The sequence below is a fragment of the Ammodytes marinus genome (assembly GCF_949987685.1).
Source record: "Ammodytes marinus genome assembly, chromosome: 8".
Classification (NCBI taxonomy): domain Eukaryota; kingdom Metazoa; phylum Chordata; class Actinopteri; order Uranoscopiformes; family Ammodytidae; genus Ammodytes; species Ammodytes marinus.
This window is the reverse complement of record NC_137212.1, coordinates 28,863,221-28,983,907: the sequence shown is the minus strand read 5'-3', so window position 1 is coordinate 28,983,907 and position 120,687 is coordinate 28,863,221. Positions and strand designations below refer to the sequence as shown.

The 120,687-nt window shown below is 42.2% G+C and overlaps 6 protein-coding genes across 9 annotated transcripts in view; 1 reads left to right on the top strand and 5 right to left on the bottom strand.

The window, feature by feature from the left end:
* Window positions 1-4,995: 4,995 nt before the first annotated feature.
* sh3rf1 (SH3 domain containing ring finger 1) lies at window positions 4,996-43,003 on the bottom strand. Its single transcript, XM_080032484.1, is given in 13 exon segments — window positions 4,996-6,712; window positions 7,308-7,627; window positions 8,133-8,425; window positions 8,901-9,184; window positions 10,591-10,761; window positions 11,758-11,885; window positions 13,693-13,803; window positions 16,743-17,060; window positions 19,470-19,514; window positions 19,517-19,567; window positions 20,167-20,442; window positions 41,201-41,738; window positions 42,738-43,003. Coding segments are annotated over 12 exon segments (2,571 nt in total). The 5' UTR covers window positions 41,606-41,738; window positions 42,738-43,003; the 3' UTR covers window positions 4,996-6,543.
* A 5,826-nt stretch (window positions 43,004-48,829) lies between these two features.
* nek1 (NIMA-related kinase 1) lies at window positions 48,830-71,171 on the bottom strand. 3 transcript variants are annotated; one of them, XM_080033140.1, is made up of 34 exons: window positions 71,114-71,171; window positions 70,523-70,671; window positions 70,317-70,413; window positions 70,085-70,182; window positions 69,560-69,643; window positions 69,392-69,459; window positions 69,205-69,291; window positions 68,678-68,732; window positions 68,187-68,387; window positions 68,018-68,090; window positions 67,232-67,386; window positions 66,958-67,023; window positions 66,554-66,613; window positions 66,432-66,479; window positions 66,206-66,286; window positions 65,643-65,821; window positions 64,371-64,470; window positions 62,980-63,063; window positions 62,786-62,863; window positions 62,143-62,238; window positions 61,846-62,046; window positions 61,683-61,739; window positions 61,415-61,568; window positions 60,942-61,067; window positions 60,336-60,518; window positions 55,512-55,688; window positions 55,302-55,407; window positions 55,046-55,119; window positions 54,676-54,893; window positions 53,454-53,611; window positions 52,627-53,003; window positions 52,240-52,373; window positions 51,231-51,363; window positions 48,830-49,646 (listed from the first exon to the last, which is right to left on the bottom strand). In XM_080033140.1, exons 2-34 carry the CDS (start codon window positions 70,637-70,639, stop codon window positions 49,633-49,635), a joined length of 3,939 nt encoding a protein of 1,312 aa, XP_079889266.1. In that variant the 5' UTR covers window positions 70,640-70,671; window positions 71,114-71,171; the 3' UTR covers window positions 48,830-49,632. The 3 variants fall into 3 exon arrangements, with proteins under 3 accessions (XP_079889266.1, XP_079889267.1, XP_079889268.1); XM_080033141.1 differs by having other exon boundaries at window positions 60,336-60,512; XM_080033142.1 differs by lacking the exons at window positions 48,830-49,646; window positions 51,231-51,363 and adding an exon at window positions 52,033-52,162.
* Window positions 71,172-72,029: 858 nt separating this feature from the next.
* Window positions 72,030-86,397, top strand: fbxl5 (F-box and leucine-rich repeat protein 5; the record flags this gene model as incomplete). Of its 2 annotated transcripts, none has more annotated exons than XM_080032406.1 (11): window positions 72,030-72,134; window positions 72,855-73,070; window positions 73,908-74,003; window positions 74,214-74,409; window positions 75,077-75,262; window positions 78,931-79,056; window positions 79,344-79,498; window positions 79,604-79,686; window positions 79,879-80,598; window positions 81,048-81,196; window positions 84,253-86,397. In XM_080032406.1, 11 exons carry the CDS (start codon window positions 72,051-72,053, stop codon window positions 84,327-84,329), a joined length of 2,088 nt encoding a protein of 695 aa, XP_079888532.1. In that variant the 3' UTR covers window positions 84,330-86,397. The 2 variants fall into 2 exon arrangements, with proteins under 2 accessions (XP_079888532.1, XP_079888533.1); XM_080032407.1 differs by having other exon boundaries at window positions 72,051-72,134; window positions 72,906-73,070.
* A 630-nt stretch (window positions 86,398-87,027) lies between these two features.
* cc2d2a (coiled-coil and C2 domain containing 2A) lies at window positions 87,028-103,767 on the bottom strand. The gene is made up of 38 exons (XM_080032880.1): window positions 103,648-103,767; window positions 103,455-103,539; window positions 103,216-103,269; window positions 102,812-102,892; window positions 102,555-102,684; window positions 102,065-102,153; window positions 101,834-101,935; window positions 101,644-101,724; window positions 100,965-101,174; window positions 99,665-99,824; window positions 98,871-99,007; window positions 98,645-98,776; window positions 98,124-98,333; window positions 97,915-98,021; window positions 97,651-97,791; window positions 97,216-97,372; window positions 96,135-96,418; window positions 95,662-95,839; window positions 95,376-95,529; window positions 95,066-95,213; window positions 94,078-94,216; window positions 93,734-93,937; window positions 93,526-93,618; window positions 93,339-93,430; window positions 91,619-91,786; window positions 91,436-91,493; window positions 91,206-91,315; window positions 90,766-90,862; window positions 90,572-90,670; window positions 90,307-90,483; window positions 89,567-89,770; window positions 89,342-89,431; window positions 88,530-88,643; window positions 88,223-88,357; window positions 87,980-88,102; window positions 87,832-87,890; window positions 87,565-87,742; window positions 87,028-87,407 (listed from the first exon to the last, which is right to left on the bottom strand). Exons 1-38 carry the CDS (start codon window positions 103,659-103,661, stop codon window positions 87,222-87,224), a joined length of 4,980 nt encoding a protein of 1,659 aa, XP_079889006.1. The 5' UTR covers window positions 103,662-103,767; the 3' UTR covers window positions 87,028-87,221.
* Window positions 103,768-105,550: 1,783 nt separating this feature from the next.
* Window positions 105,551-111,145, bottom strand: c1qtnf7 (C1q and TNF related 7). The gene is made up of 3 exons (XM_080032356.1): window positions 111,026-111,145; window positions 107,842-108,078; window positions 105,551-106,482 (listed from the first exon to the last, which is right to left on the bottom strand). Exons 1-3 carry the CDS (start codon window positions 111,045-111,047, stop codon window positions 105,854-105,856), a joined length of 888 nt encoding a protein of 295 aa, XP_079888482.1. The 5' UTR covers window positions 111,048-111,145; the 3' UTR covers window positions 105,551-105,853.
* A 5,143-nt stretch (window positions 111,146-116,288) lies between these two features.
* cpeb2 (cytoplasmic polyadenylation element binding protein 2) overlaps window positions 116,289-120,687 on the bottom strand; it is a gene marked incomplete at its 3' end in the record, with an annotated part of 12,799 nt that continues 8,400 nt past the window's right edge. The window contains exons 3-8 of the mRNA XM_080032684.1: window positions 118,238-118,411; window positions 117,816-117,905; window positions 117,515-117,633; window positions 117,300-117,414; window positions 116,841-117,022; window positions 116,289-116,516 (exon numbers count right to left, since the gene is read on the bottom strand). Coding sequence (XP_079888810.1) covers window positions 116,289-116,516; window positions 116,841-117,022; window positions 117,300-117,414; window positions 117,515-117,633; window positions 117,816-117,905; window positions 118,238-118,411 — 908 coding nt within the window. The remainder of the gene's footprint in view (window positions 116,517-116,840; window positions 117,023-117,299; window positions 117,415-117,514; window positions 117,634-117,815; window positions 117,906-118,237; window positions 118,412-120,687) is intronic.

Genomic DNA, 120,687 nt, shown 5'->3' with positions numbered 1-120,687 from the left:
CCTAGACGAAAGGCTGTCCTCAAAGTCTGGATTTGTAAGGACATCCCTGCATTGTACAATTGCTTTATGGATGTCCTCCCTCTGGAAAAGCTGACCCTAACCCTTCATGATAATGTTGAGAGATTTATTAAGATAAGGCAAGCAAGTGTGAACTCTTCTGGCCTGGCCTTTGTTCTACCTAATTAAACCCCATTAGATCTGCATATCCTGGTTATTTAAATGTATGCGTAGCCTATCTAGGTTTACCTGGTGATGTGTGTGTCTGTGTTTTCTATGGATCATTTGGAAAATGAAGCAGATACTTACTAAGAAATGAGTAGAACTGCAGAGGTCACTACTAACACATGTGTTTAAATAATACTGCTGTCCTTAGCTCAGTGACCTTATTGTTCTCTATTAGCATCCATAATATTCCTATACACTGCTTACATTTACTGCAATATACCTGTTTATCCTCACAGTATTAAGCACAGCTTTTATCTTATCTCAAGTTACATTTTAGAAGATTAGCTATGTACGCTTCCCCACACACTGAAATAGCTCATTAATTGTTCATTTGCAGGTCATTCATTCTCCTCGGTGCCTCAATGTGACCTCATGCATCACTGTCCCCCCCACCCAATGGAAAAACACATTTCACCAGCAGAGCGAAACTGTCACCCGTGTAAAAGAAAGAAAAGAAAAGAAAGAGAGGAAAAAGTGAGCTATGATGCGGAGAGTGGGTGGCCTCGCTTGGCCTACACACCTGGACGCTCCATCAGACCGTGACACTGTGTGTGCACGATTGATTGGCTGAGGTTAAATCACATTCTCTATACCTGGGACACTGGGCACACACCGTATGAATCACTCACTACCTACCCACACTGCACTGCAGCACAACAACAAAGAAACACAACCCACACAAAAAAGTAGAGTTTGCTTAAAATGTTGCGACTCCTTCCCACAATGTTCATTAAATGTCACCTATAATGCAAAATGCCTTTATTCAGATTTTTTTTCAGCATTCATATTTATACCCATATAAATGCTGAAAACAATCGAATCGGTGTGAGGAGACTGCCAAAGTGAAGAGGAAAAAAACAACCCTCCCTCTTTATCTCCACCTCCATGTTTCTAATAAAACCTGTGTTCAAAAACCAGGAGAACAGAAAAGAGGAGATTCAGAAATGGCACTGTGAGAAATGTTAAGTTTATTTTGGACAGTACACCATAAAGAACAGTTGCTTGTAGAAAGCCACATTACAATTTTGGATCTAAAAATGTAGCATAATATGGGACTTTTAATATGCTGTGTTTGTCTGTGTGTCGGAGGGATAAGTGGAACTTGATTGGTATTCACCTTCCTGAAAAGAGAACATCCAGACATGTTCCACTCCTTCACACATTTGTTATATGATACTTGCTAAAACAGAACCATATTTTATTTAGCTCTTTTCACACAAATGCACTAATATAGATGTCTTCAAGAACACAATACTTACCCCAATACCATTTCAGTATATCCTGAGATTAATATATTATGTACATCCTACTGGATATGCACATGCAGTATTTACTATTCAGTACCACACCTTGGATGAGAAATGCATTCCAGAAACCTACATTGTTATTCCCTCAAATGATGTATTTCTGAAGAGTTTTATTTTTAACAAATTTAGACACATTATCTTAAATCTGCCAAACTCTACCTGTAACTGTTCTAATTAGGCTATATTGTACTTTCACCCATTCCATTTTTAATTCCAGCCATTCTATATCACTTTCTAAATGTTTAAATTAGTTTGTTTCTCTTTATCAGTTGTGTATTTGGTGTATTTGGATTGTATATTGTGAACCTGTTGTTGTTTTTGCTTTGCATTTGTCTGACTCGACATCAATGCAAATGAGAGTCAACCCTCAATTGATCTCCTGAGTATAAATAAAAGTCAAATGAAAAAAAAATTGGTGTGGAAGCTTGGAACAACTGTTTCTATTTTCATGAAGGTAAATCTTCCTTTTTTGTAGTAGTTTTTTTTCAAACATTATTGCTATAAATGAGTGATCACCCACCCTCCCTTCCTCCCTCCTCTGATGCAAAGCGTCTGTCTCATCCACAGGGACCAAGCGTCGGACCTAGAGGTGACAGGGCCCTCTCCATCACTGGCCCCCCTCTGCCTCTGGAACTCTATCTGACCTCCACACATAAACAAATCACTTCTCAAACCCCATATTTAAAAGTATGATTCCAATGTGTTATTAATGTTATATGTTTTTTATGTCCCGTCTATTTGATGATCACTTTTAATGGTGGAGTCAGCAATCGTGGAGAACATTTATAGTCAAAATCACCATTTTGTCAAAATCGCTGAACATTTCCTCACCATGCGCTAACTGTCTGTATTGAGTGTGCCCTGAAAGAAAAATCCACTGTTAACAGGTGTGAATGAATGAATGAATGAATGAATGAATGAATGAATTTGTATTATTGTGTCATGTCCAAACAAGGACCCATCCCCTTCGGGATTATAAGACACCAACAACTGTATCAAATTCAAATGATAACATTCACTTCCTGTAAATGGTGATCACATTTCACAGTAGGACAACAAGGAAACAGACACAAACGAAAGAAAAGACAAGCAAACATAAAGATCTCATTTATAAGTGTTTTTGTTCTCTAGGTGTGAGGAGTTTTTCCCTGATTTTGACTGAATTGATTTTGAAAAAAAAAAAAAATTTGCTGACTCCACCTTTAATGTATGTAAAGTGTCAGAGTATCTTGAAAAGCGCTAGACCAAATACCATAGCCCAGCTTGTTCACGCTCCCCCAGTGCAGTGAAGGGTTTGATGAAGGAGATACTATACTGTGAGTGACTTGTAAAGGCTTACACACCCTGCGCTCCAACATTAACACACAATGTTGACCTTGACTCATTTCCTGGTGGCAGCCTTTTGCAGCCGTGACTTGTAGCCAACACACTGTACAACTCAGATTTTCCTACATTTTACCTACAATGTACCACCGCCGCCACCTTCCACACTTGTATTCATCTAGTACCGACAACTCGATGACCCTTTGTTTAAAAAAATTAATTCAGCATTTGTTAGTCAAAACCTGAGTTAAACACGTGTAAAATAAATGTCATTAAGTCAGACAGAATGATTTAAATTTACATATTATTTTTTTTCTTGCCCAGTATATAGCCTCCAGTTGACAAATGAGAATAGCTTATTTCCATGGTAACCCATCCTCTGCGGGGAGCTGTGTGCAGCACAATGACCTCTCTGGGTGCTTGTCAGTTCCTGTCAGGGTTTGCCGGCCGAACACCTCTGGTTGTTTCAACACTGTGCCCTGCTGTAAGCCACAGGAGACAGCCACACAAGCATTTATACCCGCTTGACATTAATGGCCACATGTTCAGTGATTTAAACCAAATAAATGTAATTAGGAACAAATGTCTTTGACTGTTAATTTGATTGAATGTGTGCAAGCTTACAGTATGCGTGGTAGTAGGCCATCCGAGCTTTGTGGCGGGGGAAAAAGGAGTGTGGAGGCAGGGGGGGGGGGATTTACAAACACGCAGCCCTGTCAACAGCAGTCTATGTCTTTGGAAGCGCTCCTGGTTAGACAGTTAAGACATGGCTGCAAGGGGCAGGCAGAAGCATTATCACAAGGGGAAAACAGAACGCCACGTTATGCTGTCATGAAAACAATGACTTAAGCCTGGAGGATATTATGGAAACCATTAGCTTTTTATTGTTATAGCGATTTTTTTCTTTTACAAAATGTGCTATTCCCTCAAATACTTCAGAATGTTTTTTTCACATAATAGACTTGTGCCAAATAAGTTGATTTCAGTTTCACCATTTTCAGACATACAACACACTAACTACAGACAAAAAAAAATTGAAATAAAAAAAAAATCAAGTAAGTCACCTTGGCATGAGGAAAATCTGTTAAGTTGTATCAGGCAAACGTAAATTCGCCATGTGTTCCAAATACATGGAAATAGTTTATTAACTGCTGTAAAGAAATGCTTCATGTTTTGAGAACTGTGCAGCCTACGCATTAACAACCTGTATGAGGAGTCAGTATAATTAGAAATGCTATGGTAGTGCATACATGTGTAACATCTGTCTTGGGAGTTAAGTCTGGTGTGCGTGTGTGTGTGTGTGTGTGTGTGTGTGTGTGTGTGTGTGTGTGTGTGTGTGTGTGTGTGTGTGTGTGTTAAAGGCTTTACCAGTGAAATGAGAAGACACGAGTTCAGCATAGAGCCTGAGGTTGGTGTGGTGATTGCCAAGACAACGATGCAACATATCAGGTTAATTCTACATAAGTACCAAATTTAGAAAGACAAAAATAAAAAAAGGCCCTAACAGTGATTTGTACCATCCTTCTCCACACTCTCTCTCCAAAATTTCAAACAACAATCTACAACATATTCCAGCAGTCAGTTTACACAGTGGTCCCCCTCAATTAATAACAAGAAAAAAAAAAAAAAAAAACACCGGCATGGGTCCAATTCAGTCAGTAAATTCATTCTCAAAGCCACATTTGGCACCATTCAGTGATTGCCTCCACTTTAAAGTGTTAAGTACCCACACAGGACTTTAAGATCACATAGAATAAGTCGCATTACAATGAAGTGTTGTGGGGTCCACTGAGGCAGGAGGGCTAAGTCTATATAATGTTACCCAATAATACCTTTCTTTTGGAGAATCTCATTCATTTATACAATATATTTTTTTAAGAGAATACACATTGAGATATTTGATCTGATCTCCAAAGTACGAATTCTAAAAAAAATGCCTATTCTTAATGTTTTGTGCAAAACAAAACTACAACCAAATCCCCTCCCATCACAAATATATTCTTATAGAATTATACAGTAATTCAAGTCAATACAAAACTTCACATCAAAAACTTTGTATATCGTAATGGTAAAACAAAACCCAGCCCCCCCCCCCCGCCCTCCCTCCTCCCAACCCAAAAAACAAAATCAAGGGGGTCAAAGTGATTGATCTCAATGAAACCTCATCTTTTTGAGGTTCAACAGAAGAATTACAGCACACATCTCTTTCCTGTGGAGTCACACACAATGATATGTTACTTTTGGCAAACATTCTGTGCTTTAGCCAGCTGTGTTTTTATAGCCACAGGTCACATTGGGAATGAGTTAAAGTGTACAAAAACTGAGAGCCTGGCTGAAGGGCCAGGGTGTCCTGTGTGCCTTACTGCGTGTTCAGATATCTTTAGTACCGTATATGACAGACTCTCTAGAAGCAGCAGCAGCTATCGGCCTCTGTAGAACATAAATATATACTCGAAAATAATGTGTTGTGCACCGTTACTGAAATGTTATGTCGCCCTCGTGATGTAGAGCGTAGTCGTCTGGGTTTGGAGAAAAAGCCACTCTGTTCTGTAAATACAAGGAAGAGTACAAAGTAAGCAATATTTGACTGCAAAGTCTTATCTTGGAGTGTGTTTTCCATGTATAAAAAAAAAGGCAATGACCAAACAGTCCCACGACACATCTATCACCACTTGAGTCTCCTGCAGAAGGCTTTAGCTAACTCACATGCAACATATTCCATCACTGCAGGTAAACGCTTCTTGGCAATTCAGCCCCCAGCCATACCCAGGTGAAAAACAACTGTAGGCCAAGTGAATGGTGCGGAGACATATTTTTGCGATGTGCAAATGTTCACGTGGCTGTGAATTGTAGCTAGAGAGTGCGAATGTGCAATACGGCAAAATCTCTCTCTCTCTCTCTCGTGATGCCCAGGTTTAGGTAATGCTGTTAAGATCTGTGAAAGTTCCTACCATACGCCACGAGTGATGACTGTTACTGCCAATGTATCCTGGTCTCCGATATATACCTATACCCATCTGACTGTCTGAAGTAACGGTTAAAAAACTGCCTTCGTGTGCCAGCTTAACCCCTTGGTATTTTGCACTACAAAAAAGGCAAATAAGTTAAAATGTGTAATATATCTATATCGACAGCTCATACTTGTGTCTTTAGGACTTATCATCTTTGTGTCCCTATGTACAATAAAGTGAGGAACAGTACAAGGCACACATTTAACAGCTGAATTGTTACAAAGATATAAATAACAAAAAAAAAAAAAAAAAGTTCATGAGTAGTGTGCTCTCCTCTAACTACTGTATGTCCACTGTGCTTTTCAATGACAACATATGCTCTCTCTCTCTCTCTCTCTCTCTCTTCAGCCGCCACCAGTGTTCTGTGTCAATATGATGGTCTTCTCCCAGAAATAAAAGCTAGCGAGCTCTGATCCGGTTGGTTCGTAGTGTGACACACGGAAAGAGAGAGAGAGGCTTGTAGCAGCGGCCAGCTTTTTGGTGGTGGTGATGGTGGGTGTGGCGACCGTGGCTCACTGTAGTGTGTGTGTGTGTGTGTGTGTGTGTGTGTGTGTGTGTGTGTGTGTGTGTGTGTGTGTGTGTGTGTGTGTGTGTGTGTGTGTGTGTGTGTGTGTGTGTGTGTGTGTGTGTGTGTGTGTGTGTGTGTGTGTGTGTGTGTGTGTGTGTGTGTGCGTTCGTTAAATGTTATCCACAAAGCTGCCGGGGAACAATCCGGTCCTGCCGTTCCTTTGCAGTGTGCCTTTGAACCAGCCGTCCTCTCTCTTCCTGTGAACAAACACAATGTCTCCCTCCTTCAGCTCCAGCTCCGCCTCGCTCTGGGGAGGATAGGATACCACCACCCTGTACCTGGGGAGGGACAGACAAATAAGGGCAAAGTCAGCCCACTCATACACAACAATGACAAACTTATGAGTGCTGCCGATGCCTGCGATATATAGTGTTACACTTTCAATGAACCAGACAGACAAGCAGGTCAGTCAGAAACGACACTATGTTACAGTAGGGATGATTTGAAAAGGCACCCCCCCCCCTCCCCTCCTGATGAGGTCAGGTCAGGTAGAGTTTCCATGTGGCGTTATTTATGGTGTTAGTTAAATATCATGCATGAACGATAGCTTCCTTCAAAATGTTATCCCTTATTGTGCTTTTGCATGCCAACAGCATGTAAGAGTGGCTGGTTTAACCAAGCAAAACATTTGAGATGGCGGGCTTGATCGCAGTCCATATTGCTTATTACATGTATTTCCTTGTGTATATATACAGTCGACACGTTATAGTTAGGCTTCATTAGTATTTTAATCCATATACGTAGCAAGTCTGAAACACAGAATCCACCCTCCCTTCCTAAGATGTCATCGCCCATCTTGATGTTTTACCGTGGACATGGTCATTGTCAAAGTTTGGCACACATGGCCTAACTCTAGTGTAACAGTAGACTTACCTCTCGCATATGATGGGCCGTGCATCATGCTGTTGAGATGAGAGGGAGGAGCAGGGCTGGCGGGGAGGAGGAGCGATGGGTGCACATACTTCCAGGGGAATGCTCTTCCTATAGCAGGACTCTGGGGCTGAGGAGGCTGAAGACACAGCAGCAGGTTCAGGCTCCAGGCTGCCAGAGCCACAGTCTGGGCCCACTGCACCGTGTACAGCCTCTCCTATGGCCGCCTGCTGCTCTGCCTCAAGGGTGGGAGAGGAGGGCGGGGAGGGACGAGACTTCTTCTTATTGGAGGACAGCAGCTTCAGGAGACTTTTCTTTTCTCTCTGCGGAAACAGCAGCATTTTGTTTGAGAGCTTGCAACAACTCCTGAGGCACGAGCAATTTTCCCAAACCACAGACAGGTTTATTCTAGTGCCAGACTGGCTGTCTCTTTTTTTAAACTGCCGTCATACACAAATGTTGTCGGAGAAATTCCTATTTTTAACCACACAGAAAAGTTTCAAACCATAGATCAGGAGGATGGAAAATCAAGGCCACTGTCTGTTACAACACCCAGAAACAACTTCTCCTTGTTGAGTACTATTGTGGAATCCCATCAAGGTGACTGGCACTCTAAACAAAATGCAACCAGGAATCTCAGACACTCCCAACCACTACGAGGCATTTCAATCATCTGGCGAGATAGTCAAATATGCTAGAAATGAAAAAACTAAATCTCCATCGGGATTGAACATGCAAGAAAAATGCACCACAAAAGAGAATTAGATATAGATTATGATACTGAAGCTCCTGGAAGCTATAAAAATATATTTTAAAAGCATATCAAACCTTGCCATCCTTGTCCATTCTGCAAGCCAGAGCAGAGTTGTTGAGAGCGCCCACAGGCACAGTGAGGACAGGTACGGGCCTCAAAGCGTCCCCGTCCAGGGATGCAGCACTGACATTGGGCGGGGTCAGAGAGGCAGCGGCACAGCCCATTGCCACTCCGGCCCGGGTACAGCCCTGGACCGGACTGGAGGAAGGCTGGGAGCATGCTGCCAGGTGGGGGAGATAGGACACAGGGGTGGCAGACTGGAGGGAGGTCACTGCTACAGTGGGCCGGTCCTGACTGTGACATGCAGCTGAATACAGGAAAGAAAACAATATTACAACGATTGAAACCCCCTTTAAAAAGGCACACTGTAACTTTGGGTGTGTCAGAGAAGTGAACAATTTCTAAGGTGTATTCTCATTACTGAATAGACAAGCTTTCCTCACGGGAAAATTGGATCACTGGAACACTGTTTGAAGTGAGCAAGCTAGCTTAGAAGTTGACGTTTCACCATTTTTTCACTGCAGCAGGGCCCACAGTTTTCTTACAACCATCTTCTAGTCTTACGTTTGGTTCCAGGTTCTTCAAAATTATTTTCTTTTGACTTATGCCAATAGAATTATTCAATACTAAGAATCCAACGCAGAGAACATGTGTTTTGTAAACTAACTGCAGGTTCTGTAAATGTAAACAAATACCCCTTTCCCTGGAAACTGCATAGTGCACCTTTAATCCAACAATCAAACATCCAGTATACGTTTCCCTCTCAGTAGATTTAGATGTACCTGTCCTGGCCGCGTTGCGAGCCTGGTTCACAGTCATTTGGGAGTTGACGTGCAGAGGGACTTTGGGCTGTTGACCCGTGGCTGTTTGAGCTGCTGTGATCAGCGCTGCAGGCTGGGAGTTGGCAGGTGAAGTGCTGGAGCACACGGTGAGAGCTTTGTTGAAGTCGGGACCTGGAACAATGGCCCCGAGGGGAGCGGAGGAGGGGCTGACGATGGTGACCCCTCTGCCCGCCTGAGTGCACAGACTCATGGGCACTTTGGGCTGGGTGCTCCCCGACCCAGTCCTGAGGAGAGAGGACATACAGACGGGTAAGAACCAGCAGTCTGCCACAGCAGCAGAACATTAGATCAACAGGATGCATGTTATACCTCATAAGTAGAGTTGAGGGATATATCCAATTCTTTATACCTTTAAACCTTCCCCAAAATATAACCCCAGACAGTACACGGTATTATTGTTGGGTATTATTAATACCTAGTTCTACCTCAACTCTAACGTATCTGTTTTAGTTGCTCGCCTAATACTACATTTTCCAGGATTACATTGAACTAAAAACGATGAAGTTACCTTCACCAAATATACTCTGAACTCTTTTACTGAACAGCGCTTGAACACATCTCAACATAACTACATTTTCTAAAATTCCAAACAAAGGAAGCAAACACAATGACTGTATGTCATGTACATAGTATTTGAAACGGCATTCTTATATTTAAGATGTTATACAGCATGGAGGTCTTTGTTTCTATTAATCCCTTCTGATAAAGAATCTCACACGGCGCAGAGCGAGTATGAACCGGTATGAATGAACTCAACTTGTTAAATAGACGTGTCCTTTTTTGACAGGTTCTTTATTTGACAAATGAGGCCTCCATCATTTCTGTCATCACTTTTAGAGCGTCTTCAAAACACAGCCATTGGTGCTGCTGCTGAACACAGACACAAGCTCTTAAGCCATTCACCATAAACATGAGCTCATTACACAGCAGATGTTCTCATGGTGGGAATTAAAGGAATACGGTCGTACCATATTACTAGCCAGTAAAAAAACTATTCAGTGCAAAAAAAATGTCTTTTTAGTTTAAAAATGTGGTAACACTTTACTATAAGGGTACATTAATTAACGGTTAGTGAATGCTTAGTTAATGCTATTAATGGTTAGTTAATGCTTATTAAGCATTAACTAATGTTAAAGCTGAGTTATTAACAGTTAGTTAATGTTTCATTAACTTATGCTTAGTTAAGGATAAACTAAGCATGCATGTATTAATAATTGATAGGTTTTATATAGCGCTTTATTGCCTAGGCACTCAAAGACGCTTTACAGGGTTCCTGGTTCAATTCGTTCACACCCAGTCATACCAGTGGTGGTAAACTACGAGAGTAGCCACAGCTGCCCTGGGGCAGACTGACGGAAGCGTGGCTGCCATTCAGCGCCAACGGCCCCTCCGACCACCACCTCAAACATACAGCAATCATAAGGGTCTTGCCAAAGGACACAACAACCATGACACAGGTGGCCGTCTTATATATTTTATACGGGTTATGCTAAAAAAAAACACACACACACACACACACACACACACACACACAGGTGGGAATGTTAACCTATGGCCATGGAATCACAGACAAATGCATGTGAAACTTAATGTACTTGAAGTGCATGTTGACAGCAGTAAAGTGACTGACCTGCTGACTGGGCTCATGTAGTTCCCGGGGAAGACTCCGATCTTGCCCGTGTGCATGGAGGTGCCCTTGAACCAGCCGTCCTGACAGCGCTCCAGCACCAGAAACATCTCTCCCTTCCTCAGCTCCAGCTCGTCCTCCTTACGGGGAGTGTAGGGGAACATAGCCACATAGCTAGATACAGAAAGAAAAGAAAAAAACAGTAAACAAAATGAGGAATGTAACACACACACACACACACACACACACACACACACACACACACACACACACACACACACACACACACACACACACACACACACACACACACACACACACACACACACACACACACACACACACACACACACACACACACACACACACACACACACACACACACACACACACACGTTTTTTTCCCCTTATGGATTTTATTAGGCATGCCATTTGTTGAGGATTTACGCCGCTGACTATATCTGTACATCTGTCATCATCATCATCTCCTTTGAGAGCCTCCAGCAGAGACTATGTCCTCTGACCCCAGAGAAAATCAGCAATGGAGGACAAAATCATTTGCTAGTCATCTCTCTGTCTCTCTCTACAGCAGAGCATAGTAAACAGCCTTGGAATGGCAGCCAGGGAGATAGATAGATAGGAGCCTCCGCTGGGATGTTTTCAGTTTGATTTTCAATGTTGTCAGGGGATGGGAACGTGGTATGCCTCAGAGTCTGACATGCACACATACACAGGCAGGCAGGCACAGGCAGACACAGATGACGGCAGCAGCAAAGCAAAGCAGGCATGCGTGGATCTAATTCTTGTCAGGTGTGTGGTGTCTTGGGAGAAATAATGAGGTGAGCAGGGGGAAAGGGGTTAAAAGTCAGGGGTGACACAGAGGATCTCCAATAGGACCCTGGAGACTGTCATCCACTAAGGCTTTGACCCCCTCCTTCACCTGTGCACATGCTCACACTCTGCAGCCTCACACTGACAGCTGAAAGGGTGGAGGGGGGGGGGGGGGTTCCACAGACAGGAGAGGACTTCCCACTCTAAACTGAACACCGACCAGGCTTTAAGGCCCCAGCGGAGCCATCGGTGTGCAACCAAAACCGCTTCTGACATCTCACTGCACATTTTTAAGAAGAGACTGCATAGTTCTGCGTGGGACTGTTTTTATAAACTCACACTGTGGGCCTTTGTCTCCCACTTTGGTCGCTGATGCTGGGGGAGGGCCTCTGTCCCGCAGCCAGTGAGTACGCCGCACCGTCGACGGAGGACTGCGGGGGAGGAGGGGGGGGCGGTGGGAGAGCATTCTGTGTTTTTAAAAAAAAGAAAAGGAAAAAGAAGAAGACAAGACAAGAAAATGAGCAGTTACAATCTGGGGATCAACCTCTTCATTACAATTTCACGACAATCCATCATTTTTTTTTTTCCTTTTAGTATGACGCAGGGGGGGAGCGAGAGACAAAAACAACTTACACCAGACCCTGAGAAAACACAGAGAGAGAGAGAGAGAGAGAGAGAGAGACAGAGAGTACGTGTTGCGTAAGTGGAGAAACCAGTTTTTGTTTATGAGCAACAAAGATCATATGTCATCTGGGATATTCCCTCCGGTTGGGCCGATACTGAGGGAAAACCTGGGTTTGGCAGACGTTTATAGTTTTGATCCCGACTCCCCCCCCAGCCCCCCCGCCCTCGCAACTGAGAATTTCCTTTCCTGCTTGTTTGTTTGTTGCTAGGAGACCACATAGCTAGATGTTAAATTCATTGCAGTATTTTTAATTGGGACCATATGAAAAAGGAAAAAACATGTCTGTGGACATACTTTAGAAGCCTCAAAGCGGAGCGTGAGTGGATCCAACTTGACTCTCTCTCTCTTGTTTTCCCTTGCCCACCGTGTGTAAAGTGTAAAGCACGCTGGAGCTTTTTGACTGGAGGCAAATGAACGCAGTGTGCTTTACTGCTCTTATACTTTTTTTGTGTGCTACTAGATTACCGGATTAACGCGATAGGCATTTTTAGAAATAGTGAAAAACTGAAATGAGTATAGTGTGTTAGGGGTGTGATGACTCTTATACCTAGGGGCAAGATGAATCTCCCCCCAAGCTCAACATTTTCCAGCAGTGAGCAGCAGAGTAATAGCTTCCATGACACAATGGGAGGAGGAGAGTGGCCCTCTGTGGTATGTGCAAAAGGCCCTATGTGTATGTGCGAGAGGGTTGGATGTGCGTTTCGGTTCACTGCTGACGCTTGAGCTGAGATAATTAGGGTTGCCTGCGGGCTACAGAAATCATCTGTACAAAAACATCATGTAGGGTTCCCAAGTGAACCGGAGAGCTCAAAACCTTTTGTGTACACATTCCTGCCCATTCAAAAAACTCCACATGCCAGAGCATACACAGAGACAGACAGGAAGTAGGCCCGCTGTTTTGTGAGGGCCAGAAGGGATTTCTTGGGACATTTTATTAGCTACCTTCATTAGAAAAAAAAAAGTTCCAATTCTGCTTAAAATCCTCCTCCCTGTTGCCTTCTTTATGGGGTTGCTGACACATTGTGAAATCAATGATGGTAGAGCTACTGTATCTGATTATCGTCCACAGAATACATATTAACAAAGTTTCACATCTACAGAGCCTGAGGAAACTTTGTTGCTTGTTGGCAGCGGAAGGGAAATGGAAGGAAATATTACGGTGTGCACTGGTTAAGCCAATGTTGACAGATCATTTGATCTAAGTTCATATTTGGTATACTTGGCGCACCATTTCATGTACACTTGTTCCATCGTTATATTCCTGGCATGCATTATAATATTATGCAGTATTAAAATGTGGGATTAAAATTACAAACGCATTCAATTGGATACAAACAATGATACAGAATGACACATGGGTCAGCTTTCACAGAGAAAGTGGCAACAATGAATGAATGTATTCTTTGGCCCATAGCATCATGGTTTATACCTTTCATGTCTTAAGTATACATTTCCTCTGTTTAGCGTTTCAGAAAAAGCCACACACTAACTTTGAATTCATTACTCTAACGATGTTGAACTGATATTACATTGTTGTTTTGGGCCTGGTGTGTGTGAGATTTAGAAGACCTGCGGAGGACTCCACCTACCACAGGGATGGATGTGTAGCTCGTCTCCGAGGGAAATGTGAAGACCGTTGCTGTGGTAACAGGACTACTCGGGGGTGGGGTCACGATTAGTCCAGTTGTGCAAATGTGTACCTGTCGACAAATGGGAAACATAGATAGACCGTTAAATATAGCATAACACATCCAATGAAAAGTACAAGCTCCGCTTACGCGTGAGGCATTAAAGTGGGCTTCAAATATTCTACGAGGATGTCACATCGTATGTAAATGACTCAAACAGAAGAGTGATGCACATGTGCGATTGTATCCTGCTGGTGACTTAACCATAGCCACAGCACTGGTCTGATGATATGATTGGCCAGTTGTAACCAGCTGACCACCCAGTGGGACGTTTCATTGGGCATGTAAAAGAGAGGTGCCTTCTCCACCAGTCATCCACGTGAATCACTGTGGTGTCCTGGTAACAAGGCCGTACTGTTTGACACACAATATCTCCCTGTAGCTTGTGGTCTCTGTGCACGCATGGCTGCCCCAGACAGGGCCGCCCTCTTAAAGGTGAACCTTTCAGACTCCCATTCAATTCTTCACTGCCTCCTTATCTATTGTGCACTGGGTGTGCCAGGGGAAGGCAACATGTTAGTGTGTTCAAAGGTGACACTGTTAGTGAAATGGCTGGCCTAAGAATGAAAAAAAAACCCTAACACTGATGTACAATATATTACTGTTTAATATTTGTATGCTAATTTAAATAAATCCTCTTGGATTTAGGAAGGATGATGGATTTTGCAGCTGCTTGATTTGACAATCTTTGGTTGTCGTGTGTCTTGGTGCACCGGTAGACTAGATGGGAGGCTTGTTCATTTCCAGGACAGACTTCTCAGCCCGCAAGGCAACTAGGGCTTACCTTTGTTGCTCTTTGTCTGGGCGCTGGAAGGAGAGAAGATGGGCTGAGAGAGGAGAGCAGAGAGGCTGTGTATAGACAGTGCCTGGAGAGTCTCCATTGTGTTTTTATTAAACACAGTGATGTGTAAATCAAACGTATTGTCTGCCCCCGTTGTCACTGGGGGAGGATCACTTTACAGGCCTTTCTTTCATTCTAAAATGGACCCCCCCCCCCGATAATGATTTGTGGGGAAAAAGAAAACTGGAGTGATTATAAATGTGATTACAGCTTCTGTGAGGAGGACAGAAGTCTGTGATGATAAATCATATCTACATCAAAGCTTTTGGTTCGGGGGGGAAAAAACATGGTATTCCCGGGATGCACTTCACTGTATAAAAGCACTGGCCTCGTCTTCCCACTCTCACAAAGAGGAACACTTACACACACACACACACACAGTAGATGAAAGATTAATAGGGACTTTTTGGAACATAGCATTTCAGAGAGTCTGAATATCCAGACAACACAGGAAGTAAATTCCTGAGAGAGAGAAAAAAAGACAGAAAGGCAGAAAATAATAGAAAAACTGAGTTAGCGACAAGCTCCCAGAAACCTTGAAGTGGGACAGCAATGTGTATGCTGGAGGAGTATGAAAGCTGCTTCTGAATGTTGTCAAATCACTACTAGTATTTTAAAAACCAACATAAAAATGGCAGCTATTGTCTGAACACGCCAGCCAATGTTTAAGACAATACGTACAAGATAATGATGTTCTTATCCTGAGACAGATGATATGCACCAGATTAGACTTTATGCTTGTTCTCAAAAACTTACTTCAACCCTTTGAGAATCCTTATATCAATAAATGGTGAACGACATAACAGTTCTAAATCACCATATGAAAAGCTAGTGAAAGCCAATCTGGAGAACTTTTAGACAAAATCGGTAAATATCACCTCACGATTCGTGTTCGGTGTTGAGGAGATAGTCACTGATTTTGACAAAAATGACAACAAGCGTTAACGGGGAACCCAAATTTGATGATATTAAAAAAAATATTTTTAGTTGTATAATTTGAAGTCACATAGAGCCTCAGTGTGCTTGTCTTGGTAATCTGCACGCCTATTGCTGGGACTGTCCAGCACCATGTCGAAGCCGCTCTCCAGCAGCTAGCAGCCATAAAGCAGCTGTGTGAGTTCCTGTCATGTCGAGATTGGTGTGGAAACCTTGAGGGCTAAGCTGCAGTCGTTTTTGTGGACGAGTGGAGTCACGCATCCATGATTTCAAACGCTTGGATGGAGCAATGGCCTGTTTGGTATGATGGGGGGGGGGGGGGGGGGAAGGGAAGTCAGCCTAATTGCTGACAGAAGAAGAGTAGAGCCTTCGACGAGCAACAAACATCTTGGGAAAACAAAAAGAGCTAGACATTGTTTTTCCAGTTCTTCTTCTTCTTCTCAATAATATAATATTAATATTATTATTTCTACAGATTTGCAATTAAATATCACTTAACATGACATTGACAAAATCAGCTGATTGAGAGACATTTCATCCAGTTTGTCTCTATAACGGTCAATAAGCCAAACAGTGTTGAGCACTGTTGTAAATTGTGACAAAAAAAAATATTATGGCAAAGAAAACATCCTATGAAAGACTAAATAGTTTTTTTTTCACTCTGCACTCTTCCACATATAATCTCTCCGTTTTTTAAGTCGCCACATTGAGTGCAACATCTAGACCAGTCTTGTGGTTGGTAGGATGGCCGAGACGGAAAGGTGACCGACCAGTAACCACAAGGTTGCTTGTTCGATCCCCTGCACCGGAAAGGAGGGTGTTGTATGTAAAAACTAGTTGTGGCTGGTATTACATCTTCAGTGCCCACCATCTCTACCATTGTGTCCTTGAGCAAGGCACTTAACCCCAAACTGCTCCAGGGGCGCTGTACTATGGCTAATCCTGTGGTCTGACCCTCTCCGAAGTGTGGTAACTTGAGAGGGGGATATGCGAAAAGAAGAATTTGAATGTGCCTTGTGTAAATGGACAAATAAAGATAACTTAACAATGCAGCAGCCAGTCCCTTACATTTCCTGTGTGTGTGTGTGTGTGTGTGTGTGTGTGTGTGTGTGTGTGTGTGTGTGTGTGTGTGTGTGTGTGTGTGTGTGTGTGTATAGAGTGAGTTCCATCTAACCTGTGAGGGTGCGCTGCAGGAAAGCCCCCCGCTGATCTCCCCGATGCGGGCGGCTGCCGTGGGGTTGCTGGAGCTGATGAGGACCGGCCCACTGATCTCCATGGAGTGTCTCTGGGGGGGCGGGGCCAGCGCCGGCTTGTGGGACATGGTGAGAGAGGTGAAGGAATGTCGCTTCTTGCTGTTCTTCTTCTCTCCTGGCCGCTGGGAGCCACCGTTGCTCTGGGGCCCCGAGGAGGAGGAGGAGGCCCCCTCGCCACACTCTCCGTTGGAGTCCGACTGCTTGTCCAACTCTATAAGCTGACGAGCCGCCGTGTTGAACTGTGAGAGAGGAAGAGAGGCAAGGAGGGGGCGGGGGGGGGGGGGGCAATGAGAGGAGTACAAGGAGGGGGCGGGGGGGGGGGGCAATGAGAGGAGTACAAGGAGCAATACACAGTTCAGAGAGGAAAGAGAAGCTCACAGACTCAAGAGTAGTTCATTCATCTTTTTTAACACCATATTTTTTTAACTTGACCCTAATTACTTATCTTTCCATCTTTTTAACACAATTCTTAAATTAAAAAGTTAAATGTATTGCGCATTTTTCATGTATTGTGTTTTTCAAGTTTGACCTACTGGCCACTGTTGGACTGCTGGTTACGTGATGTGTGCGTGCGGCATATTGTGTTACTGCCGGGTATGTAAACTGGGCACACACACACGTTCTGAACAAACAGGTATTGACTTGAGAGTATTTACATGATCATAAAAACTGTCACTCTTCATAATAAAGCTGATTGGTATGGCCGACCTCTCTCTTTATCTGGTCAGTGGAGATGGCTAGCAGCTAGCAGTGATCCATCAGGTCTTTGAACAGGGCATATTAGTGTGGGAGGAGTTGTTGGTTCACAAGTGCAGGCTTGGTGACCCTTTAAGGCACCCTTATGTTTAACTCTAAAAGGTAAAAATCAAAGGGAGGAACACTAAAAAGGTTTCAGTTAATCACAGGCTGCTCTCACCTGCTGTCACATGTTGCCCCCAAGCAGCTCCCTCTACTTTAAACTCCCTCGACAGACAAGCTAGGTGTTTCACAATAATGCAAGAGGGAGCCTGGGCAGGTTCACATCAGCACATTAAAGTCAGACACAAACCACAAGGTGAGGAAGCTTAACTTTCATTCTATTTAAGAGGCTCTCTACAACAGGAGATTAACGTATATGAACAAGAAAAAAAGGCAAGAAAAGGTAATAATGTAAAGCAATGATGTTCAGCAGCTGTGACTGAGCCAACAAAATAACTTTTTGGGCTGCTCTATAAGAATGTGGGATTGTAGTGCATGTGAAACCTGAACCTGAAGAGTGCATGCTATTTAGTCAGAGGAGAACAACATATTCTTTTCTGCAACAGTGGATCCTGCTGTGTGCACAATAGAATATACAGCTTTAGACAGTCTGCATTATGTTCCTGCAAAACCCTCACTCTGGGGAAAATAAAGAAATAAAGAAATATAAATAGGACAGAATAACATAAACGGAATAAATAAAACTGTCACAGCTTTTGAAAAAGTGATGTTTTTTCTAGACTAACCTATAATACATTTAAAGCCAGTATTATGTTTCAGGCTATATACGATAAGATATCTATCTAACTATATAAATCAAGGAAATATGTCTGTCTGTATGTCATTCTTCATTTTTCTCTTCGACAGCTTGACCCATCACTCTGAAATGTCACACGGCCCCTCAGTTTATAGCTGAACAGAGACTGAGGATATACCTGGCCAGAGACTGACAGAGCTATTTGTCTCATTTGTCAGCGCAAACGTTGAACAAAAACCTGGATTTCTGTGGAGCATCTGTGCTGCGATTATTGCTGAAAGTCTGTGCATGCGCTAACTGGGCCGACTCATTTAACCGGTCCATGTTGCTTCAGTTGCTGACGGGAGCAACAGGAGGAGCGATATTCTCTGCTTTGTGTTGTGCAATGGAGGAAACAAATCTCCTGCATGTCTACACATCTTTTTGAGAAGCAGAAAAAAGTCAAGTAGGGGAGAACGGGGTTATATGTCACACGGGCTGGTTGTCACATCTGTTATATCTCGACACCAGAAGGCACTGTATGTGAAAATCCGGATATTGAAATATCCAGAATTGGGATCAGGTCACCTACATAGTCCTCCTTGGAGGAGCGCTTCCGTGCTAAATTCACCGGCCATTGTCGTTTGAGAAAAAGCAGCAGACCGGCGCAGCGCTTTATGTATATATCACACCTGAGGCTGCTTATGCTTTTGCTAGGAGCCCCTTTTAAAACAGACATTGAAGCAGTATCCAGCAGTGAGGGGGTATGAAATATTCGCCTGTGATCTTCACAAAATTCTAACCGCACACGCACATCCCGACATTGACATGTAGTTGCACTGCACATATCCACGGGTAAGGCGCTAGGTGCATATGATTTATCATATTAACAACAGCCTTTAAATGATACATGAAATCATCCTTAGAAAAGGAAAAAGATTGACTTTATTCAGGATTATCCCCTTAAGCTTTTAAGTAGGACCTATGGAGCTCTAAAGAGTGAGAGACTGGGACTTTGACTGTCTAAATCTTCAAAGAGACTTTTAGTGGTTTTCAATAAAAGACATGAGCATTTCAAAAAAGGAAGAGAAGTATCATCCGACACTTTTTACAAGAGTATAAGAATAGAGGACTTACGTTCAACAGGATCAAAGCGCTTTACGTTTTTTCTTACCTCGACATATGAGATGGGAAAAATTCCAATTTTATCTCCCAGCATATTCCCTCTGCCCAGTTTTCATCCACTCTTCGAATCACGGTAAGGACATCGTCCTGTAAAAGTCAACACAGACAAGGGCACTGCATGAGGAAGAACCTAATTAAGTGATGCTGATTAAATAAGAGCGGTGTCTCATCACTGACCCTGAGGAACAAACACTGGACAGAAATAATGAGGCTGGGACAAAATTTTTATGTAAGTGACACAAGACTAAAGAAAATGGCGTCGAAGGCAACACATTCCCATTTCAAAAACCACTTAGTAAGCTTGTTTCTTTGTTTTTTTGCTCATGTGGTATACACACAACTGATGACAGCAGACAAAAACATAAAAGTGTGATCCAAACAGCTGCACAGAATGAACCACTCAATTACTGTTTGAGTTAAGCAGTGCTTCTGCTCTATATGGCATTCTTTCTATCCAGCCTAATTACAGTTGCTCATCAAGGAGTCTGGCTCTAAAAATATAAACCATTTCTCCGGGTGTTGGCAAGCCTTACATTAAAACACACTCACACACACACACACACGCAAAACTTAGGAAAATGAATACTTGGTAGACACAGTGTTGACGTAAGGAGATGTATTTTTGTTTTTTTTACTACAGTGAGCACGTGGCAGAAGCTTGGCCATGCAAGGCCACTGTATTCTACCTTAGAGAATGGCAGGCAGTCCTTGTCTGCCTCCTTGTCCTTGAGCTCAAAGTCGTAGAGAGCTTTGCACTGAGGCGGCGGCTGTGGCAGCGGCTTGATGACCTGGACAAAGTTGGTGGGGAAGAAGCCGTGGACCCCGCCCATCTCCCCGTGGTACCAGTTCTCGTCCACCTGCCGGCGCAGGATGATGATGTCACCCTTGGCGAACTTGAGGTCTCCCGGTTCCTTGCCGTCGTAGTTGTAGAGCGCCTTGGCACAGGGCAGCTGGGATCCACCCTGCAGAGACAGAGATGGAGAGAGGGTCCAGTTGAGAGATAAAGGTGATACAAAACAAAAGGCTAAGAGATAAAACAGCCTTCGAAATTCTGCACTACATTCTAACCAGGCATCAATTTTAAATGACAGAACTTTCTATTTTGTTCAAATTCAGTCGGATTCATCATACAAACTGAATCACCAGTCAAAAGGCACAGTTTTTTCAGAAATGTAGCAGAGCGTTGCTTAAGACGAGTGAGGCAAGCTTAAGCCCAAAGAGGCAATAGTCTATATGAAAGCCGTCAGATTTCAAAACACCATTCCCTGTCACTGTCTCCCCTGAATACCTATGCGACGTGAACTTAGTGACATCTTTTAAACAACAAAGATAAAGAAACTTGTGAGTGTGTTTCTACAAAGACAGTAAACTGTCCCGATGGTGAAAAGGTCTTGTGTTGTGTTTTGACAGTTGTAAGTGTGATGAGCCGGGCTGGTTGTGAGTAGCTGACTAACTCCTTCAGAGGGCCCAGGACTCTGTCCCTTTATCCTGCAGAGGAAGGTTTTGTATCTGGGCCTGCTAGCCTAGCCCAGTCCTGAAAGGCCCATTCACGGAATGACAATCCAGGGAGAGAGGGAGTAGAGAGAGGGGGGGGGGGGGGGGAAGTAGCAGGATAGAGAAGCATCAATGTACTCTATTCAGGGTGGGTGTCCATGAGTCTCAGTCCAAAACCAACCCCCTACTATTTATCCCACTGCAGTTACACATCTTTCACACTGATCAGAATCCTAAACATCGCTAAATGAGTGGATCACAATTGTGGAACTCAAAATGGAAGTTCCAAAGCGAATTTAGGGAGATGAGGAAAAATGGCCAGAGGTTGTCAGGTAGTCACTGGCAGAGTGAGAGAGAAAGAGAGAGTGAGCCAGGGAGAGAGGGGTTAAAAGTGAGTTTGGAGCAGACTCTGCAGTCTTGTTAAAGGCTAATGAACCATTTAAAGGCTCAGAGGAGAATAAAAGTGCAGACTGAGCTGTGATGGTGAGCCAGGCTGACATTACCCTGCTGCAGAGAATCACACACAGGCTGAACGCACAGAGCCAATGGCTAGTCCCGCCTGTGGGGAGAGGGAGAGGGAGAGGGAGAGAGAGAGAGAGAGAGAGAGAGAGAGAGAGAGAGAGAGAGAGAGAGAGAGAGAGAAGTGGGAGGAGGGGTACTGCACACTGCGTTCAAACTGGGCCTCATTTCAGGGGGAAAACTGGGCTTTTTGAGCCCACCCAGGCCTGGCAAGGAGTTTCGTGATGAAAATGCAAATTAAAAGTGGAAGCTCAGCGCAGCATTTTTTTTGTTGCAAATGACAGAAGAGGTTCAAGCAGCACAAAAAGCCAATAGGATCTAATTACATGCAAAAACTATGAACCGCTTGTTCCCGTGAAACTGAAATTCATAAGCACTTGTTTGTACACCGAGGCCTAGACTTGATAAAACCTTTAGTCGTGGCACAGTGTTGTCCAAAGTCATACTTGTTATGTAATTGATATTGCACATAGTAAAAGTCTCACTTGAACTCATAAAATGTGTTAGTAAATACTAGTAGTGCATGTACAAAGCGCACTGCACTAAAACAATACAACCTTTATATTTGCCAGCATGGCAAGATGAGACTGCTGGGAATTCAAGATTGCCCTGCTGATTTTCTGCTGAATTAGTATAGTTTTTCCTGAACAGTTCCTTGCTGTTGAGGACACTCACTCATACGGGGTAATATGTTTGGCTCCCGCACTCTTACCGCCTACTTCTGAGCTGGGTTTTGATCTCCCTATCGTGGCCTCATAAGAGAGGGGTTGACAGGCAGAGGTACATTACCATGGTTCACTCGAGCTAACATAGTGAGAGGGAGAAATGAAAGACTTTAGAGGCCTTTGGATGGAAGACAAGAGAAAAACTGGGGATGGGTGATGGCTGGAGGGGATGGGGGGGGGGGGGGGGGTAATATCCGGTTTGCGTCAGTGGAGATGGTGTTGTTGTGTCTGCATAAAAGGAGCAGCATCAGTGCTAACCAAACATCCCCCCTGGAGCAGAGAAAGGGGGCTGTATTTCTAACAGGAATGTATAGAGCTAAAGAGTTGCCGTCATATAAATGATATATTAAAGTCTCATCCCCAAGCTGCTGGCAAAACAAAACACTCACACGCATTGAGATATCTCACTTTGCCTTTATCGCTTTTAAAAAGCTCCCCAGAGGGCATGAGACTGCATTAAGCTACATCTCTGTCGCACAAAGTTCAGCCTTTAACATCTTAAAGCCACTATAAAAAAAAGACATCAACATGGAGATAGAGTTTCTCTTGGTCTAAGCCGGGGCCAAGCACTCCAACTCTCCCAATTGTTCTCTCAACATCTGCTGGGAAAGTTTATGGAAGTAATTATACAGCAGCCTAAGCCACGGATGGGGCTGCTGACTGCTGCATCAGACTTGTAAAAAAACCTTTCTGACTCCTCCTAGCCTCTTTTAAAGATGGCCACGGCAGAAACACCACACTTAGTATGCATAAAATCCTATAAATTAACAGGCCCTTTTATTTTTCCTCATCCCTTCACTAACGCTAATACTCAAAAGTACAATGCCATCCCGGCATTCACAAACTAGTAGCATATGGGCTATCAACTTAGAGAGCAGATAAGTGATATGGTGACACACACCAGCTTGAAATGATAAATATGCCCATCAGTAAAGCATAATATCAGTGAAAATGAATGGTGTTATGGATTTCATGTGTCATTACCTTGTAGCAGACGGATAAACAGATACTAAAGTACAGCAGTAATTAAAGTAAGCTAAACCAGGCGGCTGCTTTCACAACATCTTAACACCACATTGTTTTTTAGTTGTTAATAGTTGTGACTATCAAAAGAGAAATCCAATATAAGTGTTTTCAATACACATTACACAATATTACATACTTGTTGTGCCAACATCCACTGAGGGAAGGAAGACACACAGATAAGATGGGAACAGGTATTCATTTTAAAAGAGCATAAACAGCCAAGCGTGAGAACAGAGCCTTCTCTTATACAGGATTAAGTTAATTCAGTGTGGTCAGAAAAAGTCCCAGCAAAAATACAAGAAGCCCAAGATGTATGCACAAGGATTCTAACGTAACTCCACTCATTTTCCTTAAAGACCTACTTCACCGGTGGAAATATGAAGGTTTATTGAACTCTGAGATCCTATGTAGTATAAATGTGCAAACATTTTAGAAATCGGTTCATCCTAGCCTGAGAAAAGGCAGAAAGAGTGTTTTTTGGTCTCACTGTCTAACCCTACATGTTCCCATGTGTGACATCACACTAGTAAAAATGTAGGGTTAGGATTAACAGGACAGCTGGGCCAAGGGAAGACTGAGGGAAGAAAAACCTCATTCATTATATTATAATAGCGATTTTATAATGATAGAACGCTGGTTCCGTATTAGGGGTGGGAATCTCTTGGCACCTCACGATTCGATTCGATTCCGATTCAGAGGTCAACGATTCGATTCAAAATCGATTTTCAATGCATCTCAATGCAAAACATTTTTAATGTACATACCCATGTGTGAATTTCAAAAATATATTTATATGCACATCTGAGTTTGCTACTCAGAGTTTGCTAATCACTTCCTACTTTTGTGATAATCATTAAAGACAATCAACAGATGAATTGCCTTCTCTAATATTGTATTAAGAGAAAAGCTTTTCTTGTCACAAATATGACTTTCTATGAACAGTGCAATAATCAATGCAGCTTTCAACACAATATGGAAGTATGTAAAAACTAAACCGATTCAGTTTTATTTTATTTCTAATCTCGTAAATCATGTTTCTATAGGATTTATATTCTATTATCTATTTTCTATGTGATTTCAACACATTGTACAAAAAGTATGGCTTGGAATTCAGCTCTCATACAAAAACGTAACAGAGATAAAGCCAGTGCAGGTCATGGGTTTGCTGCTCTCAGCCCTTTTGAAGCCACTTTGGAAACAACTCGCACATGTGTGGTGTGCATGCGCAATGGCGCAGGAAGTATTAGTATTTACAAAAAAAAAAAAAAAAAAAATTATTAAAAAAAAAATGTAATAAAAAAAAAAAAAAAAATCGATTATTAACTTTTCTGAATCGATTCAGAATCGTTCGAGAGAGAATCGATTTTAATCGGAAAATCGATTTTTTTTCCCACCCCTATTCCGTATGGGTGAAGTATTCCTTTAAGGGGGCTAGCCTAGATTACTTATTTTTGCCTATTTTTTTTTGTTTTGTTTTTCAGCACAATGCTTTCGTTGGCAATCAAGTCTTCAAACACTGGTAGAGCCTCCATTTCCCCAGTGCCGGTAACTGATCTGAGTATGTTATGTATGTATGAGTGGGACACAAGACAGGGAGGAGACAAAAAACAAAGTGAAAGCAAAAAGAGCGAGATTAGGAGCATCAGCTTGTGTGTGTGTGTGTGTGCAATTACTCCTGTACTGCAGATAATGCAATTAGATCTGTGAGCTAAAGGGATCTGGCTGTTAGAGTGTTCTCTTCCACAGCACTGGATTACAACTGAATTAGCCGTAGTGTTCTGCTCGACGGGCACAGCCAAACATCACCACCACCACCACCACCACCACCACCAGTGAACACAGACAGGCGCAACGACACGACGCAATGAATGCACACATCCACGCATGCATGTGTGGCATGCAAGACTAGGTCAAATGGGGATAATTACACTCAACAGCTTGTCTTTATGCAGTAATGTGTGCGAGAGACGTTTTATAAAGACAAAGCATTTAGGCGTATAAGTCTGTTGTTGTGCAGTTTGTTGTGGCTCTTCCACGGTGCATGAGAAGTATCTTATTATTACACTTGTTGTATGTTGCATACTTCCTCTATTTACAATTGTTTTCATCTCCACTTTGCTCCTGTTTTATTTTATTGGTTTTCTTTATATACTAATGTATTATTTATTATGTTATTATTACATTTTATTGTTCTTAAACTGTTTTAAGTAAAGTTATTTTTTGTACTTTATTGTTATTTTTATCATTGTCATCATTGTTATTTTATTGACTGTTTCTTATTCTTTTATTATTTTAAATAATAATTTTATTGCTTAGCGTGCATTGGTCTCCGCATCCATTTTTGCTTCTTTCTTATTTTTTTTTGCTTTCTTCCTATGCTGCAATCGATGCACTTTGAACTACATGTACGTTTGTTTGAAAGGTGCCATATAATACAATCTGATTGATTGATTGATTGATTGATGCCATAAAACATGGTTCAGACAATCAGCTGGCTCAATGTATGAACGTGTTATAATGCATCAGACATACAAGACACTTGTAAAACAGATTGTCCTTCCAGCACAAACATAAAGGTTACAGCCAGGTAACTGTGGCTCTGTCAGCAGTCTATCAAGGGTTATGTGTGTGGAACAACAAGCACAGTAGACACAGCAACCTTTACCCCCCTTGTCTATACGGGCCAGACATGACTACACACTCCCATATAAATCCCTCCAGGAGCTCTGCAGGGGGCAGACAATGAGCAGGGGGTCCTACTGCCAAAACAATGTGCCCAAGGGTGAGGTGTGGGGGGGTTGTAGTCTGTCTGGTTTGCCCTTCCGACAAACATTTCCAGGACAAGACAGGTCAGACATTCTGCCGGTGGGAGCAAGAGAAGCATCTGCCACACTGCCCAGGTAGTCATAGATTGTATTATCACATTTGTTGTTCCTTTTTCCAAGCCATTGTTTACTGGAAGATCTAGTAGCCACTAGCCAGCCACTGGCATGGTGGTACTAGCATTGACACATGATGGGGGTAAGGAATCCGGCAGGGCCATCTTGTGTCCATTACAGCTACATTAGTTTAAATTGATTCCTAATGGGCTTTTTAATGACCACTGTGTGTGGAGCAGGCTTCTTTCACGGCCTCCCCCACACTGTCCACAAAACCTGAGTCTCTCTTGGTCATGCAGTGGTGGTGATATCAAGCTTATGAAAGCCATTAGCCAGAACAAGACCAAACTAAACAAGCCTGCAATCTGGTCATGTAATCATGTCCACAGAACCAGGGCAGAGGCGGAAATTGTATACATGCAGTTGTGTTTTGAGATATTTTCCCTCAAACTGTCTATTTCATTATTAATATCTTAACACCTAACACCGTTGTTTTCTACTGAGACATATCTGTGTATTAGGTGGCATCTCCTCATTGTTGGGAAGAACAATGGTGTTTGAAGAGTTTTGGGGGGGTCAGATTAGAACTAAATGCGGTGCCTCTAATACAGTATGTCCAAAAACAAAATCATAGACATGGTTAACACCCAAACACCGTGAATAATTCCAGTCAAATTCAAATCAGAAGGAAGAACAATATGCCAACATTGGAGTAGCGCTTGAGATGACTCATGACACGGTGTACTTATCTGGAGCTGTTGTCTCGCGCTCGCTGTCAGACAAAAGAAAAAGAAAAAAAACCACTTCCATTCTCTGGTTTCTATGGAAACTCCACGCAGGCAGGGGCACACTTTTCTATTTCTGGGTCTCTTGACAGTCTCGTGAATCTCATGAAAGAGTCATTCAGGTTCTAGACACTGTCCAGTTCAGAGAGAGAGAGATAGTGCTGCTGTGAGGGAGGGGGGCCCAGGGCGGTGGTAACACCTTAAAGAAATGGTTTGACATTTTGGGGGGGAAAATAAACCTATTTGCTTTCGTGCTAAGAACAAAGATCAATACAACTCTCAGGTGTGCCCTAAATATAACGGCTGATTAGCATACGGTAGTAGCTTAGCATCAACACTGAAAAAGGCTTGCCTGGCTCTGTCCAAAAGGTGACAAAATCCACCTAGCAGCACCACTACAGCTCACCAACCACTACAAATATAAGATGCAAAGAATCAAGTCCTTATAACATTATCAAACCTTCACTGCAGCATGGTATATATGATGTACCATTTTAAATGTCCCAGAGCAAAGTCAAGGATGTCCAAGAAGCGGGTAATGCTTTAATGTCAAATTGAACTCAAAACAAAAAGTCGAGCAGCAGCAAATATCCCACTTCAGCATTACTGTTGTGTATACGCAGACGAAGCTTTTCCAATAATCATCTCTTTGTGTTTTAACCTTTGAATGAAATCACATGGCAAATATTGGGTTGACAGGATTTGTGCATCGATGTGATAAATGACCTTGATTTGTCACATTTGATTTGTTTATTGGGACACTTTTATTTAGAAATGTTGGGGCCAGACTAGTACCTTCACTCCTGACAAGATTCCAGGTTTTATGCTGCACCGCTCTTCACTAGGCCAGCAGCACCAGAATTTAATAAAGAGAACCAACAAAGCAGAAATCACAATCAATAGAAACTAAGCAACACTGAGCCTTGGTGCAGTGGGGAATCATTTATCTACTTGACTGCATTTTGTGAGACAATAAAACCATGCAGGCTTTTCCCAAGAGCTTCACCCCCTATGACAATTTACTGTGCTTGTTTGTTTCCCCTCACTCCATAGTAAATATGGTCCCACATATTTAGGTCTACTGCAGGCACAGAAAGACTCAGAGAAGTCTGGAGGCCAGATGGAAGCTTCTCTGGAAACTATCACCCTGTTCCTCCTCATGTTCCTCCATATTACAGCCAGTAAAGGAATCTCTTCTGTTGGCCTCATATTGACCTATCACCACAGAGACAATGTCCTGTATTCCAGCACTGACAGTTATCTCTGTGGGTAACCCCTCACTGACCCCCACAAATCTACTGTTTTATTGCCAGCTCATGACCTCGCAGGTGTAGCCTAGGGGCTCATTGGAAAATCTGGGTGCTAGGCTATCCCCCTCTCCAAGTAGGATGGCTTTGATCATAAGAACATAAGGCTGCCATGTGAAAAAAACAGGAACTATATTAAGATTGGTGTCTGTGTATAATTATTTCTATTTAATTTTTGTTCATGCTTCAACCGTAAGGATTTACAATGAAAGCATGGTAAATCCTTATGAGAGGTGTGTCTGAAGGTGGTGGGGTCTATGAAAACATTCAACACATGGACATACAACCAAGACGGTTTGGAGCGCAGTGCACTTAGTAAAGCTATAGATTAGTCATCAGAAAGAGAGCATTTTGGCAGGAAGGGAGTGTGGATTTATGGGAGAGCCGTATGCACACACCGTGGAGCTGTCGCACATGCGGTTTTCATGAAGCGCTTGTGTTTGGCATACAGTCTATGGTGCATGTGTGTGCGTGCGTGCGTGCGTGTGCAGTCTCTACTGTGAAAATGAAATGGCACGAAACCACTTGCACATGAACTGGCACATCTCTTTGTGTGTGTACGGGCCAGTTTCTTTACCTGGCTGGCCTAAGATGAAAAGGGGGGTAAAAGGTTGGTTGTGTGGGTGGCCTTTGGATCACCCAGTCTGCCAGTTCATACGCAGGGCTTAACGACTGTTCTCACACAGGAACCCACTCACATTTCAGAGCAGACGGAGGGAGAGCGAGGAAGCTAGACGCACAACCAGAATATAGAAGGGGAGAGAAGAAACGCTGCGAGATCAAAAGAGTGAGAGAGGGAAATGAGGCACGGAGAGAGGAAGCAAGGCTGAACCTGTAATACGATTCTGTGACATACACATGCAGACACCGGCGTCGCCAGCCGCAACTAATCTAGGAAGGCAGGAACAATGGTGATGAAAAGGATGATAGAACATTATTTTTTTTTGGTTAAAAAAAAATACTATTGGGGATGGGAGCTGAGTAAAACACATTTACAAAATTCAAGGTGTATACTGTTACTTGTTTGTCATTTATGTTCATTTACTCCAACTATTGATGAGAAAGGAGACCAATGTACTGTAACACATGGATACGTTATTATAAAACATTTTTAGACTCTTCAGATGAACTTATTACATTTGATTCATTTATGATGTTATGTTCTTATACTGTATATTACCATCAACATCTATGAAATGAAAAAAACATTAAAAACTTGTTCACAAAAGACAACTTAGCATATTGTAGCCCTACTTCAATACACTGGACTCAAGACTAGTAAATGCAGCCACATTGCAATTAAAACATTTTCATGCACCATTAGTGGCAAAAGCTGAAAAAGGCATCTTACTTGCTAAAAAGAAAAAAACATAATTTCAAAAGGACATGAGATGGTGAGAAGATCACAGATGGCTTTGATTTGTAAGGCATCTAACAACCTGGATTAGCACAGAACGAGGGAGTTGCAAAGTGGAAAGGGAGCTTGTTGTATCCAAGCTACAGCAGGGGATTAGTGCACAAATGTCACAGTATCTCGTGTATTGAGTACCAGTCAATATGAGCTGAATACTAAGCATTGCTTCACATTACTCTCCACTGTGCTGGTGAAAGCGTGCAGTGTCTGTGGCCTTTTGTCCCCTCTTAGTCATTCAGGGTGAGCCACCTGCTCTGCTCTGCTCAGGCCCAGTTAGATTTTTACGCAGGGAGTTTGCAAGTTGAGGGGGATTTTTGACTTGGATGTGGATAACAGTCCCCCCCGTGGTAGATAGATTGGTTGTGGAATTAAAAAGAAAAAACAGCTAGGAGAGCTATCTTTGTTAATAGTCTTGACTGTTTCCCATGTCCCCCTTGCTTATCTTTTAATTGTCCAGTGTTGCATATCAGAGTAGTGGGCAACTGAAGTCCATTTGCTTGCATTGGCTGGTATTTTGTTTGCCTCTACGGTGGTCAAACAAAGCCATGGTATTGACTCGGTGCTGGCAAAGGGCCAAGGCACAAACACTGCATCTGTTCTCTGTTTCAAGAAGCAGCAGCAGCACTGACTGTCTCTCTCTCTCTCTCTCTCTTATTCACTTTCCTAAAAGAAAGTGTGCGTGAGTGTGTTTGTCCAATCCACCCCTCGACTCAACCCAGATGTAACATGTAGCTGCCAGCTTTCCTTTTCCACTGAATGCTAAGTGAGGCTTTAATCTGGAGGAGCTCAGAGTTTTAGCTTGTTTTGTTCTGCTGCAGTGTTTAGTCCTTAGACAGGAATACACTCTTACCTAACATTAACTAGTCTGTGTCAGTCCTGTTCTGACGGAGGCAATAATACCTTTTTACTTTACAGAGCTAAGTTGTAGAGCGTCAAACAACTGGTCAGGCCAAATGATTTCCAGCAGCTGGGAGTGTACAGGACAGTATGTAAGTGAGGAATGTATTGCTCTTTTCATGCCTATCTTGCTGTTGACTGGACATGACCACATTGTCAATGAGAGACTAAACACATGGGCTGCTGGGCTCATAAGGCCAGAGAGATGTTTGACAAACAGACAAGTCTTCTGGCAAAGGACTCGCATTAAAAATAAATCCCAGGTTGCTGTGGTTACTCAGACCATAGTAACACCATTAAGCACTGTGTGTGTGTGGAGGAAGCAGAGACAGATGCTGGTGCCTCTTAAACAGAATCAGGATGTCCACACAAACACTTACAGTAACATGGGAGTGAATAGGCCACGAATTGGACATAATCAGCATGAAGTTCACACTTTTCTACCATGGTGGGAGAAGAAAAAAAAAATACAGGCCTGTTGGCTCAAACCATGGGCTGACATTTCCACATAGTGTTGTCACAATTCTGTTTGTGTGCTGCTGACTACACACCTGTGTTTTTGTGGGTGTGTGTACTGTTTACAAAAAGGCCCTCTCAGGTCAGTCTGTGACTCATTAAAACAAACATTGACCTGGCTCGGTCAGGCCATACTCAACAGCAGGGCTAGGCGTAGGTAAAGTGGTGAAGAACTATAGGCTCAAAGTACAATTGCATTTTGTGGGGCAGAACACAGTTGTGCTGGGTGGGATACAGGGTTTCATGTAATTCTCCATGTCAGTGCTTGTGGTGTGATTGGTGTGCAGGAAGCATAATAAAGATGAAAGCGCCGAACCTCAAGTCTTTGTGTCAGCGCTCTCCCCTATTCAAGTCCACTTCAGTAATTAATCACACACTGTCAGCCAGCCAGCCAGCGAGAGAGAGCGAGAGAGAGAGAGAGAGAGAGCTAGAGAGAGAGAGAGACACCCCACACACATGTGGACAACCTGAGAACACAGGTTTTCAGCAGCTGGCTTTTTCAAGATGTGTAGCCATTTGGTTTTCTTCTTTTTCATTTGCTATTCATTTCCAACAATTGGTATGGAGGGGTGCCTGATAGAATATTATCTTGCAACTACTTAGATATAGAAAAAGACTATGTTTCTAGCTCCTCAAGTCAAGTGTAATAAGCTTATTATTGTTTTATATCATCAACTGAATGTATTTGGGTTGTGACTCAAAGTAATCAGTATCAAAAAAGGTCACCTGGGGCTTTAGAAAAAAACTACGACTATACAGTAGATGAAATTACAAATCAATTCAGAAATGAATTGAAGATAAAGTGATCTTGATTCAATTATTTACAGAACATGCCGAATCCTGCAATTCAGTATCCTATACAAGTTTAGTTGCACTTTGTTCACATCCAAATCTCTTGACAAACAACATAAACTATAAACTTATGGAATTCTCCACTGACTGTGACCATATAAATGTGTTATTGCAACCCATGGTACATACGATTTGACTGGGTTTGACAGTAACATAGATTCAGTCCTTACAACTAGCAGAGATATATGAAAAATATAGAATTGTTTCAAATGAAAGTATGAAACATTTCCCGCTCTGGAGGCCGGATGTACAGTGCCCCCTCACAGCTGGGACAAAGATGTCACTGGGGACAAATGCAGATTAACTGCACTCCTGGGCCCTCCAAAAGAAAAACAGGAAACTTTGTCGGCACACAGCAGAAAGCAAGCACACACAAGGCTTACAGAAGAAAGGCCAGAGATCTGAAGAAAACATTGAAAAATATTTGATAGAATCATTCATCTCAGAAGGAGGTCTGGGCTGTACCACACATCTTTCGATGCAGCAGCCAGGTGAGGCAGAGGCAAACGCTGCTGGAGATGTATCAAGAGCCAGTGAGAGGAGCTCCAAGCTCAAAGGTCAAACAACTGAAAACCAAACTCCCAGCAAAACCATGATTCGGCCTCAGGGATGGGAACTAAACACTTAACATGCCGGCAGTCAAACGGCCCATGGATGACCACCCCCCCCCTGGCCCACCAATCACAACACAGGGTGAGAGGTCAAACTGCTCCATAAAGGCCAGGCAGGTAACAGGGGGGAAAAGGGAGGGGGAACACTCTACAGTCTATGGGGGAACCTTGGGGATAAGGGATGGACCCAATGGGACACATGTTGTCTCACAGCTGAAAAAACAGTACAAATCATAAATTCCACTGAAAAACAGTTGTAAAAAAACAATTTGGTGTCAATCCAAACACCCAAGCATATGGAGACTAGATGGCATAGTATTATTGGATGCACTGGTAGAAATAGCATTATTCTAAAAGATTGGCCAGTAGAGATGAGAGCTGGGTTCATTCAAAACATTTGGTCCAAAGTAACCTTGGACACTAGACCACAGAATCAAACAAAGTGCTAAAGGAAGGTTTTCTTTGGCCCCCACAGGTGTGACAGGGAGGGTGGTAAAGAAGGTCATGGGCTGCTATTGTCATGCTGACAAGACCCTGGCAGGAGGTGTGTGTGTGAGGGGGGGGGGGGGGGGGGGGGCTGTGTGGGCCATTGGCAAATGTAGCATTTTGGTTGTTGGACCACCCAGGGATTGTGTTAAAAACCCCACGGGAAATAACAAACATTATCACATCTTTGTTAAGAAAGACTTACACAATGAGATTATTTGTACTCATCGGTTCACATAGGAAAAAAAAAAGCTAGAGAGAGTTTGAACTGTCCAGAGAATGATGGCCAGATGGGGAGCAGCACTTTGGATGAATGGGACAAGAGATGAGATGGAACAAGATACAACTGTTACAGCTTGGAGTTAGCCCCTGGGGCATTCAGGTGCAACGGAAGGGGAACGTCACTTAATGCCTAATTATCAACACAACCACAGACATTATGCAGATATGACACACATCCTTCCTTCCATCCTAATCAAATCACCACTTTTATCCCAGAGTCAAAGAAAAAACTGTGACATATAAATACATGTTGACACTCAAAAGCAGGTGAACGTGAGATGGCAACTGGGACGAGACTAGACAAGCCCAATGTTTAGAGGACAAACAGTGACCTGCGACTACCTCCTGAGTGCATTCCTCAAGAGACACACTGACACAACACATCCTACACTCTGTCTGGGGAGGAGAGGTGAAAAGAGAGTGAGACAGACTGAGCCAAAACCAGTCAACTACTCTTTCCTCAATGTGTGTGTGGAAAAAAAATCTCAAAAAGCCCCCCCCTCCCACCCCCAAAAAAGACAAAAGACAAGCACACACCCTCTGTCGGGGGAGCAGTGTCACGCCACAAAGAGAGGAGGCCACGGCTGCTGCACCTTAATCACATGATTAGCTCTTTTGAACTTCTCCTTGGGAATTATGTAAACCCCATTCACGGCGGACAGTAATTTTCCACAGTAGCATATCTGCCCACTTTCTCACTCACTCCTATCTTTTACAGAAACACGGTCAGAGTGATAAAGGAATGTGAGAATTGCAAATAAAAGACGGGAAAGTGATGATAAAATGTGTTTGTCTACATACTTGGGCAGCGTGATACGGCGCCCGATGTGTTCCAAGGCGCCAGTCCCAGATACCCCATCTCTTGGCCCAATGCATGATGGGGGATAGGCCACGGATAGTCCACTGTGAGCTTGTACAGAATGTAAGGGCCAACTCACACTAGGGCCGTTTGCCTGTTCCGTGTTGCAGGAAGATTCAGCACGATTTCCCCCCCCCCCCCCCACTCCTCCCGCTGGCCCGTGGTCCCACTGCTCGTGGCCTGGGCACGATTGCACCTTGCCTACGTCACCGTGCGCGTTTAGGATTTGGAGCGTAGTCTACTTGTAGGCTATACGACTGTTTGTGAATATTTTCATCCGGCCAAATTTGCATCAAATATTCCACTCCCAAATTAGAGCAACGAGAATCCTTAAAGAGGACCTATGATGCTTTTTGACTTTTATGACCTATAAACGTTGTTATGATGATTCATAGTCATGCTTAACCATACTAAATTATCAAATAATGACTTACATGCATTTCGACGTATTCCCTGCTGACCGTCTGGGGTGTCTGTGCAGAGCACTAAACACTATTCTAGCCAGTCGAGAAGTCACGTCTTCAAAGCGGTCTACCCTTTCATAATTTGTGACGTCGCATAACAATTTGTGACGCGACCACGCGGATGTTTCCATGTATGGTAATGCTGTCACTTTCCTGTTCGCGTCTGCCTCGCGCCCTTATAGGTCCATGCTCGCGCTTCCCGCCACTGAAAGTGTTCCGGAAGGAAGGTAACCAATCACAACGGAGTGGGGTTTGCAGGAGGGGGGGGAGGGTAGCGGAGATGGCCGATGCACAGGCGGAGGGAGCGGAGATTGACGAAGCACACACACTCAAGTGTTGACAGGACGTGCTGGATCGCCAAAATAAGAGAAAGAGCTTCCCGAAAATCTACATAGTTTTTTGTGATGTGATTCGTGTCAGGTTGCTCTATAGCAGTGTAAAACAAGAAATTAAGACCAGAAAAGTAGTATAATAGGTCCTCTTTAATCTATTGTTTTTTTAAAATGTAGCCTTGACGTAATAGGTTGCGGTGGACAGTCTCATATTTGTGCAGCACGTTGTTTATTATTAATATAACGGCCCGTCATCAGACCATACCTACCGGATGGTTTTATACACATCGATCGCTCCATCAAGTAATCCAAGTCAGAACTTTTTGATAAAGTTTCTTGTTAAACCTTAGTGTAGGCTACTGTTTCCTTATCACCTGGCCGCAGAGTCCCGTTGTGTGTTGTTTTGTGTTCGTCTCCACCGCCATGCGTAAAGACAGTATTATGACAGCTGACGGGAGGAAAAAGAAAAAAATCATCTGACGAACGTGAGTAAACACGAAAACCTTTTTGCTTTGCTTTCTGCGCTCACCTATTTAGCTCTCTCCCTCTTTTATTAGCCCACACCTAGGCCTACACACACGTTAATTCTCACACATTTTATGTAGCTACAGTCCAAGTGGTGGGCAATTCTGGTGCCGACTAGAAAGGCAGCGGACGTTAACGGACAATGCATCCTTAATAAATTCACGTCAGGAATGCCTCCTGTGCGCTCGCTTGTGCGCTTGCTTGTGCGCGTGTCATCTCATTAGCATCTGTACTTTGGCCACGGCACACCTCTCCCAAGTGTGCCGCGGCCAAGGGGCTGTTCCGTGCTGGAATACGGATGGCGTGGTCACACTAGCCAAACGTTCTAGACTTTAGTATGCAAATGAGCTCGGGCACGGGGCCGCAGCCCTAGTGTGAGTGGCCCCTAAGGGGGCATAGGAAATGAAGGTGGATGGGTTTTTTTCCATTTTCTGGGTTCCACAACAATTATGTTCCACTTACAAGTGAGTGGTGTGAAAAATATCTAGGGCTTTTATGATACTTCAGAAAGCATTCATCTCAAAACTGCACTCGCCATTTTAAGAATCAAACTGACTTCTGGCGTATTAGATAAGAGTGAAACAATACATAGTGGCAACCAGAGACTTCAGACACACTGGTTCCTTCACTAGATAACAAGTGTTTTTTCTTGGCCCAGAACGGGAGTCAGCAGCAGTCAACTGTAGGAGGAGAATGGGGAGCAGTGTCGACTCACTGTCTAATAAACTTTAATCTCATTAGACCAATAACAGGCTCCAGACTGGATTTAGGCAGCAGCGAGTGAGGAGAAATATGAGGGGGAGTGGAGGGGGGAATACAGCTTGTGTCAGTGTCTCATAAGAGTAAATTACAGGTGGCTCCAAAAAAATCCCTGACACGCACTGTCCAGAATGTCATGGCTAGTTGTAGACCTCCGTGGGAAACACAGAGGAGGAAGGAGTAAAACAAAAAAAGTGTGAGTGTATTGGGAGGGCAGGAATGAAAAGACCAAAGAGCCCTGTTCCCAGTGGATAGCAGTAAGTATGTGTTTGCCAGTATGTGGGCTGTGTGCGAGGGGTGTAATGATGGGGTTCTGTCATGCAGGCAGAGAGGTCAGCCAGCCGGCCAAGAGGGAAAAGGCTTTTCGACAACAATATGATGTCATCAAAGAGGGCCCGAGCGTGACTCATCGACCTCAGACGAAAGGAGGCGCACAGGAATTTTAATGAGACAGCTCTGCATAAGGAAGCCATAAACTACATTCTTTTTGCTCTGGGGAAATAAATCAACTACAAAGACGGTCGGGCAAAAAAAAAAAAAGAAAATACACACACACACACACACACACACACACACACACACCACAACTTCAATGTGAAAAATAACTGGGATACAAAAAGCTTTGCTATGTCTAGTGGGGAAACTAAACAACTTCATGTCCATCAGCGCCATATAATACCTCCTTAGAGGGCTGTGTTTTGATTCCCGTTTGTTTAGAATCAATACAATGGATTTGAAGATTTTGAGAAATAATGGCAGGTGGAGGAGGAAATCAATGGCAGGGACCTTGGAGCAATTCAGATTGCAATGTTGAGCTGAACCCACGGTGTGTTAATAAGTGATCGCAATCCTTTTTGTTGTTGCTGCAGACCTCTAATTTGGTGTTGAAGATTACTGCCCTTTCCTTTGTTGTTATCTTTGTTGTTTCCTTTACTGTATTTGCTCTGTAATGTGCTGCAAAAAACTTGACCTCACCTCAATAGAAGTCGTTTAAGTTAAGGTCTTATAGTTGAATTTAGCTTTGTTACATAATAGCTTGGGGAATGTTACCTAAAACCCTAAGCTATGGCCAATGCACAACAACATAAAAAAAACACTACAGCTACACTACGCTTTTATGACTGAGAGAAATAATGCTCATAAAAGCAGATCTATTTTGAGAGTGTGAGAGAGGAACTGGCTCAGCTCCTCCCCCGAGGACCATAAGGATAACTGAAGACATCCACAGATATCTCTCTCTCTCTAATTCTTCTCCCCTTCTGGGCTCCGACCCTTGACATGCCCGTGACTCCTGAACCCCGACCTTTGACTTCCAGACAGCTCCAATGGCTTTACTCACTCACTCGCACGCAGAACAAAAAAAATAAATACCACCAATAACGAAGCTGTCTGCTCTCAATCTGTGCGAACCCAAAATACTGGGTTATATGAGTCAACAAGGCCAGGAGGAGGAAGACAAAACATCCATGTAACGCAGCACCAGTGGTGAGGTGAGTCATTAACCTGACTGTGAAGGGGCCAGACAACCACAGTCGCTGCTACATTCAAAGAACAACCCCCCCCCCCCCCACCCTCATCAAAGACATGCCATGGGCCAGAGTGTCAAACAACTGCTGCGGCCCTGGAGATGGTGGTGAAGTGGAGGGAGGGGGCTGACTATGCAAGGTTACTCACTAAACATTTGTCCCTTTTGGTCTTTCTCGACACCTTCACTTTAGTGTGAGACACAGCAGGCAAAAACATGATCGTTTCATCAACACTGGTCAATGTTGAGATGATGGGGGCTATTTTGCTTCATTAACATGTATTCTACTAATATACTAAAAAGTGTAGGTGTTTATATGACTAAACCTTGTCTGTTTAGTGTCTGTATATTTCTCCTATACAACCATCTTTATCGGACAACATCTCAAATTGTTGCTTTTTTCCCAATACACCAAACCAGAAGTCTCAACTTCTAAAGCACTGACATCAACTAAACTTTATACTATCATCCTTAGCACTATTCTGAAGGTTGTTACAGAAAGATTTGTTCATATGTTGTTAATTGTCTGATTATTGATACATTGTGTTCTTGAAAACATGCCGAAAAAGCTGTTTTATTTTTATAATTATACAAATTTCAACTGGTAAAGCTCCATAATAATATAAGTTAAAAAAAACTACCCTGTAGTGTCTCGCCTTAACACTCATCAGTTTGTGTTCATGGTAGCCTTCCACACAGACACACACACACACACACACGGTAACTCTTGGCCGCTCTACACGCGTCGGGGCCAGTCAGCAAGATCAGAGGAGACCCCTGACAAAACCCTGTTGTGCATCTGTCAGGCATTGCCCCCCGCCGCCCTCCCCTCACAGCCATTCTCTGCTCGTATAAGAATCAAAAGGTGGAGCTCTCCTTTTGCAGAAAAAAAAAAAAAATCAGGGGACAGACGAACGGACAATAAAAAGTGGTGTGGGGACTGAGGGTGTCGGCCCCAGGGGGGGGGGGGGAGTGAAGCGCTCTGTCCCCATGGAGCAACTGACCAGGGATCAGTCTGGACAATCAGCATGAGCTTTGATCTCCACCTTTTAGGGTTTAAAAACATTACGCCTGCACAGCTGCTGTGTCTTTTGCGTTTCACTGTCATCACGTTAGCCTCATAGCATAATTGCCTAAATCATATTTACTCTACTCTACTTTTACTCTCCATCTACTCTACTCTACATCTACCTTTCGTTAGCCTATTAGCATAATTGCCTAAGTCATATGTTAAGGGTTAAAGAGTAGGGTAAAGTAGATGTAGAATAGGGTAGATGTAGAGTAAAAGTAGAGTAAATATGATTTAGGCAATTATGCTATGAGGCTAACGATCAACTGAATGCCTAGTCTGGATTGCACGATTAAAATGAGAGATTAGTCAACAACACATGACATGCTACAAAATAGCAGCATATGCAAGGGAAAAAAAGACACAGCCTTTGAATGCGTTTTACAAATCATACACACAGACACAAAGACAAGACACAATTCTTTCATACACTGTGATGCATGGGGGTGGATTTTAAACTACCATGCGTACACTGAGGAATTATAATCAGCCGTCACAAATCTGACAAACACAAGACTGGTGAAATAATGTGGTAGTTTCAAGTGTCCCCCTCTTTATCTCCCAACACACAGGCTTTTCAGAGGTGTTTCCACAATGCACCAACATGCTTTGAAATGAGCACCAATGCTGTGAAGTGATACTATGGCAAATGATGCAGCCCCCCCCCCCCCCCACCACCCAGTAGTGATTTACAGCAAGATCTCTGATGTTGGTACCTGCATGGCTAAGCAGATACACTATCAGCACTTTGACATTCCAATGATTCTACACAAGAACTTGACATCTTTTCATCTGAGCTCTCCTCCCTCGGTGGAGGCCAGAGCTACTCCAACCCATGAGCTTTCCACTCTTCTTTTTTTTTTTGCCCTCTCATATTTTTTTGGAGCAAGGTTAGAAAAACTGTCAAAAAAAAAACTGTGAAATCATAAGGTTCTTCCAATTCAAAAGATTTTTTTTCTTTCTAATGTGAACGTGTTATGTTATATTTTCTGGTGTGTGTGTGTGTGTGTGCGTGCCCATAATGTAGTAATTCCATAAGAAAACAGTCTGGGATCAGCTCGGGGGAAAGTTAGCACATTCACACACAGGTGTGACTTTGAGTTTTATAACTAACACATGGCAGAAATAATATGCTGGCTATTGACTTTCCCAGAGAGCAGTGGAAATAGTGAAGAGAAGAGAAGAGAGCAGTTTTTGTTGGATATAAATGGTTGTATAGAGATGACGCTGAAAATGGCACCAAAACACTAAAGCAAAAACTTGCTAGCCTATGACACCACCTTTGTATGTGTTCCCACATAACCAACAGGACCCATTAAAGCCACATTTATTTCCTTGGTCTAATTGAAGGTATTATTTTTCCCTTTTCTCCCCGTGCCTCCTGTGTTTATGTAAAAACAGGGCTCCCAAGTCTTTCGCAATCTTTCTTCCGCCTCTCACCACACTTTACAACTCCTCTCGTTACCGCAGATAAAACAACCACAGTCTAGTCCCACCCTGCATTTCTCACGTACAAAGCATTCATAAGCAACACCACAGTGGTGCTAGACTAGGACTTTGGCATATAGGGCATTGTTAGCAGCGACTTAAAAAGGAACTCAGAAGGCTGTGTATATGGGGGAAAAGGCCCAGCTGCAGTCGCCGGTACAGAATAACAGAATCATTTCATTCATTGACTTTTTTCTATGAACTGCCCTCAGTCACTGCCATTAGTAAATGCTGGGCTGCTTGTCAACTGGCTGGCTTTGGGATCAACCATGATGACAGTTAATCCTGCTGCAGCAAAGATTACAGCACCAGTAATGCAACATGCTGCTTTTTAATCCACACAGATTTTGCCTGGGTTTTGTTTGGGCTTGACCCCGACAATGGGGGGGGGGGGGGACACAGATTTTGTGCTAGCTGATCCAGGTTCAGTCACAGTAGCTGGGTCACCACCATCGCTCTATTTTGACCGAGTATCGCATCAGAAAGGGAGGCTGGAAACCCCAAAAGTGTTCACACTCTGGTGAGGTGGCTTTTGACTTCTAATGCCAAAAAGATCTTCTGACGTAGTGACCATTGAAACTCATGTGACTGATCAGCTGTTTCTGCTCAGCCCGTATTGGCCTTATGCTGCCGCCGCTGCGTGCATCATAATCTCTGCATAATGTCTTTGTCTCGGGATAGCAGCAGTATACATGGTGAATACTGACTTCACTGAAAGGACAATAACAACTTGCCCCTCAATAGAAACCAATTTGGTTGTTTAGTTTACCCGTTTGCAACAGCTTCTCATTCTGCTTTTTCACCCAGTACCTATACCGCCATCTTCCCTCAAAACTAGAGTAGTTTAACTTTAATAAGATTTGCACAATGAGGTGGAAACCTGGCTAGTGAAGTGAGTGTACTAACCCGGACGAGGGTGCTCTTGGTCTGGACTCGTTGGGGTTGTGGGACTCCCTGTTGGTCCCTGCTGGTCCCAATGCTGCTGCTGCTGCTGCTGCTGCTGCTGTGCGGCCGGGCCACGGCTCCAGACGTACCGTTGGTGCAGACCCCCGGCCCGGGTCCGGCCCTACGAGGCCTCTGCTTGATGCCATCTAACAGGCGCACCAGGAGGATGTTACTGGGCAGTTCGTCCACTGCACACTCCACCAGCGTGCGACACTCCGGGCAGCGCAGCTCTCCGCGGGAGCCTAAGATGCCCTGGAGACATCGTCGGCAGAAGGTGTGTTGACAGGGAAGGACCTTAGCTGTGGCGTCAAGGCGCTCTAGACAAACGGGGCACTCAAGCAAATCCAACAATACTGATTCGTCCATTCTCTGTGTGTGTACTGCCGCCACTTCAGCAGAAAAACATGACGCTGATGACAAGTGGTGTTTGTTTTGAAAAGCTGGACCGGCGCTGTCACGTCACACTACCTCGGCTGTGGCCATGGCATCCGCATCAGCTCTAGAAAACAGGACGGGCGGTTTAATCAACTGGAAGAAATGGGTCATCATGGTATGCATGCATACAACATAGTCTACATGCCTACAGTTAGATCACAGATGGCTGAAACCTTATATTAGTGACGGTTCATTTGTTTTTACATGTGATGGTACTTTTCCGCTGTCAGACTGAAAATCTGTCACGTACATGGCAAATGTAAAACTGCAGCTGTGTCTGTGACTGATAAGCTAACAACAACTCCAAAGCTGTCTACTGTCTAACTGTCAGTCACTGGACTTAACTGAGGCATCAAGGGCCAAGTTGATCTAATTAACTCGACAGCGGATAACTACACCTGGAAAGTGTGATCTTCTTCGAACGTTGGACCCTGAAACATGTGTAGCCTTACGGTCAAACACCATGCCATGACGGCGACAAAAAAAAAAAAAAAAAGAGAATACCCCCGGAGCGACGAGGCAGGCAGGAGTGAAAGGCTGTGATTTGTCTTTCAAGAGCGTAAACATGGAGAAAAATAAATCTGGAATGTTATCAACTGACTGTCTGCTGAATGAAAAATGCTACAACCCAAATCAGAATATATTATGTTATAGCCTACTCTGAGTGCCAACATTTCTATGATAAAATTATAAATCTTAGAAGTTTAGTGAATCAATAGCGTGACAGTAGCCTACTACGTAAAAAAGTCAATAGTACGTAGGCTAAGACTTAACAGCACGAAAAATACGTCTGATACTTTTTTTTAAATAACAGTAGGCTACGCTACCGAGCGCCAGAGTGTTTTCTCGGTAACGGGAGAAATGAAAACCTGGTAAAAACAACCGAAGAGCATATTACAGGAAGTTCGCTACTAATGTTGCCACATATAAAGCAACAATTACAAGTTTGTTCTTCTTCTTTTTACAGTATTCGCACTTGTTTTGCTTTCCCTCCAACTTCTCGGACGAAAACGATATATTTATAACAAAATATTAGTATTCCACTTGGTGGAATTCGGCTCACCTCTTCCAGAACAGGACTCCTCCTCTTGTTGCATCGTATCTCCAATTTTTTTTTCGCTTTCTTGCTAACCTTACTAGTTAGCAAGCCACCTGAAATACACTGCTGGCCACTTTACTTGGAGGACTCGCTGGACAAATATAACTGTTCTTCCGAGAAAGGTTTGTCTCTAGGGGCGTACACCATTTAGTTCAGACGTACCTCTGTCAGATACTGAAGTAAAAACTGAACATGAAAAGGGCACGGGCAAGACAACGGAACTCCTGCACCCCGCGCCATGCTAGTGTCTCTGCTAGTGCGCTACTTGTGTTCTGCTCCTGGAAACAAGCGTAGAGGGGATCGAGAGGAGAGGGGGAGGGAGTGTGTGTGGCCTTCACGGGATGTCGGGAAAGGGAAAATTTACGGGGGGTTAGGAGTAGGCTAAGTAAGTAGGCTATACTTCTTTTATACAGTCGCCTAAGTACAGAAAAATACGAGTTAACACATTTCCTGAGCTGTAACGTTTATAAACAATGTGCAAAATGTAGTAGGTTAATTTTAATCAAAACTGGTGAAAAATAAAATAGTTTTTCGGTTAAAATAATAATAGGCTAATAATAATGAATACTACTACTACTACTACTACTACTACTACTACTACTACTACATAATAATAATAATAATAATAATAATAATAATAATAATAATAATAATAATAATAATAATAATAATAATAATAATAATAATAATAATAATAAAGACAATTATATTTTCAGAAAGTTTTTCAGGTCTTACATGTCATAAATAAAAATTAACAATCGAAAACAGTTTAAAAAAACTAAACAATCTAAAGCATTCAAGGGTGAAAAGAACAATAGATTGGCTTCAATACCCAACAGGCGTTATGCATAGGCTGTGGTGTAAACCACAGTCTACGTTTATAGGCTATAGCCTAGCTACTGTTTATGGTGTAAACCCATCTGTGCCGAATAGGCTAATGCAACTTTATTTCTGGAAAATTAATAGGCTATTGAGAGATCAAAAGGAAACATTGTACATTTCTTCAAGAACTACGTGTATCATTAGGCTATGTATTAAGCTGAAATAGTACTTTGCCTTTTAAATTGTAGACAAATAATTTCCGTTTCCCCTGAACTCAGCATAACACCTGCACGAATGTCCGCTATTTTCTGACACAACAGGACTGGACCACACGTTAATCACAATGTTTTCGTCGTAGTGGAAACTAACAACGTCTACAAACATTAGGCTAACTTCATTTAGTCAATTTAAAAATATTCATATAGCATATAGGCCTACCAGAAGGCGGCAGTGAGCGTTGGCAAACGGGCGTGAACTCAATCGTCTCATGTAATGATGTCAAAGAGCAACATCTTTTCCCAGGTGGAGGGGACAATAACGTGGGTTGTGTTTCATTTCATTATTTTGCCCACCCACTATGGACATCATGTTCAGCACTTTGCTGAAAACCAACACTCTTGTAGCCTATAGATAGATAGATAGATAGATAGATAGATAGATAGATAGATAGATAGATAGATAGATAGATAGATAGATAGATAGATAGATAGATAGATAGATAGATAGATAGATAGATAGATAGATAGACAGACAGACAGACAGACAGACAGACAGACAGACAGACAGACAGACAGACAGACAGACAGACAGACAGACAGACAGACAGGGATGGATGGATGGATGGATGGATGGATGGATGGATGGATGGATGGATGGATGGATGGATGGATGGATGGATGGATGGATGGATGGATAGATAGATAGATAGATAGATAGATAGATAGATAGATAGATAGATAGATAGATAGATAGATAGATAGATAGATAGATAGATAGATAGATAGATGGCGGAGGGACGGACGGACGGACGACAGACAGACAGACAGACAGACAGACAGACAGACAGACAGACAGACAGACAGACAGACAGACAGACAGACAGACAGACAGACAGACAGATAGATAGATAGATAGATAGATAGATAGATAGATAGATAGATAGACAGGCCTAGATAGATAGATAGATAGATAGATAGATAGATAGATAGATAGATTGATAGATAGATAGATAGGCCTAGATAGATAGATAGATAGATAGATAGATAGATAGATAGATAGATAGATAGATAGATAGATAGATAGATAGATAGATAGATAGATAGGCCTAGATAGATAGACACTGTAGATATTGCATAGCTACTTCATGTCTCCAAATAATGTTTTTTGTTTTGTTTTGTTTTCCTGATGCATTTCAGCAGCAAATTCAGTTACAGTTTTCTGACCCTATAGTCTAAAGAGATGTGCAGTCATAGGGCCCAGCCCATACTGCTCTGTCAGGTGGGCAAACTGGAATTGGTTTAATCATTTTTTTACTTACTTTCCAAATTAGGCTTTGATTCTTATTTTTGCAACATAGCCCTACTGTGGATAGAGGCATCTGGTGTGGTCACATCTCACAGTATGTTCTAGTGAAGTAGACTCTATATCTATCACTTTTTCTGCAGCAATACTAAAGCTAGTCCTGGGCCAACAAACGCAATGCCAAAGTCACATAGCACACTTAGGCTATAGGTAGGCCTACATATTAGTTTCAGTCCCACTTGCTCAAATGTCATGTTATTGTGGCAGATGAATACATTGTTATGAGATTACAGCTACCTTGTAAAATATGGCAAAGACAGTTAATAATAATATAATACTGTAAGTTACAACACAAAAGTCACTTGCTTTAGACTAATACTATCCTGTATCTATTTTAGAGGCGGAAGCAAAGTGATGAACTTGTCAAACGGCTGATATAAAAATAGGCATAACGCCCCTCGGGGGAGAGGGAGAGACCTTTTCCCCCGAAGGCGCATGCTTTTATAACAAAAAAAAACATTTGGAATAGACTTTTGACTCCTAATAACCTCAGCAGCGAAGGCACAGTCAGGCACTATACTATACTTGAGGGAGTGAGACAATAAATGCCTGATTTATTTTTCTCCCTTTCAGAGGACACTGCATATTGAGCAAGCGGCAAGAGATGAAGGAGGGGGAAGAAAAGAGCAATAAAGGAGAAGATTTATACGGAGGTGGTTCTCCTCTGTCACATGTAATCCCATAGGAGCTGGCAGGAGCCCTCAGGTCATATTTCCCTGACTGTGAAGAGGCAGCCAATCCGCCCCTCCACCTCGCTATATAGACAATGGCCCCTGCCCTCCTCTTCTGCTTGACCCCTCATCTATTACCACACACTCACACGCGGCACACATTAGGTGCTGTTTTGTGGAAAAAGGCCTCAGAACTCATTGCTTCATGTTACTCAGAAAAGACACGCAGGAATGATTTGTAGACCTTGAATGGCAATAATATCCCATAATGACTGAACCTAAGGGGAAAACATAAGATCACACACACATAGGCACGAACACGCGCGCGCACGCACACACACACACACACACACACACACATAGACACAGACACACACACACACGCTCATATGATGGAGGTGACAGCTGTGTTACTGCCTATATAAATGGGGACAAGAAAGCAGGAGAGGACATGACAAGACATATGTCCCAATTATTCTTGATGGGATGAACCTTGACAGAAATACTGCCCTCCCTTGTACAGTTCATTACTGTAAATAGACGGTCCGAGACCCAAAGCATTGAAATGCAGCAAATGCCAAAAGCAGAAGGTCATTTTTTTTTGAAAGAGCAAAGTGCAGATGACAGAGCTGTTGTGTTATGTATGGTGCATGTTCACATGTTGGACATGGAAAATATACTACATTGAAAACGATGATGTCATAACTGAAACCAGACCACAATCTTCAGGGCTTGACATGCACCTAAGGTCTCTTGGCACTCCCGTTCATCGGGCGTCCATTTGTATTACTTTGATAAGGCATTTGAGCTTACTACCTCAGCCCGAGGCAACCTGCTTGCAAATTAGATCAGGGACCAGAGCTGAATGTCAATGAATGCTGCCCGATAATGGCTGAGTGCGTGTATTTCTCTGCGGGGTGATTACTCACAGCTGGGATCAAGCCAAACACAGGCCTTATGGAAAATACAAAGCAAGAATTAAATTCATTTTGTTTAAGTAAAATGTCAAACAGAGAAAATGGGTTTGTTTGAAGTGTGTGTAATGTGAGTGTGAGTGTGAGTGTGTGTGTGTGTGTGTGTGTGTGTGACCTATTGTCTTCACAGTGTGGGTGTCTTTTAGTTTTGGCCCATTCTTATTTTGGTGCAGTTGTGATATCTATTTTTTTTTTTTTTTTAAGATATTTTTTGGGCATTTTTATGCTGTATTGATAGTGCAGAGAGACAGAGGTGAAATGGGGCAGAGAGGGGAGTGACATGCAGAGGACGACCACGGGCGGGAATCAAACCTGGGTCTGCTGCCGGGCGGGGACGCCCTACCAACTGAGCTAAGGGCGCCCCAACAGTTGTCATATCTAACAGAATTCATGAACAAAGAGGCGAAAAGATTCTGTTATTAGTGTTAGACCACCGTAGCTCTGAGAGTAGATAGATATATTTTGGAAGATCAAAAATAACGTCTTGCTCAGCCAGGGTGAAGTTAACATTCTTAGGAACAGTGGAGCTATAGCATGAAATCTAAAACCCTCGCTTTAATGTCTTTTTCCTTATTAAATATTTCAGAGAAAGCCATAAGCATTAGGCATGCATAACACAAGTCACATAGCAGGACATAAAACAGAATGGCTGAACGTGAAAATGGAACAACAAACAAAAACATCGCCACCATCCAGCATAAATATTGAATGAACTGCTGGTGTGTTTGACATGTTTACGATTTTAAGTGCTGTTCCTCTCTGGCCTTTGAATAACGGCATAAATAAAGTCAGAAGAGTGGATAGTATGGAACAGTAATACAGTAGCCTATGTGTGTCTTTTATGTATATGACACAATCAAAACTCTAATGAAATTCTGCATTAAAAATGAGTCAAATTAATAAAAGAAATGCAGTTTACATATATAATGTAATCCAATACATCACCTTGCCACACTTAAAATGAAATCTAACTTGGAAATTACTTTGCATTTACATATTCAATATGGCCCACAACGTTTGGCCTCAGCATGAAAAAAATGCATGCTGGCCGTTGACTTTTGAATTTAATTAAGTCATAATTTTTAGCACAGGCCTCTTCCCAGCTGTCTTTTTTTTTTTTTTTTTTTTTTGAATAATGGCAGGTCCACGCGAGGGTTGGTGTTTGAAATCCGCCAGTGTCATCCATCACAGAGCCAGTGAACAAGATGTAAATTGGTTGTTTGAGCAAAAACACCTAACAGAAGAGATTCCCCGTCCCTATTTCTGGCCTAACCCACCAAGCTAGAAATCTGCCTCCTATGACCTCAAATGCAACAGTCACTATCTGAAAGTTGCAATTACATTGATTTATAGGTTCTAATCATGACTTTCTACTGAAAACTCACAACTAACACAGATGAAGTGCTGACCAGTTCGTTCTCCCTTTGAATGTTAACCGTAAAACTTATTTAAATTGTTGTCATTTATGATGACCAGTACAAATATGTGACATGAAATTCTCACGTCAGCTTCGGCTCTAGACTGTCATAGAATAGAGAGAGGAAAAAAATGAGTAATACTTTTGTTTTTGCTAGCATTAGAGTTATGGAAGGCGGCAAAGCTCTATTATCAAATGACATTGTTTATTCTTGGTTTGAAGGATGCTACAGTGAAAAACGTGCTTCTGCTCCCCACCCTCTTGTTCTGTCACACTAAATCACACAGGGTGTCAGGACTCTAGAGGCTCCTGTTATATTATTCCAAAGGGATTTTTCAACTAGGAAATAAATCTAACTGGCTGACAGAAGGGCGAGTGGTCTGTTGAAGGGGCCACGGATAGAAATAGTCTCGTGTGCTCAGCCTCTAGAATCACATTTACAGTCTGAAGACTTATGAATAAACACTGACGTGTCCCCACTTGGCCATACATCACAGTCTAAATTTGGGAAGACAGACAAGGACATTAATAGTCATCAGATTTATTTAAAAAAAAATTGTTTATTTCATATAAAGATTTACAATATTTAATTTATAATCAAATATTAAATTATTGTTAACGGCTGTACCATTGCTTACATCATCAGTACAATTCTTTGCACAATCGGTCTGACCTGGCTTACTACATCACACCCCACCGCTCCAATGCCTCTGTCGGTCTTGCTACATTACCTCTGCAACATACAGTACAGCAGTCTCACCATACATCCGTTATTATTTCATGTTAATTGACACAGTAAGAAATCTGGAAAAATGTATTAAAATCATATTCGACTACTTTGTATGGTGAAAAGAGTTGTAAGTAAAAAGGAGGTTCAACTGGTTCAGAGTGAAATCATGGTACATTTGTTTTTGAGGGAGGACCTGTTGTTGAAAGAAAAGCTATGGTCGAGTTATGTTATCATTATAAAGAGGGACACCTGAGTGGACCGGATCTTTGCTCGCCAAAATAAAATGCCTCTGCACAGTTTTATGCTATTAATCAACAAGACAACACGTGTTTCATTCTTTCCCCAAACACAGGACTTTCCTAAAAGGTTTTTGACATGACCTTGAAGCTAACTTTGGTTAATAGGAACATGTACTTGATAATGCACTTCCGAATGAACACTGGTGAAGAAAGTAGTGTCAGGTGCTGATAGTCACAATTATGTAATACAGCCTTGAGTGTGTACTAGTCATTCATCATGCAAGTGTGCCTGAAACACTGTTAGATGTGCGGCTGCGACACTTCATGCATAGATCCTTTCTGCCACCGCTTTGTGCGTCATGGGAAGACATCAGATAGCTAGCAGATTGTCGTGGCTGCCCGCTGCAGCTCCACTGCACCAACCATTATTCGTCATTATCTAAAAAAGAGAGGGAGAGGAGAGAGAGGGAATTATGTTGGGGCGGATCATTCATTAGACACACAGAGGTCACTGGGTTAGATGGTGTGTCTAAATGAGAAATGATAGGAGAGAAGCAGATGGGTCCAAAATGCTGGAAATTGGAAAACTCATACAAGATGTTTAACCCACTGGTGATGTTGTAGGGTACAATCGTTCACACCAGACCTTTAACTTAATAGAACCACATTGTAGATATACTAGTGGTGTGGCTCTAGGAATGGTACTGTCAGTCAGACAGTTATTTGGTCCACCTCTTTAGATCAAACTTAAATATGTCAACAACTATTGTATGAATTGCCATAAAATGTTGTACTACTAACACTCAGGGTCACTGAGGGTGAATCCTACTGCGCCAACCTGCAGGTCTAATCCTATAAAAACAGCTCAACATCTTATTAAAAAGGTGTAGTCAGTGATTCTGGAGAATGCTTGTGGTCAAAATACCCTTTTGTCAAAATCAGTGAATATCTCCTCACAATCCACTACCTCTCCGTACCGCATGTTCGCTGAAAAAAAACTAGGTATATAAACAAAAGGGGCCCATTGTAGCTAGCAACATGCCCGTTTACAGAGCCTAGGCTGTGTATTAATACTGGATTCTTTTTTCAGCACACTCAGTACAGACCGGTAGCGGAATTTAGAGGAGATATTCACTGATTTTAACAAAATGGCTGAATCCACCTTCAATGAACCAGCATACAAATGAATGGTTCCCAGATAATGTTTCCTTCAGACTTTGGCGACCCCCTGACTTCACCTCTATAATTGAACCTTCTCTGTGCTTTATTTCAATTATCGGCATTGACCTGAAACCCATAGCAAAATTTGCTTGTGACTGTAACCAGTAGTCTGTACTGGATAACATAGGTTTGTTTTCTGGGTATACTTTTAAATATATTCGAGGCATTATAACAGAGCTATTGTTGTATGGATGTAGGTCATAAGATACATCTTTCACAGATCTTGAAATAGGTTCTTGAGGGAGATATGCGACGTGTGCCTCCATTATTCCCTCTACTGAAGAGAGTAAAAAATAGACAAAGCAAAAAGAACTGTCAAATAGAGACGCTCAGTGAGAGAATGTTCCTGAAGACTGCTCCCATCCTGAGGGTAACCTGTCAAAACCCCCCTACCACCCACCCACTCTATCTGTATCTGCTGTAGCCCCAGTGGGACAACTGACTTGGAAACGAGGAAGAAAAAGCATACAGAGAGTGTTAACAATGTGTTTTATATATAGTCCCTTCACAACTTGTTAACAATGTTAGGGAAGGGGTTTGGGATTTTAGCAATCAGATCACACTCGACGGCGCAGCTCTGTGCAGTGGGGAAACCACTGAGGGAAAACTCACCATACCAATTAAAATAAATACATGTGTATTCCTTTGGCTTATATCAATTTACCTAAAAAAAATAAAATAAAAATAAAATAAAAAAAACTCTCACAGGGAGGGGCCATGCTTTTCAGAGGTGAGGTTTGAAATGATGTAATGACAAAACAATATATCTTCAATCAGCTAAGAGCTAACTGCCATCACAAACCTTCTTGGTATGCGCCATCTGCCATCACCAGATGCAGGATGTTGTCATACAGATGCTGGTGCTCCGTTCCCAAAATGCTGAAGACCAAGCTGGAGCCCAGGTCAATATTCTCATCTTCGTCTTCATGTATAGCCTTAAATGAAAAAAGAAAAAAACTAGGGCTGTCAAATTAACGCGTTAATTTCGATTAATTAATCACAGAAAAATTAACGCGATTTAAAAAAATAAACGCAGATTAATCGCACTTCTATATTGCCCTTTGACCCGGTGCAAAAGTGGTGAGACGATATCGGAGCTGCACCTGTAGCTTGCGCACACGGCCCGCACGGGATTAAAGAGTGAAGAAAGAAGCAAAGAGAGGGCTCTATGGACGGCTGCTCCGGGCAAATATGAAGGTATAGGAATACGTCTTATGTTATTCTCCGCAGTGTCTGTGCATTGATTTAGTGGGTGCCTAATTAACAATGTACTGTAGGTTCAAAACAGTATATCTCAATCTTCCTCCGTGTCTCAATTTTGTTTGCTAGCTGCGATCGTCTCCAGCAAACGGGCACCCGCCCCCTCTCACTCTTCCTAGCATATGCCTGTCTTTTTTCCTCCTTTGTGTGCGCGTGTGTGTGTGTGTCAATATGTTTGGCTATGAGTAGGACGATGTTGAATGAGTCGGCATAGGCTATGCGCACCTGTGTGGCAGTGCAGCGCTGTCTGTTGTGGGAGATAGACAGTCGTCATTTAGCCTGCTTGTTTTTTTGTGTTTTTTTTCCGGCGCTAGTAGTTCCGAGAGAGAGAGACAGAGTAGAGAGACGAACGGTAGCCTATACAGTTGTTTATAAACAGGCATACAAGTGTCATATAAGTATGCGATTCATTTAGATGAATTAATCACAGAGCCTGTAATTATTTAGATTAATTTTTTTAATCGCTTGACAGCCCTAAAAAAAAAGCATCTGTATAATCAATCTGTTGGATCAGCCTTAGGTTCATTTATAGACAATCACACGTTTCATACCTTGATCTTGTTGTAGGCCTCAATGAACTTCTCAAAGCCCATGTCCTGCTCCAGGTTGAAGCGAAGTTCTTCTAGACGACTGAAGATGCTGTCATGATGCACCGCCTCGACACCTTGGTCCTCTCCACTGCCATCTGTGGTCAAGCAGGGTTCATCATGTCCCATTACAATATCAGGTCTTCATCACGCTGTAGATGCGTCATTTTCAAAAAACAACCTAGCATAATATGTTACCTTTAAATATACATATAAGATGATTTTTTTTTGTACAAGCTTCCTCCATAATATCATGAAATGAGACTAAAAACCATGTCAGCAAACGGAAACACATTTTATAATAGTGGTTAGTAACTCAATTTCTGATTCTACAAACACATTTCCTGGTACCTGATTGCCACTCCTCATTGAGCTGGCTGTTGTTACTGTGGTTCTCCTCTCCCCCGCCATTGGTTAACAGGTCCCCAGCATCCTCATCGCCGCGACTACCATTAGAGCCTTCCTCATCCTCGTCCTCCTCATCCTCGTCCTCCTCTCCTTCCTCCTCCTCTTCATCATCATCATCATCATCTACAGCCATCTGGTTGTTGTCTTGATCCATCTCTGCTGCCATGGTGTTGTACAGGTCCTGGACATGGCCTTGTGGAGGGTTTCCATTAAAGTCTCCTGCGCCGACCTCCTGATTGCTCCTCAATAAGTCTCCCTCTTCCTGCAGCAGCCGCTCCATGGAGGCCCGGATGTCCCGCAGGTCTTCATCCTCATATGCACTAGGGAGCAGGGAACAGTGTTATTACACACACCATCCACTGACTGTATTTATAGTTTCTCAGCAAAATTAAACTGGTGACATTTTCATGCTAATGCAAGACATGGAGCGGTTGTCCACTGGATCGCTGGTTCCATCCCCCACCTCCTTCCACATGTATAAGTGTCCCTGGGCAAGACACTGAACCCCAAATTGCTCCCGATGGTTAGCCAGCAGCACCCTGCATGTAGCTACTGACATCAGTGTACGAGTGTGTGTGTGTGTGTGTGTGAATGAAGCAAAACAATGTGAAGCTCCTTGAGTCTGACAAAATCAGTGAACAGTGCTATATAAGTGGACCAAACAACTCTGCATCTTTTTTGTTGTGCATATAATCAAGTAAAGAAACAATCAGCCAAAATCATACAGAAGGTTTTTTTGCTTTTTGATATTTCACGTGTGTTTGACTTACTCTTCGGTCTCTGACTGGTCGTCATCTTTAGCTGCCTCCTCCAGGTCCTCTATTTCCAGGTTGTTGTCGGGGGCAACATTAGCCTCCCTAGCCACTGCAGGGTCCTGCTGAGAGCTGAAGAGACGACTGAGGTCTGGTAGAGAGCACGTCCGCAGCATCTGACAGGACAATGCAGAGAGAGACACGCGTAGAATATTTTGATGGGATTTGGACAGGGAGTCTTAGTCGACAAAACAGTCATAAATTGACATTAAAAAAAGTCAACACAACTTGAATTGTTTAAAAAGAAGATGTGTCAACCAAGTATCCATATTGGTAATGGAGAGACCTATAGAATAGACCCAAGTATGGGAAATTAATAAAATGTAACTATTGTTCATTATTAGACACTTTCGGACAAAGCCAGGGTCAACTTAACCCCAATACATACAACCACAATCATATTGTATGAAGCTCTTTGCTGGTAAGGCAGAAGTTAGATTCTGCTGATCTGAAGGTCCCAGATGAGGCTTATGAAAGATATAGGTTGATGGATGCTCTTTCTTTCCTAGCAGACCCGCTGCAGGTTCAGACCATGTGATTCATGGCTCTGACCTCGGTTGCAGGCGCCCTCATGAATAAAGACTAAAGACTGCAATCCTACCTAAAAATACCACACAAGCCTCAGCATCCAGCCAGCCACAAGAACTAGTTTGAATCTCCTCAACCCTGATCTCCAAATCACATCCGTACTGTCAGAGATCCAATCATTTAGTTAATTAACATGAAACCATTCAAATGAACAAAAAGGTGACAAAAGTGTGGAAATACTTCTGACTATGTCATTTGTGGAGTTAGTTCCATGATAGTGAGCATCTGAAAAGAGTAAGGCATATGCATCAATCCAAATGAAAAGTATTGTCATTTAAGTTTGATAAACTTCACAGAAATTCGGTTTAGATAAAGCGGGCTATGCTCTGGTTCTCATGAAATAATAAGTATTCTGAACCAATCACGGCAGTTCTCTGCGCGAACGTTCTATAAAGCGATAACTGTTGCCATGGCGCCCGTTTGATATGGCCCCGCCCACAAAGTCCTGTCAAACGGTCACTGTAAGTTAAAAATATTAATGTAATATATTTTTAAAAAGCTTATTGTGACAGCTAACTTTTGATATCATTTTTCCACTATTTTAGACCAGGTTTACCAGAGGTTTTAAATTGGAGCCCAGTCAGTAAATCACCTTTGGGTTGTTGGCGTCAAACATGCCCGTGGAGAGGCCGATGAGCAGGTCGTGGTGGTGTTTGGAGCGCAGGGGGGAGACAGAGCGCGAGCGGGAGGCCAGCGAGGACGAGGACTCATCCATGGAGGACTGGGCCGAGAGCATCGCAAGGGCAGCGGTGCGTCGGTGGGCCGGGGAACACAACTTTATAAACAGGGGCTCCTCGCACTGCGCTACACCTGGGAGGGAGAGCGAGAGAGAGAGAGAGGGAGACAGAGAGAGAGGGAGAGATAGAGATAAACAAGGGGGTGGGGGACAGATTTAATTAAGATAATAATAAAAAACGCTGAAATGAAAAAGGTGCCGTAGACTCACTAAACATTAACCTCACCAGATTCAATTAGTTTATCTACACTCTTCTCAGCCTCCTTCGTGCTTGCTGGTGCTGTGATACCCTCTGCTGGCCTGTAGGAAAAATACACTTAAGCTCCACAAAAAAAAAAAGTCAACACCAATGCTTCCATTGGAGCTGCAACATAGTCTTGAATACACTGGATACATACATTTGAACTGTTACTTATTAAGGGTTAGTAAACAATGGAGAATTTCTTAGTATAGTATAAAAAAAATTAAAAATGAATAGTCACATTGGCTGTTGGGCTTCCTGCTCCCATGCCTGCAGCACAGCAGCTGGTGGACTTGAGGCCTGTTTAGGTATATCCTCCAAAACCACTGACTCCATGTCTGTTGGCTCTGGAAGAATTCCGACCGGATATGGTTGCATTATACATAAAGAAGAAGTATACTTAAAAATGATTGAAATATCCAATTGATATCAGGCTAAGTGTCATACTTACCCTGAGTCTCAGTAAGGTCATGTGGCAGTGTCACTCTTTCCACAGACATTTGCTGATGTGAGGCCTCTGTGGTGACTGCCCTCTCCTTCTGAACCCCAGCAGTGGGCTTATGCTCACAGGGCAACACTTCTTCAGGCGTCGTCACAAGCTCAGCTGCTACAGTCTGGTTGGACTTATCTGGGGGGAGACGATGGCATCATCAGTATGGGAACACAGGAGTATTCCCTTGTAATATTAAAAAGCATCCATTTTACTCTACTTAGTCTCACACCATTTACTCAAATAATAATAACAACAAAATCTATGAGAGTCATTAATGTCCACAGAATAACATAAATCATTAGGGAAAATGAATGAGTTTATGGAGGTTTCTCTTCCTAAATTGTCTGTAATCTCTATAAAAAAATATTTTAATAAAATATCATCATTACTTCACCGGTTGGAATATGAAGGTGTATTGAACTCGGAGATCCTATGAAGTATAAATGTGCAAAAAAAATTGAAATCAGATCATCCTAGCCTGAGATGTCACAGAAAGAGAAATGTAGGGTTAGACAGTGAGACCATAAAACACTCTTTCTGCCTTTTCTCAGGCTAGGATGATCTGATTTCAATTTTTTTTGCACATTTATACTTCATAGGATCTCCGAGTTCAATACACCTTGATATTCCAACCGGTGAAGTAGGTCTTTAAAGCAACTGTAAACCCAAATCTACACAAAGTCCTTTTAACAATTCAATTTAGGGAGTTATTTGCATGATAGTAAGCATCTGAAATGAGTTAGCCATACTTATCAATCCCAATGAAAGATATTGTTTAATACATTTGACAAAAATTTGCTTTAATCTTAATTTTATGTTTTTAACTGAAACTTGGTTAGGTGAAGATAACAGCTCAGCTGTTCTTTTGGAGTCTGCCCCCACCAACTACACTTTCATGAGTGAAGCCAGAGTGCATAAGAAAGGAGGGGGGGTGCTATTTTGTTTAATGAATCTCTACAATGCAAAAAGATGTTTTATGGAAATTTTGATTCGTTTGAGTATGTGGCTCTCCAGTTATATTCAGCCTTTAGAGCTATTTTCATTAATATCTACCGCCCACCGAAATACTGTACAAGCTTTTTTGATGACTTTGCTGAGCTGCTGTCTGTAATCTGTATTGAGTTTGACTGTTTACTAATTGTGGGAGATTTCAATATTCATATTGACAAACCCGAGGACAGATGTGCGAAAGAACTGTGCTGTGTCCTTGAAAACTTTGGATTCCAACAACATGTGGACCGGCCTACACATAACAAAGGTCACACTTTGGATCTTATCATTTCCAGGGGCATGAATATCTCAAAAGTGGGGGTGACTGATATGGGTCTCTCAGACCATTACTGTGTATTGTTTGAGAGTACAACTTATGTCCACACAACTGATCAATCAAAAAACGGTATATTACAGAAAATACCAGTGAAACATTTATTCAAGCCTTTTCTTCAATACCCCCTCCCCCCTGTAACTCAGTTAATGAGCTTTTAGACAACTTTAACGCCAAAACTGCAAGCGTTATAGATGCTATTGCACCCACTAAAATATGAAGGTTGTCTCTAGTAAGAAAAAATCTCCCTGGATAAATGCCCCGCAGGTCAGACTAGAAAAAAAGTGCCGTAAAGCAGAACGCAGGTGGAGAAAAACTAATCTCCAGGTTCATTATGACATCTTCAAAGAGAAACTTTGCACTTTTAACTCAGAGATGAAAAGTGCAAGGCAGTCTTTCTTTTCTGACATCATCACCAAAAACAACAACAATGCACGTGCCCTATTTGCTACTGTTGACATATTAACAAACCCTCCCGTGCCAGTAGCATCTGAACATCTTTCCACGAGAGCCTGCAATGAATTTGCCTCCTTTTTCACAGACAATTCACAAAATTAGACAAGCGGTCACCGCAGCAATACCAAATTCAACATATGTGTTTTCCCTGTGCCCACTTAAAATCAATTCAAATAAAATGACAGAATTTTATCTGATCAACCACAAAAACCTGGAGGACATTATACAACACCTGAACTCCTCCTCCTGTTGCCTTGACATTCTGCCCACAGGCTTCTTTAAAACTGTTTTTAGCTGTATGGCCTCAGATGTTCTACAAATTGTAAACGTGTCCCTTCGCACAGGTGTATTCCCACAGGCCCTGAAAACAGCAGTCATTAAGCCACTCCTAAAAAAGAACAATTTAGATACATCACTCATGAACAATTATAGGCCCATATCTAACCTTCCATTTCTAAGCAAAATCATTGAAAAAGTTGTTTATCAACAGCTAAATAACTACTTAGCAATGAACAACTGCTTTGACGTCTTCCAGTCAGGTTGTCGACAACACTGAGACCGCTCTGGTTAAAGTCCTCAATGACATCCACTTAAACACAGACAGTGGCAAAAGTTCTGTCTTAGTTTTACTTGATCTCAGTGCTGCTTTCGACACAGTTGACCACAACATATTACTAGATCGCCTTGCAAACTGGGTTGGACTTTCTGGAACTGTGCTAAACTGGTTTGAATCCTACTTAAAGGACAGAGAATACTATGTGTCAATAGGCAATTTCACATCCGAGCGAACAAATATTGAATGCGGGGTTCCCCAAGGTTCCATTCTTGGGCCTCTTCTGTTTAACATCTACATGCTCCCACTAGCTCAGATTATGAATAAGAACAAATTATGCTACCACAATTATGCAGACAACACACACATTTACATAACCATATCACCAGGTGACTATAGTCCAATTCAAACACAAAGTAAGTGCATTGAACAAATCAATGATTGGATGTGCTAACATTTTCTTCAATTAAACAACGACAAAACTGAAGTAATTGTCTTTGGTGCCAAAGATGAACAATTAAAAGTCAGTGCAGAGCTTAAATCTGTTATGCTAGAAACCACACACCAAGCCAGAAATCTTGGTGTTTTCATACACTCAGGCTTGAATTTCAAAAAACACATTAAATCAATTAATAAGTCAGCTTATTACCACCTTAAAAACATATCAAGAATTAAAGGGCTTATGTCTCAGCAAGATTTAGAAAAACTTATCCATGCATTTATCTTTAGTAGACTTGACTACTGTAACAGTGTCCTTGCAGGCCTTCCAAAAAAATCGATCAGACAGCTTCAGCTAATTCAGAACGCTGCTGCTCGAGTACTCACCAGGACCAGTGACAGGAAGCCAGTACTCACTGGCTTCCTGTCACTCAAAGAATTGATTTCAAAATATTGATGTTGGTTTATAAAGCCCTAAATGGTCTCGGGCCAACATATATTACTGATCTGCTGATACGTTATGAGCCGTCCAGAGCCCTTAGGTCGTCTGGGACAGGTCTACTTACAGTCCCCAGAGTTAGGACTAAACAAGGAGAAGCAGATTTTAGTTTTTATGCACCAAATCTCTGGAACAAACTCCCAGAGAACTTGAGGTCTGCTGCAACTCTCAGCTCTTTTAAATCAAGTCTGAAGACTTTTCTGTTTCCATTTTAACCTGTAATTTTTATTTTATATAAATGAATTATTCATTCGCTTTTAAATGTTTTATTCGTTCGCTTTTCTGATGTGTGTTGTGTATTTTAATCTTGCCCCTGTAAAGCACTTTGAGTGGCATTGTGTCTGAATTGTGCTATATAAATAAACTTGCCTTGCCTTTTGAACCAATCATGGCAGTTCTCTGCCCGGACATTCTACTGTATAAAAACAATGACCGCTGCCATGGAGACCGTTTGACACAGCCATGCCCACACAGTCCTGAAAAAGGGTAACTGCACCCCCTGTTTGAGCTACTGTACGATTTTGAAAAATGCTTTCAGACCATGGATTCTGAATTCCGTTTGAGAACCATTGTTTTTAAACATTCCGACATCAGCCGGCCGAATTTCGGGAGGGAGGGGGGCGCGCGGTGACAGTGAAGGAGGGGGCTAGCTGCTAGTAGCTGTCACTCAGGAAGATCTGAATGACATGACTTCATTGAAATATCGAGTGACACAAAGTCTAACGGCACTGTCGCTACACAGTGAGCTCATATGCCACACAGATGGGTCGTCTGAGGTGGTGGACTTTCTTATTCTAAATTGTTGGCGGGTGTTTCTATCGTAGTGTTAGGAGACCGAGTAGCGCAAGTGAACGAGCGGCAGTCTGTGTGTGTGTCTGTGTGTGAGCGAGGAGAGCGAGCGAGCGGTAGCGTGTGTCAATCAAGTGAAGTAATGAACAAGTCCGGGTCCGTGTGTGTGTGTGTGTGTTATACAGTGTGAGATAATGCAGACACACTGCCGATAGAAGTGAAGTGTGTTAACGTTAACCCCCGAAATAACATCCTTGGAGGGACAGTATAACAGTAGTAGCTCATGGATCAGCCATGGACCTGTGAAGAGCGTGACCGGCTTTGCGGCGACGTGATGACGTACATTAAGTCAACATGTACGTCATTTTTCGAACCCAAAGGAAAAAGTTTTTTTCAAATCTAAAGTTCTAAAATGATTTACAATACAAAACATTTCTTAAATTGCCGATATTTAACATATTGCAAATTTTTTCAATATCAACACCAGCATATACAGTAAGTGTTCCTTAACAACATAGTGATTTAATTCAGCTTCTATCTCAAAAAACAAGTAAAAGGGTGCAGTTACACTTTAACTAAGTTTTTATATTATTTATGGACATTTATTTTCAATCAGATATTAGTAAAAGCTTATTGAGACTTTGATATCGTATATTGATTCTTTACTATTTTAGACCAGTTTTCAAGAGGCTTTAAGAACATGAAGCCTGGATAGAGACTCACCAGGGCTGGACATCTGGTCTTCACAGATGGTGATGGTCTCCAGATGCTGAGTGAGCGTCTGAAGCTCCGCCTCCTGAAGAACTCTCAGCACGTGGGTGTTTGGACTCGCTCCCCACACCTTCCTGGGAGTATCCTCGTGTAGCCGGCCCATCTGTATTACCTCACCCACTGTTTGCTCTGACTCTGACACACACACACACACACACACACACACACACACACACACACACACACACACACACACACACACACACACACACACACACACACACACACACACACACACACACACACACACACACACACACACACACACACACACACACACACACACACACACACACACACACACACACACACACACACACACACACACACACACACACACACACACACACACACACACACACACACACACACACACACACACACACACACACACACACACACACACACACACACACACACACACACACACACACACACACACACACACACACACACACACACACACAAGCAGAGCAAGAATGAGACAGAAGGGACACCTGCATATTAGACATCATACACTCTGCTTATGTGTCCTGGCACAGGGAGAAGGTAACTCACCGCTGGTGTTGAAGCAGGTCTCTTCTAGGGTTTGTCGGGCTACGGAGAGAACAAGTGGAACTTTGGCCTCCCACTTCCTCCTGTCTCCAGCCGAAGACGGTCTCTCTTCTGGAGACACTGGGGCAGCTTGTGGGGGGAGATTGGGGAACAAGCTGAGTGAGATTTCCTCAAAAACCTTTAAATAAAAGTTGTAGAATTTCTTTGCAAAGTAAATCTAAGGTGATCAGGAATTTTCCATAGCATAGTGGTATTATTATTATTACTACTACTACATACAACTTAATAACCGCATAAAGGCCACCTAAATAATTTGGAGTGTAGTTTTTCAATTTTACGCTCAACAAGGGCTACACTATGTAGATACTAAAAGTGTAGCAGTATGTAAACTGCATACAAAATATTACACGATTGGAAATTAAACTCTTGTTAATACATGGGACTTGAAAGTTTTGCCCTGCAAGGTCTCGACTTACTGGCTGCTGTAGCACAGGGTTCCTCTAATGTTGGCTGAGGCACAGGAGGTTCAGGCAGTTGCTGCTGAGAGACAGGAGACTCCTTTACCTCCTCTGATGAGCTCTGGGCTTTAAGGTTCTGATTGAGTCGACGCAGAATCTCCTTTTTTTCACTCTGTCACATGAAAACATTACATTATCTTTTCTTCAATATTGATCAGGGAAGCACACACACGAGTGACTTTAATGAACGAATACTGACATCTCTCACACACACACACACACTCACCTGGATGACGGTCGAAGAAGTCTCTGGCTCGGGCAAGTTTTGTTTTAGTGGAGTGGTCTGCCAAATGCAAAACATTGGGAGATAGCTTATAAAGTGATAGATACTCAAGCAGTACTTTTTACGTTAAGTGTGTGATAAACGTGGTAAAAAAAAGTGTACTGACTGCTCCGACGTTTTTCAGGGCAGCGGTCATGGAGATGGCTGGGTTGGAGGGTTTGGATGCGGGCAGGGCTGGAGCTTTGGCGGCTGGGTCTGGCTGAGAGGGACTGGGCTGTGGGAGAGGACAGTCGGAGGTAGAAGACACCGCTACTGGTGCTACGCCTCCTGCTGCCACCGCGCCTAACTTCACCCCTCTGGCTGCAAGCTTTGAAAAAAATACAAGATTAGACTGTATTCTAACTACCGCAACAGTAAGGCCATGTAACACCATTGACTAAAGGGAGAGAACGATAGAGCTTACGTGGTCCTCCCAAGCTTTCTTTTCTCTCTCATAGGCTTCTTTCCTCTTCTTCTCTAGTTGCTCTTTCAGGACAGCGGCACGGGCATTTGCTTGGGCCTGGCAGACACAGAAGAATGATGATGATATGGCAAAACACACTCTACAGCCGCGGACAAAATTAAGAGACCAGTCTGGATTTTTCTTCAATCTTTGTCTCTACATTACTTATTGAAAATGCTCTAAATGACAATATTTTCATTATGAATTTGGTAGAAATGTTGTCAGTAGCTTATAAAATAAAACCAAAATGTTAATTCTACTCAAAACATATGCCTATAAATAGTAAAACATGGGACGAGACACGGAACATTTGAAGTGGTCTCTTAATTTTTTCCATGGCTGTATCTTATCCTAAAATGGTTAGAATCTTAGTTGTCTGAAAAGCTATTATGTCAAGCTCATTCCACTTTAAACCAGTCATAGGCTGAGTTACTCTGGGATTGAGCTGTCATTCCAGGCCCAGGCTTAAAGATTGATTGACATCCTCTTTCTGTCAGATCTGTTTAGTTGCATTATTGTGCCACTGGTTTGGTTATTTTAGTGAATGTTGCATATTGTAAAAATGCAACACTTGTCCCCCCCCCCTCCCTCCTGAAAGACTCACTTTTAAGGCCTCTATCTTCTTCCTCCTGAGCTCTGCCTCCTCACTGGACTCCTGGCTGTCGGAGCCGTCACTGTCATACTGAGACACAGACACACACAGACACACACACACACGACGAGCTGTTAGACATGAACCAAAAACACTCATTAAAAAACGGGGTCGCTCTCTGAATCTGAGTGCGGGGGACTGTTTACCTTCTCTCCTCTGAGCCGGGCTTTGATCTGCTGACGCTCATTGAAGTTCTGCAGGCGGATCTGCCTCAGCCTCGACAAGTACTCCTGAGAACAAACACACAAGAGTTACATATTGTATTATGGAAAGACATGCAAGGACACACACACACACAGGCAATAGAGGGGACAAGCTTTGATACCTTTGGTCACAAACGCACAAAGAAAAACAACAAACATACAAAAATGCCATACATAGGTAACATTTATGAAAGAATGTTTTACTCACAACAACACATCTATAACTTAACACATCAGCCATATATATTTATGAACTCAATTCAAGGCAAAAAAAGCTGCAATACACAACTTAAAATATGCGCTGGGATTATCTGAAATGGGACATTATGAACAATAAAAAAAACAAAAAAACAAGGGTGTTTATTGTAATAAAACAGCCATTATTGGGAGGGGAAATACATAGTCAAACAGTGGACAGGGTTTGAGCTGCAAGGTGAATTATGGGTGTGGTCTATGGGAGTTTTATTTTTTATTGAGACATATGAAGGAAGACGAGCCAAGCCAGACGTGCTATGAGTGAGGTGGAGTGTGAGGGCTGGGCTTCATTAGGCCTGGGCTCCTACCTCCTCCTCTCTGTTGGCTCTGGGCCTCCTGCACCGGAGCGAACCGGCCCGGCTTCCACAGATAGCTGCCCCGCTTTGCCGAGCGCCCTGTTTACCGTTCAATTTAACCACATTTTAGAAGGACGCAGGCAGCCCCCTGACGTCTAAATTGCCACAACAGTTATGAGTGGGGGGGGGGCCAGGAGGACTCTCAACGCACTTTCCTTCAGCGTATAGCCGCCGTTTTCCCAAACCCAAAATAGTTCTCACATTGTTTAAAAATGACGTTTTTTACAACTAGGGGTCAAAAACAAACACAGCCTTGATATACTTTGAAACCGTTAACTGATTTAAGTGTTACACATCCAGCAGAACAACAGTCTCTAGCTTATATCCAATATTTAATGATGTTTTTGCACTAGTTTGTCTGAACAACCCCTGAGAAAAACATGTTGTTTTTCATACAAGTGTCTTTTTGGAATATGTTTGACCCGTCCATTACTTAGGCTCAATGCAATTTGTGCTAAAGCAGGTAGCTTACCAACAAGCTTGTGTGAGCTCATTGTGAGAGCAGGCTTGTTGGGTCTCAACCTTACAAACCAGCAAACCAGATGATGATTAAAGATTCATAAAATTTGCTAGAAAAATACATCAGTTTCACTTTTTTTACTCTGAGCATAGAAAATCATGACAAGCATGTGAGGGATCATAAGGACTAATTGCGTAAAGGTTTCAGTAAAAAAGGACTCAATAGGTTACCCTTCAAACTACAGTGTTAGTCGTGCTACGTACCAGCTGCCCCTCAGCGCGGACCTTGTTGAGCATGGCTTCTCTCTTCCGCTGTAAGAACTCCTCCACCTGATAGGCCCGTCCAGGAGCCATGACGCGCTGCCTGAAAAGACATCATGGGAAATCTAAACTGCTTTATCAAACTGTGTGAAAAAAGCAAGGATGTAGAGTTTGAGTCCAGATGTGTAGTGTCATTTGCAGATTACAGAGAGAAGCTGCTTGACTGACCTACTAACATGGACTTGTTTATTAACGTGCTGCAGACACTGCAGCTCTGTCTTGACTGCGTGTGGGTTTAAGAGTCGGGCAGGGCCGTTGGGCAGCACTGGGCCAGCAGCAGCCGGAACACTTCTCACACACAGAGGTCATACCATTAAAATAATTGTTTTAACACATCTAAAATCACAGAGGAATACAGATAGATCAGCAGCCTGTTGCACCAGGTTAGGGAGTAAAGTCCACACTTAGCGATACGTTAAGCTGTGTCATGTTTGGATGCGCCACAGAGACGTAAGGTTCATCTTAGTCACACTGGCGTCCACAATAACCAGAATATTATCCTAGAGAATGACGTTTCTATCTTCTTGTCCAGTCAGAGACCTACTAGTCTTAATGCTGTGTTTATTATCCTGTTGCCAATTACATAAAACAAATACAGCTGGACTGGCAATTTTGGGGATGTTACCCGAAATGAAGTCCACGATGCATTATGGCGCTTGGCGTGCTGTGTGCCCCGCTGTGAGGCAGAGTTCGTGACTGGCCCCTTGGCTGGAGCAAGCGGCGCCTTGGCAGCAGGCCTGATCCTATTGGTTGAGGGTTAAACACCCACTTTCCACCCCAGATGGAGCAAAGTAAACCACAACAAAGCAACATAGTGGGGACGTTGCATATGAACAAACCACCACAAATTCTAGTTGGGCATTGGTGATCATTGAGAGGGATTATTTTGTGTGTGACTCTGTATTTTGTTTGACCTAGTCTACCTTTAATCTACATCTAGTGCAAAATGCAACAGTTTACATTGAGTGTTGGAGCCTGTTAACTACACTGTATATTCAGCTTCTTCTCCTCATGCTCCAAGTTATCCCACCCTTCAAAATATCACAAGCATTATAGGACATTAAACCTACTAAGTTCTAGGTGTAAAATTGAAATATGTACAACATTGGAGCTAAATCAGCTGGTGGAACATTGTTAGTAGGGCGTAAACAACAAGCTTTGTTAAAACTTGTTTGAACTTACACATGGTTGGCTCAACACAGCATCTGGACTTACCGAATGGGACTGCCCGGGCCTGGTGAGGATCCCTCCCTGCTGACCACTTTAGGCTGATGTTTAGCCAGCTGGTCCAGAGCAGCGTGGTAGTGTTCATATGGGCCTTTACTATGGACAGGGGCTGGAGCAGGGCCCAGAACATAGCTGGGAACAGCCCTTTTTCCACCACCTACAAAACCCTGAGGGGAACAGGACAGGGGATGGTTGTGAGCCAGAAAGAGACCTGTAAGTATTTTTTTTTTTTAAAGGTCACCTATTATGCAACATATTATTTTTTGATGGTTTTTCAACATTAATATTGGTCCCCGTTGTGTCTAGAGACTCCCGAAGTATGGTTAAAAACAACCCACTCTCTTCTTTGGTACTTCCACCTGTGTTCTAAAAAACCCCAGTGAGATTTATAGATTATTTTTAATTTTTTTTTGGAAAGTTACATCATTTAAATAGTTTCTAGTAGAAATCCAAATGACTATTTTGAACCTGAAAGTTAGCATAATATGTGACCTTTAATGTAAAAGCTTTATATCTTAAAAAACAAAACAAAACTGGCATAAATCCAGTACCTTCCTCTCTGGGCTGCTTCCACCACTCGAGCTCAAGACATGCTTCCAGCCTAGTTCTCTGGCTTGGTTTATACGACTGACCTATTAAATAAATCACAAGTTCATAATTTTTTCATTTGTAGTTGGACACATATATTTGTAACCGTTCTCAAGCTTTTTTCCCCCCCTCTTCCTACACTAGCATATACATTAAAGAACAGAAAGAAAGGAACCATTTTAAACTCACCTTGTCCTTTTCATATCTCTTCATTTGCTCGGCTTTGAACAGGAACATCTGAAGGTAACACAGATAAGGGATGATGAACTGAAAGTTGTACTACCTAACACCAAAAAAACCAATGCACCCACCTGCTCTCTCTGTTTCCTTTCTTTCTCAATCAGCTCCATCTTTTTCTTGCGGGCGCCATCCTGCAGCGTGAGGCAAAAGCATTCCAATCAGAAAGAGACATCTTAAAAGAAAAAGGCGCTTCTGAGGCGAGAGGCAGCCACACTGTTCCGTGACTGGGCAGGTACCTCGGCCAAGAGGAAAAGGTTGGTTAGCAGAAAAGAAAAAGAAAAATCAAGACACAACACTCAGAATGGGCTGAGAGCGGGAAAATGAGTCAGTACGGAGCATCAAGCATTATGACAGGGAGGCAAACTAAAAATGCCGGTAGCAAGGGACCTTCATGTGCGAGTATAAATGTGTGGAGAAAGGCAGCGAAAGCTAATATAAGGGTAAATTCAAGTTATGCGGTGGCTCTCAGCTGTACCTCGTGTTTTTTCCTCTCTTCTTCCACTTGACTCACTCTTCTGTGGGGGGCTGCTGGGAGAGGGGCCTGAGCAACATACGACACGCGGGATTCAGAGGTTGCCAACACACAATGATGTAAAAAAGACACACACACACACACAGGACAGATGGTAGATGTCTCCAATATGCCATACTAGAAGCTCAACATCAGATAGAGCTTTATTTTATTTCATGAGAGAAACTCAAATCACAGTAAATCAGTTACCGGACATCACAGTCAACAGTTTACTAACCGGTCTGTGCCTTACGGCTGGTTTCCTTTCTGCAGGCTTTTTGGCTGCATCCGACACCTTCCTCACAGTTAAAGGCACTCCGTATTTGCATGCGGGTTTGGTAATTTTCTGGGGGGCTGGGGTGAGTGGTATGGCGCCAGGGGCAGAACGCTTGGCTAGCCACAAGAGAAAAATGTATGATAAATACAATAAAACATAGTGTTACATCAAAACTTTCATGTCAGTATTAATTTTCCAAGGCTATGGCCTGATTTTGCACTAACAAAGCAGTCGATAAGGACCAATTAAAGCAACTGAAGCGGTTTAAATTTAGATCTTAAATTAGGATTTAGTAGCACTAAAGTGTTAAGAAGGTGATTTACAAGAATGATTGACTAAAAATATGAGTCTATGTGCTAATTGTTCTCATCTCTCCAGATTTTGATCATTGGCCTGTTTGATTGTATTTAAAACAATGCGGGTCAATTTGAAGCATAGCATTTACTCCCCAACATAATGGGAGGGTTAAAGCCCCCATGTGTAAAAAAAGAAAAGATTGGGATTTGGTGACACCTGGTGATAGTGGTGGCCACCCCAAGTCATTATGAGATGCATTCCACTACTGCCGCCACAATGCAGCATGCTGCTACAGTCCTCTGGTAGCGTCTGTGTTACCGTTTGGACTCAGATATTATCCTTACTTTATTTTATATACTGATTTAAGCCGTAATGGAGCTGTATTCAGTTACGGGCTTGAATACTGCTCACTGCATTTCCCCCTCCTATGGAAAAATCATCTTTGCTCACCTGGTGGCCCCTGCAGCACGCCCACTTTAGGCTGCTTGTGAAGAAAAGTATGGCGGAATTCCTGAGCAATGATCTGTAAACAGGAGAGCATCATTGCATCTTAACCAAACACAGTCCGGTTTAATGTGAATTCAGTCTGTATCAAATACAAAGCAGCTGTGAGCTCCACCTGAGGGGTGAGGAACCTTTCTATCCTGCAGATCAGGAAAGGTTTTTCCAGGACACTGCAGACAGAGGGCCTCTCTCTTGGGCTGCGTTTGAACAAATGTCCCAAGAGAGAGCGCAGGTCTTGGGAGTAGTGGATGGACACGGGAGGGTATGAGCCACGGATGATCTTCAGAACTAGGTTCTTCATGTTGCCAGCCTCAAACTGAGGAGGAATAAATACAGGGAGAGATTACTGAGTGCAACTGTACTTGATCACAAACAATTATGGATCTAAGCAGGAGTCATCAAGGGAGTGGCTGAGACAATGAAGAGTTACATATTTGATTATGAGACTCTGAGGCAAAACGACTCTGATTCTTTGAAACTTGGTTTGTCAACCGTTATGCATACAGGAGAAAAGATCAAAATCAGCATGTGAGAGAGCACTGCAATGTGTCCAAGATACATTCAATGTGCGTTCATTAGTAAACAGCTTACACACAGAATACTTACTGCATGCTTAAGAGTGCACATTTCATACAGGACACACCCTAGGGCCCAAATATCACTGCAGAGGGAGGGGAGAGTAGGGAAAGAGGGAGGAGAGAGCATACAGATGGACAGACGAGGGGTAAGTTCTGGGGTAACTTCACATTCAGTTTTATATTTAAAAAAATATATGAAAAAAAAATATTTATTTGCTATTAAAAGTGAATGAAGAAAAAATTTGAGCCTGATGAAATCACTTCATTGGTTGTAACAAAAGTGGTGTAGATTACATGTGTACTTAAAATAGTTAAAGAGGAAATCAATACTCGTTTTCCTGCTGTAGCTATAGGCAAGCTTGTTCACTCAATAAAAAGGAGGAGACATGATACCGTAACATCGCCCAGAAGCCAATGCCCTAATTCTGCATGTGTCACCATTAGAATTGGAACAGTGCTTGTCCTCTCGTATTACTATTCATTATTAATTTACAACACCAAACAAGAAATGAACACTAAAAGCACGTTAGTCCAGATTGAACATCAAGTTATTACCTTTTGTTGTTGTACGGTTTATTTTCACAGATTTCTGGCGACAGGTAATATGGTGTTCCTATACAGGTTCTCGCCAGTTCTACAGTGCTGAGAATGAGAAGAGAATGGAAAGCAAATTGTTTACTGTTACAAGGTGTGAGGGGTGCATAGAAAAACTGCAGATCTGTGTGGACGACATTTTACACACCTGTTCAGCACCCTTGCAATTCCAAAGTCTCCGAGCTGTACAGTCCCATCTTTTGTCAAAAATATGTTCTAGATGTAGGCATTAGAGAAAAGACATGTTAGTAAAGGCAATACACAAGGCAAATAAACAGCCTTTGAGTTTGAGATGTTGTGGGTCATGAAGGGATACCTGCGATTTGATGTCCCTGTGGAGGATTTTCTGATCGTGTACATGCTTCAGTGCCAGGCATATTTGCACAAACCAGTTTAAGATCTAGAAAAAGGAGAAACCACATTTTATAGCAAAAATGTCAGAGTCACACAATTTGTAATTATATTGATGAACAAAAACAGAAAAGGTCTTCATACATTTCATGGAAAAGGAAATAATATCATCAGGTAATAAGATCAATTCAATCCACATGTTGCACACTGCTTCACTCTCCCTGCGTTCCAAATCGCATACTTTTTCTTTATACTCTACTACATACTTAAGCATGCAGGTTTGCATACTACAACATGTAATTTGATGTATTAGAACATCCTGGTACTTTTGGCATACTGCCTTTGACATGCTTGTATTGGGTCACCCTACATCTTTTCCTGGCATACTACATAGTAGGGAAGTATGGGTATTGGAACGCAGGGTCTGTCAACAGGTATCTCCTGAACTTCCATGACTGTCTCGAAAAAAAAAGAGATCCATGAGGCTTACTTGCTCTTCTGAGAACAGTACTCCTTTCTGAGAGTTGATCTTCTTGAAGAGGTCTCCCCCCTCACAGTAGTCCATCACGATGTACAGGCAGCCACCCTCTAAAAAGCATTTTGTATGGCATTTAGAAAAGTCATATACAGCATATACTGTGTTTATCATGATATTATAGCGAGCGATCAACATAGTTCTTTCGTTTCAACGTATGGCTAAGATCTTTGGATTGTGTGAATACCTTCAAATGACTCCTTATACTGGACAATGTTAGGGTGACTCATGTTGGCAAGAACGGCCACCTCTTTTCTGGATTCCTGCCTCTCTTTACTTGACATCTGTCAAAATAAGAAACATAGTATGTGTGTGATAGAGCAAAGTAACAAAAGGGAGCTCAAATGACCAGAGAAATGTGAAGCTTGTGTAGTGTTATGTAGAAGGGCTTACTCCAGATATGCCAATCTCCTTGATGACATATTGGTGTCCATCCTCCTTGGATTTGACAAGGAGGGCCTTTCCAAATGAACCTTCCCCAATTTTCTTCACCTTTTCGTACTTGTCCATGTCAGTGGAATGACTGGCTCCTCATGCTGGGTCTGCAGAGAGATCAAGTTGATTAATGCACACTGCACAGCTTGGCTCGAGCTGATTGTTAATTGATGGGAGTGTTGTAAAGGGTAATCATTTAATCCACCATTGTTTTCTTCGGTAATCATGAGTGGGTACTATTCTGTAACTATAGGCTACAGTAATGTGAGCTCCTTCAAGCAGTGTTGATAGACAGAAAATGATCTCGTGCTGCATCCATGGACATATAAAGGGCTGCATCAGACGGGCTGAGATGATGGACAACCCACAATATAGCAGTAGCAACATAGCTAACGTCACCGTTACATAGTAGCTACACGAAGATAGAAAACCAAGACCACCAAACTTAAAATATATGCCCTTGAGTACAGGAAACACTAAGCGATTTAATTAACGTCACTTACTGGGTACGAGTGTGTAAATGTTATTACGTGGAGAATACTTGCTCACCATTAGTCTTTTTCGCTGCTGTCTCACAGAGGCTCTGGTTCATGCTACTCCGGCTGCGATTGCGCTCTCTATCTAACCACAGCTCTCCTTTTGCTGCATTTTAATTGGCCACCTTCACATTTCTTCATCGTCAATTGGTTAAAACAGCTGTCCGTCATCACTGTGACTGACTGTCCGAGGCTCCTCCCCCAAATGGGACCGTTGCTGTGGACATTTTTCCATAGCAACCACAAGCCATCTCATGTCTCCAGGCCCCGGACGCCTCCGTCTGCAATTAACACATTTTATTCATTACTTAGGGTTAAATGTTTGAACTTTCTTGTGCCAACGTTTTGGTAGGCATCTCGTGACCAACAACATTTTCACTAAACAACTAATCGTTTTTAGACAATGAAAAACTAATATGGAACCTGAATGCTAAAGAAATAAATGCTAACAGCTATTCGCCGACCTGCTGTATAAATACACCTTTGAATTAATGGAATGGAATTGAATGATAACGAATAGCCAGGAAGGCAAAACGAAATAGTTCCAAGGTTGATTTACCTTGGAACATTACACAAATCATTTCTTAATGTTTTCGAATCTAGGTAGATAACACATAGGGATAGTAGGAGTATGAGTATTATGGGTAGATTTAGCAACGTTTGCTTGTCAACTATTAAACAAACCGTTAGTTACAAAGATACATGTTTGTTGAATATCTGACAGTATGTAAACTGTTGGGTTTTCTAAAGATATTAATAGCCTATATGCTGATCTGGGAGCGTACATCGCATCGACCTACAGTCACATTTGTACAATCTTTTATTTACTCATGATCCTAGATCAGCGCTCGTGCACTTTTGGTTTGTGGTCACGTGAGTCGCTGGTGCACGGCTCCCTGTGTGATTGTATCGCAAACTGTAGATGACGCACTGAGCCTAGCTGTGTGAACATGGCTCCCTTTCCGGACGAGGTGGATGTTTTTACTGGCCCACACTGGCGAATGAAGCAGCTTGTGGGCTTATACTGCGAAAAGGTGTGTATAAATACACGTTGGTTGCTTTATTGAGTGTTTTACCCAGGAATATATAACAGTGTTTGGCCAACGGGCGAGTGAGCGACAGCTAGCACGCAAGCTAGCGCGAGTATTTAGGTATTTGGCACTCAGGATTAACTCAGGCGAAGATCAATTATCGGATATTCTGCTCACAACCCGGGGCCGTTTAATAGCTCTCGGAAGTTAGTGTTTCGGAGGTGTACACTTATCCAGTAAGTTGAATCATGTATCAGGTCACTCCCAAGTTCAGATAACCCTCCTGTAACGAACACAGCTACGGCTTGCTAACTGGTTTAGCTAGCTTATCTAACTCGTATTATAATTTGTTATGCAACATGCCTTAAGTATTGCTACCTTTGATTGCTACCTAGTTTCTATTTATGACGTGTTTAAAATTACACATTTCCAGGCTGTCTGTTAACATTTCGCCACGTGCCAGTTCAGCCCAAGTTAATGGACGGGGGTGTGCTTGTATGCACGTATACAGTCCAGTGGTGCTGTAATATTAGCTGTAGTGTACATCCTCTACCGCTCCGCACCATGGCTAATGCGTTGGGTTAGTATAGGAACTACCAATAAAAGTGATGTGACCGTACCAAGAGTCGCACAAATGTCTTTGTTTCTCTCATGGATCTTGGTTTAAACATAAATTATGTTAAATTGTATTATACATTGTTTTTATTTTTCTGGTGTCCACAGCTGTCGAAAACCAACTTCTCCAACAACAATGATTTCCGCTCCTTTCTTCAGTCACTGTGCGCCACATTCAAGGAGTTCAAAATGCACGAGAAAATTGAGAACGAGTGCATAATCGGCGTGTTGCAACAACGCTGCTGCACCGTGTACAATGTGCACTCTGACAACAAACTCTCGGAGATGCTTTCTCTCTTCGAAAAGGGATTGCAGAGCGTCAAGGTAAATAATATGCATTGAGATGTTTTGAAGGGTTGTTTATCATGTCATGGCCCTCAGTTGCACTTGCACACCTTGTTGTTTTACATTCTGGCTCAGCAGAACATAAATACCCTAGGCTTTACTGTAAAGGGAAAACATACACAAGGTTTGCAGAGCTCAGTTGATACTTGATGTTCAGTGGTGGGGTTACTCTGTCATTAGAATAACTACTATGTATGTTACAGTACCAACTATCAGAATTGTTATTTTTCATGTTAAGTGTCAAGATGGAAAAATATTCTGTGTCTTTTATAGTATTTTATGTGTAAGCCCTCTGACATTTAATATGTTATACAAAGAAAACATGCCAAATAACTTGACTGAATTGAATAATAAAGGCACTGCACGCCTGGAGTTGTTTTTATGAACTTTTTACAATAGAGAATAGTGATTGTACTCTCTCAAGTTCTTGGCAAACCAAAGCAAAATAGGACTTTCCAGAATGATGCAATTGTGTAAATCTTAACATCCGCTCCATCTGAGTCAGTTTGTTACACAGAAAAACAATATGTTGAAGAGGAAAGATGTTTCATCGTGAGGGGGAAAATAGCACTGTGCTGACATTTACTTTATTGCTAGGACCTTATTTAGTTTTTTCCCCCCTTGGTTGTTAAATAGATTGTACAGAACATAAGGCCAGACAAGGTTATAATAAAACCATAATTGTCATGTTTAATAATTTACTGTAGATACTGAAAAACCTCAGGTAGAGTTTGTAACCCATATTCATTCAAATACTCAACTGTTAGATGGATGGTAAATAAGTTTCAACTGGCATGTTTTTTTTTTTTTTTGTAGAGTGAATATGAGCAGCTGAACTATGCCCAGCAGCTAAAGGAGCGACTGGAAGCTTTCACACAGGACTTTCTGCCCCACATGAAGGAAGAAGAAGAGGTATAAGATGGTCATATTTCTCTTTCTTGTTAATAGAAGTATATTTAGATTTAATTTACCCAAAGAATGGGTAAGATTAAACTGTGTTCATAAACAACAATGCAGAAATATAAGGCAATAGCCCAAGGGACATCATTGAAAACATGTCCCTTCATATCCCAGTGAATTGCACAGTTGTATGATGTTTATAACCGAGGAGATTGGTTGCAGGTCTTTCAGCCTATGCTTATGCAGTACTTCACCTACGAGGAGCTCAAGGACATCAAGAAACAGGTGATAGCACAACACTGCAGCCAGCAACCGTGGGACTGTGCCGCCGAGGTACTGAAGGGCTTCAGTTTGTGGAGCCAGGCAGAGCAGCTGCAGAAGGCCTTTAAATATGCCGATCACGAGAAGACAGATTATGGTGAGATAGTATGTTCCTAAATGGTAAAAAAAAAAAAAAAAAAAAAATCTGTAGCTGAAGCGAGGTTGTTGTATGCAAGCCCCTAGTGGAAATAATACTTCAAGTGTTCATTTAGCTGTGTTGAGTTTGAGTATTCATTATACAGACGCACAGCTGGTATATGAGTCACTAGTTCTCCCAGTATGTTAAGTTTGTGTGTTACACTTTTAAAGTGTAAATCCATAGAAAAGTTAGTCACACTAATGCAAACATAATATTGTGGTGCTGAATGACAAAGTTCACACTTTTTTTATTATTGTGTAATTTAACAAGTGAAAATAGTTTTTTGAATGGGTGTCAGTCAAAAAGCAATAACAAGATATAATCATGGGCTCTGGTTACTAAACATTTTCATTTGTAATACTTGCTAAACAAACTCATTGATTTAAAAAAAAAATAACAAAATATTTCAAGTCCAGTAGTATTATCTAGTCCTCACAGTGCAATTGGTTTATTTCTCACAAACATTTTTGTCAAAAAGCACGTGTTAAGAATAACGTTAACTGGCTCCACCTTATTCAAGTGTCCCAGTAAGCCATGACCTTGGAATTGCATGTGCAAAAATGCATTTTATAATTTGGCAATGTGAATCTTTGAAAAGCAAAGCTGTTTTGAACTTTTTCCTCAGAACTGGAAAAGAAGGGGAACTCTTCCACCCACATCTCCCAGCTTCCTGCAGAGATCATGCTGAGGCTGTTCCACTATCTGGGCCCTGAAGATCTGTGTCGCTGTAGTAGAGTGTGCAGCTCTTGGTCAGAGCTGGCCAAGACCGGCTCTCTGTGGAGACACCTCTATCCTGTGCGCTGGGCCAGAGGTAGGCTGCTGTTAGCTGCTGGTTACCTTTTTATATAAAACAAAATATACAGTTTAAAAAAAAAATAGCTTAAAGAACAAATTGTGTTGCATTCATTTAACCCATAGATGACGTCTGCTGCGCAATGACACATTGTATCTCCTGCCTGATGCTGCGTAGCGCAGCATTGTTACCTTATCTAATTTTCATGGCGTGTGCAGCATAGAATTCACTGTCTCTAGCCCCTTTTACACAGCCAGTGAAAGCCGGGAATATGCCGGCCTTTCGGCCCTCCCCCCAGCTGTGTAAATGCGACAGTTGCGGAACGAGGGAAGAAAGGTGCGAGTGATCGTTCCGGGAATTTTACTACCTCGGGGGGTAGTAAGATTCCCGACACGATCAGTTCCGCCTCTCTGTTTAAATGCTCCAGCTTGTTGTTGCGGAACAGGGGGGCGTTTGACGTTCCATAGTCTACGTTCTAAACATGCGACCATGTTAGCAGTTGAAGGACGTGTGTTTAACATTAACCACGGCGGCCTGATGTCCCGTAAAAATCACCAAATAAAAAGGAACGGTGTATAATCTAGCTGATCATAAGGTCCGTTGCTCAATCCAAACCCCCGCGCTTCATTTTGCAGAGTGTATGAGTCTATTTCTGCCCAGGAGAAGTTGTACAATGGAAAGCTAGGCTAGGCTAAGTAAGGGATAAAGTATAGCGAACGGGTCACTTGCTAGAAATAAAGACCGACAAGCTGAAGCAGGAGCCCGACGCGCAGCGGAGGGCTCTTGTTCAGCTTGAAGGTCGACCTAGTAACGGGGGAATAGTCTGCTCGCCCCGCTAGACTGTCTGCTTCAGCTGACTGAAGGCTCCGGCTCAGCTGTTAGCCACAGAGCTACTGTTTTGCTAACACATTCCGCCGCCGCAATTATTATCCTAAGTCTGAGCGTATATCCACACTTTATTTCTGTCTACAGTAACGTGACTTCACACACTGGCCCTCATTTATCAATCTTGCGTAGACCAGAAAAATGGGTGTACGTACATCTCCACGCAAATCTCGGCATTTATCAATATGGACGTGAGCGTAGGGTACGCTCAAATCCCACGCCAGCTCTCAGCTCGTGTACGCAAATTTGAAAACAGCTTAGACTCGCAGTGCAGGCTGTGCCGGGTAGCCGATGACTTTGTTGGACAATTATTAGAAGATAATACAAATGCAGTGCAAATAAGACCGAAATAAAGATATTAATCACTTAAAAATGAGCAGCTTATGGTGTGCAACTGAGTAGGAGAGCTGATTCAATAGTGCGCACACGTAAGGGCAGTTGTCTCCGTTTTGGAGCAGCTGGGGGGACACTGAGGCACGGGGGCTGCATTCATTCAAAATGTTAGCCTAAGTATTAAATATGTAGTAGGCCTACACTGCTCTTTATGATACAAAAAAATACACGGCACAACAATCAGCTTAACATTTTATTTATTTGACGCACTTTGTAGATGTTAGTTCCTCTTTTAATGTGTCATTGATGCTAAAGCGAGCGATTTATTTCCACCTTAACCGGCACGTTTTTCCGATCTGCTGGTGGAGCAGCTCAGCAGGACAGGGGGCGCTCTCACAGCTGATCGCTGCCGGGTCGGCTTGTGCAGCTGACGGCCGGGCTGACCACTCGTGCCAAGCGCATGCTGTCATACAGTAAAACGCTAAATGTGTTATTTTTAGTTTTTAAAACCCTTTTGAGTAGTGCTATCTAAAAGGGCCAATACATTCTAATCATTCAAATCTCTGCAGACCTCTATTTATTTTATGGGGACCATTATCGGACAGTTGGTGCGTCTTTTTCTCCTCCACCACTTATATTATGCCTGCAGCCCCGCACCCCCAGTTGGTTGCATTTCAGAACAGCAACACGCTTTTTTTAGTGGCGATTTTGAGTCAACACCAACGCTGTTGACCGCAGCAGTTATTTCCTTCCTAACTGCTGCCTTCTGTCGTTATTTGATGCTGCTTGTAGGCTAATGCTCCGAAATGAAACTCTTTTTTTTCTACTTTCGCTGTTATTCTGTCAATTTCTACTTCAGGGAAGTGCCGTATTGCGCATATCCATGTCGCAAAACCTTTGGGCGAGGCCTCTAAACTGAGAAAATATAGGGGCGTGGTACGATTGTTTTCAGCCGCTGCATTTATCAATAATTGCGTGGCGTACGCCGAGATTGGCGAGATACGACTGTTTGATAAATCCCACGCGATACCTGGCGTAGGGAGGTATTTGCGCCAGAATCTGCACCAGTTTCCACGCAAGTTTGATAAATGAGGGCCACTGTGTATGTGTATGTCTGTTTGGCAGATCGCTGCCCTCACAAAGAGACTCGCTCACAACCAACCTGTCTCACACACACACACACACACACACACACACAGAGGTGAAGCGGTCGGATTGATTTAGTCAGTTTGGTTAACTGTCCCAGTGATGTTGGACTCAGCGCGTAGCGAGATCAACTGGCACATCGACAGTAAAATACGGCCCTCTTACTGCAAGCTCCAGAACTTCTGCTCTCAATTCACCGGCCATTGTTGTTGTTGTTAAGCAGCTGACCGGCGCGGCGCTAAATGTTAACGTCACACCTGACGCTGTTTACAAGCACCTCTTTCATTCCGGAGCGCTGTGTAAAAGGGACTACTGATGCGCCAGCAGGCCGGCGTTGCTTGGTTCTGTGTAAATAACACAGAAGGAAGCAAAGCCGGCATATTGGAGTGATGTTGTTCCGTCAATATGCCGCAATCTCTGTGTAAAAGGGGCTATTGGTTCAAATACACATGAGGTGGGTTTTGTTGATTTTTTAAGACCACGTGACCACCCAAAAGTTGTGTGGTTTGCCGATAATCACGTCAATAAAAAAATAATAATAATAATAATAAAAAAAATAAGCCGGCTGTGTCGGCGATAGTGCATTACAGAACAGTTAGTGGCGTTCGGAGCGCAGAATCAAGGTCTACTATAGGCTACTGACGAAACTCACACAACACATCTATTTATTAACAATATTTATGAATTTAGGCTATATTTTGCTGCTCCAACTCAAATTCAGCCCAGCCAAGCGATAGTTAAGTTTCAGTTTTGTTTTCATCTCCGTGGTATACAACCGTTTGGAGCAGCTGATCGGCTCCCAACAGCAGGAGTCAGTCTGCATTCCAGTTGTACTGGGAAGTCGGATTTATGGTGCCAGTGATAACTGAACTAAATAATAAAATAAAGCTATCTTCTCCTTCCTATATCTGTCTATCTTTATCCCTCCACTGCACACTCAGTCACTACTATCCATGCTAAAAGGAAGCAGGATTATAACCTCATTTAGCACATTATTTTTAAATATTTTATATTATTTTTATTTTATTTGATCCCCCACCTAATTTTGACGATTTTTAGAAAAATTTGTTGGTTTGTAAGCGCTAAGGGAGCATGTTTAAATAAAACCTGTGAACCTTAACTTTTAAATGTATCTTATTTCATGTTTCTATGTGCTACGCAGGCTTAGATATTAAGGTTTTGGTAGACTTGACAATTTGTACTATTTTTTCATAAAACCCTCAGGCATTAAGGACATGCATCCTAGATTGCCATAGTCTTCAATGGGGTTTAAGTATGTAGTGTTTATGCATTGCTGATAAACGTTTGTGTTTCTCACATAGGTGATAACTATAGTGGCCCTCCTGGGGATCTGGACCAGGAGCCAGATGAGGAGTGGGTGAAGAGTCGACAGAATGAGGGGCGGGCCTATCAGAAATGGGACGAGGATGCTGATGTTGATGAGTCTGGTGAGGTTTTGTCTTCAGTGAAGTGCATAGGGAAATACCACTTGCAGTATGGATGATCATTTCAGAAAGTAGCTAACAGAGATATTACAATGAGGAATGTGCTGTGCTAGTTTCAAACCCCTTCAACCTAATCTGCGGCTGCACTCTGAAAGGCAGTAAACAGGCCTACAGTGCAACCATGGGCTGGGCTTAGTAGACCATGTTTTGAAGGTGATGATTAGCATTGTTTTTACAACCAAAAACGGAGTTAAATGTGTCATCTTTGTGCCCTTTCATTGTCTCTTCAGATGATTCGGGTGAAACACGAGGCTCCCTGGCAATCGACACGGCTCAGCGAGAGAAGAGGCTTCTGGATGGGATGATTCAGCACCTTCTGCCAGCTGTGGGTCCGTCTGTCAAGTCCATTGTTCTGGCGTACAGTTCTACAGCCTCTAGTAAAATGGTATGCACCGCAAAATCTTTTACTTTGACACTGGAATTGCACAATACCTGATTATGAAGATCGTGTCAAGTCTAAACTTTCATATGTTGCTCCTGTTTTCACTAGGTGCGCCAGATCCTGAGTCTCTGCCCCAACATTACTCACCTGAACCTGACCCAGACTGATGTTACAGACTTAGCATTTGACAGGTAAATATATTAAAAGTCAAATACCATTAAGCCATATTAGATTAAGAACAGTGGTTATTGCTCAATTGATTGTTTATGACCGTGTCTTAAGATAAGTTCTACATTTTGATCACAGACCTTGCTCAATTCTAATTGATTTTTGTAGGATTCTCTGTACTCACTGGCATGTTCTTGCTATCACCCCTCTTTCAGCTGGTCATCTCTGGGAGCTTGTCTTTCTCTGACGCACCTGGATCTGTCGGGGTGTGAGAAGATTACCGATCACACCCTGAAGAAACTGTCTGTCGGGCTGGGCGACTTCACACCTTCCACCTGCTTTGACAAGCGCTCAGACCGACGGGCCAAGTTCCTGAAAAACTCCCCGATCCCCATAACGCTCATGGAGGAGACAAAGCTTCATGCAGTGGGGCGGAAGCGGCAGGCCATCATTTTTAAACAGGGGACTAACCGTTGGGGCTCCAGGTCCACACCGACGCGCGTGTGGGTCCTGGACCCCTCAGACCTGGCCGACATTGAAGATGCTGCAGAGTGGAACCGTGGTGGTGGGATGCCTCTCCCTGAAGCAGACAGCTTTGTAGAGACACAGCTTGTGGGAGACGCGTGCTGCTGCAGGAGGAGCAGGAGGCGCGGGCACAGGACTGGCTCAAGCGCCTCCTATTTGCATCAGCAGTATGCTATGACTGGGGAAGTGTTCTGTGGTCACTCCACCTGCTGCTCTAGTGACACGGCCCTCAGGACTTTTACTGGGCCTCAGTGTGAGCCGAGCACTGCAGAGACACGGACTAAATGCTCCTTGTTTGGGAGCCTGCAGTGTCAGGAGAGAGAAAACAGGACTGACCGGTCAGAGGCAAAACGCTCACTGAGATATCTCAGTCTCTCCGGATGTTATCAAGTCACAGATTTGGGTTTGAGGTAAAGATCATGCAGCAGCTGCTGCTTTTCAAACTACTACACACTCCCCCCCCCCTTCTTATCATTCTAATAATGGGATTTAAACATAGACTTGGGTTTAGTCGGGTATCTTAAGAAATGTATCTGAGGCAGCCAGATGAACGAATTATGTTCAGCTTAAAAACACAAGATGGTATAATAATTTGTGTGTGTGTTTGTTATTATCTTGTTTAACTCCCTGCAGTGCCTTTCACATACACAGTTTGGAATAGAGCCAGTGTCAGTGTTTATTTATATGTATACATGCTAACGGCTCCTATTACCTAAATGCTGATTATTAGAGAGAGGGGTTGTACATTACCTTCGCAATAGTCTACAGTATTGCCTTTACTGAATGATCAGTCTTCCGCCTAGATGTTCCCACAGGTGCCGTGCATGTTGTAATAAGGCTGCACTGTGTTGTATTCCAGGGCTCTGTCCCAGCGTGGAGGGCTTCCTGTCCTGGAACACCTCAACCTGTCCGGCTGCCTCTGCGTCACCGAGGTGGGGCTGCAGGAGCTGGTGTCGGCCTGTCCTTCCCTCAATGACGAGCACTTCTATTACTGCGACAACATCAACGGTAACATTCATTCCAGTGACACTGTTTTGGGGTCCTCTTTCCCCCTAAAACAAAAAATTGTACATGCTGGTGAAATAGTAAGCTGCTTTTTAAAATAGGCTGTGTCATATTAAAACTGTATGTAGATAGTGAATGTAAACTATTTATCTATTTGCAATATGTGGCAACCAGACATGGGGGACTCGAGTCACATGACTTGACTCGAGTCAGACTCGAGTCGCAAATTTGAGGACTTGAGACTTGCTTGACTAACACTGATAAAAGACTCGACTTGACTTTGACTTGGTCTTCATGACTTGAGACTTGACTTAGACTTGGGACAGATGACTCGAAATGACTTGAATTTTTAAAAGTTAGATTACGTTAGAAATTATGTTTTATTTTGAAACATGATCGGGTGATTTTACAGTGCAATGCACGCAGCGCGCTGCACGGACAAACAACGTCAGCAGGTCAACACAGGAGCAGCAGTCATGGAGGCGGCTAGACCTTTCTTTATATGTCCATGGGCTAGACCAAGAGTAATTCACGTGAGCCTCCCACACGCTTATCACAGTAAATATGTAGCGCCTTCTTCCCTTCCCTTTTCACGTTGTAACGGCCCCGGGAAGTCTTGTAAAAGAAAACGAAAATAACGAGCGTTTCCTGCAGCGCTGCTGCCTTGATAACGCACGCTTCCTTATCGAGCGCCCTACCTCCACGGACTGTAGGCTTTATATAAGCATCTCTGTGAGACAAAACAGCGGTTATTAATATGATGCAGTTCAACCATCCACGTTCACCGGCTCCTTCCGACAGCTCACAGCCGCCGCACCCGTACCGACAGCACAGCAAACTGCCCGTTATGACAGTTCGCCCCCCAGTATGAAAAATTAATTAATCGGGATAAATCAAAATGTGATCCTGCCATAAAATAAAAGGTGATATGATATTTTTGCCATAGCGCAGATCCTTGCCCTGTTTTATTCTAAATGCATTATGGGGATTAAAGGTGCAGTGTGTAATATGACATCATCAAGAAAGTTCTAGAAAGTTCTAGAATGCAACGCTCCCTGGGTAACCCCAACCCTTTCGAATAATAACAGAAGCTACAGTGGCCTTCAAGGACAAGAACAATTCTAAATTTTAAACAATGCACCTGATGACATTCCAACTATGACACTTTCAAGATGGCGGCACTAGGCCTTGGTCCAAAATATGCAGAAATATGGACATATATGAGACCCTTTCTAAGAGAAAAATAAATAATTCAAAACATTTTTTTCAGCTATTATGCACTAAATTAAATGTACTTATGGATATTATAATTACTTTCTACAAAATCTGCTAGGAAATAAAACCCAAAATTCTACACACTGCAGGTTTAAAGGCACTACGAGTAAGATGGCACGTTGGCGTCCCCTTTGGACAAAAGCGGTAGTATTTTTACGACGCCCGCTGTCGCAAATGCTCGTGCCAGGCGCGTGAGCGTGGACTGAGAAGGGCGCAATATAGTGCATGTTCGTGTGTTGAAAGTGTGAGGACTCTTTTCGGCTCCGTGAGAGTGGTTTTGACACTGCATCAACTAATGCCAGTCAGTACACACACCTGCTTGCAATGAGTTGATTCAGCAGCGTCACCTAACTACTCTCTCTCTCACGGAGCTGTGTCCTCACAGAAAGCGAATGAATGAGAGACGGCAGTTAGTAGACTATGGATCACGATGAGGTAATGTGTTTGTGTTGTTGATGTAAATAATGACTATTTCAGATAATGGTTATCTGATGATGGTGAAGCAAAGCAAACTTTGTGTTAGTACCAACCGCTCATTCATTTAGCAGTCTAGTTTCGCTCTCGTGAAATTGTATACACGTTGCTTGGCAACGTCCTCCCGCCCGCCTATCACTCACTCTCCCTTTTCGCTTTTCTTCATTGCATTCTCTTTTTTTTCTTTGATGGTTCAGCCCCGTTATCAGTCATTTATGACGACAAATAACTGTCTCAAACAAGGCTCCCGCTCCCCTTCCCTCACCTGGAGGGATAGGCTTCTCAAATCGCGTTGCAGCGCCACACTGAAATCTGCAACCAATACGGATATGTGACCATAGAGCCTGCACGAGCGAACTGAAAATCGGACTGGGTGTGCGACCAGACCAAAAGCAGTAATAAAAACTAAATAAAAACGTCTTTCTTTGCACTGATGGTCTCGTTTGCTGTTAAAGGTAATTTATGATTATCAGAGGAAACATGAGGTTGTTTAAAAGATATTTAAATGTTACTCGTATCCGCTTTAAGTGTCTGTTTTGTGTAGCCTAAGTAGTAGGCTATCTGTTACTATTTGCCTTTCTTGTTTTACATGTTAAAAGTAAGCTACTTGAAAATTGAAAGTAGCCTAAATGTGGTTGAAAGAAAAGGAAATGTGCGGTGTTGATCATATGTGATAGATAAGGGGTCGCTATTGGATGCAGACATTATGAGATTCGGACCTTTGCTGTAAGAAAATGTTGTCAACTGGACCCATTTCAATTTTAGTTGAAGACCCCTCGGTCAGACCAAGAATAATTCAATTGTAGTTCAAGGATGATGTTGTCGATGACGGTATGAAGAAGAGAACTGTGAAATGCAGGTCTTTTAAATGTAGAAACTGGGTTAGATAATATGATTTTTGTATGACTTGACTTGTGACTTGCTTGACCTGAGCAATGACTTGACTTGTGACTTGCTTGATTCTCACCACAGTGACTTGGACTTGCTTGAGACTTGAAGGTTATGACTTGAGACTTGCTTGTGACTTGCACATTAGTGACTTACCCCCATCTCTGGTGGCAACTGAAACGAACATGACTAACCCCCACCTGCACAGCATGTGTCCTAGTGTAAGTAACAGATGCTACTAAGTTGGAAGGTAAGTAGGCGTTGCAGTAGCCAGTATGATGTCTTCAGTATTTTACTGTCTTCATCTTTATTTTATTTTATTGTAATAATTAGTGTATGTGAAGGCAATAGGTACGCTTTCTCACTTGTCCAATAGCATGTAAGTTCAGTAGATGACCACTGTATGGCGTATTTCTCTCTAGGTCCTCACGCAGACACGGCCAGCGGCTGCCAGAACCTGCAGTGTGGTTTCAGGGCCTGCTGTCGCTCTGGAGACTGATCCCGCCTGAGCAACGCTCTCCTAAAAAATGTCACCCGTCTCCTTTTTATTGCACTTTATCCTGGGAAATACCGGTTGCTGTATTTTGTGTCACTTAAAAAATGTTTCTGGATGGAACTGTTAATTTTTTTTGCTCCTGTTCATTTCCATCTATATTAAATGGAAGTAATCCTTTAGGAAAGCAAAGCATAAAGGGGTGACAATGGATTTGAACTGTCTGATAATGTACATTCTGATTGCTTTTTTTTTTGGTTTTGAAGAATGAAAAAAGAAAGACCTAGAGAAGCATAAACACCAAGTCCTTTGTTTTCTGTAGTTACACCATTTCTTATGTCACAAACTACAGATTTACAAATCTTCCCCTTCTGTGCTTAGTTGTTCCATATAAATTTGTTATTGGAGAGTTATGTGGGAAATATGAGAAGGAGTGACATGATCACTGCCTCCCCTTAGACTGAAGCGGACTGTTGTCATGTTTTTAACGGTTATCGGTCAGAATGAACTACATATGGAATAATGTCCCCCCGTGTTACCTTACCTTGATGCTCTGCTGACTGTTGATGCTGACACAGGCTCTGCTTAATAACTGGGCAACCAATACAGGTTAATGTATAGACATAGGAATTGGAACATGATGAAGCAGTGAAGTCTTAACCATTTTTGTCCAACTTTGTGAGACCAGATGTTAATAGTCACCAAACCAAACTTTTTCCTTTTATTTTTCCTTATGCACTCCATTGTTGTGGGGAAAGAAATGGACCAATGTTCATATAAGAGGGATTTTAAATATGCCCAACATTCAAGAGCTTTTAGGGGAGCTGGATATAGGGGATTAAGAATAAATCTTCAGATTGGTAGAAGCCTACGGTGTACTTGGTCAGATTTCGGTAGATTGTAGGGGAGAACGGGGTAAGTAGGCTAACTTTTTACTCTAGTGAGAATTGCTCATCACCTAAACATCTTTCAATAGTCATTCCTACATTGTTGGCTTGAAATGTGTACCCCTCACTTTTTCTATCTTATTGTAATAAAGAAGAAATTAATCATCAAAGACACCCTTACACATTGTGACAACCAACCCCATCATGGGGTCGGTTGTCACACACTATGGGATTGTTTGTCACAATGTTATCTTAATGGGAATAATCTTAAAAAGAAGGCAAGAAAGCAGAACTAAATTTGAAAGTTTAATTGCATTGTCAAGTTGACAAATAGGCCTACATAATTTACTGTAGCCTTGGCAGCTGGTCTAGTTTGGGATGCACTGGGTTGTTTTGATTTCGTTGCCCTTTTTTCTTTTGCATGCTAGCTGCCTTTTCCTGCTCTATTCTCTCCTTCTCTGGGGTGTCATTGAGGATACAGCTTGACAATTTATTTCGTTATTGGGTTCCTTTTCTGGCTGCAGCCTTTGGATAACATGTGACAACCAACCCCCCAAAAATGTGACGACCAACCCCAACTTGAATGTCTTGCTAGCATCAAGGCCAACAACCATCTGACAACTAATTAGCTTCCTAACCACAATCTAAACTATAGTTTACCCTTCACACTTTTTATGGGTAATAAGTGTTTTGTTATAAACCCATTGTGTAAAAGCCTAGAAGAAAAAACTGAGGAGCTAAATATTTTCAATTTGACATGAAAAACACAAACAGTCCTCTCACATCAAATTCAGCAGTCTAACTCCAAGGAAGACTATGTAGGTGACCTCTGATCCCAATTCTGGATAATTACATAACAAATTTTCACAGACGGCGCCTTCTGGTTCTGAGATGTAACGATTGGACAACCAACCCTTGTGACATTTTACCCCGTTCTTCCCTACTTCACCCTACTTTTTTTTGCCGCAGGCTTTATTTTCTTGTTCAAAAGTCTTGCATGAGGAGTTCTATTGGAAATGTTCAATTATTAAACATAACAATAAAAGTATCTTTGGGGTTAAAGCTATGCTGTTGGTCATTGCAATTATTTTGTGAACAATTAAGCAAAGTTGAAAAGCTTGTAAATTATGCAATTTAAGTGTCTCAACATTAAAAAAAAAAAACAGCTATCACGTAATTAAACAATACTGTCCCATCACAGCATCACTGGTTTTTGTTTGATTTTTAACTGTATGGTAGGTTTAATAATAATGGATTGGATTTATATAGCGCTTTTCAAGGCACTCAAAGCGCTTTACAGGGTTCCAGGTTCCATTCGTTCACACACAGTCATACCGGTGGTGGTAAACTACGAGTAGCCACAGCTGCCCTGGGGCAGACTGCCGGAAGCGAGGCTGCCATTCAGCGCCATCGGCCCCTCCGACCACCAACTCAAACATACAGCAGTCACACACATTCACACAAGACACAGTGAAGGTGGGTGAAGTGTCTTGCCCAAGGACACAACAACCATGACACAGGTGGCCGGGCGGGGATCGAACCGCCAACCCTTGGATCGTTGGCCAACCCGCTTAACCACCTGAGCCACAGTCACCCCGTTTAGGCTATTAGTGGTTGTGTTGTTTCTATTTATTTTTATAGTGCTCGCTGCTCGCCCCTAAATGTCAAAATAGAACATGGAAATGGAACAATATATTGGATACACATTTGAATACAGTCCAAAACAACAGCAACACAAGCTGTAGTCTCAACAATATTTTCTGACAACTGAACAGTTCAATGTTTAGAAAGATGTGATGCAGGGTTATAGGATTGCATTTAATGTGCACAGATCGTAAAATGGTAACTGTGTATAATCAAGGATTTACCTAATAAACACTATATAAATGAGGTATAAAATAACGCGAGTAATGTTAGTAATTACAGTCATCAGCTTAAATAAAACTAAAGCTTATTTGTATATATAAAAGCAGTGAAGCACTGTGATACACAGTGAGATGAATGTCTCGTCTCATGTGCGCACCAGTGAGGCCAGGTACACCCACACAGACAGGACATTGTTAGGGTAGGGGTGCACATACACGGCCAGGGCAAACTCCACGTTTGAAGCCTGAACATTGTGAACTCCGGTGCTGTACACAGCCTCAATGATGGGCCGGATCTCAGAGAACGGCAGATGTAGGGGGAATCCAGTAATCTAAAAGAAGTAAAAAAAAATTAAAATAAAGTACAAATGATCATTTATGATAGGAATTTAGTAACGTGAGACCATGTGCTTTCACAGATTGATGGCTGTTGACATCATGCATAACTCAGTAACTCTTTTTTTCCAGGCTCTCCCATTTCAGACTTACCCTGTTGTCTCCCAGCAGGCTTTGCAGTTCGTGGCGGTGCCCCTCTGCCACGTCCCCTCCCCCGGTCTGCTCCAGTTTGGGCAGGAATTGTTTGAGGGTGGTGGTGCAGTAGCGGTTCCAGCGGGTCGGGTTACGAGGACGCCACTCCATGATCTTCTCCTTCAGGATCTTCTCAATTCTATGGACAATAATATAGTGAAAAAAATGTTTTACGGACCAGCGGAAAAAGGTAGCCTGACAACTCAACATGACACAGTGTTAACTTGCCTGTCCTGGAGCTCTGCTGCAGACACTTTGTCTGTACGCCGATAAACCAGCTCCTCTGGCTGAAGAAGATTAGATATAGAAGAAAAATATAGAATTACTACTTAATATACAACAAACAAACCAAAAAAAAAATGATGTCAACACTCACTTGTACACTTGGCAGCCCAGGGTGAGAGAAGGATCGGGAGAAAAACGGCTTCCACAAATTGGCTTTTGAGGTGTCAAGACTCACCGTCATAGGCGACGTGTATTCTTGAATGTTGAACCACACCTAAATAGAAACATTCAGAGGAAAGTAAAATCATCTGCTGCGATCGAAAGGAAATGGTTTAAAAAGGAAGAAACTAACACTACATCATGAGCTGGACATTTGAGACATATTTTCACTCACATTGTCGGCATTGACCAGGCAGCCGATTGTTTGCAGTGGACAGAAGGTGTCATACTGCCCATAGTACTGACCACTGCTGGGATTCCAGATCAGGTAGCGGTTCTGCTCATAAGTCAAGACATATGCTGTGGGTCCCTGAGAAAAAAAAAACAGATCAAAAATGATATTGCTATAATATTTCCACATCCCAAATACTTATTATCTTTTAAAATAAAATAAAAAACACCAAAACTTTTTTAAAACTCCATGTAGGTCAGGTCATGGAATGCATGAAGACTCCTCTGGTTTACATAGGATTGTTACACACCTCTGGTATTGCAGTGCCGATTATAAGCCAGGCTTTCTTGCTCATTGACAGGAAGTAGTTGCACAACAGTACGGCGTGTTCTTCTTCGTCTCCTGCCAGGAGAGTGAGGAATTGCTAAAGACAAGAAGAGGAAACACAGGGGGCTGTAAATGGGCATTGCAATAGCAATACCTAAGAGAGACTCCAGGCCCCCAGGCTCAGCACCACAGTCATATGCAACCATAGCTTTAGCAGCCAAGCTGTGTGTTGCACAATATTGCCTTTCTATTTCTATCGGTCCCTGAAACCAGAAGTTGATACTGCCATGCACTCCAATACAAAAGAGGGAAGAGGACTCTGTCTCCGAAAAAAAATTCTGGATATCAATCAAAGACTAATAATTATCTTAAAATCATGCTCTTAAAATTTGTGGGACAAAAATGCCACCAAAAGCATTTTAATTGCATGAGAAGAAGACGTTCTTCAGCTAAAACAGCCTTAGTAAAGCAGATTTCCTGCAGTTTAGGTTCTGCCTGGGAAAGGGCCCAGTGCACGGCTACGTCCATGAAACAGGTCTTACTGCTCGGACCTTTGGTTCTGTGTCTGAGGTTTTTCCAATTAAATGTAATCTAGAAACATGCACATAAGTATGCTTACGTTGACCGTGTTCTGTGAGTGAGAACAAATTGCGCATGCTCTATGGGTCCCATAATCAGGAAGTATCTGCTTCAAATTGCACCAAGCGCCACTGAACAACTTTCCTATTGAAATGATTAGGATGCCATTTTTTCAATATGGCGTCCGTCCTTATAATACATCCATGGTTGACTCACATCACAGGTGCTCCACAGGTCACAGACACCAGAGAAGGAAACTCTGTCCGGCAGAGAAGGGATGAGTGAGACGAAATGGGCAACCAGGGCCTGTGTGAGGATACAGTCAGTCAGTCAGTATGTCACTACAGCAAAAAAAGACATTCCAATAAAAAGAATACATGTAAATGACTACTGAAGACAATGGGAGTCTTTCTCTACATTCATTTCAATCCAGCGACTGACCGAGGCCCCCTGGGGGTTATTGGGGAATGCGTCCAGTAGCTCCTGTGGGGGGTTGAGAGGTCGAATGTACCGCGTGAGGAACACAGTCTTCCCGTTGAGGTCGATGACTGTGGTGAGGCAGGGTCGGTCGGGGTAGCCCTGTGCCGCGTCCCTCTCAAACCTCTCTGAAGCCTGCAGCAGACGCTCGTCCTCTTGGCTGTCAAACTGCACCCGGTGAAAAAGGGCAAAAGTTAACAGCAGAGGAATACAGGTCAGCCAAGTGTAATTGAATCAATAGTACTGAGGACTGAGGCAATGCGTCGTGGAGATGGCTGCTGAGTGTTTCAAAAGGCAGTTACCTTTGCTTCCTTTACCTAGGACATGCAGCAGAGCAAAAAGCAAAACAGGTGACACAGAAAGATGACAAACAAAAGAACAAATGAAAACATTGATGCGTGACCATCTACAAAAAAAAATTATTCAAAACAAGGCCCCCCCCCTCACTTTCCACTACATGGTGATTAGACATGGTTCAATCTTTTGTTAGAATACGGCAAAAGCTACATTTATACAAAATTGTAAACTAAAAAAAGATTGTGTAGGAATGTGTTAGGATATTATTGAGTGAACTGGACGTAAACCCTGGTACGGAAGAGACACCCATGGAGTAAGACTAGACTAGTGGACAGTGATGCAAGGCATGCTGGGTACTGAACAGCAGACATCCTCATCATGAGTGGTATCACTGAAACATGACCTACCTTTTCCCTAACAGACTCTCCGGGCACCAGCTGTGGATCGATGGTGATGAAGAGTGTGATGAAGGCTCCCTCGCTCAGGCTCCGTACAGCGTCGTAAGCCCCGGCATTGCCATGGGTACGCTCTTTACTGTAGCCCAGCAACACTGCCGGTGTGTTCACCTTGAATGTTCCATCAATCTAAAAATTATAATAAATCAATGGGCAGTTTAGGCTTTACTGTGAGTTAGGGGTTATATACACACACAACAACAACAAGGACACTCACCCTGGACTGAGAGTAAATGGTGCTGAAAGGAATCTTGACGGAGCCCAACCAGTGCTTCTCTACCCGGGTGAGTATTGATTTCCCTTTGTCGTGGTCAGTCTGAGGATGCAAAAGGTTCAATTAGGAAGCAAAGAACAAATCAAGGAACCATGTTGTGATGTCATTACTGTGAAAATGAACTGTGTTTTACTCACCACTCCAGTTTCATAAACCACCTCATCAAATAGGTTGATGAACACTTCGTCTTTGACCGATTGCAAGCTTGCAGTGCTGTAGTCACCGTTTGGGGCACTGTAGAGCAGAAGGAGAACAGTTTAGTGTTATTTAACTGGGTTAAGTTTACTTATTTACAGTCTCTGGAAAGACTGGTGTGTTTTTAAAGATAAAGTAGGCCACCAGTAGCAGCCGGTGGCCATAAAACACAGACAGCGATTTCGGAATAGCCTGGAGAGCCTGAGAACCATTTCCAGTATATGTTACTGATTTCATGTCGCAAATGTTTCCTTGGAAGAGTGATTGAGATGCAGTTGCTTCAAGTCAACTTCATTAAATATTTCTGATTGAAGCTGTGTCAGGTAGGTAGAAACATTATGTAAAGTAGACACATATCATCTATCACCAAAGTCATTGTAACCTAAAGGGCAGCTGAAGCTCCTCGTTCCAGCAGGGGTTGGGTCCATCGGCTGTGGTGGTTTGAAGTACTGTGCGCTGGAAGGAGACCTCCACCAAGGGGCTCACTTGGACCTACAGCACACCAACAACAAGCACATAGGAACCACATACGTACATATCTCAGATCACATTCCAGTGAAAATCTTGCAGCCAAATCAGCTGTTAAAGTGCAGTTAAGGCGTAATAATGTACCTGGCTGAGGAGCCAATCACTGGCCTGGATAGCAGTCTGAGACGACTGTCCTGGTTTACTGAAATAAAAACAAAAGTTAAAACGAGCTGTTGGGTGTCTAAAATGATTAAAACTCTATTCTTGTATCTAGTATAAAATGAGGCATTTTACTCAGTTGTCTAATCTGTTGACTGTGACACTCACTTGGTTTGGGGCCTGCGGACGGGGACGTCGTAGGCTCGGATGATGTTGACCAGCAGTGTGATGTCTCCATCGGACAGGTTCTGAGCCGTCACCTTCTTCCTCTCTTTCCTCTGAGGTTTCAGCGGGCGCTTGGGTTCAGCCAGCTTGAACAGGTTTAGTCCCAGGATCCTGAAGTCACAACATAACAGCTGTTATTGTTCAGTCAACAGCCTGTAAGGGCTTCCACGTTGTATATTTAAACTGGCATCATCCTGACTGGAAATCATTAATTAGGAGATCAAAAATATGTTTTCATCCCATGTGGGGATATGATTATTATCACTCAGTCCTTTCCAGGTATTTGCAAATTTATGAAAACAATACTAATTTGGGATACTGTTTAACTCGACATTATTTTCGTAGCATATTAAAACCAGATGGAAAATGGGCCAACTAAGGTGAAAATGGTTTATACTGCGTTACGTGGTATGTACTGTACCGTAAACCTGCAGGATTAAATTGTACAACAGATGGCTACCAGGGAGAGATGACTTCATTTGTTTGAAACAAAGGAAATATAACAGCACATTATAGGCAAAACCACAAGTCCCATGGTGCCTTGCAAAATGTTTACGCATGTGTATAATCAGGATGAGTACATCATTCACATTGTTATTACATTAGAACTAGCTACTATTTTGTTACATTTTACAGTAAGCCATCTGTCAGTATAATAGCAAGCTCGGTTAGATTAGTAAATATCATAATAAATGACTACTGTATTATACATTGTTTAAGAAAAATAAGTTAGGCAAACATTTGTAGAATTGCCTTTTTTTTTGCCTGTAATTTACAGCCAAAAACAATTAAATTCATCTTTGTTTTAGGAGTGAAACTGTTGTGGTTTAACAACCTTTGCAAAATCCTGAGAGGACTGAATGCTAGACTAAGGTCTATCGTCACTACTGCACTGGTACACAGGGTTCAAACTAAATAATGAAACAGAGACACAGAGGGGTAGGAGAAAAAAGAAAGAAAACTCCAAAAACATACCCTGGACCTGCACCACTGTTAAAAATGCATAGCACAGTAAAAAAAACAATGGAACAGAAAAGATTATTCCCTTCACTTTCAATAATGAAAACATAGAAAAAAATAATTTAAAAAAGTGCAACAGCGTGATTGAGTTGTACATTATTATATATCAATTTGCACGAATGCCTTTAAAGACTAAAATTCCTTTCGGATTTTTTTGTTATCATGTCCATATGTTATGAAGCAGTGCCTTGAACAGTTCCAGAGGAGAGCATTACTCAGTCGGGGGAATGTAAGCGCTGACTTCAAGATCAAACAGGCCGAAACAGCGTCACGCCAAGAAACATCCTTACATCAGCCTGTGCTCAATTAAGGCCTTGGGACTCTGTTTGACAGGTTCATTTGGGCGGTTGATCTCACCGCTAACATGAATCCAAGTGAGCTAACCTTTCCTTTACCACTCGAGCAGTGAGTTCAGAACTCTTTGCTATTTTTCAATCCCTTTTTGACAAGAGGAATAAGGCATAGGATATAAAAAGAAATTATAAATTACAATATAGTGGCACTTTGTGAGCATTCTTGAATTATTATGTTGTTAGTGGAAATAAATCAATATTATATGGTAACATGCAAAAAGACAAACATTAAAAAGGAAGTCAGTTGTGGAGAATGGGACTTAAAGGTAAGACTATTTAATAATATTTACCCAATGGTTGGTATCTCCTCTTCTATCACCAAGTCAGAGAGAAGGAAGTGATGCTTGGCAAGAATGAATCTGTTCATGACTGATTCTCTTATCTGTGGGAAAATGACAAGATTATAGAACAGTTACATTGCTATAGAGTAAGTGCTAAAGAGTGTGCTAACATGTTTACATGAGATGGCGTACTCACTTTCTGAAGGTATTTAGCCACTAAGGCTCGGTGTGAATCCAGGTGTTCTTTAGTGTCAACTATCTCTCCTTCTTTTAGTCGCTTCTCATATTCCTAAATCATTAAAAAAATTAAATACAAAGAGTTAGCTTTATACAGAGCTAATGCATTCTCATTCAGTTATATCCGTACAATTCTAGAAATGAGCTCAATCCTGGGGAAGGCTGACCTGGAAGACCTTATCAGTGACCTCCCTCTCCAGAGCAGGGACACACTTGTAGTTTCTAAACTCTGCCACTTCCTGGTTCCTGAGCCGGAGCAGGCGGAACCTTCTGGAGCGCTCCAACTCCTCGTCGCTCACAAAGTTAAACTCCTCCTGCAGCTGCTCCAGACGGAAGTACTCTGGAGCCGTCACCTCTCCACTGCTGGCCACCTGCTCCAGCACGGGTACAGACAAACAAGACGGGGGTTTTACAATGCCAACATTAGAAAAGAGAAAAAGCCTCCTGGATGTTTGAGGGGTCTCTTTGCTCATGCACAATTAAAAAAATAGTGTATTCTTCTGATACCCACTTTTAGCAGCTGCATGATGGAGGCATTTTTGGGATCGTTGGGGTCCAGACGGGACTTGACGGCCCACTCTCCAATCTTCTTCATGTCATATAGTCCAGATGCCCCGATGTATGTGACGGCATCAAGACGGCCCAAGCCACTAAAGCACAGAGATGGAAAGGGATTGATACTATTTAAAAAATCCACTAAGAAGTTTGGTAAATAGACAAGGCCAGGCACAGTCTTAAAGTTTTACACAGGTGTTTTAAAATGTTATACTACTATAAGTTTTGTTCAACTTAATTCAGCCACAGGCTGCTTGTGATAATGACACGCTGATACTCAAACCATTAGATGCAGGTAGATAAGGTGCTTGTAGGTAACACTGACATTGTTCCAATTTGCATCCAATTGTAATGAGAATAGGGTTTAATTTACGAGTTGTGTTATATTACATTACATTACATTACAACTGGAGCACACAGTATTGAAGGTCTCAATACAGAAAAACTACCCCTGATAGCAGCAGCTACCACGCAGGGTGCAGGCTAACTATCAATTTAGGGTTCAGTGTCTTGCCCAGGGACACTTGGACATGTGGCAGGGAATCGAACCACGCTACCCACTGAACTACAGTATATGATAGCAAATATCGGGATATTTGTGGTATTACATCAAAGTTGAAGGTCTCAATACAGGAAAACTACCCATGCTGCAAATCCTTTGGGCCAAAGTTAAAGCTAAAGGATGCTATAAAATGATTGACCATCTATCAAAACTAATTTAAAGTGAGCAACTTGCCCAGTTTATAAAATGCTTAGACAAACTAAAACCCTTGGCTGCCTGAAGAGCAGGGTATTGCATTGGAAAAAATGATGTCAATCATAAGATATGTAATGCATTGGGCTAAACATGCAAAACCACCAGTGCTATGCTATGATTCTACTTATCTACCATTTCTGCTATATTTAAAAAAAAATAAAAATTACTTGAACTTCATGGACATTACCTGTGAATGCCGCCAGGTTGTTGAAAAACAGGAGGGGCAAGCGGTTCGTCATCCTCCCCAATCCCCCAAGAGACACAGCACGACAGCTTCCCAGAGGTCAACAGGGTCACTTTGTTAGTGCCATCAGGCTCAAAGGAGAGGGGCACGTCTGGAGAGAGGCATACAGACAGGATGAGACGGGGACTGAGATATTTGAAAAGACAAGGCCCTGTTTAACAAATGTAAGTGCTATGAATCACAATACATGTTTGTCATTGAAGCGGGCATAGACTTTTGGTGATGAGAGTGTTTTTAGGTCTGAGCCGTTTACCGCTTCCTACACCCTCATGGTCGAACATCACTCTCTGGTTGCTGCTGAACTCAAATTCCTCAACAGGGCAGTCGCCAGTCACGACTGAGGATTCAGGCACTGGAACAAACACTTGAGCCAGGAGGGAGCAAGATGAGCCAATCTCCTCAAACACCTACCCCCAAAACACAGTGTACACACACATGCAGGAATAAGACAAATATTAGAGTTGATGAAGTTTGGCTTTGAAAACAGAGGTGTGGATTACACAAAGTGGCAGCAAGCTAGGTGTGTCTCTGTACAGTACCTGCAAATTGATGCTTTGGGGACAGTTGACTATCTTGAGGTTGAAGATCTGGCCAAAGTGCACTCTGAAATCAGCATTCAGGGAGCGGCTGTCCGTCCGGGAAACTTCTTTGTCGTTGTATAAGATCTTGGCGAAAAGAGAGCGCCTCGCAATGTCCTCTCTGCGAGCTATTTCAGCCCTGCAACAGCGGAGTAAAGCAACACATGACACGTGTGTGAAGAACATGCACAGCGCTCCACAATAATAGTGTAACTTCACCAAACATTTGAGGGTTATCATCCTTCTTTTTCTCAAAGCAAGCGAAAAATCCATTGACAATGGTTGGGAATAAGTGGATTTATTTTCTATACTTTTTATACTATACGAAAAACTTATTTTTAGTTCAAATCTCTTCCTCTTACTTGCGGTTTCTTCCCATTTCTATATTTTTAAAGGAACACAGCCTATCCGTGTGTGTGTGTTTGTGCTGGTACCTGGGGCAGAGTTCACTGGTGGTGATGTTTCCTGAAGCAGACAGCTCGGGGATGAGGATGGCCTCTCCTGGTTTCCTGCGTATCCTGGAGGCTTTCTCTCTGACCTGCTCCTCTATGTCTTCCATGGCCAGTCTCTGTGGAGGCTCCGGCTTCGGGGGCCCTTCCTCAGCGGGCCCTTCTGATTCGCTCAGCCCCTGGTCTAACTCTTCGCCTTCTTCTTCTTCTGTGTCATCCTGTGCCAGGCCTTTCTTCTTCTTCTTTTTTTTCTTCTTCTTTTTGGATTTCTGAGAATAGTGAACATCCAGACACATGCGTATTATAATCTGTTACATTTCACACAGGTTACACGGCTGTCTTGATTTGATGATTTGAAACCTGAATTTTAACTTAGTAACTTGTAATTTGCTTGTACAGTAATATGCAATATTGAGTAAGCTAAACTAAGCTAAGCTAAATGAATACTAAATAGGTCGTTACTACTGTCCGACTGGTACTGTTTTTTTTTCGGGCCGACATTGATATTTGGATGTTTAAAAAAAAACAGATAATATAATATATTCGCTGATTTTTATTATTTTTTTTAAATGTAGCCTAATGTGTTTTTTTTTAAATATTTTGATAAAGATAAAGTATACTGAGTTGAACATGTTACACACTGCTCTCCTGGTAAAACACGTTGTAATGTTAAAACCTTTTCTAATTGTAATTAAATTAGAATTAAATATATTTTTTTAAATAAATCTGGAGTAAGCTGATATCTGCCTAGCTGATTGATTGATTTTATTTGACCAATGACCATTTGATATAAAATATGAACAGCACTCTGTTTCATACATTAAAATACATAAATAGCCAGGGATAAGACAAAAAAGCCCGAAGGCTTATTTCCATTGTGGTCCCTGTGGGGTAGGAGAAGAGGGCAAGTAGCAGCAAATCACACATCAACCATTCACAAAAAGTACACATTACATAAAAGTCACACACATAACAATGATCTCCATTAAGACAAGCCATTTTTTCAGGGCCTTTTTTTAAAACTGCCTAAGATTCTGACTTGAGTGTACCGGGTAACCTCTGGTACCTGTTTCCTTCTCCACAGCTTCCACTCCTCCAGCTGTGTCTTGTACTCCAGTAGTTTTCTCTGGTGATCCTCCTCGCTCTCTACCTCCACTTCAAAAACCTCCGCCATCACTTCCTCTTCATACTCGCGCTCATCTGACACCCGGTCCACATTCTCCCTGGAACAAACACCACACATCAATGACAAGGGTACAAGAATATGTAGGGACCATTACAAGCAACAAAGTCACATAATGTCTGATGACATCATAAGGGGAAAGAAATCTGACTGGGATTTTTGAAAACAGTTTTTTTCAGAAAGGTGGAGAAATATATGGACACATAGCCATTTTGCACAATAGATGACCTTTAACCAGAAAAATTTACATTTGAACAAGCTATACATGCATGCTGGGATATATTTACATGTATGTAGTCAACCTGCACACAGATTTACCTTCTGAGGTAGAGCTTATAGGGTGTGTTGGTATACTTCTGAAAGTCTCTCAGGGCCTTTAACTCCTTCCACACTTTGACTATGTTCTTCAGCAGGGTCCTGTCTTTCTCCTGTTCACTGTCTCGCAGCTGCCGCGTGTTCCTATGATATTCAGAGGGAGAAAAAAACATACAGCAGGCCTGACGTTGCTTGTGGTGGTGCTAAAGGATCCCTGTTTCTAGACCCAAGTGGACCAAACTTGTACCCAATCTGGGGGGACTTTACCTAATCTCAAGACTGTACTCAGATATCCTCTGCTGCATGGCTGAAGCGACGCTCTGCCCACCGTGTATATCGAGCATATTCCGCAGTGCACTCCTCAATCCGTTCAACTACAGCAGGCAAGACACACACAACATAACAGATGTTTTTTTTGGTGAGGGATTCAAGGACATTTTGAACGATCAATTTACAACACACAATGTTTTTTTAACCTTGTCAGTGAGGTGTCCTGTGAGATTATTGTGCTGCCTGTTGAGGTACTGATCATACAGCTGAGCTAGACGGGCCCCCAGGACATGTTCACGACTAAAGAGCGGGTGATGGGAGAAGATAAGTCCCGAGACGTCCACATCAAGCTGGTAGTCTCCCTCAGGGTCCGAGGCACCGGCATGGTACAGATTGGCATACTTGGACTGCAGCGCCTTAGGGATAAAACAACATATCCCATCATGCACCACACAATGTACAAAATTGTCCATACACACTTAGTTCACTATATGGAACGCTCTGTTTTCTTCTAATATCCACATTATCCAGTTGGAGTTTGGTGCAGCTGTCTGTAGATATGATATCACAGATATGTCAGCCTCCAACCCTCTCCCCTCCCAGTGCTTTGTACTTAATGCCAAACAATGCTTTTTTTTGCAAAAATGAATGTGTGCACATAACTTTAGATGTGTGGAATAAATGGAGTGATAGAAGTGAGCGTCACAGTGGGCGTGTGTCTCCTGACCTTGCGGTACACAGTGTGCAGTGCTGGGTCCAGGTCCTCCTCCAAGTGGAAGAGAGGCGGTCTGGTGGACGATTCCTTAATGGGGTCCGGCAGAGCCATGATCCTGCCGTCATCGCCGAACCACTTCTTTCCCTTAAAAAAAAATTAAAAAACAGTGTTCAGAAAGATTGATTTTGATTGATTGATTGACACGGTAGAACGGTGTTGGCATGTTGGTTGAGATTACCTCCTCCATTTTCATGATGCGGTTCTCCAGAATGTTCTCATTGGTCAGGGACACAGGAGGCCTCTCCCCTACGTACAGACCCTCGTCCTCCAGGTACCGAGGCTTCATGTTCTCAGGCAGTTTGAAGGAGGTTGGGACTGTGACAATAAAAGATAAAGGCATGTAAGAGCCAATAATGATAACGACGATGCATAATGTAATATAACAAATTTAATAAAACATACAATATAACTTATATACATAGTGTTGGCGTGTAATGTTATAATGTATTTCATTACGCGTGAGTTAAACTTTTTTCTACTAATAGTGTAATCAATTTATCACATTATAGAGTGACTCAATTATTTATTAAAAGGCTAACTGCTTCAGTGTAGAGCGTAGTATGCTATAAAAGCACTCTTTCAATCCTTCTTACTGTAATTCAAGGCTCATGGTGTTCATATACACAAACAACCGGCCAACACACAAACGAAAGGTGGGGAGTATTGTGATATCAGCCTTTTTCCAGAAAGTCAATTATCAACCAATAAGGCTATCAGGCGATAATTGGTAAAAAATAAATTGACCAATGCCGGTTACCGGGCCGATTTTGTAACATTATCACCACGTTATACCCTTATGAGTTTTATTACATATTTTATATTACATTATGCGTTGTTGTTTTTAATCAGCTCTTACGAGGCCGTTAAAATGATTGGAAAGACAGTTATCATCCTGAACAGAATATGAAAAGCTCACTGTATTAGAACGCTGTGGATCGTGTGAATTAGATGGGTTTGTGCGTAATAGAATACCTGTTCGAAAACTTGGCGTAAAGAGGAGCTCGCTCTCTCGCTGTACAAGTCTGCTGTACCCGAGATACTCTGCTTTCTTCACCTCCAGGAAGTCCTGGGTGGATTGTTCAATGACGAATAAATCCTCCTCTTCATCTCGAACAAGGGGAGCCTCCTCGCTCTAAGGGCGGGAAACAGAGAATAGGGCAATTGGATTCTTCTCTACAGATACAGAATGTGAATTGTGGATTTATTTTGTGTTGTGTTATAACTTGCATGTTATATGTATACTAGGGCTGTCAAATTAACGCGTTCATTTCGATTAATTAATCACAGAAAAATGTATGCGATTAAAAAAATTAACGCAGATTAATCGCACTTCTATAATGCCCTTTGACCCGGTGCAAAAGTGGTGCGCAGCTGCACCGCGCTGCACCTGAAGCTTGCATACACGGCCCGCACGGGTGAAAGGGAGAAAAGTAAAGAGAGAAGCAGGGGAAAGGGGCCGAGGGCTCTATGGACGGTTTATGGGATGCTTTGGGAAAATAAGCATGAAGGTAGGAAGACATCTTACTTTATTCTCCGCAGTGTCTGTGCATTATTGATTTAGTGGGTGCAACAATGTAGGTTCAAAACAGTATCTCTCAATCTTCCTCCGTGTGTCTCAATTTTGTTTGCTAGCTGTCTCGTCTCCCGCGTAAACGGACACAAGCCCCGTGTGTGTGTGTGTGTGTGTCAATATTTTTGCCTATGAGTACGACGATGATGAATGAATTGGCATAGGCATCTGTGGCAGTGCAGCGCTGTCTGTTGTGGAGACAGAAGTTATGAGAGACGGAGAGCGAGAGAGAGAGAGAGAGAGAGAGAGAGAGAGAGAGAGAGAGAGAGAGAGAGAGAGAGGGGGGGAAACAAACTGTAACAGGCTATACAGCTGTTTATAAACAGGTATAAAAGTGTCATAAAAGTATGCGATTAATTTAGATTAATTAATCACAGAGCCTTGACAGCCCTAATGTATACATTATACAGGAATAAGTTATAGCAATAATATATACAATAACAATCTAAATGTATATATATTTTTTTAAATAAAATAAAATAAAATAAAATATATAAATATAATAATTAAATAAGATCCCGAGGGAAAAATGAATAAATAGAACAATGTAAAAAGGGTAGGTGCAATAAGCTATGGCTTCAGCCTACACCTTTTCCATCAACACTATTGATAAGAAATGTCAATGTAAAAATTAAGATTTTTTTTAAACTAACCATACTATACTACAGACCATTTCCTACAATGATAGTGCCGGTGTCTCACCTGCTCTGTATTTTCATCTTGATTGTCTTCATCTACTTCAGTGTCTGCCTGCTCGTCCAGGTCTCCCCCTCCCTCCTCCTCAGCTATCTTCTTCTGTTTTGGTCCGGTCCCGCTAACCTCTGTCCCTTCTTCTTGTGGCTCGGCCGCAAAGTTACACGTAAAGAAATTGTACGCCTCCTCAGCAGTCGGTAGGCCCCTCTCTGCCTGCGTCTGCAAAGAATCCAGAAATAATCAGCACCAATCTTTCGTTCTTGCCGAGAGCAGTTTTAGTAATATATGGCTGCCGTTTATAACTCACTTACCTAGCAATCTCAGCAACTTAATTCCAAAGGAAAATCGGCCCAATGCAATGAAATGATCCTATTGCCCTTTCTTACTCATTGTAAGTCACGATTTTTTTTTTTTAAAGCAATATGACAACAATGTGCACCTGTGAGGGAGAGGGACTTTTTTTCCTCCAATGACAATCGTGTTCTTTCACATACTTTGTTTTCTCTTTTTTTTACTCGTATTGTACTCTCTTTATAACCATTATTTCATTTTATTTGTACTAGGCTCAGGCCTGTGAACTGAAATAAGATAGAATCATTGATAATGTGACTAATTCTATGAATGTATGCTGATTCTAAAAGAAATGTCATAATAAAAAAATTAAAATAACTAATGATTGCAGCCTTACTCGTCTGGCTGCTTCTCTGGTCTTGACCCTTGTGCTGAGGTTGGGATGGGCGTCATGTCTTCCAGATCTTTCCGGATCGACCTGTTAAAAACACTTGGGAGTTAAAGCTTGGCTGCTGAATCTTACTACACTGGGTCAAATCATGGCTAAAGAGGAACCCTGTAAAGCCACAGTAGATGTAGATGCTCACCTCTCGGTCAAACCTTGTCACGGTGTCCCTGTCTCTGAGGCTCTGCAGACGACTGGCTGGCTGGAGAGAGGCCTCCTGCTCCTGGAGGCTCTCACCTTTAAACTGGAAAACAAGAAGCCCATATTTAGTATGCAGCAATATTCCTTTGAAAAAAACAGGTATTGTGTAAAAAAGGATTTGTTTTCTACTGTCATTTAAAAAGGCAAGCTATAGGAGGTAAGCTGGGTTTACTCTGGCTGCTCTCAGTTTCTCCTCCAAGCGCCGCGTCACATAGTCGTCCAGCTGCTGAGAGCCGGGGGAATGCGTTCTGGAGGAGGGACCTAGAAGAGACAATGATTACATGGATTACTCAGCAGCATTGTACCGTTACTGACACCAACTACCTTGTACCAAATGGTGGCATACAGTGCTGCTTGGCCTGCCTCTTCCATTTGTTTACGTGTTCTTTGATACAATATTTCCAGATCTTAACCCCTCCATGTGTTACATTAAATGTCTTATTCTAAAAGTTAGTTATTCAACTGGGGTAAAGGTGTTGTGTGGCTTTATTCTGGAGACGTTTATGGAAGTTTTCTGCACCAAATGATCCTTATATGCTGCAAAAAGATGTGCTGTTTAGGCCGTGGTCATCTTTAATAATATCCCGCAGCTCTAGCAAAAAAACACACACACAGCATAAAGGAATTGAGATGCAGGTATTCAAAGGGACACGGACACTTGCCTCTTAGTGAACCAGTGGGGGGTCTTGACAGAAGCGTGGGGTTTTCAGCCTCGTCTGCACTGTGGGGCTGAACGGACGAGATCTCCTCCACGTCGTCACCGCTGGGCTCTGGGTCCAAAGACTTTTCAAGCTATTCCAATAAAAATGGGACAATTAAGGCACACATACGTACCATTGTTAGAGCTTTAACTGTTGCACTATGCAATGAAAATAATGAGAACTTATGGGGTAACTGTGGAAGATGTAGCCTACAGTACCCTTTTCTTCTGCCTTTGCCTGTGAGCCCTAAACGTGCGTTTGAGAGTCTCTCCCGGGTCTTCCTCGCTGCTTTGAGCTTCCTGGTGTAAAACACAAGGGGGATGCAATCAAGATTAACAGCAACAAGCAAGACCAACATGTGCAAACTGGACTTTTATAGTATCCACACACTATTGTTTAGCATAGCTGGAAACAGGGGGAAGAGAGCAGGGCGTGTGGTGTTGAGCGCTGAGCAGCCAGAAGCACACACACACACACACACACACACACACACACACACACACACACACACACACACACACACACACACACACACACACACACACACACACACACACACACACACACACACACACACACACACACACACACACATAGGCTAAGCTACAGAACACACACCAACCTTCATTGCAGTTTGTAGTTTCCCCTTACTCAATTTAGTGGACGGAACCAGAGCCTGTCGAGTATATAGTTAGATTTACTAAAGCGTTAGCAGCTCCTTTATCTGTGTCTTTCTGGGCGTGTGTATAAAGTGAGCTACTCCTCCGAGTCATGTTGGGTCTTGTCAAGGAGAGCTCCCGTTCAGTTTAAGGCCTGATAGGACCACTACCAGTCTATTGACAGCCTTCATTAGAACTTTACCTGAACGTCGTCGTCCTCATTTTGGGTTTTGACCAAGGTGTCCTGCAGAGCTCGCCGCTTCTTTCGTAGTTTTTCTCGAATGTCACTGGAACCATTTTATCACAAGTTTAGCTGAACCAGCTGAGAGTGGCACCTCACAGACGACGTATTGCCTTACTACGTTCAAGTGCAGAGATAAAAAGGGAGTACCTACCTTGAGGAGTCCATGGTTTAAATAATAGTTTTCTTCACAACAATGAGCCCCTTGCTCTGTTTTAGAACCGGCTTACTTTTAGTGAATAGCCTACATGCCTGCGTTCATTTGATGTTTGCCTACGTCTGTTTTTTTCCAATGCAAAATATGTCTCTCTTTATTTTGCAAACGGGCGCCGTTATCGCTGCCTAGTAACGACATAAACTACATCTCGACCTACCTTGAAAACATAAGCCGAAGCATCCGGCCCCTTTTCCGCTATTTTGAAATACCGTTCGTCAGACGGACTGTCAATCAAACAATTTAGTGACGTAGCAAGCCCGCCACTACGGGATCCGTGAATAGCCAAACTCAAAACACCAACCCGTTGATTTTTGCTAAGAATTGCATGCGTCTCAACTGAAGAGGATACTTCCAGGCATTATAATGCTTTTTAAAGTAAGTAGCCTAGACAGTGTCAAAATATATAATATTTGTTTTGCCATATGTTGTTGCATCTTTCTGTCTGTCTGCCTATCTATCTCTATCTATCTATCTATCTATCTATCTATCTATCTATCTATCTATCTATCTATCTATCTATCTATCTATCTATCTATCTATCTATCTATCTATCTATCTATCTATCTATCTATCTATCTATCTATCTATCTATCTATCTATCTATCTATCTATCTATCTCTGTCTGTCTGTCTGTCTGTCTGTCTGTCTGTCTGTCTGTCTGTCTGTCTGTCTATCTATCTATCTATCTATCTATCTATCTATCTATCTATCTATCTATCTATCTATCTATCTATCTATCTATCTATCTATCTATCTATCTATCCATCCATCCATCCATCCATCCATCCATCCATCCATCCATCCATCCATCCATCCATCCATCCATCCATCCATCCATCCATCCATCCATCCATCCATCCATCCATCCATCCATCCATCCATCCATCCATCCATCCATCCATCTATCTATCTATCTATCTACCTTCACCGGTGGAAATATGAAGGTGTATTGAACTCTGAGATCATATGTAGTAGGCCTATAAATGTGCAAACTATTTAGAAATCGGTTCATTAGCCTGCGAAGAAGCAGAAAGAGTATTTTATGGTCTCACTGTCTAACCCTACATTTTACCATGTGTGACATCACACATGGTAAAATGTAGGGTTAGGATTACTAATAGGACAGCTGCGCCAAGGGAAAACTGAGGGAAGAAAAACATCATTCATTATATTATAATAGTGATTTTATAATGATAGAACGCCAGTTCCGTATGGTGAAGTATTCCTTTAATTCAGTTAGACCTACCTTTACTAAAATTAGGTTAAAAAAGTGGGTGGGGTATCAAATTCTCTCTGTCAAGTGGATCAAAGAAGGTATGTGTTGATAAAACCACAAAAAACACCTTTATGGACTGCATACTTGGACTGTGCACCTTTTTTTTATCATTGCTTACTGCTCACTTCTCCAAAACTTCACCACTCACATACATTTGATCATAATTATATCATTTTATATTATATATGTTTTTCACTTGCTTTTACTTATCCTTTCAATTTTATATCGTATGCACTTTCAGAACAAAGCAAATTCCTTAAACGTCCTTGGCAATACATTTGGATTCTGATTGGTTCATTCAAGGTTATTACTGAGCTGGACCTATCAGCTGGATGCATTATTATTATTGAGTAATGTATCCCATTCCCTATTATTTCAACTTCAACTGATTGGTAAATGTATGAAATCCACTGTCAAGATAAAGAGACCAACATAAGTCACAGTATGGACCCATTATTCTACACAGGTGTAGCCAATTTATTAATGTGCATGCAATTCTCTGCATCACATATGTTCTCTCTAGCCATTTTTTGAATTTTTTTGGAACCATTGCCAATAAAAACATAACGCCTGACTCTTTTGGGCTTTGCATCACACACACACGCTACAGTTTGGCCATTTTGTAAAGGAGAACCCCTGAAACCAAGCTCACACTGTCAACAATGTTTATTTCAGTTAGTATTGATCCAACTCCCACCCTAAACAAATACATCATCGACCTATTCAAGCTTTATCAAATAATATCATTTCAAATCCAATAAATCTCTATAGTGATAATATGACAAGCAGTTATAGTTTGATCGTACTATATGTACGTGTGATGAAACAACCGTGACTAGCAGTTTCTGTCTTGTGTTTTCTGAAGTGTTATGAGTAGTCCTCTGCCAGTGCGTCGAAATAGTTTGTGTCCGCGTAGAGAAGGAACCCGGAGAACAAGCTGTCGGCCCAGCCCGGGTCTGCAAACAAACCATTCTGGTCTTTGAAGAAGATCTCCAGCCACACCTCATCCTCTGGGTTCAGGTACATGACGGTGGAGCCAGACGCCACGTCGTGGTTCCCTGTGTTGGCGTCGAAGGTTTTGATTCGATACTGACCGTTCTGCACCAGCCCAATGGCCAGGTGCTTGTTAGCTAGTGTAATGTCATAGGAGAAGTAGTAAATGCCCGGGTACGCGCAGATGAACTTGCCCGTCAGCGGGTTGTAGTGTTCGCCCTCGTTGAGCAGGACCTTGTTGAACTTGATGGGTAATTTCTCTGCGGGGTAGCTGCTGGTGATCCCCACCGAGAAGGCCGATTTAGGCAGCAGGCTTCCACACTTGCAGGTTCCCGCGGTACCAGGTGGTCCTCTTTGGCCCTTGTCTCCTTTGTCTCCATTGCGGCCTATAGGACCAAGTTGGCCCACATCTCCGGCCCCTCCCTCAGGGCCACGTTTCCCCGCGGGGCCGCGATCGCCTCGGCTTCCGATCTTGCCTGTCGGGCCAACTCTGCCCTTTATTCCTGAAAAAGAAGAATCATTTTTGGATCATAATTTTTACACATAACAGTTACTGATGGAATGATAGATTTATTTCTGCTGTATGAATCTGTTTCTGCACTTGTTGAACTTGACTTTTTTTTTTTTTTTTTTTTAAGGGATAGCCGATGGAAACCTAACCCAGCTTTGGCTTGATTCTTCCAATCTATCTTGTTTCCACTGGGCTGGATCTGCTCTGTAAATCCCCCCGAGGCTAGGAAACACTATGTAGGCTATATAGTACTGTATGTTTTTGCGCAAGAACACAATATGTCGTTTCATGTCTGAGATGAAGGTGTGTGTCTGAATTCCTGCTTCCACACATAATGGAAAACACAGGTGCATTACGTTTTCTTCTTCACTGACAGATTTATTGCGGTTCAGACTGAAAAGAAGATGATATCAGTGTTGTGGTTCTTGGACAAGGGAATGATGAATGTCCTTCCAAATGTTTGCAACATTATGACAAATTTACGTACATGAATTTATTTGAATAGTAAAAGAGACTTTAGCAAAGGTGAACAACCAAGATACATTGTTTGTATTGTACAAACAACAACCTAACACTGAGCTTATACGTCTAAATCTGACTAAGGCAAAATGTGGGCAGTCTGGATAAAAGGGATCAAATATTTTTGATTCACTTAGTAGAGTTAAAAAACAATTAATTGGGGATTTCATGTTTCTGTAAGTTTGGGATCGCTAAATCAGTTTACACAAAGTCGATTAAGTCTATCAGGTCCACAAAACTCTCTGTATTTCTCAGTATGGCAGCATTTGCAAACTAGTGTCACCCCCTGACACTGGCACAGTAGCTCAGAAAAATCCCAAGAAGGGCCCGAGAAATATTTCAGTTGTTGATTCTACTGCTATGAAAAAACGTGGGCTTACAGCTGAAGGTTTAAAATCCATGTGCAATCGCCGAAGGCTTACCTCATGTAGATGCGCCACCAGTATTGCTGTGTTACTCAGAATTACTCATTAGCGTGACATAAATTACGCACTATAGCTTTAAGTGCACCTTGAGCTTAATCTGCTGTTTTCTGTTGCATTTTAGGAAAATAAATGTTCAGAATGTGTAGCTTTCAAGTACGGTACCTGTTAGCTTTAAACCGTCTATGGTGGTGAGGCATTCATCTTTGAGCCTGCGCAGGGTGCTTTAAACAACTCCTCCATATTTTGTCTGACACATGGGTTTATTAGCATGCTTTGAATGTCAATTAGCGCTCATGACAGCTGTCCAGTAAGGAAACTTTCCTGTGCCATGTTCTCTCTTCAGTAGGTAGTGTTATTTTTTTTTACACATACACTGATGCTGTGTCTGTTTACATTTCATAATATACCTGTGTCTCCCTTCTCTCCCCTTTCCCCCTTCCTGCCATCTCTGCCATCTCTTCCGGGGATTCCCAAAGTCCCAGCTGCTCCTGGGAGCCCGTCGGGGCCGGGTTTACCGGGCGGGCCAGGTGACCCGGGCACACTGCAGATCAGACGTGGTGCTCCTTTCACTTTGCCCTCAAACAGCTGTCCAAAGACACAGTGGCATAGACACACTACTGCCATCAACGCCAGCATCTTCACATCTGTAAAGGTAAACAATACATTGTTAAGAGAATATACAGCCGCGGAAGAAATTAAGAGACCAGTCTGGATTTTTCTTCAATATTCAACTCTTTCTCTGTACGTTATAAATAAAATGTATTATTATTTATTATTACATTACTTCATGGAAATGCTCTTAATGACAAAATTTTTATTGTGAATTTGGTAGAAATGTTGTCAGTAGTTTATAAAATAAAACCAAAATGTTCATTCTACTCAAAAATATGACTATGAATAGTAAAACAAGAGACACTGAACATTTGGAGTGTGTCATGATCCCGTTTGGGCTCCTTGGCCTTATATGTGTTTTCCCTTTTCACCTGTGTTTGTGTGCTGAGCTAATTGCAGGGGTGGAGCCTGGTGTGCTGGAGTCAATTAACAACATTCGCAGCTGCCTTCAATCTTCATCAACTGCGCTACTTATACCCGGGCCTACCTTCCAGACACTGCCAGATTGTAGCTTCTGTTTTTCACACAGTCAGTTCACTCTCTCGCTCACTTGTTTTCAGCTATGCTCTGTTCCACTTTTTCCTGGTTAACCCCTGTTTCTCTGCCACAGTCCTCCCGGCCTGACTCCAGCCACCAGCTCCAGCCCTAGCTCTCCAGCACTACTCCTCGGACCCCTCCTGCCTGCCCGCTCTAGCCTGCTTCCACTCAGCCCCCTGGACTTGCCCCGTTGCTCTCTCCCTGGACCCCCATGCCAGCCAGTTTCCCTCCCCGGATCCCGGTCCTAACACCCTGCTGGTTTTCTCCTAAAATAAATCTTCTTTTACTCACACTGTCTCTGCGCCTGTGTCCTCCAGACCCAACCGTAACAGAGTGGTCTCTTAATTTTTTCCACGGCTGTATCTAACGTGCTTTTAGGGATATCTCTGATGTGTATCCATATTGAATTATGTTCCAGATAAAAAAATCAATATTATATCAAAAGTGGGTGTCAAAAATATCAAAAATCCAGAATCTTTTAAAAAGGGTTTCGACTTATCAGTTTACACAAAATGCTATAAAACACTTAAAGTGGTGTTGGCCTATCAGCTAATCTAATTTTGTACTAAAGTAGTGCACCGGGCCAGATGTGATTCTTGTAATGAGAGAATGCGATTGCTATTGGACTTGGTCGCGTACACACGGATGTTCTCATTCACCAAAGAAAACTTTGTCTCTGTTCCAAGTGTTCTTTTTTTTCTTTTTTTTTGTCAAAACATTCCCAAGTTATGACATAACAAAATCCAGCAACAATTCCTGTCAGGGGAACCTAATCATGAAGCAACGGAAACATTCTAAATAGACACATTACACAAATGTCAGAGAGATCTTATCATGCTACAGTTGCTTTTCTATAAACAGAAAAAATTCCATAAGGTTCAACAGTAATAATAACCCTTGATGAAGATGTGGCAGTATAGTACCATTCCATGAAAACTATGGAAGCCTATGTTTTAGGGATTTTTTTTACCGATGCACAGAAAATTGTAACCTTCAGATCATATATAGCATTGTATCCGTGCTTGTTCTTTTAAACATTTGCCCATGTGTGGGTGTGGGAAAGTGAGTTTTGCATCTGCTGTTGTGGCCCCGGCTGTCTCTATGGTGAGTGAGAGGGGGGCGTCGGAACATGCGTTTTGCAGAGGAGGATCATCCCCTTGTCAGCCCTTTCAAAATAAGTGTCTTTTTTTATTGCAAAAATGTTTCCTTGGCCTTAAGCATTGGGTTTGTCTGTCTGTGTGTATGATGGCGGGACACTTAACTCAATGACAAGAGCACAATGGACCCACACACACACACACACACACACACACACACACACACACACACACACACACACACACACACACACACACACACACACACACACACACACACACACACACACACACACACACACACACACACATACACACATACATACACACATACACACACACACACACACACACACACACACACACACACACACACACACACACACACACACACACACAGATGACATGACCAAGCTGAGCCTGCTGCTCTGTGTGAGTCTGTTCATGCTGTCAGATGGGCATGTTTTCTGTTTCTTAAAGGGTAATGAAGTGGTCACAGCTCAGAGCCAGTGTCAGGTCCTGTGAGAGTGGAAGGGAACCCCACCCGGAAAACTCCACAATGCAACAATGATGTCAGCGTTTGTAAAATGATTATTATTATATAGGTTTCTATCTTTTACACACAGAGGCATGTGTGAATGTGCATGAGGTCATACAGTAAGTGCATGCAACATCCACGCAATAATATATTAAAAAGCTTCATTTCTAAAAAGGAAATTCCAAAATATAGCATTTATTCAAATGGAAATTTCTAAACTCATGGCTCTCAATGTATTATTTCCCCAGTGAACAGGTGAAGCACAAAATAAAAAGATTGGGTTTGGCTATCCTTCAATGAAAATGCCTGTACTGTACTCTGTCCACTTTATAAGCAATGGCCGCCCGCTTCAGATTAGGCCTGTGGGTGTTTCATAATGAAGGTGTCAGGCACACATCTCACAATAATTTACCGGGGCCCCAATGATGAATTCATGCAAAAAGGCTAAAAGGAACCAATAATAGTAAATAACACTATCTTAGATACATGTATTACACTTACAAGCCATGCATGTGCCAACATGCACGCACACACACACACACACACACACACACACACACACACACACACACACACACACAGATGTGGGCACATCTGTAAACAAACACTGACACACACAGAAAGGTATTTGCAAAGGTATTCTAGGTATTCGCTCTGCACCTTCTCTTGAAAATCTGAAAGACAGCGGTGTTCCTGTGATGTGCATCATTGCTCTGTTTACATGGTGAATGGGTTTATGTTCTGTGAGAGTGAACAAACAGCACAGACAGATTACAAACACAGATGTAGCGTGTCCCATGTTCTTACCCCACAGTTGGCAGCTGTTCATCTCCAAAGCAAAATGGTCCCTGTTGAGCGTCTCGGTCCTATCTGCTCAGATTCCAGTCTTTTGGATAATTTGATTCCCTGGTTAACATGTTATTAGTCCTCTTCTCTCACTGCTGTGCTCTCAGTCTCCTGCGTGCTCCGCCGCTGACAGCGTCTTGTAATGCAGAAGCAGCAGCAGTAACCTGGACTGACTCCATCCAGCCCCACACACCCCCACAACCCTGTGACACCCCACCCCAATCCCTTTATCCACTCCCTTCTCCTCTGCCTCGTAAAACGTCCCGAGGCAAACAAGTTATCATCCAGGACAGCACAGTGTGTGTGTGTGTGTGTGTGTGTGTGTGTATGTGTGTGTGTGTGTGTGTGTGTGTGTGTGTGTGTGTGTGTGTGTGTGTGTGTGTGTGTGTGTGTGTGTGTGTGTGTGTGTGTGTGTGTGTGTGTGTGTGTGTGCGCATACAGAAACAACTCCATTATGTCATGGAGTAAGACTCCCTTAACATGAGACACCCAGTGCGGAAAAACGGCGGAAGAGAAAGCTCTCTTGTTCTATGAAAAAGTCAGACTGATAAAGGACAGAAGTCGTTTGTGCCTTTTTTTTATCTCACTTGTAATTTTGGCAACTCACCCCTAGATGGAGCCAGGACTAATGTGTAGATCCCATCTCAAATAGGTCTACAACAAGTATATAAACTACAACATCAACATGACACTACAACATGACTAGAAGGTATGAATACAAAAGATGTGTATTGTAATAAATAGAATAATTAAAGGCTTAATTAATTCAATACATTTCGTTTTTTCTTGATTAGTATGTCAACTTGAAAGAGTAATGGAAGAGGTATTTAGGACATTTACTTAAGAAAATAAGCAATATACTCCATTGCAATGCCTGCATTCAGAAGCTTAATTTAACATTTTAATATTTTACTTTTGGAGCTGTTCCATGTGGAGCTTTAACTCCTTTAAATTCTGTTAGTTTGGTCTATTGGTTGACAGATTAGAGGTCAGGTCACAACAAAGGGCCAACGGATACATCTGAAGAGTTTTGAGATGATTCATGGACATCTGAAATATGACAATGGAGGCTGTTTGTTCTTATATGTATTTCATAAAAGTATAATCAGTTTCTGTATGTAAAAGCTTACAGTAACTGGCAACTACAGCTGTCAGATAGAAGAAGCACAATAAATAATCAAATCACAATATCTCCCTCTGACAAGAAGTGAGTATAGATATAAAGAATCACAAGATGGAAACACTCGTTTTGTATTTGAGTACCAAAGAGAGTACTTCAGAACATTACTTGCTTAAATCTTGAGAATATGTTTCTATTTGTATGGGGAACCCAAGAGAAATGATTGTGTATTTATCTTGTTCCTTTTTTTCCACAACACTGTATCTGTGATGAGAGAGGTCCAAAACAATAGGTACAATTGTATTTCAACCATGATAGCTATGTATGATTTTTTTTGCAGAGCACATTCTTCAATTTGAAATCTGTTTAAAATAACTTGCAGAAGCAGCAGCCGCCATATTGTGTCCAAACAGAATGGGTCTTTATTCAGGAAGTGAAAGAGAAAAAAAGAGATTGTAATCAACACCCCATTTAAATACAAAACCAACAAAAAATAAAAATAAACATGATATTCATTTTTGCATATCAAAGAACCATTCAGTAATAATTACAATCCAAACACCTCATATACCACTTTTTGTGAATCTATACACAAACTCTGATTTAGAAATTAGTCACTTTTACAATAAAATTACAAATATTTAGCTTTAAAAAAAAAATTGAAACTCAAAATAATATCTGAGCAATTAGCATCTTACATTTTTATATAGTGTGTTTTTTTCCACATAAAAATACAAAATAATACCAATGACATTTAAATATGAAAAAATATTCCAAGAAAATCTGCTACTATTAAAAAAAAAAAAAAAAACGCGGGATAAAACAAGATGAAATGAAATAGAAATATGCATGAAAAAAGTCTCTCCTTTTTGTTAGCAAAACACTATCCAAAATAACTACAATCATTTACATCAGTACAAAGATATCTGGGTTTTTTAAAAATAGTTGCAATGAAAAAACTTGGGGTTTTTCTCTAATTTTTTTTTTCTGACAGTAAAAAATGACACTGTGGATCAGAAATCTGCAAAATATGCAATGAAAAATAAATCTGCGTTAAAAAGGTTTACACTGTAGTTCTTAACTTTTTTTTATACAAACATTAGAAACAGTATTGCACGTCACAACACAGATTCGAGGTTAGTCAGCCTTTCAAAATGTGTTATATATTCAAGTTTCAGAGCATCTTATGAGGACAGGCAGCTTGGGGCCTCGATGCAACAGGGGAGAATCTCAAGTGTCTTCCAAGAATAGAATTAAAACCTTCATGTATCCTTCCTTCAAATGAAATGTGTCACGTGTGTGTATCGAAATAAGAATTGACTGCGTATCAAAAAACGTTGATGTTGTTTGCTGATGACATGATTCTTTTTCGTCTTTGAACATAACTTTAGGACAGAATTAGCACTGTGTGTGTGTGGAGGAGGGAGGGTGGGTGGGTAGAAATAAATTGTATAATAGTCTTATTTAAATAGAAAAATACAATCAAAATCAAATAGTTTTTTTTTGTCTACAAAAATAGTGAAATAAATATGATTTTTACAAAAAAAAAACACATACAGAACAGAGTAACAGTGTTGAACATAGAAAATAGAAACCTCACGGAAACAGCACGAGTCAAGTGTTACAGGTGACAATATTCAAACAGGTTTTTTTTTTCGTGTCATGAGAACTCAAGCCACAGGTGTGGTGGGGGGGAGGAGGGGGAGATACAATTGGAGCTTTTTATCATCTCGATCGCACATTGACTCCCGGTCCTCACGACATCCACACTATACATTTAGAATATATTAGAACATAATCTGATTCCTGTTCTACTCATACATGAATATAGATAACTTAAGACCACTGCTTCACGCTACATCTTAAATAGGTAATCATGAAAAAATAAAAAATGTAATAAAATCATCTTTAGAATTATAAATAGGTGGATTTTTTTTTGTTTGTTTGTTGTCTTGTTTCAGAGAATCCACATCTGCACTGAAATCACTTGGGGGACAAAGTGGGGATATAGAAAAGTAGTGCATAATATATATTATAGTTATAAAAAAGACGAGTTATTGAAGGGCCAGTGATAAGGTAAGTAGTTGACACAAAGAAATTTTAAATTAGACTACTCAGCTACGAGTAAACAAAGTCAGGAGTCTTTAGTGACATTAAGGTTTTTTTTTGTTGTTGTAACAGTACACAGCTTTGACGCCTTCACACCGACACAGAGAGGAGCATCAAACACAGCAGGGAATGGAGCACAAGTAACCAACGACGACACACCAGAGCAACACACTTGTAAAGTACCAAAAGAAAACAGACAGTCCGTCTGTCCGTCCTCACAGAAAGATTGTCCCTACATTACATTTTTTTAAATTTCTGTTGTAATAGTAATTCAAGGGGTCACGGTGGAAAACAAACAGACAGGTATAGTCATAAAAAAGAAAGAGGAGAGAGTTCAATATTGACAACGCCAAATGGATCAAGTGTCATCTTCGTCATCCATCCTCATAATAAAAAAAAAAAGATCTTCTATTCTTCACAGAGCTGCAGCCACACAACATGAAAGCTCTTCCACTAGTTCCTTACAAAATACTCAAAAGGATCATTATTAAGTCTTGTGAGCTGATCAAGGCTTTTTGTTATGCATCTGGTCTCAGATCAGATTAACCTTTAGAGCCTTACATAGACTCTGGGATCGGGAAGGGCCAAAGGCAGAGTCATTTGGGTTGTTTTTCTTTTTCTTTCCACTACGTAATGGGGTTGGTAACTAAGCTAGAGCCTCAGTCTACTACACACTAAAAAGACAAGTCACACAGCACAGGGTGACGACACAGGACACAAACCACTGAACCTCTCTCTGCTTCTCCACAGGATTTTCTTTCTTGTTTTTCATTTTCCGCCATACAAGCCGCCATCGTGTCACACACAACGATTGGCGTCTCACAAAGTCTCTACGGTATAGACACCAATATCACTTTTTGTATCGTTAAGTATGTAAACGGATCAAACGACAGATAAACATCGATGCATGCAAGTTTAAATAGGTTTTTTTTTTCGATTTTTCTTTTCCCTCTTAGGCATCTGTATCAGATGGTCATGCTACTCACTAGAGAATCTTGTGTGTTGCCTTCAATTACGCTTTCAGTGGTTTGTTTTTGAATTTTTTTTTCAACTCAGTGTTTTCTCTACCCTGCATGCTATTTATGTCTCTAAGCCTTTTTGTCCTCACATGCACTTTCCATGGCAATGGGGGCCATTAGTGGAATCGAGTGCATACTGCATTTCATTTCACATGATTCTGGTTTATAAATGGCATCAAATAGATTACCTACACATTTATTCATATATATGTATATATATATATATATATATATAGCAGCAAAGCTTTCTAAAATAGCTTGTTGAGTATAAATGTCGAATACAGTTAGCAGAAACCAGATTTTTTACGATTTTGAGGTATCGCTCTATGGGATAGTATGAGTGCAGAAATAACCCTATCATCTTTAACCCTCTTAAAAAAGAAGAAAGAGCCCCATGGCAACGTTAGAAAACAACCGTTTGTTTTGCGGCAGAAAATGTGTCGATTTTTATTACGCTTCCTAACTTTTTGCTACCTTTGGTTAATGACCTGCGGCAGGCGTCAACATTATAGAGAATCAAGGTATTCCCACGAACAAGTGTGTGTGCATTATACACGCACTGTAGGGCGGCTAGCAGCAGACACACAGACAGACAAGCTGCCCCCATGCAGAAAACATTCCCCTATCTACTCGTCCCATATCTCACATACAAAAATAATAAGAATAAAAAAACCTACAAAAATCAATCTATTTTTTTGTTAAATCTCCTCTTAGAAAAAGATGAAAGTACCACAAAAGAGTTGTAGAGTGGTCAGAGCCTGAGATGTGAGCGGGGGTTTTGGTGAAAAACTGAGGCTTGTGGTGTTTGGCTGCTACAAAAGATATATAGATGTATATATATATTTATGTTATACTGTATAGTGTTACGTACTGGATTATACTGGTAGCTTAGGAGAGAAGTGGGAGGCAGAGCGTGTTAGCCAGTGTTTCATTTCCCTTCTCTTTTGACCGTGTCAGCACGGCAGCGGTCTCGTCTCTAGTTCCAGCGGAAGTGAATCTGGCGCGGGCGGTCGGCGCCCTCTTTGACCAGGGGCTTGTGAAACTCTCTGCCGGCGCGGGAGTGTATGTTGGCCCAGCAGAACTCACAGTAGTACTGCAGACAGGTGACGTTAGCACAGAAGAAGGGAGCAAACTTCCCCCCACAGCGGGCACCCTGACACTCATCACACAGCTGATCATCCAGGACGTACGGTTTCACCTCCACCTGCACACACACACACATGTCAGAGAAGAAAGTGCATGAATACATACTGAAAGAAATATATAATGTGAATGCTCATCAAAAGCCCCAGGCTTGCAGCAGCAGAGACTGTTAGGGAGGCTAATTCAATCAGCACTAAGAAGCTTTGGCTCACCATAGCAACCAGCTGTCACACACACACACGCACCCACACAAACACACACACACATGCACACAAACACACACACACACACACACAGTTGTAATGACAAATTGTGTGAATGGCACATCCTCACGATGAGTCTTTTACACTTATTTTTGTAGTTGTTAACGGAGGGGAGGCTGTACCCGCTTGTCGATGTCTCCGTGCTGCAGCTGGACGAAGCGGGCGCTGATGGCGGCGATGTAACTCTGCTGATTGGAGAAGGCCACTCGCCCCGCCCCCTTTGGGTACTTCAGCTCCGGGTCGGTGTCAATGCCCGCGTAGCACACCCCACCGTACAGACGGTCCATTATCATGGCCAGCTCAACTGGTCAGGGAGGGAGAGAAGAAAGAAAGAACAAAAGAGAATATATACTTAGATGAGTGAAGGGGTAGAGGACAGGTGTGGGAGAAGGGGAGGGAGTTACACTGTAGAAGGAAAGGCAGAGGAGATGACAGACTCTGGCTGTGGATGGGAGGTGTGATCTCAGATGCTGATCATTTATAGCGATATACAATATACTGTATATAGCGCGAATCTAAAGTACTTATTCGTAAACCAATGTGAAATTGCAGGATGGCAAGAGAAAGCAGAGTGTACTTACTTGCCCTGAGGGGACGAGGGACGCCCCCCACGAAGATGGTCTTGCGGGGGTCGAGGGGCTGAGATCCGTCCATCACAAAGTCACTGTCGCTCAGGTTCCAAGGGCGAATTTGCACCTGGAGTCAAATTTAAAATTTAAAATGCATTCTCAGTCTATTCAATAAAAAAAAATAAGAACGGAGCTGTTTATTTTCAGCGTGAAGTGCATAAACTCACAGGCTTGTCCTTGATGGTGGGGCTGGAGACACACAGGTAGAGCTTCCCATCCTCCTCCATGCACGCTTCAATCAGAGCCTGCACCGAGCTCTCCTCCTGGAACAGCAGGAATGCGTATCCTAGGAAACACACACACACATCCACAGGCTCAGAGTGTGAATTTAACGCATAGAAATAACACCTTGGTTTATCAGATGATGCTTTGTCATTAGCTACACTGCTACACAGCATCCACGCTCAATATAGATAGGGGTTAGGATCAATGAATGTACTGTATGTTGTAATATGCTTTCGTCAATACCTTTGGGGGGAAAGTAGGATTTGCTCTCTGCTTTGTGTGGCCAGTCCACCACCAGGTGGCCGAAGCGTCGGAAGCTTGAGGTTATTTCATCTGAGTAGAAAAAGAAATGACAGACAGGTGATGAAATGAAAAAGAAAAGGAGAAGCAAAAAGCACCCCAGAACAATCTCGCAAATCCAATCCAATCCAAAAGTTTAAGAATCAGATAAGGAAGATTTTTTTTTTTATTATGTCGAGAAATGTCAAGAATAAAGACAGATACAAAATGCTATTGGAGTTAGTGGGGCATCTAGGTATTTTTGTCATACTACAATTGACATGCATGTATTGGGACATCCTAAATCTTTTTCTGGCATACTAAATAGTAGGGAAGTATGGGGATTGGAACGCAGGGAGAGATTTTGATTTAGACGTCCTCCTCACCTTCATCTATGTCCGGGGGCAAGCCTCCCACAAACACCTTGCGGGAGAAGCGTTCCATGCGCTCCCCGTTTTGGTGGGGGTAACAGTTGGGCCCGCCGAGGACTCCCGGGACACAGTGGTTGCCGTGGCCGTCGTCGAGGAGATTGTCATCAATAGGGAAAAGAGAGGAGCGGCCTTGTAGAAGAAAAAAACAAAAGAGTAGTTAAGGCTTCAGCAAATGAGACATTCACACAAGCACACACAAGAGCAGACGCAAGCAGCACAGACATGTACGTTAAGGTGTCTGCCTCTCTGTACCTCTGTGCTGTACATCTCTGCCATGACAAGGTAACAAGGACACATTCACAGGAGAGGATGTATTCAGGAGAATGATTCTGCTTTTTTATTACAGTTTAACGCCCGAGCGTTTTTGAGACAAAGTGCCTGCTTAGAGTGAGGAATTATGTGTGTCCACTGTGAGATATAGCAGCAGTGCAAAGGCAGGCTGTGTGGAGCAAAGCTGTTAATAAAGTCGTTGAGCGGTATGGATCCCCAAAGTGTTCAAGGTTACATAAAAAACTTATCTTATCAATAAATTGCTTAATATACTGTATATCAAAGTAAACATATTGTGAGGAATATTTCAATAAATTAGATTTAGATTCTAAATCAATCTGGTAAGTCTCATTATTTCTTTAAACATTCATATTAGAATGTTCACCATTTGAAATTCAAAATGCTATCTCTTAATGTTTCTGTTTTTTATTTCATGGTAGAATAAGTGTTATCTAACAATATCGCTTTTCATTTGACAGTTGTGTTGCACATCCCCCTCATCTCTCAGCCAATCACATGCGTGTGTCCTAAGAAAGAAAGCTCAACAAATGCCAGCGGAATTTGCCGGTAAGCTCCTGATAGCAAGAGAAACGACACTAGTCAAAATTTTCTAAATCATTTGACTGCAGTATAAAGACACAACAACTAACATTTGCTTATATTTGTTTAGCTTGAAACGGCTACACAACCTAGTGGGCTGATTAGGCTGCGTTGTGAGGTGGGTTAAAGTGAATGGGAGGAATCCACCTGATCTTAGGTAAGGAGACCCAGGATGTGAACTATGGGAAGAGAGTAGGGTCTCTTTAGGCTATGTGAGTTCATCACTTCCTTTAAAGGTGCTATAGGGAACTTTTAAATATTTCTGTAACAGTCTAATTTTTCCTCTGATGATCAGAAATGTAACAGCAAGCAAGACCATCAGCACAAAGAATACTATATGTATATAGTTTTTCTCAATGCCTTTCTCATGGGTACGCTCACCCAGGAACAACAGCTGGCGCTGTAAAAACACACACACTGAAAGTTCCTCGAAACACCTTTAAGGTCCCCCAGAAGTGTTCTGCCATAGGAGAATTGAATAATATATAATTGGAATCCTTTTGGATCAGAATAATAACAGAGTTGCTTGTGTAAAACATACCGTGGCTACACTACTATCCTTCAGCTAGCTAGAATAGCATGTGCAGCCATGTTAAGCTAGCTGCTAAGGCTTAAGCTAAAAAGGTTTTAGATACTGTCTGTGTTTTGTGCCAATGTCCAACACCTCTACATGTTTGATTCAGTATTGCTATTGCTCTAGCTAACGTTAGCTAGTAAGCTTATGAGTGACAATGGGCGAACACCTTACAAATGAAAGATCATTCTTAACAGCGGCGTTGTGAAACAAAACTTGACAAAAAAAAACTATAAGTGTAATTGGGGAAAATGCCATTATGAAATAAAACCAGACTTATGAAAAAGTGAATTTTGCAAAACACAAGTGTATAATGAAATGATAATGATATACAATCCAACAATTCTGATTATGAATATACCTCAATAATGAGTTTAGTTTAAAAATATCTTCAATTATTACACAAATGATATTCCTTTTCATGTGGTTTTGTTTCATAATGTCTTTTTTGATGTATTTAATATTGACGACATTGGGGCTCCATAGAGCAGAGGGGCACAGACCAAAGTGCTTCAAATAAACATGACCAAACTTAAAATCTGTGACATCATTCATGTCTGGAAACGCATACTGTACAATCATAAAGTATTTTTGTTGTATATTTTTCTTTTTTAAGGATTTATTGGGCAAATTCTTTTACTTAACAACGAAACCGCACAAAATACACAAAAATCAATGTGTTCCTGAATTTAATAACAGAAAGACATCTGGTTCCAGGCTTAAGGCGGCCCTCAGTTTGGTCTTCATTCAAGCAATAAAGCATGCCACAAGAGAACAAGCCACAAGGACAAAGACATGATGTTAGAAAGAGTTTACCTCGACGTCTCCCAAAGCCTCTGGCTGCATGTAGAAAAATACAGAGTTGAAGATTCAGTTATCTCAGGACCTCTTTATCTAACAACCTATCAATGTAATCTGTCAAATAAGATGTCATTCAAATCAAATAAAAACAAGTGCTCTG

Coding starts and splice junctions, on each gene's coding strand:
- cc2d2a (XM_080032880.1), bottom strand. Junction 99,008..99,664: donor TACGCCAAGTTTTCGAACAG/GTATTCTATTAC, acceptor TTATTGTCACAG/TCCCAACCTCCTTCAAACTG. Junction 91,316..91,435: donor GTGATTGGCTCCTCAGCCAG/GTACATTATTAC, acceptor GGTGTGCTGTAG/GTCCAAGTGAGCCCCTTGGT.
- c1qtnf7 (XM_080032356.1), bottom strand. CDS start 111,047: ATGAACAGCTGCCAACTGTGGG. Junction 108,079..111,025: donor GAACAGCTGCCAACTGTGGG/GTAAGAACATGG, acceptor TTACCTTTACAG/ATGTGAAGATGCTGGCGTTG. Junction 106,483..107,841: donor GGGAGAGAAGGGAGACACAG/GTATATTATGAA, acceptor CTTCTTTTTCAG/GAATAAAGGGCAGAGTTGGC.
- nek1 (XM_080033140.1), bottom strand. CDS start 70,639: ATGGACAAGTACGAAAAGGTGAAGAAAATTGGGGAAGGTTCATTTGGA. Junction 67,387..68,017: donor CGTGCTGCAGGGGCCACCAG/GTGAGCAAAGAT, acceptor TCTTGTGGCTAG/CCAAGCGTTCTGCCCCTGGC. Junction 54,894..55,045: donor AGATAAACTAATTGAATCTG/GTGAGGTTAATG, acceptor TCTCCCTCCCAG/GTGTAGCGCAGTGCGAGGAG.